This window comes from Mus caroli, unplaced genomic scaffold (genome assembly GCF_978045245.1).
Source record: "Mus caroli unplaced genomic scaffold, Mus_caroli_1 scaffold_1, whole genome shotgun sequence".
Taxonomy (NCBI): domain Eukaryota; kingdom Metazoa; phylum Chordata; class Mammalia; order Rodentia; family Muridae; genus Mus; species Mus caroli.
The window spans coordinates 56,776,646-56,920,824 of NW_028227256.1; the positions used below are offsets into that span (position 1 = coordinate 56,776,646).

General features: G+C 42.5%; 2 protein-coding genes and 3 pseudogenes across 9 annotated transcripts in view; 3 read left to right on the forward strand and 2 right to left on the reverse strand.

The window, feature by feature from the left end:
* The first annotated feature begins 5,829 nt into the window (after positions 1–5,829).
* Positions 5,830–6,153, forward strand: LOC110302918 (large ribosomal subunit protein eL43 pseudogene; annotated as a pseudogene).
* Positions 6,154–8,011: 1,858 nt separating this feature from the next.
* On the forward strand, positions 8,012–8,501 carry LOC147006047 (large ribosomal subunit protein eL29 pseudogene; annotated as a pseudogene).
* Positions 8,502–10,358: 1,857 nt separating this feature from the next.
* Positions 10,359–82,424, forward strand: Fam117b (family with sequence similarity 117 member B). Its single transcript, XM_021160544.3, has 8 exons — positions 10,359–11,125; positions 46,426–46,577; positions 50,275–50,364; positions 54,748–54,861; positions 66,630–66,773; positions 68,172–68,397; positions 71,828–71,948; positions 78,436–82,424. Exons 1-8 carry the CDS (start codon positions 10,531–10,533, stop codon positions 78,752–78,754), a joined length of 1,761 nt encoding a protein of 586 aa, XP_021016203.1. The 5' UTR covers positions 10,359–10,530; the 3' UTR covers positions 78,755–82,424.
* Positions 47,019–50,028, reverse strand: LOC110307480 (putative arginine--tRNA ligase, mitochondrial; annotated as a pseudogene).
* A 3,990-nt stretch (positions 82,425–86,414) lies between the features above and the next one.
* Ica1l (islet cell autoantigen 1 like) overlaps positions 86,415–144,179 on the reverse strand; it is a 64,098-nt gene continuing 6,333 nt past the window's right edge. For 3 of the 8 annotated variants that reach the window (XM_085837695.1, XM_085837691.1, XM_085837686.1), the window contains exons 2-11: positions 127,369–127,547; positions 121,891–121,963; positions 116,397–116,520; positions 114,462–114,660; positions 110,522–110,647; positions 108,382–108,480; positions 106,765–106,850; positions 103,977–104,026; positions 95,279–95,539; positions 86,416–88,614 (exon numbers count right to left, since the gene is read on the reverse strand). In XM_085837695.1, coding sequence (XP_085693821.1) covers positions 88,499–88,614; positions 95,279–95,539; positions 103,977–104,026; positions 106,765–106,850; positions 108,382–108,480; positions 110,522–110,647; positions 114,462–114,660; positions 116,397–116,520; positions 121,891–121,963; positions 127,369–127,530 — 1,296 coding nt within the window. In that variant the 5' untranslated portion in view covers positions 127,531–127,547 and the 3' untranslated portion in view covers positions 86,416–88,498. Of the gene's footprint in view, positions 88,615–95,278; positions 95,540–103,976; positions 104,027–106,764; positions 106,851–108,381; positions 108,481–110,521; positions 110,648–114,461; positions 114,661–116,396; positions 116,521–121,890; positions 121,964–127,368; positions 127,548–144,179 lie in introns of all 8 variants that reach the window. The other 5 variants (XM_085837684.1, XM_085837702.1, XM_085837683.1 and 2 more) reach the window with 3 other exon arrangements.

Below are 144,179 nucleotides of genomic sequence, written 5' to 3' on the forward strand. Positions count from 1 at the left end.
AATCCCAGCAACCACATGGTGGCTCACAACCATCTCATAATGAGATCCGATGCCCTCTTCTGGGGTGTCTGAAGACAACTACAGTGTACTTACACATAATGAATAAAGAAATCTTTGGTCCAGAGCGAGCAGGGCTGGAGAAAGAAGAAAAGTGTCTGAAGACAGCTATAGTGTATTTACATATAATAAATAAATAAATCTTTAAACAAAAGAAAAAAAGAAAGAGTAAGATGTGCTCCTAAGCATTGAGCCATCTCTCTAGCCCAGCTTTTTTCTTCTTAAGTAGAAAATCTTGTAATTATTCTTTAACAATTTCAGTCCTGTAAACAATATATCTTTATCAATTTCTCCTTCACACTCCCCCAGGAACCTCTAACACATTCCATATTCCCAGGCCCAAATCAACCTTTTAACAGAGTTAGGTCTTCTTTTTATTTGAAGACACCCTCTTGTTCCTTATCCTGTCCACCTCCAGAACACAGCACTGTAAAGGCAACAAAGTGCTGTCTTGCAAGATCTGGAAAGGCCTTTTAGCATGTTTGGGCTGGGTCTTTTAGAGAAATAAAAATAGGAAGCAGTTTTAAGTGCTCACCCTTACTTGTTCTGAACCTAGTTCCTTTGCTGTGCCTTCCATCTTCCTTCCAGAATAGGTACAAAATGTCTCGAGTAGGAGAGGCTCTGTTGAGAATGAAACGTTTCTCTAGGACTAAACCACCAACCAAAGAGTACACAGGGAGGGCATCATGGCTCCAGATACATATGTAGCAGAGGATGGCCTAATGTGGCATCAGTGGGAAGGGAGCTCCTTGGTCCTGTGGAGGCTTGATGCCCCAGTGTACGGGGATACTAGGGCTGTGAGGTGGGAGTGGGTGAGTGGGTGGAGGAGCAACCCTCATAAAGGAAAAGGAGAGGGGGGAGGGGAGGAGATGGAGGGTTTGTGGAGAGGTAACCGGGAAGGAGATATCATTTGAAATGTAAAGGAATAAATGATTAATAAAAAAGAAGAAAAATAAAAAAGGAAAGTTTCTCTAGAATGAAGGGTGCAGTGAGAGTCAAAAAGTCAAATTCTAGTTTGAGGTGAGCCGGATCCTCTCCTCCCCAAGAGATATTCTACCTACTGCAGAGTTACGCCCCTACCCCTGGTTCCTTTATTTATGCCACAAGGTGGTCATGCGCTTGTCTTATCAAGTTTTTAAAAGTGGTTTGCTGAACTGAGGTTCCAGCTTGTGGTTAAAAAAAAATTTGGTTTTAAAAGTTGTGGGTTTGCTGCAGTGAGTGATGTTTGCTAAGCCGTTCATTCCATTTCCGGGAAACTGAGTCCCAGTCACATACCATGTGCTGGGCATGAGGGATGGATCTGAAATAAGCAGACCAGAGCTTACAGTGTACATTTTTGGCACTGAGTATGTGTTGAGCAGTGTGCTGAAGCGAGACAGTTGCAATCTCTAGTATGTTGCTCACAGTGCTTCAAATAGTGTGCCTAGATTCATATCCTTGACCGGACATCTCTGAATGGGAGGTTGTTTGTTTGTTTGTTTGGGAGACAGAATTTCTCTGTGTAACTCTGGCTGTCCTGGAACTCACTCACTGTGTAGACCAGACTGGTCTTGAACTCAGAGATGCTCCTCCCAAGTACTGGAATTACAGGTGTGTCCTACCAACAGCTGGCACTGAGTCTGAGTTTTATCCCACTGTCTGTTTGCTCCTCTTGCTCTTCTACAAGCCAAGTGGATTCCCAATATGAAAGCAACAGAAAAGGCACTGGTGATAAACACAAAGCAGAAGTCTAGTTAATTCTCTCTGTGCCACACTTTGCTGGGAAGATTCAGCCTCTGGCTTCTGTTGTGATCAGGATTTGCTAGCAGAGATGCAGCCTGGTGAAGTCAGAGAGGATGCTTTTAACAAAGGCATGGAGTTATTCAGAGAACAAAATGGAACCAGAGAGGAGTAGACCAAAGAAAGAGAATCCAGGTCCACATGTGACATAGGGGTTAATGTTTAAGAAGAAGAAAGATTGGCAGGGCATGGTGGGGCACAGAGGCAGGCAGATCTTAGGCCAGCATGGTCTACAGAGTGAGTTACAAGACCTCTAGGGCTGTTACACAGAGAAAACCTGTCTGGAAAAAAACAAACAAATTAGAGTCTAGGTTGTGACAAGTAGGACTTGGAGATATGCATTGAGTCTTGTGCAAAGAAATACCCCTTTGTGTTCACACACTTCAGCAAATATCAGGTTGCTTTTTGTTTCTATTTTTGGTATCTGTTGTTGCTTTCCAATTAGACATTCTGCTCAGACAGGCAATAGATGGGGCCTAGCTTTATTCAAAATGAATACAATCTGATTTAAGTGGGGTGTTCTGTAATCCCATACCTGTAATCCCAGGACTCTGGTGGCTGAGTCAGTCGTTTGAAGGTACCAGGCTTGGGCAGATAGTGCAGTGGTTAAAGCACTTTCCACGCAAATGTGAGGGCTAGATGTTCCCAGAACCCATTTAAATATTGGGTGAGTATGTTGACTTGCCTGTAATGCTAGAACTAAGAAAGCGGAGAAGAAGGATCCTAGCCTTATCAATGAGCTACAGGTTCATGGAGAGGCACAGAAGAGACTCCCAGCACCAACCTCGTGCCTCTACACACATGTGCAAAATGGGCCTGCACTTCTACATGCACATGCCCACATGTATGCAAACACACATGTCTACATACCATGCATATGTACACAGTTTTAAAAAACCTAAAAGTTTGAAGCTAGCCTGGGTTACATAGTGAGTTTGAGGCCAACGTAGTCTACATAGCAAAACCCTGTCTCAAAAGACAAAACAGACAGATCAAAGGCATGAAGTCTGAACCTCTTACCAGGGCATACATGTTTCTCTCTCACATGCCTCTACCTTCCAAGTTTTACCTCTGAACCACCCTTGCCTTCTGGACACTGGCTTTATTTGGCTTCTTTAAACACATAGAGGTTTTCCTTTCTTGAGTCCAAATAGCTATTTTGTCTGGAATATTCTTTTATGATAGCTCTATCTTTTAGGTCTCATCTTAAAAGCCCTATCTTGAGAAAAGAGTTCTTGCCTAGTTTAGCTAGGTCTCCATTGTTCTTTTATGACGCTGTAATTTTCTTCATAGAATTTTGCCATGGGCAATAACTTACACATATGGTTGCATGTGCGTACACATGTATGTTTTGTTTATTTGTTCATTGCTAGGTCCATGGAGCGTGTGGAGTTGCCCAGCTCTATAGAGCCATTACACGCTCCACACACAGAAGGCTCACAATGAGTGTCGAGAGGGTGAATGAACTGAACATTGAGAGGGAACTCTGATTACTAAATGTGTTGTTATGGCCACAGCAGGAACATGTTAATACAGGGAAGTGGATTTAAGGGGAGAAAAAGGCAACCTCCTGCCTCCTTGATTAAAAAAATAATAAAGTAATTAAGACTGGAGCAGATGATGAGAGGAAGGAGTGGTTTGGAGTACAGGAAATAGTAAGTGTGAAGGCTTGGGGTGAGAGTGTCCAGAACTTAGGGAAATGAAAGAATGTCTGGGTGGCTGGAACCTACTGAGGAAGAGTTAGGTAGAGGAGGGCCCGGAGAGATGTGGTAAGCCTCAGTAATTGATAGGCTGTATCTGAAGGGAAACAGAAAGCTGTGCAGTAGAGGAAGGTGCTCTGATGTGAGTGTTCTGTTTGTTTTGTGGTGTTGGGTATGGAACCTGGAGTCTGAATATGTTGGGCAAACATGCTATCTCTGAGCCATCCACCTCCAGCCCCAAGTCTGTGTGTGTGCGTGTGTGTTGTTATGCTCTGTAGATCAAATTAATGATCCTCTGCCTTTGTCTCCCTAGCTTTGGGATTGCAGGTTTATATACAACAAGCAGCTCAAATTCAGGTTTTAAAAGCCACGCTAACAAGCTGGTGTGGTGGCCTTTAATCACAGCACTTGGGGGGCAGAGACAGATGCATGTCTGTGAGTTCGAGGTCAGACTGGTCTATACAATGAGTTCTTAAACAGTCAGAGCTACAAAATAGAGAGACTCTGTCTCAAAACAAAAGGAAGCAGATGAACAATGTGTGTAGGTGGAGGGGATTAACTCTGGTGGGGAGGAGTAAGTTTGGAGAAGTGGGCACTTGGAAGAGTAGGGCATGGCAGAGACTGCCCAGGAAGGGTGGAAGGGAACCTAGGCATGGCTAAAAGGGGTGGAGTTTAGAGAATGTTCTTTTCACGCGAGTTTCAGGACGTCAGATGACAAGGGCGAGTGTTTTACTGGCTTTCCTGTAGGCCAGAGAACCTCTAAGAGTTTTGATTCAGACCAATGGGTGTGATAACTGAGTAAGATGGAAGGGGAGCCATTTAGTGGCAGATGAGTGTCCAGGGAATGATGAATCCTGTGGGGATCAGTTTGGAGATATATACAAGATATATAAGGGATGCCGTGCAGGCAGCTAAATAGGAAACCATGTGGACTTCTAGGCACAGATATTGCTGTGGGGACTGAAAGGCAAGATAGGCTCCTGAGGTACTTTCCCCTATTTCTTTCTTTATAAAGATTTATTTATTTTATGTATGTGTATACACTATAGCTGTCATCAGACACACCAGAAGAGGGCATCAGATCTCATTACAGATGGTTGTGAGCCACCATGTGGTTGCTGGGAATTGAACTCAGGATCTCTGGAAGAGCAGTCAGTGCTCTTAACCACTGAGCCATCTCTCCAGGCCCTGTACTTTCCCTATTTCAAGATCAGAGTGCACAAGCCATCAAAGGGACAAGGAAGTGCCTGAAAGACCTTGATGATCTGAGGTAAACTAACAGTTGGGTTTTAAGTAGAAAACACCAATTAAGCCGGGGCGGTGGTGGTGCATGCCTTTAGTCCCAGCACTTGGAAGGCAGAAGCAGGTGGATTTCTAAGTTCGAGGCCAGCCTGGTCTACAAAGTGAGTTCCAGGACAGCCAGGGCTACGCAGAGAAACCCTGTCTCGAAAAACCTAAAAAAATAAAGAAAGAAAGAAAACACCAATTAGCAACTTAAGCTTTATGAATCCTCCTCCTAAATAGGAAATCAGCATCCCATGTTTCTTGGAGAAAATAACACCTCTACAAATTCTATCTCAAAATGGTATTATTATTATTGTTATTGTTATTATTTATTTTGAGACTGTGTTTCTATGTATGGTCCTGGCTGTCCTAGAACTCACTCTGTAGATCAGGCTGGCCTCCAACTCCCAGAGATCCACCTGCCTCTGCTTCCCAAGCACTGGGACTGACTGTGTGTGCCACCACCGCTCAGACGTGTCATGTATTTATTTTACCCTCTAGTATTTTATGTGCATAGTTTTTGCATTATTGTAACTATAATGCACTTACAATTTTAATTTTGTCTATTTTATTCCCTCCTTTTATTTATTTTTAGATTTTAAAGTTGAAAGTTGATTTTAAAGTTTATGTATATATATATATATGTATATATATATATATATATATATGTATATATATATATAAAAGTTCTGTTCAATCACATTTTAGAAATACTTGTAGAAGGATGGAGATGATTTTATTATAATTAAAGGAACTTGAAAAAAAACTACAGAAAAAATAAGAGTCATAAAAACCCATTTTTGGGCTGGCGAGATGGCTCAGTGAGTAAGAGCACTGACTGCTCTCCTGGAGGTCCTGAGTTCAAATCTCAGCAACCACATGGTGGCTCACAACCACCCATAATGAGATCTGACGCCCTCTTCTGGTGCATCTGAAGAGAGCAACAGTGTACTTATGTATAATAAATAATTCTTTAAAAAAAAAAACACGCTCTTTGGACTTGGGCTTGGGTTCCGGCGACATGGCTAAACGCACCAAGAAGGTCGGCATCATTGGCAAGTACGGGACCCTCTATGGTGCCTCCCTCCGGAAAATGGTGAAGAAAATTGAAATCAGCCAGCACGCCAAGTACACTTGCTCCTTCTGTGGCAAGACCAAGATGAAGAGACGAGCCGTCGGCATCTGGCACTGTGGTTCCTGCATGAAAACAGTGGCAGGTGAGGCCTGGACCTACAACACCACCTCTGCAGTCACAGTGAAGTCTGCCATCAGAAGACTGAAGGAACTGAAAGACCAGTAGAAGCCCTGCTGTCTGAGACTTGCCTAGCCTGCAATACACGGGTTATTTACGTAAAAAAAATAAAATAAATTAAAATAAAAAAACCCCACACATTTTCTTGGGAACAGGAAACATGGTTCAGAGGCTAACAGACCTGGGTTAAATTCCCAGCACCCACATAGCCGCTAGGAAACGTCTATAACTCTACTTCCAGCACACCCCACACCCACTGCTTTCTGGTATCCACGAACACTCGATGCCCTGAAGCACAGGCAAACTACTTAGATATATATATTAAAAATCTTAAAATTTATATCTTCTTTCTTGTAAAGAGTTAAGCAGACCCAGAAGCAAATACGTCTGTCAATAATTTTATCTTCTGAGGTTCGTGTGTTACTATTTTGCTGTGCTGGGATTGTTTCACACCTGGAAGAACCTCGAGTTCAAATACAGACAGACTAATTCAAATATGTTGCTTCTTGCCTAAAATTTCATAAGTCACATTTCAACCTTGGAAAGAATCATTTCCTGAGAGGTGTGGGGCTCAAGCAGAGGGGTGCTTATTTGCCTGATTCTTGACAAACAAGGTCACTCTTCAGAGAGGAGCCAGAGCACAAAGCCTCCTACCTTACCTTGATGTATGGTTTGCCTTGATTCTTCAATGGACCAGGATGACAGCAAAGGATGCTTTTATTCATTTCCATTCACTTAAAAACAGAACCACGCCAGGCGGTGGTGGCACACGCCTTTAATCCCAGCACTTGAGGCAGGCGGATTTCTGAGTTTGAGGCCAGCCTGGTCTACAAAGTGAGTTCCAGGACAGCCAGGGCTACACAGAGAAACCCTGTCTCCAAAAACCAAACCAAACCAAACCAAACCAAACAAAACAACAACAACAAACAAAAAACCCAAAATAACTAAAACAAACCAAAAAAAAAAAAACAAAAAAAAAAAACAACCCAGAACCACTCCAAGGCACCCAACACTACAATTTGAACTATTTATGTTTTGATTGCTAAGATTTTCTGATGATTTCATGGTTTTTAATTTACAAGTAACTACAATAGCCTTTAGTATGAAGACAGCTTCAATGACTAATAACGGTTCTCATTGAAAGTTCAGCTCTAGGTCTATGAATTAAGCAGGCAGGTTAAATGAGATAAAAGGGTTGTTTTGTTTTGTTTTGTTTTTCATACCCATTGGATCTGTGATCCTGTGAGAAACACAGCTATAGGAAAATGTGAAAAAAGGAGACATCAGTCAGTTTTGAGTTTCAACTGGCCACGGTGGCATAAATCTTAATCTTAATCTTTCTTTCTTTCTTTCTTTCTTTCTTTCTTTCTTTCTTTCTTTCTTTCTTTCTTTCTTTCTTTCTTTCTTCCTTCCTTCCTTCCTTCCTTCCTTCCTTCCTTCCTTCCTTTCTTTCTTTCTTTCTTTCTTTCTTTCTTTCTTTCTTTCTTTCTTAATTTTTATTTTATGTTGAGTACACTGTAGCTGTCTTCAGACACACCAGAAGGCATCAGACACCCTTAGAGATGGTCGTGAGCCACCATGTGGTTGCTGGGAATTGAACTCAGGACCTCTGGAAGAGCAGTCAGTGATCTTAACCGCTCAGCCATCGCTCCAGCCCTATAAATCTTAATTTTCAAGTGGTGGAGAAAAGAGGGATCAGGAATCCAAGGTTGTCCTCAGCTACATTGTGAGTTTCAGGCTAGCCTGAGCTATATGGGACTCTACCTGTTTAAAAAAAAAAAAAAGGAACTAAGGAACTAGCTTCAGCAGACCATGTTTTAACTATGCAAACCATTTTAACTTTTGATCTTATACAGCTTATCTGATGAAAACAGTTTTTTAGCTTAAAAAAAGGAGACCTGCTCTTCCTGTCTCAGGCGCTGCGGGTGTGGTGGGTTACCGTGCAGACATGGCCAAGTCCAAGAACCACACCACACACAACCAGTCCTGTAAATGGCACAGAAATGGCATCAAGAAACCCCAGTCGCAAAGATACGAATCTCTTAAGGGGGTTGACCCCAAGTTCCTGAGGAACATGCGCTTTGCCAAGAAGCACAAGAAAGGCCTGAAGAAGATGCAGGCCAATAATGCAAAGGCAGTGAGTGCGCACGCAGAGGCCATCAAGGCCCTGGTGAAGCCTCAGGCCATCAAGCCCAAGATGCCAAAACGCCCCAAACTCAAGCGGCTGGCTTTCATTTGCTCAGTCTAAGCTTGGGAAGCGGATTCGAAACTACATGGCCAAGGGTCAGAGGCTCTGCCAACCGAAGCCTAAGGTCCAAACCAAGGCAGGAGCCAAAGCTCCAGCTAAGGCCCAGGCTTCAGCTCCAGCCCAGGCTCCCAAAGGTGCTCAGGCCCCCAAAGGTGCCCAGGCCCCTGTGAAGGCCCCATAGAAAAGGATCCTGCCAGTGTGAAGACAGATGGACTGCTGTGACACACCTCTCCACACACTATTTGCAGGTGTCCTATGCTGTTCTTACAAATAAACTCAGGCAAGATCTGTTAAAAAAAAAAAAAAAAAAAAGAGGCCTTTAGGTCAGTAACAAACAAAACAAATTATCAGAGATCCTAGGATACCAGAATATATTCCAAAAGGAAGCCATTGGCCATTTACACTTGAGTAAGACAGAAAGACTTAGTAACAGAATGTCTTTCCTTTCCTGAGGTTTTGTCTGTTGGGATGCACACATATATGTACAATGATGAATGAATGAATGAATGGATAGAGACTGCTAGAAAAGGAGTTCTGAGAGCTTCCTGCACAGCATCTTCTCATCAAAACCATGGTTAATATTTAGAACTGTCTGTAGCAGATGGTATTGCTTAGCTATACCTTACAAATAAGAAACGTGTTTAAGGACATACCTGAGATTACAGGCTATGTGGGGGATTTGATTCTCTCCAGGACCCTAGGAACCTACCTAACAGCTTTCTACAGGAACCCAATAGGACTTGAGGCCTAGAACCTGTCACCAGAACCACTACTCCTTGGTTAAGGGATCTTTTTAGAATGTATAGCTATCAAAGCCACAAAGGGATTAAGGATGTCACGTGCAGTCTGCATGTCGACTTTTTAATTGAAGAGGAACCCGCGTATTACTTTAGAATTTCTTGCCTTTCAGAGAGTTCTTATGAAAACCGTGGAGACTTATTTTCTCCACCAGACTAAACTATGAATGGTGGGCCAATAATGGCTCAGTCTGATGCATGAGTCTGATTCCCTGCACAGACATGTTAGAAAAGATCAGGTTGTCCTTTGACCTCTACATGCATGCACATGCTTATTCACAAACCAGATACATAAACGTAATAAATAAATACATAAATAAATAAATAAATAAGATATGGGTGGTGCACCCAGTTCTGTCTCAAATAGAGAGGAGCAAGTGGAGGCCACAGCACTTTATAAACTTGCATCTTTCTAAGGTATAAGGGAAATGTAAAGCAACTGATCAAATAAATTCTTGATTACTTGAGATCTATATGGGGGGGGCTAGTAGCAACACTATTCAATAATTGAACTTCACAGATACCATCTAAAGTTGCATTCTAACCTGCAAATATAATCATCCTGATATTTGAATCTTTGTAGCACCAAAAAGAAAAAAGGAAAGAAAAGAAAGATACAAAATACCCTAGAATTAAAGTTCTTTTATTTTTGAGCCCTGCTCATAGGTAGATGGAATTAGGGCAGAACAAAAAGATTGGGGGGGGCGGTGAGGGGAGTCTCCAAAGAGATGTGCGTACGTGTTAACTTACAGACACCACTGCTGTAAGGAAATGAGTTTCAGAGGGAAAGAGTCGGTTCAGACCATCTCCGGGCACACCGTGGTCCCGTACAGTCCGTCCCTTTGGCCAAATTCCAGGAGTCCCAGGGGCTCCCTCCAGCGGGAAACAGGGACGCGCGTGGCCGGGCGCGCGCCTACACGTACACGCACGTGTACACACACACACACACACGCACGCACACACACACGTCCGCACACGCACGGCCCCCACCCCACCCCCCGCCCGCATCCCTCTACACAAGCCACAAGCGTTCCCCCTGCACTCCCCCTCCTGCCACGGCCGGTTTCCTCCGCCGCCCGACCCCTCGGGGGCGGGCCTCTTTCTCTTTAAAGAGCACAAGCAGCCTCTGGAGCCGAGCTGCGCGCAGCCAATCAGCGAGGCCGAGTGGCTCGAGCGCGCTGACGCTACACCAATGAGCGGCGGCAGGGGGCGGGGACAACGGAGGAGACACTATTGTTGATGAGGAGCCGCGGCGGCGGCTGCATCACCTCGTCGCTGCCCGTCGCTGCCCGCGCGCCCCCTGGTCCCGAAGTCAGGCTTCGTCACCCGCTGGCTCAGGCCTTCCCTCGGGCCCCGAGCAGCCGGTCCCCGCCACCCAGCACCCCCGGCCGCCGTCTCTGGGGCGGGGGGACCATGTCCCAGCGGGTGAGGCGCAATGGGTCTCCCACGCCCGCCGGCGCCCTCGCGGGTGGCGCGGTCGGCCCGCCCGGGGCCCCCGGGAGCCGCCTGCAGCCCATGAGGGCGACGGTGCCGTTCCAGCTGAAGCAGCAGCAGCAACATGGCAGCCCCACGCGGGGCGGCGGCGGCGGCGGCAACAACGGAGGCAGCGGAGGCGCCTCAGGCCCCTCGGGCGGCGGCGGCAGTGGCGGCCCGCGCACCGCCTCACGCAGCACCAGCCCCACGCGCGGCGGTGGCGGCGGCGGCAGCGCGGCGGCGCGCACCAGCCCCACGGTGGCCACGCAGACCGGAGCGTCCGTGACGTCCACGCGCGGTACCAGCCCCACGCGCGGCACGGCGCCTGGGGCCCGAAGCAGTCCTCCGCGCCCGCAGCCGCCGCCGCCCCTGCTGGGCACCGTGTCGTCGCCCAGCTCGTCGCCCACCCACCTGTGGCCGAGCGAGGTGAGTGCGGCCCCACCCTCCGCCCGCGTCCGCCACCGGAGGAGGTCCCCAGAGCAGGGCCGGCCCTCGGCGGAGAAGAGGAGCCCCAGCGCCCCCGTGTGCAAAGCAGGTACGTTTTGGGCAGGGGTCCTGTGCCGCCGAGTGGGGACTGCAGCGCTCCGGTGGGGCGGGGCGGGGCGGGGCGGGGCGTGCGGTCCGCCACCCCTGCGTCGTGCCCGTGCGGGTCTCCGCCGTGGAGGTGCGGCCGCTAACCTTGGGCCTGGGCTCAATTTGTGGAAATCATAAACCCTGGGGTTTGGCCTTGCGTCGCTACTGCTGGGGCTGGTCCTGTCACTTTTGGTGACGCGGTTAATGCTTGCAAATAGCACTTGTGTGCTGCTTAGTGTTTCTGTTCCACAAAACAGTTTCGGATCTGGAGGACTGAATGCATCCGCAAAGGCGGATTTGGATCATTGAAGAGTTGTGAAGCTGGGAGCAGTTTTTGTATTTCGTAAGACTTAATGAGTAGCAAGAAGGGAGAAGTTAAGCAAGATTGCTTTGGGGTGTGTGCATAGGTCTATGTATGTATTTACACATATACGTAAATGGTAGATAGCTAGCCTGAGGGTCTGAGTGTATTTCTGAGATACTGGTTTTATTTCTCTTAGACTTATTCTTTGTTTCCCCCCTCCCCCCTCCCTGAAACACTCTCACTACCGCTGGCTGACCTGGAACTTGCAGTGTAGACCAGGCTGGCCTTGATCTGCCTGCTTCTGCCTTCCTAGTGCAGGGATTAAAGGCCTGCCCATTTTGTTTTGTTTTGTTTTTTTATTTTTATTTTTTATTTTTTGTTTGCGTTTTGAAACAGGCTCCCTGTAGCCTCATCTGGTCTGTAACTCACCATGTAGATAGGTTAGCCTCACCAACTGCCTCTACCTTCTGAGTGCTGGAGTCAAAAGCATGCTACTTTGCCAGGCTACAAAATGCTTTTAAAAGATGTTGCTAAGAGGATTCCCTCCCTTCAATAATGGGCAAGTGGTTTTCATACAAGACCTCATTTTAGCTTTCATATTTTCCTTTAGATGGGTTAAGAACAAGTGGTGACAGGTGAGCTTTGACTCTGCTTGTATGCCACAAAGAACAAGTCTTCAAATTAGATCAAGGGAGCAGCTTCTAATGTATAAGAGAACGTCTGAGAAATACATTGCACACCAAAATTGCATGCATGCTGAACAAGATTTCTGCAGTTTGCCATTGAGTTTCTGGAGCTAGGATAGTGCATCTGGTGTCTGGTAGATGAGCTGCTTAAGTGGGCAGTAGACAAGGAAGGAGACAGGGCCCCTCAATCTGATAACAGAATGTTTTAAAAAGTTGATTTGCAACACACCCTGAGGAGAACTTGATTAGGGTAAACAGTCAAATGTGAAGGAGGCTTTATTTCCGGGGACATTGGGCTCCTTGTGTGCTCATTCATATTTTCCAAAGGCACCCCCTCCCCCACTCTCCACCCTCCAAAACCAGAAAAAAATGGAGTAGTTACTCCTAAACTAGGTGTGAGGGATACTGCTTGTTGTTAGGTCTCTCAGTCTTACTCGAGTGTAAATGTCTGATGGCTTTTTTTTCTTTTTTCAAGACAGGGTTTCTCTGTATAGCCCTGCTGGCTGTCCTGGAACTCACTTTGTAGACCAGGCTGGCCTCGAACTCAGAAATCCACCTGCCTCTGCCTCCCAAGTACTGGGATTAAAGGGCCACCACCGGCCGGTGTCTGATGTCTTCTTTTTGGAATATATTCTTTTTGGAATATATTCTTGTTTTACGCTAGTTAGGTCCATACAAAGTGGGGGAAGCGTTTTCAGTAGCATAGACTGCTATGATTAAATCATTCCATGTTTTATATGGCCAAATCTAGAAAGAGACATTGTAATTACTGGGCCCCTTTTTGATTAAAGGGAGATGACCAGTTTGCAGGCTTGATGAAATGTGAAAGTTCTTACTTGGAAACAAAGGTGCTTCTTGATGCAGTTCTGGAACCCTCATGTGACTCAGATGCCTAGGTTCATCTTCAGTCTCTAGCTTCTTCTAGATGTCTCATGGGGTGAACAGAGTCCAGCCTTCACCAGGGCTTCATTATTACAGAGTCCCTCTGTGGGAGATCTCAGGATCTCTAGGTGGTTGACTATTTCTCTGGGCTTTGAACTAATTACTGAGTGATCCAAAATATCTTTCTCTTGATTCTGATAAAGTCACCACACACTTGTCCATGGCAGCTATTTAAATGTCTAACTTCAGTGCCTGCCAGGGGCCTGTCTGTGACGTAAGCTGTGCTTTCAGAAAGTAACTCAGCAGCAGGGTTAATTGTGGAGTTGACTTTGTGCTTTCTCTTCTTTCCGTTGCCTTACTTAGATGAGAAGTGGAGAGGCAGCATAAGAGCAGTTAGAATAGGCTCTGGGTAGTTACTGGGCTCAATGCCCAGATGCAGTTACTTGTGAGTCATGTGGTATGAATAGAGTCCGTGGTTATATGGGATTCTTTATTTTTACATTGTGTAGTATGCACATTTGTTGGTACTTACATGCTAGGGTCACATATGAGATGTCACTAGATGGCAATCTGCTGGAGTCTGTCCTCCTTTTCAGTCTTTGGGTCCAGAGGACTGAACTTAGGTCATTAGGAGTGGTGACAGACACCTTTACCTGCTGAGCTGTCTCACCAGTTTTAGGTTTATTTAAAAAGTTTTTTTTTTTAATTTATTTTTTTTTTTTTTTTTTTTTTTTTTTTTTTGTGGTTTTTTGAGACAGGGTTTCTCTGTGTAGCTCTGGCTGTCCTGGAACTCACTTTGTAGACCAAGCTGGCCTCGAACTCAGAAATCCGCCTGCCTCTGCCTCCCGAGTGCTGGGATTAAAGGCGTGCGCCACCACGCCCGGCTTTAATTTATTTTTTTATTAGGTATTTTCCTCGTTTACATTTTCAATGCTATCCCAAAAGTCCCCCATACCCACCCCCCCAATCCCCTACCCACCCACTCCCCCTTTTTGGCCCTGGGGTTCCCCTGTACTGGGGCATATAAAGTTTGCAAGACCAATGGGCCTCTCTTTGCAGTGATGGCCGACTAGGCCATCTTTTGATACATATGCAGCTAGAGACAAGAGCTCCGGGGTACTGGTTAGTTCATATTGTTGTTCCGCCTATAGGGTTGCAGTTCCCTTTAGCTCCTTGGGTAATTTCTCTAGCTCCTCCATTGGGGGCCATGTGATCCATCCAATAGCTGACTGTGATCATCCACTTCTGTGTTTGCTAGGCCCCAACATAGTCTCACAAGAGACAGCTATATCTGGGTCCTTTCAGCAAAATCTTGCTAGTGTATGCAATGGTGTCAGCGTTTGGAAGCTGATTATGGGATGGATCCCTGCATATGGCAATCACTAGATGGTCCATCCTTTCGTCACAGCTCCAAATTTTGTCTCTGTAACTCCTTCCATGGGTGTTTTGTTCCCATTTCTAAGAAGGGGCAAAGTGTCCACACTTTGGTCTTCGTTCTTCTTGAATTTCATGCGTTTAGCAAATTGTATCTTATATCTTGGGTATCCTAAGTTTCTGGGCTAATATCCACTTATCAGTGGATATTGTGCGAGTTCCTTTGTGATTGGGTTACCTCACTCAAGATGATGCCCTCCAGGTCCATCCATTTGCCTAGGAATTTCATAAATTCATTTTTTTTTAATAGCTGAGTAGTACTCCATTGTGTAAATGTACCACATTTTCTGTATCCATTCCTCTGTTGAGGGGCATCTGGGTTCTTTCCAGCTTCTGGCTATTATAAATAAGGCTGCTATGAACATAGTGGAGCATGTGTCCTTCTTACTGGTTGGGACATCTTCTGGATATATGCCCAGGAGAGGTATTGCAGGATCCTCCGGTAGTACTATGTCCATTTTTCTGAGGAACCGCCAGACTGATTTCCAGAGTGTTTGTACAAGCTTGCAATCCCACCAACAATGGAGGAGTGTTCCTCTTTCTCCACATCCTCGCCAGCATCTGCTGTCACCTGAATTTTTGATCTTAGCCATTCTGACTGGTGTGAGGTGGAATCTCAGGGTTGTTTTGATTTGCATTTCCCTGATGATTAAGGATGTTGAACATTTTTTCAGGTGCTTCTCTGCCATTCGGTATTCCTCAGGTGAGAATTCTTTGTTCAGTTGTGAGCCCCATTTTTTAATGGGGTTATTTGATTTTCTATTCCTCCCTCCCTCCCTTTTTCCGTGTGCGTGCATGCGCGCCCGAATCTGTATGGGTGCCAGGGTTCATGCCTGGAGGTCGGGACAGCCCTTCAGAGCTGATGCTCTCTGTCCACTGCGAGGGTCCCAGGAATCAAACTCACATTGGTGGCAGTCATTTTTACCTGCTGAGCCATCTTTGGCCCCTTTTATTTTATTTTTTAAAGAATTATTTGTTTTATGTAGATGAATACACTGTAGCCATCTTCAGACACACCAGAAGAGGGAATCAGACCCCATTACAGATGGTTGTGAGCCACCATGTGGTTGCTGGGAATTGAACTCAGGACCTCTGGAAGTCAGTGCTCTTAATTACTGAGCCATCTCTCCAGCCCCCCTTCCTTTTATTTTTAATTAACTCATAATTTATCTTTATGAGACATAGTTTGTTTCTTATACATTAATACATCATAAAATGTTTGCCTACTTGATTTATCATTTCATACTAAGAATTGTGATATATTTAAGATTTATTTTATTTTACTTTTTTTTTAAGATTTATTTTTAAGTACACGTGTGCACACACATACACGTGTGTCATGGCACTGCAGAGCTCAAAAGACAGTTTTCAAGAATAGGGTCTTTGCTTTCACTGTGCTAATTCTAGGGATTGAACTCAAGGTCATCAGGTTTGGCAGCAAGCAGCTCTTTCTTCCCTCTGAGCCATCTTGCTGGACTTAAATTTATTTATTTTTTTTCAGTTGTCTGATGTGTAATTTAACAGATTCTTGTATAGTTGAGGGGTTAAAGCTACTGATTTGCTGAAAATCTCCATAACGTTTGATTCCTCCTAAAATTAACTACTAAAAAAATAGCCTGAAGTTATTAAAAGTCTTACTAGAAATCGAAACATTCAGCTTGACATATCCTTTGTTCATTACATATTTTATATATGGTGAAAAAAATTTATGAGAACTTAGAGATGACTTTTTACTGCCATCAGTAGTGTACCATTCACTCTGGTGGAGGTGATCACGTCATTGTGGTCTGGAAACTTAACCTCACTGCCACAGCAACAGAAGGTGGCTGCTTTGCTGTATTACAGCAGTGCAGTTATGCTACAGTTAATTGTGTAGTTATGGTTTAATACTGCATCCTCACTGTTATTTACACTTCTCTTGAGAATAGAGCCAGGCATGGCGTTGCATGTGTAGGGTTTGACAAATGTTGACTTTTTATAATAGGTTTATGTGTGTTTTATAATAGTGATAAAACAGACTATTATCACTTGCAGGCAGTAGTGAAACAGGATACACATATTTTATGCATCCATGATAGAAGCTAACATATAAACTATTGTGATATTTCTAGGCTATGTGGTAGTTCTGTGAGCTTTTTCAATTTGTTGCAGTCTCCACCAAAATCCTTGTGTAAATGGACCTGCGCAGTTCAGACCTGGGTTTAATGTCAACTAAAGCTACATAATTAGTAGCTATTGCCACCTGCATACCTTATCCTATGAATCCCTGCCATCTGGCTGTTCCTTACTTGTGTCCTTTATAATAAGTTGATAATATGTGTAAATAAGTTATTTTTTTGAGTTCTGTGATCCATTCTACAATATTACAAACCTTAGAAGTGCTCATGGGAACCTGTGATCTGTAGCTGGTTGGTCAGAAGTGCAGGTGGTGCAGGACTTGGAACTAGCATCTGAAGAGCAGGCAGTCTCCTGAGGTCAAGCCCTTGCCATTTGAATGTGACATGCTCCTGATAAGGTAGAGCTCCAGCTGTTAGCTGTGGTGCTATTATCTGTAAGGTTTTTGAAACTTTAGGAGGAGGGGTCTAGATGGAGGAAGGAGGTTGCCTTGAGTGAATCCTTTGTTACATCTTACCCTGACCCCTTCCCACATTTCATTTCCTCTACTTGCTGGCTGCCATGATAGGAAATTGTATGCTCTGTCATGTCCTCCTTGCCATAATGGATTGACATCTCTGAAACTAGGACCTAGAACAAATCTTTCCTTAGGTTGTTCTGTCAGGTATTTTTGCTATAGGGATAGGAAAAGATGCTGCTAACTCAGGGTAGTTAGAATTAGATTGTTAAATTTCGATCTGGTAAACAGAGAATTGCCTGGTTCTTGAAAACACCCCAGGGTACTTGTTAAAAAAATTCTGCTTCCAGGTCTAATTTTAGGCTTTGAAAGTCCCTTCTAGGAGCTGGTGAGGTGGCTCAGTGGGTAAGAGCACCCGACTGCTCTTCCAAAGGTCCAGAGTTCAAATCCCAGCAACCACATGGTGGCTAACAACCATCCGTAACGAGATTTGGCGCCCTCTTCTGGAGTGTCTGAAGACAGCTACAGTGTACTTACATATAATAAATAAAAAAAAAAAAAAAAAAAAAAGGGCTGGTGAGATGGCTCAGTGGGTAAGAGCACCCGACTGCTCTTCCGAAGGTCCAGAGTTCAAATCCCAGCAACCACATGGTGGCTCACAACCATCCGTAACGAGATCTGGCGCCCTCTTCTGGAGTGTCGGAAGACAGCTACAGTGTACTTACATATAATAAATAAATAAAAATCTTTAAAAAAAAAAAAAGAAAGTCCCTTCTAGTGTTGTTACTATACTCTAAACAGTAGTTCCTTACTTGTATAGAAGCCTTCAAAGCATGGTTTGGAAACTTGATAGGAAAAAAAAAAATCAATTTAGTACACGTGATTTTTGTGAAGTGGCTAATAGGTTGATAGATTCTTGTATTCTTTTCATTGTATGTCTTATGTAAATTTGACTGTTAATTGGGGTGGGAAATTTCCAAGAAAAGTAGTAAGAGATGTATTTCCTTTAAAAGTACAATTTAAAATTATATGTGTGCGTACAAGAATCACATGAGGTAGTAGTATGTCTGTGGAGGCCAGGAGAAGATGTTGGATCCCCCTGGAGTTGGAGCCACATGTGGTCATGGGTAGTCTGGTGTGGGTGCTGGGAATACTTCTGGAACAGTGATATTCACTTCACCCTGAGCCATCTTTCCAGCCCTAAGAGACACACACACACACTTCTTTGAAGCAGTAGGCAGACTCAGAAAATAGGACACCAAAACTCCATATTTTCATGTCTGTTTCTTAGTACCTTCTGAAGTAGAACTCAGAAAATTCAGTGTTTCTCTAACATTGAAGAACAGTTGCTGATTTCACACTTCCTTTTTTTTTTTAAGATTTATTTATTTATTATATATAAGTACACTGTAGCTATCTTCAAACACACTAGAAGAGGGCATCAGATCTCACTACAGATGGTTGTGAGCCACCATTCAAAGGCTAGGATTTGAACTGAGGACCTTTGGAAGAGCAGTCAGTGCTCTTAACTGCTGCGCCATCTCTCCTGATTTCACACTTTCAAGGGAATCTTTTTGGCTTGTGATATATTTTTTTACAATTGAGGATGAAGTATTGTAAAACATAATAGTTCTACATTTTGGCTCATATAATTTTCACTTAAGTTCAGTTCTGCATATTTGCAATCAAACTTTTTAAGTTTGTATTGTATTGTTTGTTTGTATTGCATAGTTACTATGCAATACAAAGATGTAAAAACAAAACAAAACTAAAACCCTTTACAAACAACAGTTTAAAAAAAATACAGTGCTCCAGAGATTCAAATTAACCAGCAAGACAGGAGCATGAAAGAAGCATGTACTATGATTGCTCTTTAAGAGTGACTAATTCCACAGGTCAGGCATAGACCTTCTCTCAGAACGCTCTGTGTGACTTTGGTTGGAAAGGGAGGAACCAGACATGTCAGTTGTCTTACAGCAGTGACAGACAATACATGCCATGTTTATTGTGTATTGTTTAAAATACACAACCTAGGGGAATATCGGACTAGGAAAAGAGTAGAAGGGCACCCTTCAGAATGGCCCTGTGCAGAGAGAGTAGTGTGAACTATGTCAGTGTGAATTAAAATGAATCAGAATATGTTCCCTAGTTAAAATCATTTGTTCTGGAGCCAGTCTGCTGTGGTTCACATTCTGCCATTGACATTCACTGACTAGCTCTTTAACTTAGGCAGATTCACTACCTGCAAAAAGGAGTACTTCATAATACTTAATTGTAGAGGATTGTCACAAGGATATACAGTCCTTGTATCTGGGTATAGATACCCTTAGTCCCAGCAATCATGAGGTAGAGGATTGCAGAACTCTGTGAGTTCAGGTTAGGCTGGTCTACAAAGGGCATTCCAAGGCTACTTAGACCCATCTCTAAAAAACAAGCTAAATTTTTTTCTTGTAAACTGACTACAGGGTATAGGTGTTTTTCAGTGTTAGGTATTTCTGGATTATCTTTGCCATCTTCCTGAGGCAAGTTTAATTTTTTTTTTAAAGATTTATTTATTGTTATAACTAGTTACACTGTAGCTGTCTTCAGATGCACCAGAAGAGGGTGTCAGATCTCATTCTGGTGGTTGTGAACTACCATGTGGTTGCTGGGATTTGAACTCAGGACGTTCGGAAGAGCAGTCAGTGCTTTTACCTGCTGAGCCTTCTCACTAGCCCCCTGAGGCAAGTTTAATTTACTATTTGTTGTATTTATGCTCTTAGACTAAGGTATGGGGTATTTTGTAGGTTTAGGATGAATGAAGTAGAAATTGAGATAGAAGAATCTAGAAGGTAGGAATTGCAAAGGGATTGAGCACCTGAGTTGAGATGTGGTGGGCATGGCACTCGTCAGTCTGTTGATTGGGTGTAGGGATTGAGAAACGGAGTTGAGGATGGTAGTTAGATTAGTTCTACTAAATGCTGGACAGTGGAGAAGCAAATTTGGAGTAGAATAGCAAGCTCAACTCAACTCCCAGACATATTTTGTGCCCTCAGGAAAGCTATGTAATTTTCTAATATTGTGGCTAATAATACTTTTAGAACTCATGGATGAAGTTTGAAAATGAGGTAAGAAATTGGGACTTGCTCATATTCCTTCAGAATGCACCCATTAAACACTTTGTGCTAGGTGTTTGCAGATCGACACAGCTGAAAGGTCTGAGCACTGGAACGGATAAGATGATGGAGAAGATGATAGGAATAGAAGTCTGGGAGAAAGCAAGCATGTTAGGTTCTTTGGTTTTGTTTCTTGAGAAAGGATTTCACTAGGTAGCCTGGCTTGCCCTTCGATCATCCTCGGCTTCCTGAGTGCTGGAGAATTGCAGCTGTGCATGCTCCTGTCCGGCTTGAGGACAAGCACTTTAAAGACAGAACAGCCAGAGAGGAATTCTCAGAATTCTCAGAGGTTGAGAAGGTTACTATTGCGGAAAGTAAAAAGAGGCCTGTGTGTAAGGGAGACAGTGTTAAAGATGTTTTAGATGCTGTGGAGAGAACAGTGAGCCTGAGTTGGCAGAAGAAGCATATAGGTCAGTTGATGTCTGAGAGTAATTTGACTATCAGATCAAGGTAGTGAGTAAGGGAAGAGAGTATTGTTAGTTTTCTTGTCATTGTATCAAAATACTACAGCATCTTAAGAAAGGAAGTGTTTGTTTGTTTGTTTGTTTCTGGTGGTTTGTGCTCTCTTGTTTTTGTTCACAGTTTGAGGGTGTGATCCCTTGTGGTGGGGAAATGTTATGGTCTCAGGAGTATGAGGAAGGTGGTCACATTGAGTGTATCAGGAAATACAAAGATAGAAAGAAGGAAACACAGAAAGACAGAGACCCAGACAGTGACTGACAGGCAACCCCTTTATCCCTTTTATTCTGTTCAGGATCCCAACCTGTGGAGTGATGCTGCTCTTATATTTAGATAGGGTCACTCTAACTCAGTTAACTGGGTCTAGAAACTCCTCGTAGACATGCCCAGAGGTTTATTTTCTGGGTGATTCTGAGCCAAGTTGACAGTACAGTCACAGGTCCATCCCTCAGCTTTCTGTCCAAATACCAATTTTCAGCCATAATCCTCCCACATGTTGTTCCATAGGTTCATGGCCATGTCATAATGTAAAATGCATTTGGTTGGACTTCCAGAGTGCCTATATTCTTCCGAAAGATGGAACTGTTTGTTCAAAAGTATTAAGTGCAAAGCCTCTTCAGACACCTGGGAGTCTCTTAACTGAGCCCCTTATAGCATCAAAAAATAAGTTAAATTCTTAAGTATATAATGATAGAAGGTAATCATTCTTGTTCCAAAATGGAGGTATGATGACGTAGCAAGGAAGAATTGAACCAAAGCAATACCAAACACAAACATCACAAAACTTGAAGCAGGGCAAACAGAGTTGTGCAGCTCCCATGTCTGGTCTCTGGGGCACTTTTAGCTCTGCCATTTGTAGCATACAGAACCTTTCTTGGGCTGGCTCCATTGTACCTAAGCTACTTTTCTCGATGGACATCCGGTGGTCCCAGGATTTTCACATTTGTAGGTCTCAAGACCATTATAACTTAGGTTTACTGTCAGAACCTAACCTCCTTTCAGGGTCTTCAGCCTTGCTGCACATTGTCTGGCCTTAGTGATTCTCTGGGACTTTAAAGCAAGATTCCATTATCCCCACACTCTTAACCCTATAATGTCTGCAGAGCCAGTGTGATCATGGTGCTGTGAGCTGTGCTTGACCCACATTGCATTAGCTTTTGTCTGTCTTTCAGGCTGACTTTGGAAAAGACTTCACTAGGAAGGGGACCAGAGTCAGGATTATCATGAACCACCCCTGTCTTTGTGTCGTTTTTCCTGTATTAGTCGCTTGCTGCTGAGACAAGATACCTAACAAAACCAATTTATGGGTGGATTTGTTTTGTCTCACAGTTTGAGGATACTCGGTCTATTATTGTTGAGAAATGATGGAGGCAGGAATGTGAGGTGAATGGTCACATGGGGCCTGCTTTAAAGAAAGAGAAACAGATAGGTGCTGGTGTTATTTGCTTTTTATTTTTATTCAGTCCAAGACTGCAACCCATGGAATGGTGTGGCTGACAGGGTGTTTTCCCACCCCAGTTGACCCAATCTAGACTGCCTCATAGACAGGAGCCTCATGCAGTGGCTTGTCTCCTAGGTGATTTTAGATTCTGTTAGGTTAACAGTGAGTATTAACCATTATACATTGTTCTGATGTCAGTGAAAGGAAGCAAGCTGAACAAAGCATTGTGCTAAGGTCCATTTATTATACGATGAAGAAAATTTCAGCATGGTGTTTGGTTTACTAAATGTATTCACAGGAAATAGTGCAGGTCATAGAAAGTGGACATAGTACATAGAGTCTGGAAGTCTCAAACCATTAACAAATCTTATTTACTGAGGAGGGGAAATGGGTGTGGTTCAAGATGACAGAGCAATAGAAGGGAAGGAAGTTGAGAAAGGCAGCAACTTTCTGTCTTTAAAATAGTTTAAAATACTTGGAGAAAAAATAGCATGTTTGTCTTTTTTGTTTTTTTAAGATGGGATTTCTTTGTGTAGTCCTGGCTGTTCTGGAACTCATTCTGCAGACCAGGCTGGCCTCAAGATCCACCTGCTTCTGCTTCCTGAGTGCTGGGATTAAAGGTGTGCACCACCACTGCTTGGCAGCATGCTAGTCTTAATTCTACATTTAAAATTTAATCTTTTAAATCAGAGTACCTGCAAGTAATTGAAATTACAAATAGCACTATACTTGTAATCAAATAACACTTCTATTTGTTTTCACTTCTGCAGCCCTAGAAAAGATAATTTTTTAATGTTTAATGTTCATAATGTGTAAATAATGTGTTTTGAGCAAATCTACCTCCCATTTCCTCTTTTGGGGGCTTCCTTTTGGCGCTTATTTATTGGTGCCTTTAGAAGATCTTTCCCTCAGTTTTATGCATTGTAATGACTTAATCCTACAGAAAATGCAGACTTACCAGTGGTTAGTATTAATGTTTAAATTCTGAATATGCAGGTAGTTTGTATCAAAATCTTGTGGTGTGTTATAGTCGCATTTCCTTCCTTTGAGAATTTTTTATGCTCCTTGAGTTGAAGATTGCTTTGTTTGTTGTCTTTATTTTATGTGTACTTAACATGAATTTATTCTGAAACCTTTGAAAGTAAAAACTTTCAAATATTTTAAAATATATCAGGTTTCCACCCATCTTAGTCACTGTTCTCTTGCTGCAAAGTGACATCATGACCAAGACAACTCATATAAAAGAAAGCATTTAATTGTGGGGCTTTGCTTACAGTTTCAGAGCCTTAGACCGTTAGCATCTTGGCAGAAGCATGGCAGCAGTCAGGCATGGTTCTGGAAAAGTAGCTGAGAGTTACATCCTGATCGGGGAGGGGGGAAAGGGGGGCAGGAGAGGGAGGGAGGGCAGGAGGGAGACCGACAGACAGAGAGACAGACAGACAAAGAGATGACACTGGACCTGGCATGGACTTTTGAAGCCTCAAAGTCCACCTTCAATGACACTCCTCCTCCAACAAAGCCATACCCACTCCTTCAAGGCCACACCTTCTAACCCTTATCGTAAGTGCCACTCCCTGATGACCAAACATTCAAATGTTTGAGCCTGTGGAGTCCATTCTTATTCAGACCACAGCATACCACTCTTTCATTCTCATGTTCTAAACTGGCCTGTGGCTCTCTAGGCTATGATATATATAGTTATTATCCTGGAACTTTCCTGAGAATTCTTTCTGTATTGTCTGTTGGGATACTCTTAATTTTGGTGAATATTGCAATCACAGGTGTGCACCACCACTCATGGTTTATGCATTGATGGGGATCAAACTCAGGGCTTTGTGCATGCTAGGTAAGTACTCTGTCACCTGAGCTACACTCCAAACCCTCTAATAAATACTCCTTCACATTAAAGTACTGTTCATTCGTTGAGCTAAATCTCCTCAAAGTTTATTTATTAGAAGTATGATATTTTTAATTGGTCTGTTCTATTTGTGAGCTTCAAGTAATAATTTTTTTGGGAGGAGAAATAAAATGAAGTATTTTTGGAACCCTCGACTTAAGAGAGCTAACTCTGTAATTGTGCAGTTTAACGTACTTATCAAAATGTCTCCATTTCTCTCTTCCACGCTCTTCCTTTTTTTGCAGTTACATGAATATATAAAGTTTGTAAGTAGTAAATATAAGTGTTTACTGCTGTTTGATTTCCAGATCATGTCATAGAAATCCAGTTGACCATTGTTTTTGTAATTCTGGGGTGATTGTGTATTTATATAGACAAGACTGCCACATAAGTTTATTACAGACCAAAGATGATAGTGAACATTTACATCATTTTCAGCCTTTTTTTAGTTACAGAGAAATTAGTTTCAGTGTAATGTTTTCTTATATATCATCATATTTTGTTCTTATTCTCCCTCTTGCCCCCTTATTCCCCACTCCCATCCCTATTTTTGATAGGGATTGACAGGGTCAATCTTAAGGTTTTATTGCTGTGAAGAGACAACCATAACCAAGGCAACTCTTTTGTTTTTTTGTTTTTTTTAAGATTTATTTATTTATTATTTACACAGTATTCTGCCTGCATTTATGCCTGCATGTCAGAAGAGGGCATCAGATCCCATTACAGGTGGTTGTGAGCCACCATGTGATTGCTAGGAATTGAACTCAGGACCTCTGGAAGAGCAGTCAGTGCTCTTAACCTCTGAGCCATCTCTCCAGCCCCCAAGACAACTCTTATAAAGGAAAACATTTAACTGGGGCTGGCTTACAGCTTCAGAGGTTAGTCTTACTGTCTTCATGGTGGGAAGCATGACAGTATCCAGACAGACAGGGTGCTGGAGAAGGAGCCAAGAGTTCTACATCTTGATCCACAGGCAGCAAGGGGGAGATTGGATATATTTCATACTGGGTGTAGCTTGAGCATTTAAGACCTCAAGGCCCTGCCTTCACAGTGACACACTTCCTCTAACAAGGCCAGACCCCAATAGTGCCACTTCCTATGGTCAAGCATTCAAATACATGAATCTGTGGGGGCCAAACCTATCCAAACCACCACAGGGTGGTAGCTGTACTGGTCAGCATGCCAGTTCTCCCCTATCCATACCACCAGGGTGAGCTCTTCAGCACTGCTCTGGCTCTGCCACCCAATGCTGCCATTGGAGGAGGCAGGGTTAGCTCTCCTGTTCTTATACCCTTGGGGCTGGCTCACCCCCACCCATGCCTTCAGAGCCAGCTCCACTCTGTTGCCAAGTCAAAATTCAGGGCTCACTTTTCCCAAGTGCTGCAGCTGGTGTGGGGCAGGGCCAGCTCACCCTCTCTCCTGACCTTGGAGTCTCCTCTGCCTCCGTTGTCCAGGGAGGTTGAGGGAGGAGGGCATATCCCCCAACCCCAGGCCACCTCATAGCATAGGAGTAGCAGGGTTGGGTCTCCCTCACTCTTATCCTCAGGCTGGCTCACCTGTGCTCTCTCCACACATGAGGAGCAGGGAGGGCAGGGCATCACCCAAGCCACCTCAAGGCAGAGAGTGGTGGGGCCAGCTCTCTTGCCCTCAGGGACAGTACACTTGCACCCCTACCATGAGGGTCAGCTCTGTTGTGCTGTCCAGGCCCAGATGCAGGGCCTGCTTTCCCGAGTGCTGTTGATGGTGAGGGGCAGGGCTAATTCTACCACGCTTATTAGGCTGTGGACAGCTTTCCCAACTGCTGGATTCAGCTCTCCTACACTCTTGACCTAGGGCTGGCCCACTCACATCTTTGCCACCAGGGCCAGCTCCACTTTACTGCCTGGGCAAGGCTCAGGACTTGCTTTCCCTAGTGCTCTATAGGTGAGAGGTGTTGCCAGCTCTCCAGAGCCCTGCAGCCAGTGAAGGACAGCTCCAGTTCTGCACGGGCCCTGAACATCCACATGGTCCCTGGTGTCTGTCCCAACCAAGAACATCCCTATGTTTTCCAGTAGTAACATGAGCCATGAACATTGACAGTGACTATAGCCACTGACCCAGACATGGCCTTCAGCAGCAGCTTAGACTGGGATCTTATCATAGCCCCCAAGTGATAGGGGGCTGCTATTTTCTACCCTTGAGTTTGCAGACCCATTTTTCTTTATAATGTTCACACTGCTCCACTTCTCTTCATCTGTCCATCGCATGCTTGCACATTGTAGTTGCTCCCACAGCTGGCAGGCCCTGGGTGACATCCTTAGTCACATTGCATGGCATGGTGGCAGGTGGGTGTCTGTGTTCCTGTGTTCCTGTGCTAGAGGTCAGGTCTGTGGATGGCATGGTGGTCTGCAGGTCTCTTGTCTTCCTTTTGCTTCTCTGTCCTTCATGGTGGTAGGTGGGACTCTGTGTGTCTATGGCTTGCCTATGCCATGGGGTAAAGGGCAGGTCTGTGAGCATCTTTCCTGATCAGCACCATATGGCATAGGAGAAAGCAAGTCTATTTTCCTCCTTGGCTGCACTGCCTGATTTTATGTGTCGTAGGCATAAAATACCTTTGGCTACTAAGCCAGGTATTAAGGTAGGGTAAATAGAGGACTGCCATCTGCTCTGCCCCTGACTGATAGAAGCATACCACCTCCAACAAGGTGTCTCTTTGCCCATTGCCACTGGGTGTACACACATACAAATGCATATGTAATACAAATGAGGTATTTTTCTTTCTGAATCTGGCTTACTTTGTTTAGCATCCTTTTCTGCAGTTCAGTCTTATTTTCTGAATGTTATAATTTCATTCTTCCTTATAGTTGGATGAAACTCCACTTTGCATATATACTACATCTTTATCTATTCATCTGGTGATGATAATTTCTTAAATATCTTGAATATTGTAGCAAAAAACAAGGATGTGCATATATCTCTGTGGTATGCTGGTTTACCACCCTTTGGCTAGCAGTTTTGGAGTTTCAGGGCTTATATTAAAGGCTTATTGGTTGTTGTTGTTGTTTTGTCTTTCCTCATTTGTATTACGTATGTATACGTATGTGTGTACATCTAGTGGCAATGGGCAAATTACACCTTGTTGGACATGGTGTGCTTCTATCCATGTCCTTTCACCTAATGGGTCCTAGAATCAAACTCAAGTTCTCATGTAAATATGATCCACTGTGAGCTACCTCACTAAAGTCTTCTCTCTCTCTTAAAAAATATATTTATTTAGTATACTTATAAGTACACTGTTGTTGTCTTCAGATACACCAGAAGAGAGATCTGATCCTGTTAAAGATGGTTGTGAGCCACCGTGTGGTTGCTAGGAATTGAACTCAGGACCTGTGGGAGTGCAGTTAGTGCTCTTTACAGCTGAGCGTCTCTCCAGCCCTGAAGTCTTTTCTTAATTGTAAAAGATGCTTTGCTAGATGTGAGTAGTGTGTAGTAAGTGTTAGCTTACACTTACCATCACAGCCCCCCACTGAAGGACGCCACAGCAGGCACCTGGAGGCAGGAACTGAAGCAGAAGCCATGGAAGGGAGGGTTGTTACTGCTTTTCTCATTATGGCTCGCTCAGTCTGCTTTGTTAAACATCCCAGGACCACCTGCCCAGGATGGCCATACTCACATTGGGCTGAATTTCAGCATCACTAATTTAGAAAATGGGATACAAGCTTGCCTACAGGCAAATTTTATGGAGGCATTTTCTCAATTGAGAGTTCCTTATCTCAAATGATTCTAGCTTGTGTCAAGTTGACCTAAATCTAGTCAGTGCACTTTCTACAGTCGACCTAAATCTAGTCAGTGCATTCACTATCTACATCATTCACAGAGGTAAACTACATGTAAACTTCATCTAGGATAAAAACATATAAGAAATGTCATTTTAAAAGACGTTTTGTTGTCCTTTAATCCAGCACTCAGGAGGCAGGAGGATCTCTGAATTTGAGGCCAGCCTACAGAATGAGTTCTAGGATATCTAGGACTACACAGAGAAACCCTTTGTCGAAAAAAGAGAAAGAAAAAAAGAAAAACCAAGGGAGGGAGGACACACACACACACACACACAGAGAGAGAGAGAGAGAGATATTTTGATAAATTGACTTGTTGGTTCATTGGTTAATTAATGATAATTCTCTTCCTTTATGAGGATTTATTTTACAAAACACTTTTGAGTGGCCAGAGTGGTGAAGATCACTTCTGGCTCTTCCTAGATGACCCCAGTGCACCCATAATAAACGGCTCACAACCACTTGTAATTCCAGCTCCAAAGTATTCAATGCTCTCTCTGGCCCCCTTCAGGAACCTGTACACACATGGCATATACTCACACAGACAAATTTGTATACACATATGTATACATAAATATTTTGAAATATAAGTATAGTAATATATACACAGTAATATAAGTAAATATAAAAATATAAGTAAATATTTTGAAAGTGGGGCTGGTGAGATGGCTCAGTGGGTAAGAGCACCCGACTGTTCTTCCAAAGGTCCAGAGTTCAAATCCCAGCAACCACATGGTGGCTCACAACCATCCGTAATGAGATCTGACTCCCTCTTCTGGAGTGTCTGAAGACAGCTACGGTGTACTTACATATAATAAATAAATAATCTTTAAAAAAAAATTTTAAAAGTGATATACAGGACAGTAGATTCTGAAAGTTTTATTTTCTTTATCAGCAAAGAAAGAGAAAGGAAAAGGACAATATAATTGGATGTATGCTTCTAAATTAGGCTCTCATTTCATAAATGAAAATGCCTGGGACCAGAGAACTGAGTAAGAATTTAGTATTTCACAGGACTGGAGAGATGGCTCAGTGAGTAAAGGTAGTTGCTGTTAAGTCTGTTGATCTGAGTTCAACCTCTAGGACCACATGGTGGAAAGAGACCTCCTCATGTGCTCTGTGGTATGTGGGTGTGTACACTGGTAGTGCACATGTACAGACACTTTGATTTTTTTTTTTTAAGCCTTATATAGCTTTGGCTACCTTAAAACTTCCTATGTAGACCAGGCTGGCCTTGAACTAAATCATAGAGATCTGCCTACCACTGCTTCCCAAGTTCTGAAATTAAAGGCATATAACAACATGCCCAGCTCAATTTATGTCTTATTTTGAGGACCATTTCAAAACAATCTTAGAGTATTATATGATAAAATTCATCCATTATACTTGTATTACAAATAGGTATCGTATTAAGCTGTTAGTTTTAAGACACACAAAAATAGGGCACTATAGTGTATAGAATTCCTTCTTGATTTTGTTTCTGGCTGAAGTATAGTGATTAGTACAGTGATAATCAAAGGGCAAAATGATCTGGAAAAGTTGCTAGACTTTGTTGGAAAATAGGGACTGTTAGATAAAACTACTTTTCCAGCCCTTTAAGTCTACATCTGTGTTTCGTAAACTCTGATGTTCCAACTCTGAGTTGGAAATTTCAGAACAGCCTTAAAAAAATAAAGCACTGGTTGCTTGCCTTTGATTCCAGCATCTGGGAGGCGGGCCCAGGCAGATTTCTGAGTTCAGTGCCAACCGGAGTAAGTTCTGGGATGTTGAGGGGCATGCAGAGAAACTCTGCCTTAAGGAAAGAAGGAAGGAAGGAAGGAAGGAAGGAAGGAAGGTAGGTAGGAAAGTAGGTTGGTTAAAAAAAAAACAAACACAAAAAACTGGTGTGGTAGAGCACACCTTTAATCCCAGCACTCAGGAGCCACAGGCAGGAGGATCTCCATGTGTTGGAGGCCAGCCTGGTCTATAGAGTGAGTTCCAGGACATCTAGGGCCACAGAGAAAAATCATGTCTCAAAACCTCAAACCAGTGCTGGTTCTAGCACAGGAATGTGGGGGCGCCCTTTAGTCTTAAAAAAAGTACATGCTTTTCTGTATCAGTCATGTAATTCATATGGGTGTAGTGCCACATGTGTATGAATCCGAATTGTCCTGATTTATTCTCAGGAAATACATTAAATACTAAAGTTGAAAATAAGCAAAAGGATAAAGTTTGCTGCTAATGCATGTGTTTGTGGGATTAAAGCACAAGATGTTTTCCTCTTAAATTCTATAGTTTGTTTTTTCTGGAAGCTAGTCTATTAATTGACTCAAACTTGAATTATAAAAAATTATTTTTGGAGGTATTTTGGCAAAGATGGAACATAACTAAAAAAAATGTTCTTTATATTGTTTTAGATGGACTTTTTAGGCATGTCATTGTGAAAGTATTTCCTTAAACCATTCTTCAGAAAGAAAAAAAATTAACTAGATGAACATTGCTTTTTTCCTTGTTCTGGAGAGGTCAGGGTGTGTGTTGGTGTCTAGCTCTGGAGCTCAGGCTGTCCTTGACCTTAGGATTTTTGTGCCTCTCAAGGGAAGGGATCACAAATGCTTTGTGTGGATTTCCTTCTCATAAAATCTCTATCCATGAGTGCTTTAATGGGCCAAAGCCAGAGCAGTAGTAAAGCAAATTGCCTCATGGCTTGTTTGACTCTTTGTTGTTGGTTGTTGGCCAACGTGATGGTTTTCCAGATCTATGATTGTAAATGCCAGATTGTAAATATTTATTATTATGTGTAAGTACACTGTAGCTGTCTTCAGACACCCCAGAAGAGGGCGTTAGATCTCATTATGGATGGTTGTGAGCCACCATGTGGTTTCTGGGATTTGAACTCAGGACCTTCAGAAGAGCAGTCAGTGATCTTAACCACTAAGCCATCTCTCCAGCCCCAGTCCACCCTTTAAACTCAGTAGAATCATAGTAGGATTGAAGAATCTCTGAATGTCTAAGAATTGGTAGATTGGATGACAAGGATAAAATACTTTCCAGGACACTTTTTTTTTCTTTCTTTCTTTCTTTTTTTTTTTTTTTTCAGGATACTTTTACTGAATGATCCATTCATGTGTGTTTCTCTTGGCTTCATTCTGAACTACTCTCTAAATCTGAGTATTTATTAAGTGCCTGTTAAACAATCGGTGTTGTTAGATCCACTCTTGTTGTTGGGGAAACATTATAATCAAGTAAGAAAACCCCTCTCTTCTCTAGTTTTTAATCCAGGAACTCTTCCCAGCAGAGGTGGTTGCAGACAATTGTAGACTAGTGTTTCTATCTGTGAGGTCCACCAAGCACAAGGTTTCTTTTTAACTGTTTCTAGCCAGAACACTTCCAGGAAAGGACTGTGTTAGATTGTGAGCCCAGAATCAAATTGTATACCTAGAAGGATGAAGTGTTATTAGTAACAGCCTGCTAATGTACTTACCCAGTTCAGGGGTAAGAGCTTGTTACCAGACGGTGGGAAGAACTTTAGAAAGTGTATGCATGGGCTGATTCCTTATATTAAAGCTTTCAAGGGGGTTTGGTGAAGAAGTTCTCTCCCTCTGACATTTTTCCTTTTGTTCTAGCATAGATCGGGAGAGTTTCTTTTTAGAAGTTACAGCTTCTATCTCAGTGTACTCCTGACTGCAACTTTAAGCTTGCTTAAGCTCTTTTCCTCAACCAAACTACGGTATTTTAAAAACTGTCTCTGCCATTTCTACTGCTCTTTTTCTGTAGACTTGAGTGAGAGCAGAGAGCATAAACCATGACACAGCCTGAATTCTATCCTGTCTTGAAATTTCTTCTGCCTAACATACAACAAAATATAAAATGAAAATAAAAATACAGTTTATCTAGGGCTAAACAAGTACCCTATAATTTCCAACATCTATGGGGGGCACCCTTAGAATATGTCACCTGAAGATAAAGAAGGGTATACTGTAAGTTTGGATAGTGATTTGTACGTGTGTGAGTGGGTGCATGGGTATGTGGGTGTGTGTGAAAACTAGAGGACAACCTCAGGTCTCTATTACCACCTTTTCTGTTTTTTTTTTTTTTTTTTTTTTTTTTTTTTTTTTTTTTTTTGGTGACTGGGCCAGGACAGGGGATGAATTGCTCTCTGTCCTGATAGGTTTGGTGGCTGACCAGTTTAACCTCTGGGATCTACATTTCTCTCCTATCCTGGTGCTAGGATTACAGTTGCCACCCACATCCAGCAGTGTTACATAGGTAGATCCTTGTTGCAAGGATCTGAGCTCTTTCATCAGCCCTATAAAAATCACATTTTTAGCTGGGCATTGTAATACATGCTTTTAACTCCAGTACAGGAGGTTAAGGCAGGGAAGATCAGTGTAGGCAATATAACTAGGTTCATTCAAGGCTAGCTTGACATGAGTCTGCCTCAAACTAAACAAAAAGATACAAAGACATTTCTCCCTTAGTTGAGAGTGTACATAGCCAGGCTTGGTGCCGCACGCCTTTAATCCCAGCACTCGGGAGGCAGAGGCAGGCGGATCTCTGAGTTTGAGGCCAGCCTGGTCTACAGAGTGAGTTCCAGGACAGCCAGGGCTACACAGAGAAACCTTGTCTCGAAAAACCAAAAAAAAAAAAAAAAAAAAAAAGAGAGAGAGAGAGAGTACAATTTTATTGGTAGATGAATTGCAAATAGTAAAAGGCAGTTGTTTTACTACCAACTTGACACAGCCTAGAGTCATCTGAGAAGGGAGTCTGAATTGAAGGATCTTATTGGACTGTCAGCATGTCTGTAGCTTTGGTCATTAATTGACCTAGGAAGGCCTAGTCTATTGTGGGTGGCACCATTCCCTGAGCCGAGCATGGGATATGTTCTTTAGTGCAACTTTTATGTGGCTTGTCTTAGGGTTTCCATTGCTGTGAAGAAATACCATGACCAAGGCAATTCTTATAAAGGAAAACATTTAATTGGGGCTGCCTTAAACTGTTTCAGAGGTTTAGTCCATTATCATAGCAGAAAGCATGGCAGCATGCAGGCAGACATTCTGGAGGAGCTGAGAGTTCTGAATCTGATTTGAAGGCAACCAAGAGAGACTGGTGCCCTCAGGCAGCTAGGAATAAGCTCTTTTCTACAATGGCTAGAGCATAGGAGGAGACCTCCAAAGCCCATGCCCACAATGACACACCTCCTCTAGCAATGCCACACTTCCTAATAGTACCACTCCTTATGGGCCTAGCATATTCAAACCACCATATAACCATAAGATCAAATCTTATGTTTAAGTGAATGTTTGTGTGGATGCACATGTATAGCTGTGCACATGTGGGGGACAAAGGATATTTCTTGTTTGTGCTCAGAAATGCCATCCAGCTTGGTCTACAGCTCACTGATTGTGCCTGTTAATTAATGATCCTCTTGTCTCTTCCTCCGCCTCCGCAGTGGTTGGATTGCAAGCTGTGCCACTGTGTTCAGCATTTTTACATGGGTGCCTGATGAAACTTAGGTTCTCATGCCTGTATGGAAGGCACGTTTTCCACCCGAACTATCTTTTCATCCCAAGTTAAACACATTTGAGTTAAGTTGGGAGTTTGTTTTTTTAATGTAGAGTGACTTCTTTGGGATGAATTGTATTTATTTTAACTGCCCACTTTCTATTATTGTGTGAGTGCTGTTAGGAATTGTACCTTATTCTGTGATGCAAGGTTTGTTTGTGAAAGTCAGAGCTTCCATATGACTATGGCTAATCTTGCTGGCCAGCTTGCTCCAGGATTCTGTCTTTTCCTTCTGAGCTGGAATTACAGGTAGGTGACCATGCCCACTTGGCATTTATATGGCTTTTTCTGGATGCCAACTCATTTTCTCTCTCTTTCTCTCTCTCTCTCTCCTTCCCTCCCTCCCTCTTTCTTTCTTTCTTTCTTTCTTTCTTTCTTTCTTTCTTTCTTTCTTTCTTTCTTTCTTTCTTTCTTTCTTTCTCTTGAGACAGGGTTTCTCTTTGTAGACCAGGCTGGCCTCGAACTCAGAAATTTACCTGCCTCTGCCTCCCAAGTGCTGGGATTAAAGGCGTGCGCCACCACACCCAGCCCAACTCATTTTCTTGCTTGCATAGTAAGCATTTTAACCACCCGGCTGTCTCCCCAGTCCCTGTTTTACTTTTTGAGATACAAACTTAATAGAGCAACCTTTTTGTTTTTGCTCAAATTCTGTTCTCTATGTAAGTATCACAATTGACTACGTGTTAAATGAATAAGAAAGAGGTAGCAGGAGATGAGAGGGAGTTTATATGTAGTCTAGTATTTGAAATTACTTTTTGTATGTTATGGCAGAGAGAGACAATTCCAATTTTCATTTATTTTAAAAAGATTTTTACTGCTTATTTGTTTGTATGCATATGCATGTTTCTGTAGGTGCCCTCACAGGGTATTGGAACCCCCTGGAGCTGGACAGCTGCCCAATTTGGGTGCTGGGAACTGAGCTCTAGTCCTGAAAGAGCAACATGTCCCTTAACTGCTAAGTTGTCTCTTATCTATGGGCATGGAGGGGCGGGGCATGCCGCATTGTTTCTTGTGGAGCTCAAAAGACAACTTTGGAATCTGTTCTCTCTGTGGATTGCAGGGATCACACAGGTGGTCAGTTGTGTGCAGCAAATGCCTCTGAGCAATCTCCCCAACCACTGTATGTGGTGGGCCAACCTGCTCTACCTAGTTAGTTCCAAGCTAGCCTGGGCCACAAAATGAGACTCTTTGTTTCAAACAAAATCTAAAAAGAATCCAAAAAATTCAGAAGAAAGGTCTACTGTAGTAACGCCCTCTTTTTATAGAAGAGGACACTGCAAATGCAGATAGAAACCACAAATTCAAAGCCAAGAACTTGCATTCAGTATTAAACAGCTCAAGGGATTTCTTTCCTTTGTTTTATTTGTTTTTCTGTTTCTTCCCTCTTCCTTAATTCTTTTTTGGTTATTATTTTCGAGACTACATTAGCTTTGAGTTTATTCCTCTTGGCATGCCCTGCTGTGCCTAGGCAGCTCAGGGATTTTAATCGAATTTGGTGACAGAGCCTATGTTTTCGCTGCTACTGCCTGTTTGTAGGTGTACCAGTGGGTGAGGTAGGCAGGGTAGCCCCTGGCAAAATTGAACAGGGTCAGATGCTGTACTAAGATAAATCTTTTTTTTTTTTTTTAAATGAATATGTTAGTTATCTGTAGGCATTCCACAGTATTTGGATATTTTGTAAAATATTGCATATGATAAATACATATTAGTCTGTAAGAAAAAAGTGAAAACTTTTGGAAAAGCAGCCAGTGCTGTTAACCACTGAACTATCTCTACAACTTGTTGATTGTGATGGTTGCGGGAATCAATGTGTTCAGTGGTGTTTAATAGTTCAGGCTTCATTTCTCAGCTGGATCAGTCTTCAGTTACTTTTGCTTCTTTTGGCTTTCTCCTCTTTGTCAGTCCTTTTCCGATGTTAACTTGTCCCAAGTGCCTTCTGTACCATGTGTGTCAGTGTCAGCCCCATGCAGAGTGCTTCTCCCTTCCCTGTGCTGCAGTGTTATGTGCACTGGCATGTTTGTTGTCTCACTTGTCTGTTAGAACAGAAGCTTTCCTTTATTTCTGTATCTGTAGAAGATGATCAGTGAATGAATGCCATTGAAATTAGGCAACCCTGAAGGGTCATTTGGGAAGCTTGGTCCAGAATTGATTGTTGCTCACCTCTTTTGCTATATATATAAGGCAAGCAGAAAGTCACATAGAAAGCAGAAGACAGAATTGAAGCTAAGGATGTAGATATTAACATGCATAGTATCATGAGTATATTGGTTGCCAAACTATAAAAGTGCCTTTTGAAATATTAACTTTCAGTTTTATTGAAATTGCTAGGCAGTGGTGGTGCTTGCCTTTAATCCCACCCAGCACTTGGAAGGCAGAGGCAGGTGGATCTTTTAAGTTCCAGGACAGACAGGACTCCATAAAGAAACTCTGTCTCAAAAACAAAACAAAAAGTTTTGTTGAAATTGTGCATACGTTTTTACATTTTGTATTTTGTTCCTTTACTATCATTCTTTGAAAATTGGTGTTAACACACAGGTGTTTTTGTTGTTGTTGTTTTGTGCTAATGGATCTATTATTAATATTGTGTGTGTGTTTTACGTTTTATTTTTAATTCTTTGCAAAACAACACAGAAAGAGGCCTTGGCATATATGAACTAGAGTAGCATGCACTTTGATTATATTTGCCTGAAGCTGTACATGCTAGAGGGCTAAGTCCATACTTCATTATAAAACATTTCTTTTCCTCTATGTACTTTAGGTTTTAATTGAATGAGAAAAGCGTTGCTAATGCCTTAGTACAGTGATAAATTAAGGTCTAGTTATTCTAGGTGTGGTGGTGCACGCACCCTGATACTCTCTTCTGTGGCAGTGGGAGGAGGATCATGAGTTCAAGGCTAGCCTGGACTACATAGCACCTAGGGAGCTAGCACCAGTTTAAAAAAAAGGTCAAGTTGGTGCCAATCCCAGCACTTGGGAGACTAAGGATGGAGGATTGCAGCAAATTTGGGGTAAAACCTGATCTACAATTCCAGACTTAGTCAGGGCTACATAGTCAAAAAACTAAGCCAAACATTAAAAGTGCTGGAAGGGGGGTGGGGGGCTGGCCTTTCTAGTTTTTTTGTTTGTTTGTTTTTGTTTGTTTGTTTGTTTTTTGAGACAGGGTTTCTCTGTGTAGCCCTGACTGTCCTGGACTCACTTTGTAGACCAGGCTGGCCTTGAACTCAGAAATCCACCTGCCTCTACCTCTGCCTCCCGAGTGCTGGGATTAAAGGCGTGTGCCACCACACCCGGCTTTGATTATTTATTTGTTTTAAAGCTTTTACTTCATTTTTTTTCTCCTTATAAGCAACCTTAAAAGTATTCTATCTAGCTTCTTTTTCTTTGCCCTTCAGACTATCTGTCCAGTATGGTTTTTATCTGGTGATGACTTTATTTACATTTATCTTGAAAGGAAGTATAGTGCTTTCTACATTGTAGGTATTTCTCTTTATTTGTATATACACACACATATACACACACATATGTACACATACATATGTGGAATGTCTATTCTTTGAGAATTTCATACATGTAATGTATCTTGATCATATTCATCCCAACTATGCTGTGTCCAGAAAACAGCATTTCACAGTATTCTTCCCTGTTTTTTCTGTCCCCTCTTCTAGCATGTTCCAGGATCATTGTGTGTGTGTGTGTGTGTGTGTGAGAGAGAGAGAGAGAGAGAGAGAGAGAGAGACAGACAGACAGACAGACAGACAGAAAGACACAGACAGGAATTCTCTCCGATGGAGCAGACCTCAAATCCAGTTCAAAAGTGGTTGGCTACCCCCATAATCTTCATGTTACTCTTGTGCCATGGGTTCATCTTGCATTCAAGTTTTGCTGGTGGATAAAATATACCATCTTTTTTTTTTTCCTTTCCTTTTCCTTTTTTTTTTAATCATCATAGCAACTCAGCAAAGAGGTAGTTTGGGAGGGAATATGGGAATATGGGAGGAATAACTAATACTATGGACTATTTGAGGGATTATATGGGAACCTGCTACTCTAGAAGCTTACATTTCATAAATATAAAATGTAAGTGGAGTTGGGAGACAGTGCCCCAACATGACATCTTAGACCTAATGAAACCTCCAGTACCAGGAATGGATTACATGTAGCTGAGTCTTCAGCCAAAGGGGCCCCATGGAAACTCCCAAACATCTCAGATAATAGGCAAGGCTATTGGTTGCTCTCTACAAATTGATGGTAATACCCTATTGCTGAAGCCAAAACTTCTCATTCAACACAGAGAAGTCAGGCTGGTGCCTGACTAGAGGTTTCACTGCTACTAAGTAGCCTTCATGGTACTAGAAGGTAATTTGTGTACTACCAGAGGAGCAAGGTCATCAACTCAGCCTCACACTCTGTGACCTCAGCTCTGATCTGCCTGGGAGACATTCTGGTACAGGAGTAGGAGTGCAGTACAAACACCGTGGGTTTAACCATCCTCTCTGATTGAGTTTAAGGACCACTCCTTGAGGTGGAACTCAAGACTGACAATGCTAGGGTGACCAAGAACCTGAGACTAGATAGATCGTGGGCCTAGAGGAAAAGCAAAAACTATCTGCTCTGCTGAAGGAACACAGTAATAAATTGACTCCTAACAACACTGTTATGCCCATATATCTGTGCTTGCTCAGCTATCACCAAAGAAGCTGCTTCTTGCAAAACATTGGAATTAACTCAGAGACCCACAACTGGACAGTGGAGAGAGTAAGAGGACTTGGAGCACTCAATCCTAAAAGGAATGTCTTTACCCAACCCCTCACCTTAGGGCTCAGGGATCTATTCGGAAGAAGAAATGGAAAGACTGTGAGAGCCAGAGATGATGGGTGACTCCATGGAAACAGTATCTTTCAGACACAACAGGCCCTATGCACATTTGAATTAGAGACTGGCAGCACGTATTGGCTAGGTCCAAGTGCTAGGAGGGAGAACCAAGAAGCTAGCTAGCTGCAATTGATACTCATTTGCAAAGGAAAAAAGTAGTTTTCTACAGTTGGATATCACTGAGTATATTAGCCACACTTCAGGATAGGCCCATGCCTGGGAGTATTTGGCCAGCAGAAAATAAACTCAATGGTATTTTTGTAGACTTTTTATCTCATACTGCTTTGGGATTTTTGTTTGTTTTGTCTTGATGGTCTTTTTGCTTGTATGTTTTGCTTTTTTTTGTCACCCATCTTCAACCCCCCATATCCTCATACAGGGTTTCTCTCTGTAGTCCTAGCAGTCCTGGAATTTACTCTTGTAGACCAGGCTGTCCCCCAGACTCAGGGATTTGCCTGCCTCTGCCTCCCCAGTGCTGGGGTTATAGGTGTGCACCACCACCATCCAGCTTGGTTTCTGTGTTTGTGTGTTTCTTGTTTTTGTTTGTTTGTTTATTTTTTAAAGAGAGGGCTAAAAGGGGGTATGGTGGCATTGAGTAGGTGGGGAAGATCTGGGAGGAACTGGTGCAGGGAAAAAACATGAGCAGACTATGTTGTTTGAAAAATGTTTTAATTAAACATTGTGTGTTGAGGGAGAGGCAGTCAAAGAGTTATCAGACAGCTTCAGGGAGTCTGTTCTCTTCTCCATGTGGGTTCTAGGGATCTAACAACCCCTGTTAAGCCATCTCGGCTTGTCCCTCAGAGACTTGTTATTCCTGCCTAGGGATATTGCCACCTACAGAATGCTAGACCCTCCCACATCAGTCATCAATCAGGACAGTAATATAGAGACATGCCCGCAGGCCAGTCTGACTGTAGAACATTTTATTTGTTTTGTTTTGTTTTTTGTTTTGTTGATACTACTTTATATATCCTATCTGTCCTGGAACTTGCTATGTAGACCAGGCTGGCCTTATATTCATGAGATCCCCCTGCCTCTGCCTCATAAGTGCTGGAATTAATGGCGTGTACAAACATGCCTGGATTGAAGCACTTCTGAACTGAGATTCCAACTTTTGTGGTGACTTTAGGTTGTGTCAAGTTGACAAAAACTAAGGCATGATGTAATCTCTTTTTTTTCTTTTTTTTTTTTTGGTTTTTTTTCGAGACAGGGTTTCTCTGTGTAGCCCTGGCTGTCCTGGCACTCACTTTGTAGACCAGGCTGGCCTCGAACTCAGAAATCCGCCTGCCTCTGCCTCCCTAGTGCTGGGATTAAAGGCGTGCGCCACCAATGATGTAATCTCTTAATTGAAGGTATTATCGTGATATTTAAATGAAGCTGTGTGGAAAGCAATTAGACAATGCCTAGTAAGTGCTAGTTGCCTAGTGTTCATTGTAGTCAGCTGTTTTGCTCTTTATTCTATAGTTCTGGATTCCTAGAAAACTACAATGACTAAAATAATTACTGAAGAGAAAGATTTGTTTCTAGTTTTGGATGACCAATCATTAAGTCAGTTGAATTTGAATTATGAGTATTTGGACATGAAAATCTTTTGTTTCTGGCTATGGTGGTGAAATTGTCCCTTTTATGTAAACAAAAAACGGAACAAAGGATAGCAAGCACCCATTTGTGGGTGTACAAGACAGTGTATTGCAGAGAAAAGTAGAACACACTCAAATATGAGAGAGGGCAGGTTTAAAAGGATTGCTAGGGAAAAGAACTCTGAAGGGATGAGCGAGGCATTGATACTTAGGTGAGAGTGGCCATAGAAACCTTTGCACCAGTCCACGTCCTGGGTAAGCTTTGTATTGTTTTTTTAAAGATTTGGAACATACCGATTTTCTGAGGAGTGACGAGTCAGCTGTTTTCAGATAATAACAACAGAACCTGTAGGAATGTGACTCCTGAGAGGAGTGGAGCCCGTAGTAAGGTGAACTCTGATTACTGTGGATGTCTTCCAGAAGATACATTCAGACTTAGGTGCATTCAGGGTGTCTCAGGGCATAGTACCTGATTAGATTGATGAGATGGAAATAAGCTTGAAGGAGGTTGCAGTGGCTGGATCAGGTTTCACAGAAGAGGGAGTTACATAAAAATGACAACCTTAGAAGAGTCTCTTAGTGTTTGCTAAAGGAGTTTATGTGGAACTCATGTACCAAGGAACTCCCATGAGACTGGACAAGGAATGACCCAAGAGACCTCTGAGTTGAGTAATTTTCCAAAGCTAGGTGTTGTTTAAACACTGACCAGACAGAGTGCTATTGTGATCATCCATATGTTTAGTAGAGTCTCTAGAAGGACGACTGCCTTCATAGTAAGGTTAAATTCTAGAGAAGAGGTTATTCCCATTTTTTCTTAAGATAAGATCAAAACAAGCTTTAAAAGATCAAGCTGATCTACAGATTTTGTAACTGACTTTCAAAGTAAAGCCCAACAATCTCAAGAACATTGTGTGTTTGGAATCTAATAAAGTAATTTATTGAATGAAGGACTATGTGAACTGCGATGAAGATGATGGTAGGTAGAATCAAAGGAATAACAAATGATGTAACTGGACAGGTTTTATTTAGTTGCGTGTGCATGTTTGAGAGTGAATACACTCATGCGCACTCGCGCGCGCACACACACATGTGGATATGAGAGTGTATGTGGGCATATGTGTGGAGTTCCAAGGACAACTTTGTGGAGACTGATTTAAAAAAAAATCTGCAAACTTGACAGCACAGTCTTAGAAACTACCTAAAACTATAAAGACTCTGGCATGCACACCTGCATGGCAGAAGAGCATCAGAGTCCATTACAGATGGCTGTGAGCCGCCATGTGGTTGATAGGAATTGATTTCAGGACCTCTGAAAGAGCGACCACTGGGCCACCTCCCCAGCCCCGACATGACATTTTTATTCTGTTGAATCAAAACAATGGACTGGGGCCCTCCCATATCAATCACTAAGTAAGAAAGTGCCCTACAGCTGGATCTTCTGAAGGCGTTTTCTTAGTTGAGGCTCCCTCCTTGTCAGTGACTAATTTGTGTGAAGTTGACATAAAATTAGCCAGCACATTATTTAATAATATAAATGCTTATATGAAAAGAGATACTCAAATTCATGGAATTTTGAAATGTAATAATTAAATATATTACTATTTTTACTTGGTGTGGCAGGGGACTGTCTGCCAGAGGGTGCAGGTGGTCAGAGGGCAACTTGCAGTGGTCAGTTCTCTCTGTCCATCATGTGGGTCCCAGGAATCAAACTCTGGTTGTCAAGTTTGCTGGCAAGGGCTTTTAATCTGCTGAGCCTTCTCTCCAGACATTTTGTTTAACAGGGTTGGAGGGTTTTCTTTGGGGGTAACACTTTGCTTTATTTTGTTTTAGAGTTCTGTATCAGTAGATTAGTTTTACAGTGCTCACCTCATCTAGGATGCGATTTTGCTATATCTCCTGTATTGGTTACTTTCCAAGTTGTTTTATGAAGTGCATGAAAGAAGGAAAGCAGGATTTATATAGCACACAGCCTGAGGGCATGCAGTCTATCGTGGCTGAAGGGCGGGTTGGTGGCAGCAGACTTGTGGCTGCAGAGCTTGCACGTTATCTGGACAGATCAAGAAGTAGACACAAGCCAAAAACAGGCAGGAATGTAAACTTCAAGGCCTGGCCCCCAGTGACCCAGCTTCCTCCAGCTAGGCCTTTCCCACAACCTCCCAGGGCAGCATAAGGAGCCTGTGGGGACATTTTGCATTTTGACATCTTTGAATATGGTGTTCTGTCCAGATAAGTTATGCAGAGTGTAACTTTGTCACTGTGAGTGACAAAACACTGAGCAGCACTGTGAAGCTATGAGAGTGCCACATAAGGTCTTTGCTGCATACGCTTATTGCCTTCATAGCACAGAAGTTGCCAGGCATAATATGTAAATGTCTGTGTTACAACAAAACTTTATTTACCGGTGCTAAAATTTGAATTTTATGTAATTTTTCTATATTTAAGAATAAGTTGATTCTTTTTCTAACCATTTAAAAATATACATGCAAACTAGTAGGGTGAGGACCAGATTTGGCCCATAGCCTGTAGCTTCCCTAAACTTAGGTATAAAATATGAAAAAAAAAATCTCAAAACCTAATAGTAATTTTTATATCTTTTCATCATTTTATTTAAAAACACGGTACTTAGATACCAAGAACAAACAAACAAGCAAGCAAAAAACCACCAGGCTTGGGAGTCAGAGGACGGTCTATGGAGTTAGTTTTAGGATAGCCAGGGCTACAGAGAAACCCTGTCTACGGGAAAAACAAAAACATAAACAAAAATCACATGTATGGTGCTAAAGGGTACTGAGTTTTATTTTGGTTTATTAAGGCTTGGTCTGTTTTATTAACAACTAAAATGTAAACAATTCTAGTTATTAGCTAGAATTCTGGGATTTACACTGTTGTAGGTTTCTTTAGAATGAACAGTTTCTTCTGTGTGTACAGTGCCTGCCATTTGTACATGTTTAAGAGAGCATGTGTACACGAATGTGGAGGCCAGAGGTTGACAGTGGGTGTCTTCAAGAAAAAAACCTTTCTGGGTACCAGGAAAATAACCAATTCTGTACAAAATTGCTGGGCTCATCCCCTAGAGATTTTGACTTGATAGATTTAGGGTGGGGTCCAGGAATATTCACTGGTAGAAAAGAACCCCAAAAACCTGGATTCAAATTTTAATGTAACAGCAAGCAGCCAGCTGTTCAGCAGCAAGTCACTGTCTCTTCTCCATCAACCCTATGCCTACCATGCTCCTTGTTTTACAAATGAGAATACCTATTTAATTGATGCTAAATAAATGATGACATAAATGTGAAGAAGGGATATTAATGATTAGATTAGGGCTGGATTTCTGTTATACCTTTGATACTCTTGATTGCTTTGTATTTCCATATAAAATTGATCTTCTTTCATTCTTGTCTTTTCCCTCTTTTAATAGTAAATGTCTCCCTTCTGTAACTCTCCTCCCATTAACACCTGTCTCTCAAGTGTGCCCTGTTCATTCAAGTGTTCATTCTTAGGAGCCGCCTTCTTCTCCTTGCTCTGGCTGGTTCTCATGGAAGTACTGAGTCCCTTCAGTTTGCTTATGGGGAGTTCTTGCACTTGTGATTCTGAAGAAACCCTGTTTTGGGTCAAAGCATGGACAAGGCAATTTTAGGAAATAAAAAGCTGCTGAGTTCTTGGCGCCAACAAGCATTAGGAGAAATTTACCAGGGAGTAGAAGTTTGAAGCTGAATATTGGCATATACTTGCTCTGTGTTCAGAGTTGGTGCCAAGAGTTAAACATTCCTGGGCTGAATCCTATGCTTTTGTGTTTGTTTTTATTTCAGTTACCCTGATCTTAATTCTCCCATTGTCATCTCCTATTTTGGGTTGATTTTGTTTTTAAGGTCTCCAAATTAGTAGTTACTGTTGTGTTGTTACAGTAATGCCTGCTTACACTAGTTTACTGCTTGTTTTACTTTGCGTCTTAGACTGTTTGGTTCAGTTTCCTCCTTTCTGTGGTAGTTTCCTTAAAAATCAGTTGTCAGATAGTGTCTTTGCTTGTTAAGTCATCTTTGTCTGATTCTCAGGGTTTCACCCTTTGTAGGTGTACATTTACCACAGCAGATGTTTTGAGACAACCTTAGGGAGTCATTTTCCCTTTCCACCGTGTGGCTGGGCTCTGGGGATTGAATAGGTTGCAGACTTAGTAGCAATGACTTTTTACTTGCTGAGCTACCTTGCTGGCCCAAGGCATCCTAACGGCCAGGTTCATTCTGAAGACTGTATCTTTTATGGGTTCTGAAGACAATCATCATTTTGAACATTGTTTTCTTGCCAAGTTTACATTGCATACATGTTGCAGTAAATATCTCATTAGTTTCCTTCTTCCTCTTCTTAAGTTTGGTTTGCATTTTACTTAATGTTTGTGTCACCTGTTTTTGTTTGTTTGTTTGTTTGTTTGAGACAGGATTTCTCTGTGTAGCCCTGGCTGTCCTGGAACTCACTTTGTAGACCAGGCTGGCCTCGAACTCAGAAATCCACCTGCCTCTGCCTCCCAAGTGCTGAGATTAAAGGTGTGCACTACCACGCCCGGCTTTTGTGTCACCTTTTTGAGTAATTTCTCTTACTCAAAAAAATTTTAATTTCTCAGTTCACTAATTCATTCTCATAAACTTTCCCCCTTGTTTGTTTGTTTTCAGAATGGGGCTTACTATATAGTCTTCTCTGGCCTATAAGTTGTAGACTAGCCTGGCTTTAAACTCACAGATCCTCTGCCTCAGCCCACCAGGTGATTGGACTAAAAGTGTGTGCCATCACTTGTAGCCCACAAATTCTTTTTTTTTTTTAAAGATTTATTTATTTATTATATGTAAGTACACTGTAGCTGTCCTCAGACACTCCAGAAGAGGGCGCCAGATCTCGTTATGGATGGTTGTGAGCCACCATGTGGTTGCTGGGATTTGAACTCTGGACCTCTGGAAGAGCAGTCGGGTGCTCTTACCCACTGAGCCATCTCACCAGCCCCACAAATTCTTTTAAGCTTTATTTAATGTCTAATGTATGTACTGGGCTTTGTTTTTATTTCTGTAGTTGTAACAGATAAAAGCCAGGGCCTCATGCATGCTAGGTCTGTGCTTTAGCTACTATTGAGCTGAATTTCCAATCCCAGAAGTCCCTTTAAAAACTTTACTTATTACTACTATACATACATTGTATGATAGCTATGTATAGGACATATATGTCACAGCTTGTGTATGTGGAGAGATCCAAAGACCACTTTGTAGAGTCAGTTCTATCCTTCATCTTTTTGTGATCTGGGAATTGGACTCAAGTCATCAGGCCTTACTGGCAAGTGCTTTTAGCTGTTAAAACATTTCACTGGGAACTGGGGATAGCCACCAGCAAATCCCGGATGCCAGGAAAACAAGAGATTCCCAGGACCCAACAGAGATGAGATTAGCTGAAATGCCCAACAAAGGAGAGGGAGAACCTACAGAGACCATATCCAGAGGTTAGGCAAGGCTCCTGGTTGGGGGATGGGGCCACCCACTCATCTCCAAATTTTTAACCCAGAATGGTTCCTGTCTGAAGGAAATACAAGGACAAAGTGTGGAGCAGAGACTGAAGGAAAGGCCATCCAGACACTGCCCCACCTGGGGATCTATCCCATATATAGACACCAAACCCAGACACTATTGTGGATGCTAAGAAGTGCTTGCTGACAGGAGCCTGTTATAGCTGTCTCCTGAGAGGCTCTGCCAGAGCCAGACAAATACAGAGATAGATACTCAGATGTTTGCAGCCAACCAACCATTCGACTGAGCATGGGGTCACCAATGGAGGAGAAAAAAACTGAAGGAGCTGAAGGGGCTTGCAGCCCCATAAGAAGAATAACAATATCAACCAACCAGACACCCCCCCCCCCCAGAGGTCCCAGGGACTAAACCACCAACTAAAGAGTATATACATGGAGCGACCCATGTATGTAGCAGAGGATGGCCTTATTGGGCATCAATGGGAGGGGAGGCCCTTGGTCCTGTGAAGGCTTGATGCTCCAGTGTATGGGAATGCTAGGGCGGGCGGAGAGTCGAATTGGGTGGGTGGGGGAGCACCCTCATAGAAGCAGAGGGGCGGGAGGTGGTTTGGGAGGGCTGGGAAAGGGGATAACATTTGAAATGTAAATACATAAAATATTCAATTAAAAAATAAAGACAGTGCTGTCAAATTAGAATGGACATAAGCACATGAAAAAAAAACCAAAAAACCCATTCCACTGTTAGGGTGTTGTTTGCCCAGACCTCTCTCAGTCAGGAACTGTATTTTCTAAGGTTCTTTATTAATAGTTGTCTTCTTAGAGTCAGACTTAAGAGTATGCATAGCTAGTTGCTAAGGCTGAAGTCTAAAGGTTCTGAACTAACAGTATTTGCTTATTTTAAATATACTACATATGAAATGATAGTATATAGTCCTTTGGAATCAACTGTGAGTTGTGTTATCAATACCTGTTCCTTCTATTTTTGTGGTCAGTGTTTTGGATTGGGTCTGGGCTTTGTTTATTGCCTTGTTCTTATTTGTTTGTTTTTGCATATTTATAGAAGTTGAAGAACTTCTATAAAGCTTAAACATTTTTTTCAATGAACACTTTTGCTTTGTACCTAGGTGACAAAACACACCCACCTTCCTCAAGCTCCTCCAGCATTATCCGACGCACATCTTCCCTGGATACCCTCGCAGCTCCATACCTTGCTGGACACTGGCCCCGAGACAGTCGTGGGCAAGCTGCACCCTGCATGAGGGACAAGGCCACACAGGTAGGTTTCTCTTACTTGTTCTTTTCTGAAGCATTGAGTGCACACCAGAATTTCCTCTGAAGCTTTTGAGAAGTACAGGTTTCCAGGCCTACCTTCCAGATATTTGTCTGGATTTGTTTGGCATGGGAGCATGAATTTCTAAAAGTTTTCAAAAGTAACTCCCATAGACATATATAATTGTGAACATACTTCCCCTTATTTATTCCTTAGAAGTTAGATTACATTCTCACAGTATTTTCATGTCTGGAATTTGGACTCAAAAATTTGTAGTAGAGGATTATTCTGCATACCATTTATTTTTGTTCCCCCAAAACCTTTATATATTGGGAGAGCTATATTACATTGTTGATTTTGTGTGTGTGTGTGTGTGCTCACACATCTGCATGCTTATACTGTAGAGTGCCTGAGTGCATATAGAAATTAGAGCACAACTTTGTGAAGTCAATTCTCACTTTCCAACTTTACATGAATTCTAGGGATTAAACATAGGTCAGCGGTGCACCATCATACACTGCTAAGCCCATTTACTGGCTCCATTGCGAATAGATTCCATAAATGTAAACATCTCAACAAATGGTAGTCTGAAAGTGAAGTTTCATACTTTTACATCTATCAAATTGACTAATTAAGAGGATGCTAGAATGTTAACATATAATAATTTATAAATTTATAGTTAAAGAGTTGAAGTCCAGCTAGAGGTGGTGGCATGTGCTTTTAATCTTAGCACTTGGGAGGCAGAGGCAGGCAGAGCTCTGAGGCCAGCCTGGTCTACAGAGTGAGCTCTAGGAAAGCCAGGGCTACACAGAGAAACCCTGTCTTGAGGAAAAAAAAAAAAAACATTGAAGTTCAATATTGTACAAGCAGTTCATGATTGCATGCTAGTTTGGAGTTTCTTTTTATAGTATTACCACATTGTAATTAATTAGACATTTGTACTATCCATTGTTTTTCATACTTACTAGACAGTGAATCCCAGTAAGGTGAAGCTGTGTCTGGCTCACTGTTGCTGCTTTCTCAGGAACAGCAATAGTATACCTGAGTAGTAAGTGCTTGAGGAGATTTTGAGGAGCATTTGCAAAGCCGTGGGTCAGCAGCACAGTATTGCACTCTTGGTAATGGAGAATGAAAGGATGTAAAGACTTCTAGTACTGTTTGCAGTTAAGTTTTTGCATTGAAAAATTGTAATTACAAACTAAATTCTACATAGAGGACTTACTCCAAGAAATATCATCTTATTGGTTAGGATAGAATAGACAGACAGGCCTGAAAACATAAAGCCTGGCCTGGGCACTTCAGGGGGGTCGCCTGGTACAGCTGCAAGGTGGCTGTGCCTGTGTTTAAAGTACCTCATTGGACCTGAAGATGTTGGAGCATCCAAACAGACCATGGCTTTTGTAAATAGGCAGTGCTGAAGCCCATTGTGATAACCACATCCAAAAGGCTTTTCCAAACTAGGGAGCCAGGCCTGGGTATGTTATAGGAAGATTCTGGTGTCCCCATGACTCTGGAAACGTTGTTGAACTGATGGATAAAATAAGAGTAAACCTCTGAAGACCTGGGTGATGGGAGTTGTGAACCCAACCCTGTCTGCAGTCTCCTGTAAGCTCTGCAATTTTAGGTTTTGGTTTTTGTTTTTGTTTTCTTTTTATCTTAATGGAAGTCATGTCCTTTTTTTTAAACAATTTTTTTTTATTAGATATTTTCTTCATTTACAATTCAAATGCTATCCTGAACGTCCCTTATACCTTCTCCTCGCCCTGCTCCCCAACCCACCCACTCCCGCTTCCTGGCCTGGCATTCCCCTGTATTGGGGGGGTATATAATCTTTGCAAGACCCAGGGCCTCTCCTCCCAATGATGGGAAGCCATGTTCTATTAATCATGTTCCTTGATTGAATGTCACCCAAGATGTCTCCCAGAACAGTGGCACCACCTCTGAGCTTGCATTCTCTTCACTCTCCCAGAAGTTACATGGCAGCACCATTCTGCCTGTTCACATCCCATGACCTCCACCACTTGGAATATGTGTTGAAAATGCCTCCACCCCTTTATCTGTCATATAAATCATTATTCCAGAATTATACTTGCCCGTGTGATCTATATAGTAGCTGCAAGATCCAAGTTACATAAAGGGAAGTTCCATCACTTCACGTCACAGTGCAGATAGAAGAAAGATTTACATTTCCCTATATTGTTATCTGTAGAAGTCTTTTGTTTAAAGTCCAGCAACTTTAAGACATTTTGAGCCTTTTTATAATAAAATGATTCTCCTGAATACTCCTCAGCATATTTCTAGATACCTGTAAATTGGAATGTACTCTTCAGTGCTCAAGTCCCGAAATCTTTGACACTATGGAAACACCTGCATGCCACCCAGTGCTAGTCAATGGAAGAATTCATGTATCAATTTTGCTATGTTTTTATAATTTGTTGCTTCTTTATTAATTTGTATAGAGCTTCAAAGAGTTTTTAAGTCCAATCCTGCAAAGGATTGGACTTGAGCTTTTCTTCATAACCAGACAGTTGGAAACCAGTTCCCAGGATGCCACACTGTGTGCCCCATCTCCAAAATAAGTTACTCTTTTTTTATTTGTTTTCCAAGACAGTTTCTCTGTGTAGCCTTGGCTGTCCTGGAATTCTGTAGACCAGGCTAGCCTCATATATCAACTCAGATATCCTGCCTGTACCTGCCTCCCAGGAAATCTGGGACTAAAGTCCTGCATCATTACACCTGCTTAAAATAATTTTATTCTTAAAAAAATTTATTCTTGTTATTTGATATCCTAAACTTTCTTTTAGATTTTATTTAAAATTTCCTATGATAGTGAATTGCAAATGTTCAACATGAAAGTTTTTTTTTTTTTTTTTTTTTGCACCATTAGGTGGACTGAATTTAACCACAACCACCATCTGGGGAAGAATTGAGAAAAAGCAGTCTCTTTAATCCATATTTTGAGCCATCTTCAATTACTTGTTGCAGCAGTGCTTATGTTACTAAATCTGTTTAGTTTGAGGTTTAGAGTCCTGGGACCAGCACTGATTACCACCAAACACATCTAAGCTTCTCTGCCAGTCTCTGGATTTGACCTTAATGTCTGGTCTTGACTTGTCATTGTTGTTGTCTAGTAAAAAATTCACAAAAAGCTGAAAATTTGACACTTCTTGTTTAGAAACTGGAACTGTAAATAGCAGTCAAGCTTTCTGTTGGGAGAGCCAGTACAATAGAAAGCAGATAGATGGTGATTGCCAGATGCTGCACTCCTTGTTGGCCCAACCTCCTCTCCACGTGTCCCACTGGGCCAGTTCAGAATTTACAAATAACCTTATTAGTAAAAGAAATAAAATAAAGGTTAAAACTGATTATAATCAACTGAAGCTAAGATACCGATGAGTAGTTTATGATTGTTAAAATATGCTAGAGAAGTGGCTCGGTGCTTGAGAGCACTGTTCATGCAGAGGACTGGGGTTTATTTCCCAGCACCCATATGGTGGCTCATAACAATCCATAAACACATACAAGATACATATATAGACATGCAGGCAAAACACTCATAACACATAAGATAATAAAATCTTTAAAAATTTAAAAGTATTACCAGCTCTAATTTTTTTGTAGCATATATTATTTAATAGAAAAAGTCTGGTGTGCTGTTCTTAAATACTTTTTGTTAAAATAACTTTTTTCCCTTCTACAATAGACCGAGAGTGCATGGGCTGAAGAATATGAAAAGAAGAAAGGGTCTCATAAGCGCTCATCATCCTGGGGCAGTACAGAACAGCTTAAAGAGGTCAGCAAAATGTTCAATGGAAGCAGAAGTTTGGCTTTCCCAATTTGCTAGTTCCTTAAAGTTGTGGGATGCAAATGTCATTTTCTTACTGCAGGGGGGGGTATTTATGTGTGCATGCATATCTGTGTGAGGATATGTGTGCCTTCATGAAAGTGTGAAAAGCAGAGGGTGATGTCAGGAGTTGGCTACTTTTACCTTTTTGAGATAAGGTCTCTGAACTTATTGATGTTTTAGTTGTGCTGACTGACCAGTGAGCCTTACAGATCCATCTGTCTTTTTTTTTTTTTTTTTTTTTTAGAATTAATTTTTTTTATTAGGTATTTTCCTCATTTACATTTCCAATGCTACCCAAAAAGTCCCCAATACACCCCCCCCCCCCACTCCCCTACCCACCCACTCACACTTTTTGGCTCTGGCGTTCCCCTGTACTGGGGCATATAAAGTTTGCAAGTCCAGTGGGCCTCTCTTTCCAGTGATGGCCGACTAGGCCATCTTTTGATACATATGCAGCTAGAATCAAGAGCTCTGGGGTACTGGTTAGTTCATAATGTTGTTCCACCTATAGGGTTGCAGATCCCTTTAGCTCCTTGGGTACTTTCTCTAGCTCCTCCATTGGGGGCCCTGTGATCCATCCAATAGCTGACTGTGAGCATCCACTTCTGTGTTTGCTAGGCGTAGCCTCACAAGAGACAGCTATATCTGGGTCCTTTCAGCAAAATCTTGCTAGTGTATGCAATGGTGTCAGTGTTTGGAAGCTGGCTATGGGATGGATCCCTGTATATGGCAGTCTTTAGATGGTCCATCCTTTCGTCACAGCTCCAAACTTTATCTCTGTAATTCCGTGGGTGTTTTGTTCCCAATTCTAAGAAGGGGCACAGTGTCCACACTTTGGTCTTCGTTCTTCTTGAGTTTCATGCGTTTAACAAATTGTATCTTATATCTTGGGTATCCTAAGTTTTTGGGCTAATATCCACTTATCAGTGAGTACATATTGTGTGAGTTCCTTTGTGATTGTGTTACCTCACTCAGGATGATGCCCTCTAGGTCCATCCATTTGCCTAGGAATTTCATAAATTCATTCCTTTTAATAGCTGAGTAGTACTCCATTGTGTAAATGTACCACATTTTCTGTATCCATTCCTCTGTTGAGGGGCATCGGGGTTCTTTCCAGCTTCTGGCTATTATAAATAAGGCTGCTATGAACATAGTGGAGCATGTGTCCTTCTTACCGGTTGGGACATCTTCTGGATATATGCCCAGGAGAGGAATTGCTGGATCCTCTGGTTTTTATTATGTCCAATTTTCTGAGGAACCGCCAAACTGATTTCCAGAGTGGTTGTACAAGCTTGCAATCCCACCAACAATGGAGGAGTGTTCCTCTTTCTCCACATCCTCGCCAGCATCTGCTGTCACCTGAGTTTTTGATCTTAGCTTTTTTACACCTCCTGTTAATCCCACTGAATGACAGTACAGACCATCACCTAAATTATTTGGTCAAATTAGGCAAGCCTTATTTTCTGTCCAGTGGGGTTATCTCTCTGAAATGGGGCTTGAAATACTTTTGAAAATAAAGCATTGAACTTTTAGAGGGCTTTCCTGGAATTGAGGGATTTTCTGAGGAATCTTGGTTATGTAGGAACTTAGCTGAACATTTTAAAATTATTTGGCAGAACATCTTATCAGGGTACATGCAAGGTATGAGTTAATTCTGTAGGGTACAGAGCATGTCAATTTGAATTTTGCAGCAAACAGAAATAAACTTGTTCTGTCCTTATAACAAAATAGTTTGCATCCATAAGATGGAGTCCAGCTGGTCCATCACTCCCAGCACAGAGGCAGTAGATGAGCCTGGGAATTGGAGATCTGAACTCAACTGTTAGTGCTTGTGCAGCAGGCACTTTACCACTAACAGCTTTAGTGTACCATCCCCCCTTTTACTTGAGAAATAGCAACAGAAAAGGTTACTATGTTAATTTGGGTGAAAAAATGGTTTGAAGTCAGATATTAGTGTATACCTATAATCTCAGTAGTCAGGGAATTGAGGCAGGAGGATTGGATTGTTGAGTTTTGAGCCTGCTGAACCACGCCCCCTCCCTCAAAAAAAAATTTTTTTTTGAACAGAAAATGTGCATGTATTAACCTGATGATGCAAGGCTTACTTTAAATAGAGTTTGTATGCATCTCAAAATATATACAGACATCAGACTTATAAAATTAGTGTGATTAAGAAACTGGCATTTTGGGGGGGAGGGTATGGGGGACTTTTGGGATAACCTTGGAAATGTAAATAAAGAAAATACCTAATAAAAAAATAAGAGAAAAAAAAATCAAACAAACCAAAAAGAAAGAAACTGGCTTTTTTCTGCATATGATAGTGTTTTTGAAATTTAGTAACTTTTTTTTTTTTTTTTGGTTTTTTGAGATAGGGTTTCTCTGTGTAGCCCTGGCTGTCCTGGAACTCACTTTGTAGACCAGGCTGGCCTCGAACTCAGAAATCCGCCTGCCTCTGCCTCCCGAGTGCTGGGATTAAAGGCGTGCGCCACCACGCCCGGCTGAAATTTAGTAACTTTATTATGGATAGCTTTGTGTTATTGTTTTCTGTGTATATGATTAATGTCATTTCAGTTTACCCATAATAGAAGTAAAAGAGAAAAATTCAGTCAAAGGAGAATAATAAGATAGCCATTAAAATTGGATTTGTAGCTAGGCGTGTTGGCACATGCCTTTGATCCCAGCACTTGGGAATAGGATGCAGATGACCAAGAGTTGGGGGCAAACTTTGATGTGTGGTTTGAATGAATGTCTCCTATAATCTCATGCATTTCAGTATTTTGTCCGAGTTGGTGGCACTGCTGGGGGATAGGTTTGAAAGGTGTGGCCTTGCTGGAGAAAGTATGTCTCTGGGGATGGTCTTAGAGGTTTCCAAGTCATGTGCCATTCCCAGTTTGCTCTCTACTTCATGCTTGTAATAAAAGATGCAAGTTTTCAGCCTCTTGTTCTAGCCACTGTTTTGCTCCACCATCTGATAGGATAGAATTGCGGCAAGGGGTAAGATGTACCCTTGCAGACCTGTGCCAAGCTGTGCCCTTGAAAAAAACATCTACTGTAAGAGGTTTATTGGGGGAGGGGAGAACTAAAGGCTATTCCAGAGTGGGGACATGATGGAGAGATAGAGGCAGACAAGGTGGGGGGTGCAGGACACACACACATACACACACATCGAGATCTGAGGTGGCTGGAGGCCCTTTTATGCACAGCACACACCTGGCGTTATCTGGTGGTGGCAGGTGGTGGTGACATTTGCTGCTGCTAGGTCCCTGAGAGCAGGCCAGTTGGAACACCTATTTGCTAACAGCATCATGGCCACTATCCCTCTATAACTGCAAGCCCAAACAAACTTCTTCCTTTTGTATTATCTTGACTCATGATATTTAATCACAGTAATAATACAAAAGTAGCTGATATACTTGGCTAATGAGATCCTGGCTCAGAAAACAGCAAACTGTATTCGATACTTAAAGATTTTATTTTAAGTGTATTTTATGGCTTGGCGTTCTTGTAGTTTCCTTCCTGTTGCTATGATAAAACATTTTGACCAAAAGCAACTTGATGAGAAAAGGTTTTATTTGCTTAAAGTGAGAGAGAGAAGGAGGGGAGGGAAAGGATGAATATCTCATTTCATCAAAACAGAGACAGCAGAGTGGAGTAAGCCTATAAAAGCTCAAAGCCTCCCCCGAGATGCACCATCTCCAGGAAGGCTTACATCCAGGAGGTTCCATAACTTCCCTAAAACAGCATCAACGCCCTGGGGGCATGGTGGCTCACGCCTTTAATCCCAGCACTTGGGAGGTAGAGGCAGGCGGATTTCTGAGTTCGAGGCCAGCCTGGTCTACAGAGTGAGTTCCAGGACAGCCAGGGCTACACAGAAAAACCCTGTCTCAAAAAACAAAAACAAAAAAAAAAGAAAGAAATCAGCATCACCACTTAGGGCCAAGTGCTCAATACATGAGCCTGTGGAAGATATTTCTCATTCAGATAGACACACTCGGCTTGATTTGTAAATATCATTTTAATTTTTGCATTTGTAAAGGCAACAAGAGATTAAGTTATTTCTAAGAGCATAATTTAAATACTGAAAACTGTTTAATACTTGAGAAACCTCAAGATTAACATCAATGTTCAATGTACTTCTGTTTTTCTTTAGATCTATACATATATGTGCATAAAAATATTGATCAGTTAGATTTTATAGTATGGTTTAAAATTTCAGATTATTACAGGTGAGTTCATTGGTTCTTATTAAGCAAGATTTTTGTTTTTGTTTTTGTAGCAATGTTTTTGTTTAGTGTGAAAAACACTGTTTCTGCCCATTCTTCCTTTCAGATTGCAAAATTACGCCAGCAACTGCAGAGAAGCAAACACAGCAGTCGTCACCATCGAGATAAAGAAAGGCAATCTCCATTCCATGGCAACCATGCAGCTATTAACCAGAGCCAGGTAAGGAAAGAGATTGCTTCTCGTCTAGGTTGTTTGTAATCATTTAGGATAGAATATCCAAAACCATGTGTGAAACAGTGGTTTAACTCATAAATCACAGCCTTTCTCCCTCCCTCAAATCTACAAAATAGTTTCATGTGGGAGGTGTATCCAGTTAACAGTTTAAACGTAGTTTCATTTATTTGCTTTGGGAGTTTTTTTTCCAGATAGGGTCTCTTTACAGAGCCTTGGCTGTCTTGGAATTCACTATGTAGAGCACGATGAACTCACAGACACCCACTTTCTGTGTTTATTCCCCATTGTGTTTTTACTCCAGGTCACTTCAGAGTTAAGATCAAATTTTATCAAATTACATGGTACATTGTAGGAGTTGATAAGGTTTTGTAGTGATTTTTTTTTTTCCGAGACAGGGTTTCTCTGTGTAGCCCTGGCTGTCCTGGAACTCACTCTGTGGACCAGGCTGGCCTCGAACTCAGAAATCCGCCTGCCTCTGCCTCCCGAGTGCTGGGATTAAAGGTGTGCGCCACCACCGCCTGGCTTTATAGTGATTTTTGAATACCAGTTTATTTTTTTTTTTTTTTTTGGTTTTTCGAGACAGGGTTTCTCTGTGTAGCCCTGGCTGTCCTGGCACTCACTTTGTAGACCAGGCTGGCCTCGAACTCAGAAATCCGCCTGCCTCTGCCTCCCGAGTGCTGGGATTAAAGGCGTGCGCCACCACGCCCGGCTTGAATACCAGTTTATTAATGTGAGAATTTTTAGCTAGGTATACTGACAGAAGGCTGTTATCTCAGTATTGGGAGGCTGAGACAGGAGAGTTATTTGTAGCAAGAGCTTTCTCAAACCTAAGTGGGCCAGGCATTGTGATGCTCACTTTTAGTCCTAGCTCCCTGGAGGCAAAGAAAAGATAAATACAATCAACAGTTTGCTTTCAACACAGAATCCACCTACCTCTGTCTCCTGAGTGCTGGGATTAAAGGAGTGTGTCACTACACCCAGTTTATACTCAGCAACTTTTAAATTGAAAAGTTATTCACAATATTGTTCCTTAAAAATTGAATTTTTCTTTTTCTTTTCTTTTTTTTTTTTTTGAGACAAAGTTTCTCTTGAGTAGCCCTGGAACTCACCAGGCTGGCCTTGAACTTATAGAGATCGACCTGCCTGTGCCTCCCAAATGCTGGGACTACAGGTGTGTGCCACCACCACCCAGCTGCAATTGAATTTTCTTAATAAAAATTACTAAGCTTAAGTCTTGTGAATTGTCTAGGAGGGTAGCATGCCTCCCAAGCCTGACAGCCTGAGCTCAGTCAGAACCCACATGGTAGGAGAAGAGAACCAGTTCTCCTAAGTTGTTCTCTGATCTTCACCTTTGTACACACACACATACACACACACACACACACACACACACACACGAATACACATGTTAAAAAAAAAGGAGAAAGAGGTTGGCTGTGCTAGCCTTTATTCCCAGTACCCAGGAGGCAGAGGCAAGAAAATCTCTGATTTGGAGAATCACTCCTACCCTCATTCCCACCCCACTCCCTCCAAAAAAGAAAATCTATCTATCTTGAATCTTTATATTTGACAACTAACCCCAAATGCATATGCATCTTGACTGTTACATCAGTCATATTGATGTTTGAGACTCTCAGAGCATATTAAGTTATTGATATGATGTTGCTTAGGTAGGTCCTCTCTTTTTTTTTTTTTTAATTTATTTCTTTATTAGGTATTTTCCTCGTTTACATTTTCAATGCTATCCCAAAAGTCCCCCATACCCACCCCCCCAATCCCCTACCCACCCACTCCCCCTTTTTGGCCCTGGGGTTCCCCTGTACTGGGGCATATAAAGTTTGCAAGTCCAATGGGCCTCTCTTTGCAGTGATGGCTGACTAGGCCATCTTTTGATACATATGCAGCTAGAGACAAGAGCTCCGGGGTACTGGTTAGTTCATATTGTTGTTCCACCTATAGGGTTGCAGTTCCCTTTAGCTCCTTGGGTAATTTCTATAGCTCCTCCATTGGGGGCCGTGTGATCCATCCAATAGCTGACTGTGATCATCCACTTCTGTGTTTGCTAGGCCCCGGCATAGTCTCACAAGAGACAGCTATATCTGGGTCCTTTCAGCAAAATCTTGCTAGTGTATGCAATGGTGTCAGTGTTTGGAAGCTGATTATGGGATGGATCCCTGCATATGGCAATCACTAGATGGTCCATCCTTTCGTCACAGCTCCAAATTTTGTCTCTGTAACTCCTTCCATGGGTGTTTTGTTCCCATTTCTAAGAAGGGGCAAAGTGTCCACACTTTGGTCTTCGTTCTTCTTGAATTTCATGCGTTTAGCAAATTGTATCTTATATCTTGGGTATCCTAAGTTTCTGGGCTAATATCCACTTATCAATGAGTACATATTGTGGGAGTTCCTTTGTGATTGGGTTACCTCACTCAGGATGATGCCCTCCAGGCCCATCCATTTGCCTAGGAATTTCATAAATTCATTTTTTTTAATAGCTGAGTAGTACTCCATTGTGTAAATGTACCACATTTTCTGTATCCATTCCTCTGTTGAGGGGCATCTGGGTTCTTTCCAGCTTCTGGAGGTCCTCTCTTGAGTGGAAAAAAAAGCACATTATCAAGGCTAAACATCTCATAGTTTATTAAATACTTACCGTCTGATGGTATTGAGGAAAAGTAGCAATAAAGAAATAATCTCATGTCCCCATCAAATCTTATTTTTGAGGGATGTAAGTAACTAGTTAATTCTAATAATGTACAGCAAATATGTTGATAGAAAGAGTTCACAGTGCAGGGATACTTCTCTTTGAACTGAGGATGAGCCATCCAGGAAAAGTTCTCAGAGAAAATGTTATCTGGTTGATCCCTGAAATATAGTTGGAGTTAGCCCAACAACAGATAAAGTCATGGCCCCAGTAGGGTGGCAGTACAAGATTAGGAGATAAATAGCAGACAGACTAGTTGTAATACACTGTGTCTTCATCTTAGTTGTACAAAAGAACATTATTTTTTTAATGTTGGAAATGAGACTCATGATCCCAAATGCATTTTATAGTGGTCACTGTAGGCTTAGAATGAATGTAGTAGAGGACAAATAATACAAGCCAGGAATCATTTACAGAGTTAGAATTGTGAGTAAGCAGTCAGAGTTGACCTGGAATACTGTAGAGACCTAACACTGGTGAGAAGGTAGTAATAGTTGGAGTCTTTTGAACTGCTTAGGATAAGTAACTGTCTGACATTTAGGAAGTGGAACTGCTGAACTGTTGAACTGCTTACTAAATGACACGCATTCTCCTCGGGATTTGTGTCATTATTGGCAATTAATCTTCCCTTTTGTAATTTAATATTATTAACTCCCACTTAATAGGAAGTTGAGACCCTGAGAGGTCAGTTATCTTAAAGATCATATGAGACAGGCTTGGTGTCTCACCTAGACATTCTGGCATGAGTCTGTGTTTTCACACTTTGCTAACTGATGATGGCTGCCAAAATACAGTAATGACGGAGAGATGAATAAAGACTGGGGCCATTTTAGTCTTTGAAGTACAATTTTAAAAATTTATCTATCTGAAAGTACACACTAAAGTAGAAGCAGGACCCTAATATAAGGTCAACATTTTAGATTTGTGCTGTGCCTCCTCTTCATCAGAGAAGCCTCTGACTGCAGTGTGCAGCAACTAATGCAGACCAGAACTGCCAGTGCACTGAGATTAGCAGAGCTCAGCCTTCAACAAGACAGCTTTGAGCCTCTAAGGCTCAAGGAACATTCTGGAAAAGGGACTGGAGAGAGTAGAAGAATCAGGGTAATGTCTACTTAGAAGATAACCTCTGGACATGACAGATTCTGGGCTTCTGAACTCACTGCACTGGTTATCTGCATGAAGCCCACATGAGGCTGGACCCATCAACATTTCATTATGTAATGGTGGAGGAGCCTATGAAGCAAAGCCCCACACCTCACTGAGGGACTATTGGCAACTGATGGTTGTTGGAGGAAGAGGTAGCATTTTCTTGAGTGGTGCAGCCACCTGATAAGTTGCTTTTGCTTAAGTGTATAACCTGTCACTTACGCTAAAGCAAAAAACAAATTACTATAGGTCACATAGAAAAGAAGGTGTGGGCTTAGGGAGGGGCTTGTTGGGTAGAAGGGTTTTAGCAGGGAAAGGGGTAGATGAGAGAGGAGAAAATGGGGTGTTGGTGGGGGGTGAAACTGCTAAAATTATATAAATGTATGAAATTGTCAAAAATAAAAAAGTACTTTGGGGAAGGTGGGATGCAAATCAAAATGAATAGAAGACCTACAAAAGCTACAACTGAAATTGATTAGAAGAAACAGGCCACGGTGTGATGCTGGATTAAGCTGGGGGCTTCCAGGGTAGGATACCACACACACACACACACACACACGAAAAAGTATATAAATTGACATTTGAGGTTGTTATTATCTCTTAACAGTGAAAGGACAGTTGTTAATTATAGTCTCTAGTTAACAGATTTTTTTTTTTTATTAAGTTCTGAATGGTTTTCCTCACAAGCTCATTTTTTGTGGTTCTGTCCCTGGGAGTTAAAGGAGCACTGTTGGTGGGGAGAATGACTCTTGGTAAGTTTCTTAGATGTGAAGTTTTCATGTCCTCGGTTTTCAGAAGCGATAAGGTCCTCAGGTGCTTTAGGACAATATTCCTTTAGAGTCTGGGTAGGAAGTGCAGCAGCCAATTTCATATTTGTCAGAGAATAGAACGCCAGCTTTCACAACCACAAGAACTGATTTCCAAGGTGAGAGTTAAAAACCATACAGTTGTTCTCTGGCTGCCATTACAGCCTTAAGCAAAAACGTTCTTCCCAGGATCTCCTTATTTCTTTGGGCTAATGACACAGTAGTTTGAGGATGGAGAGACAGTGAGATTAGAAAAAAACCAAACATTTCTTCTGAGAAATGAGGATTGCTGGCTGCACTGGAGTCTGTGTGCCAGTCCATCAGGGCTGCTGTGCAATGTTTTAGGGTTAGAAACGAAACTCTGTACTGCTGTGATATATGTGACCAAGGATAGCTGTAATGTAGGCGCACTGAAGAGGTGAGCCAGATGAGGAAGAACATAGCTTATCACCCATTGAAAGACAATAATGGTGACAGACCATGGACATCACCAAGTGAACCCTCACTGTGTGGCTTCTGTCATGGCTGTTGCAAGGAACAGTTTTCACCTGCCTTTGGTTTTATTTTTCTGAACAGACTTTTTCAACATCCTTATTGTCTATCAAAGCAAGTTTTTATTTCCTCTTTGTTTTGTTTTGTTTTGTTTTTGTTTTTGAGACAATGTTTCATTCTATATAGTATGGTCTGGCCTAGAAATTACTGTGCATGACCTCAAATATAGGCACATTCCTCCTTGCTCGGCCTCTTGAGTGGTAGAATTAGTGGTCTTAGCCACCACTCTCAGCTCAAGGCAGAGTTTTTTCCTTTTTGTATTTGATGCTTGGCATCTTAGATCCTTGCTGAGGAACCTGCCTCTTCCAAGATTGGCCAGTTCTCTCAATCACATCAAAATGAACCAATATGAAACACATACCTCAACCAGCTCTTCTTAAATTTTTTCACATGATATGTTTTTATCATATTCTTTCCCCTCCTCCCAGTGCCTTCCAATCCACCCAATTTCATGTTCTCTTTCTCTCTCAAACAAATAAGCTATTCTCCACCCCACCCCCCCAACAAAACAAACCCACAAGAGGCCTTTTTGTGTTGGGCATGGGACCTGTCCTAGATTATGTTTGAAATACCTAGTATCACTCCATTCCAGGTAGGTTTTTACCCTTCAGAATTTCACTTTCTTGGCTCTACTCGTCTAACTTCTGGTAGACAGCCTTACCATTACCATGCTTCAGACTCATACGTCTGATCCCATTCTCATCCCCATGCTGTGAAGCGGACATTCATGTTAGGTGTTGATGTAGACACTGTAAAAGTAATTTTATTTTTCTATAATAGTAGTCATCTCCAAGGCTTGCTGCCTCAGTCTGCTAAACTTGGCCTAATTCTGGAAGCTTCTAAGTTTCCTACAATGTAATCTAGGCCTAGAATGTTTTCAGTCTCTGAGACTTATTCTGAATAAGCTCACCCCTTCCTAATTTTCTCTGAGCTCTGGCTGGCTGATTTAACTCAGTTGTTCTGACTCAAAACTCCTCTCCAAGCTGCCTGATTCAATCTGGTTTCTCTCAGCTTCTCCTGAATTGCTCTGCTTGGCCTCATACTAACTCTGGAAATCTGTTCTAATCTTCTGGCTCCTTCTCCGGCTCATTCTGCCTTCACCTGTGTCTAGCTTGTTCTCTCTGTACAATTGTTCTGGTAAAACTGCCTCTGTCTCCTTGTGCTGCTCTACTCTCCCTCTCAACTCTACTGCACTGCTCTCCGAGAACTCTATGTTCCTGTACCGTACCCTCTTCCTCCTGTGCTGTCTGCCTCTCCCTTAAGTAGCTTCCCTTTCATCTCTCTTCTCATGAGAGTCAGGCATATCCCATTCTGTCAAATCTTTCTCTGATTCATCAGTTTATGCCGCTCAATTAGTCATCACTTTCAAACATGGGTGCTTCCTTCTACAAACTAACCTTACCTTCATTGTTGGGATTAAAGGTGTGTACTAAAGGCATGCTTGTATTCCAGCCTGAAGGATGAAAGGTATGTACTAAAGTCTGCCACAGCAACACCCTAACTAGAAACAGGTTCAAAGTTACTATTGGCCATGTTTTCTGATATTCTGATTCTTTCCGAACAGTTCCACCAACGGAGGTCCAAGCATTTAAATATATGTACGCTGGGGGCTTGTTTTCATTCAACCCACCACATTCCAAATGTCACGTGGGTATATAGAGAATGACATGTGCTGTCTGATTAGAAGCTTTAGTGGGCCAGAATTTACTGAAATGTTTACTCTGAGGAGAGAGATTGGGAAAACAGTAAGCATTTATTTTATATTTTCCAAAGTACAGATCTGATAAGAGAAATATTTTAAACTTTCTTAGATGTGAGGAATTCTCAGCTAATCTGATAACCTACTTACATTTGTGTATACCGATTTATATTTAGAATTCACATTACTGCAGAAACCACTTTTGGTCCAGGAAAACAAATTCTCGTTATTTAATTCCTTAAAAGGGGTGTAGTAGGAGGGGGGTGCCAGAATTAAAAAAAAAAGAAAAGAAAAAAAATTCCTTAAAGTAAAAGACCTTGAAATAAAAGATTATTTTTATTCTCTTCAGATGTTTTTTAGAATGTAGTTTATATAAGGAGTGAAATAAAGGACTAATTCCTCATCTTCAGTAGTTATGTGGAGAATTGCAGGCTGGTCTCCAGTTGAGCTGAGGTCTGAACCCCGAGAATGGTGATAATTCACCTTCATGACATGGTAGATCCCTTATGCTCCTGAAACTCTGGCCCCTGCCTAAGTTACTGCCCCCCACAGGAGAAGCATGGTCAGTAGTCACGTAGGCAAATGGCCCAAGCTTTTGACCTTCAGGCTAAACTCCCCAGTTACCTAGCAACAGTGAAGACCATAAACAGGGCTGTTCAGCCCCACCTTGCTCTCTTACTTTCTTGTTTCTCTTGTTTCTTACCCCTCACTCTCCCCCTCTCCCTTTTTCTTCTCTCCCCCTACCCCTTCCCCCTGCCTTTCTATAATAAAGCTCTTAAACCATAGAGAGTCTCTGCTCATCAAGGCTGCGCGCACTCTCTCAGGTGTTGGGAACCTCTTCCCTCATCCCTCTCTCCTATAACCCTGCTGGCCTTAGCAAAATAGCTCCGGGGTCCCCAGGTAGGGTTACCCCTGGCCACCCCCTCAAGAGTTGGATAGAGGAATGCCCACCCAGGGATGAGTGGAGGTACTTAGCAGCCCTCCCACGCCTGACAGACCAGAGAAAAGGGAAAACTCTGGCGGGGCCTTTTCCCATCCCCCTCTTCCCCAGGGCTGCTTCTTTAGTTCCCACATAGTTACATTAGGTTTAACTAAGAAGTCCTTCCCAGGTTGCTGGGTGAGTTCATTTGTTTTAACCTCCCGGTGACAGCTAGTTAAGTTATAGTTAAGTTAAAGTGCTGGTTAAAACCCCTTACTCAGAGGAGAGGTGCACGGGCCTTATGAGAATGACTTGCTCTCACTCCTTTCTTCTCTGTTTTTCTTTTTTCCTTTGTTTAAGACATTAGATTTTTGATAAATAGTTGCTACTAAGGAGATATTAAGAAAATCTTTTTGTCTTAGTCAGGGTTTCTATTCCTGCACAAACATGACCAAGATCAAGTTGGGGAGGAAAGGGTTTATCTGGCTTACACTTCCATACTGCTGTTCATCACCAAGGAAGTCAGGACTAGAACTCAAGCAGGTCAGGAAGCAGGAGCTGATACAGAGGCCATGGAGGGATGTTCTTTACTGGCTTGCTTCCCCTGGCTTGCTCAGCCTGCTCTCTTATAGAACCAAGACTACCAGCCCAGAGATGGTCCCACCCACAAGGGGCCTTTCCCCCTTGATCACTAATTGAGAAAATGCCTTACAGTTGGATCTCATGGAGGCATTTCCTCAACTGAAGCTCCTTTATCTGTGATAAGTCCAGCTGTGTCAAGTTGACACAAAACTAGCCAGTACACTTTTTAACATCTTTCCCTGCTTTGCTGATAGGAAATCTCAGCAAATCCAAATTGGGGAGGCAGCTGCTCCCCTGCCAGGGCCCTGTGTGCCTTTCTTACCATGGCAACTGAAGACTCTCTGCTTTCTTTACAGACAAGCTTACTAATGTGTCCTCATGCTTCTAAAACCAAAGGCCAGCATTTTGCAAATACTTTGGCACATTACCTCCCCTTACAGGCTCTTTTTCCCTGCTTCTGTAATTTAGCAGTTGTAAAGCAAATGAGTATTTGAAAGCCTGAAAACCCAGCATAAGGCCTTGTTTTTGTTGTATGACAATTTGAAGAAATTAGCAGGAAGAGGAAGAGGACACAATTGGTTTAGAACTGTTAATCTAAACAAACTAGTAAGTTTAGTCTGTGTCTTGAGTGTTGAGATTGCTGTTAGCCTTCTGTGTTACGTTCCTCTGTCACCTCATTGCACATGAGATGATTGGTCATAGGAAAGCTGATTGCATCTCAGAATGTCTGTGTGCTTCACTGCAGGCCAGTGAGTGAGTCATTGGTTTCCTTTCTCTCTCTCATTTCAGTTGTTTCCTCTCCAGTCTTTGTTTTACCGTCCATGAGTCCTCAGAAGCAAAGCAGCATTAGCTTTGCTCTTCCCCTGCCTTGTTCCTAAAGTACCTATAGCTTTTACAACTTTATTTGGGGCTGGAAGGATGGCTCAGTGGTTAAGAGCACTTGCTGTCCTTCCAGAGGATCCGAGTTCAGTTCCTTAACATCCATATCAGGTGACTCATAACTCCCTGTAACTCCAGCTCCAAAGGATATGACACCTCTCTGAATTCTGGTGTCTGCACTCACAGTGGACTATACACTTAATTTTACAAATTATAAAACTAAATTTTTTTTTAAAAAAAACGAACAACTTTTGCTTGATCTTATGTTGGAACTTTACATTTGTTGGGAAGAAATTAGGGAAGTAATGTGGATAAAAACTTTCTAGGAGTTAGTGGAAGTCCTTAGGAATCCTAAGACAAACAGTAGGTAGCCAGCTCCAGTGACTAGCTTTCATCCTGCCTCATTGCAGTTACAAATAGGACCCGAGTTCAGTGACAGGGCTAGAGACATGGCTCAGTGGTTAAGAGCATCTGCAGGCACACACTCACATAAACAGACATGCACAAATAAATAAATATCTCTTTGAAGAATTAGGAAGTGAGGGCCGGGGAGGGAGGTTGGGGTTGAGGTAGGAGAGTGGAGAAGGCAAGCAATGAAGAGAGGAATGAATAGAAACGTAGCATGTGCTGCTTGCCAGCCCTGTTACTACTGGGGTTGGTGAGAAAAGTGAGGAAGGTGGGCTCTGTTCTTGTCAATGAGAGAATGTCACCTACAAGTCTTCCATCTATAGATGAAAGTGATGGTGACATAGGCTTCTAATCTTAGCACTCAAGATGCTGAGGAAGGAGTGTCATGAACTTTACTCCTACTTGAGTTAACCCTGGCGGTTGATGCTCCTACCCCGTCTCCCCCCCCCCCAAAAGACATAACCCAATACCAGAAACAACACAAACCCACTTGTCGGACATAACTGTAAGATATTTGGGGGCTGGAGACATGGCTCAGTGGTTAACAGCACTGGCTGATCTTCCAGAGGAACTAGGTTCAGCTCCCAGAACCCAAATGGCAGTTTTCAGCTGTTAACTCCAGTTCCTGATGCCCTCTTCTGGCCTGTGTGGACTCTGCATGTACGTGTACCACATACATGCAGACAAAACACACATACACATAAAAAAAAAAGAAAAAAATAACACATTTTAAAAAAATAGAAATTAAAAACAAATAACATTGGAGAAGCTTGGGAGTATGTGAAAAGATGTGTGAACAGAGGGGTTAAAATTAGGAAAGACAGGGCTGGAGAGGTCCTGAGTTCAATTCCCAGCAACTACATGGTGGCTTACAACCAAAAGGGATCCGATGCCCTTTTCTGATGTGTCTGAAGACATTGACAGTGTACTCACATAAAATAAATAAATCTTTTAAAAGAATCATAAGGACATACTTTTAAAAAGAATTAGGAAAGACTAGTTAAGAAACAGTGTGTCCATTATGGGCAGAATAGGGCCAGGGGTGCTTACCCCCTTTCAAAACCATGAATTAGAATACTGAGCCGTTCCGTACATGTGAAGGAAGCTACCTGCCCAGGAGGTAGGATGCTGAGCCCTGCCTTAGGAGTGAGAGCTGTACACTCACAACAGCCAGGAGCTGCTTGAAAGTAAATTCCCTTCGGCTTCTTTCTCACAGATTTCCTGTTTCTTCCCAAGGATACTTGTACTGTGTTTGCTGTGTTTTTGTTTTGCTTGTTTGCTTATGTTAAAGATGCGCAGAAGTCAAAGAAGAGATAAAGCTTCATTCTAAGTTTGAGTCAGACGGTAGAGTTACCCATTGAGTTTTAAAGCTGGAGCTCAGTGCCTGCAGATGCGTGAGCTTTTGTTTCTTTGCCACCTCTTGCAGGTGAATGAATGAGGTGGCCATAGATCCCAGACCATTGCCATTAGCAATACCCTCATAAGACCTGCTTTGTATTTTATTTTGAGCATCTTGTTAGGAGGACAATTAATATTCTATAATTATTTAATCTGTCACTTTAAAAAAGTAATACTGTGACAATGAAAACACTTTGGGTAAGAGAAAAATCAAAGATGGATTTCCAAAAAAAACCCAAACAAACACATTTTATATTTTTGTTTTCAGAGGTGAACATATTAAGTATGTATGTAGTGGTATACATACAATGAATATTACAGGAAAGTTTTCTGCAGTTATGCAGTGGGTTCTACCATATGAATCCTGTCTGTTGAACTCCATTGTCAGGCTTGGTGACAGGCACCTTGCTCAGCCACCTCACTGGCCTTGTGAAAGCATATCTGAGGTTGCTGTTCCTGGGTTCTCTTAAGGACCTCTAGTCTGTGACAGCTGTTGGTACATTTCTGAGTCGGTCTTGACTGTCGGGCTTTGAGCTCTAAACTACATTTCATATAACCTAAGATGCAGATTTGGTTGCTCTCAAGTTGTTGAAGTCCTTTGGATTTGTGTTTGGGCTATGCCACCTTGAAAACTTCTCTTCTCCCTCTTCACCTCATAAGGCTCCTGCTCCAAAGAGCACGCTCATTCCCGCTGGCCCCATCACCAAGTCGTCTGGTTCTCGGTTCCGGAACAGTGTGGAAGGGCTGAATCAGGAGATTGAGATCATAATTAAAGAGACGGGGGAGAAGGAAGAGCAGCTGATTGTAAGTAGCCTCCACCCTCAGTGCAGGCTTGCTGTGAGCTCCAGAGCTCTGAAACGCCACATTCAGTTGGCTGTATTTACATTTCTTAGTGAGAGAATGAAAATTTGACTTTTTAAAATAAATAAAAATAAAAGCCTTTGACCGTGAAAGGGATTGAAGAATTTTAATTTCATTTCACAGAATGAATGGGCCCAACCTTAGTTCAGGTCCTCTAGCAGAAACTGGTTTTCATTTGTAGCAATACTCATTTTGCTTTAACTCCCTGCAACAAGTTGGAGTTAGTTCTGTGGAGGGTGGGGCAGTTAGACCAGCAAATTGTTTCTAAGGGGTGTCTGCCCCCCACTTTTGTAGGCTGCTTGGTTTGACTTGACTGACATCTGCATGAAAAATGAGCTTTGTGGCCCAGAGTACTTTTATCTCAGCATTAGTTCTTGAGTGCTGAGGGGATTTGTTTGGAGAAATCCTCTACAGGTGTGTGGGATTTTCTCCCTGGAGGTGAAGGCAGCTGGGTGTGGTGCTGGCCTGTACGCCCAGTCATTCCACATCTCCTCCAGTTTGATAAGGCTGGCTTATATAACTGAAATCCTTTCTCAAACAAAAGACAAAACTTGGTTTAGCTTTGAAAATATACAGCTCTCCCATCCCTGTTCTCCATTTTATAAAATGGAGTATACTTTCCCTGACTAATTAAAGCTAAGTCAGTCAGAGTTGTAGAGGGAGCTGGCTTGTCTGCTATGTGAGCCACACAAGCTTTCATAAATGTCTCCTTGATTTCACCCTCTATTTAGATCTGCTGTGATTAACCTTTCACTCACAGGAAGGGTTCTTTGAAAAAAAAAAACAGCTTAGAAGAAGAATGGGCAGGAAGGCCCAGGAATGAAGGGCCTCCTGTGTCACTGGTTAGCAAGCACCTTTGCTCTCTTAGGGACCTGTGGCCCACCAAGCTTCTCCTATACTGTGATAATCCTTTGTATACTTTTAGAAACAACAGTACATGATATTCAGGGCAGTACATTTAGTCAGCAGATGTTGACCCTCCAGTGTGCCTGACCCTCCAGTGTGCCCTGCCCTGAGAAGACAAATCCTTCCCAGAAAGTGATGCTCACTGAGGTTAGGTGTGGGTGTCCCTAATGAGCAACAGGAAGGCCCAGTAACGGTAGAAGGATGGATGCTTGCTTGTTTTTGAAATGGGGTTTTGCAGTGTAGCCCAGCTCCTCTAGAAATCAGAATCCTCCTGTTTCAGCCTCCCAAAGCTAGGAGTACAGATTTGTGGCACCATGCCAAGCTTAGAATTTGATTTGTGAGTTTCTGGCCACAGAGGAATGTGGACACTGGATATACTGCTAGTAAATTTCAGAATCAGTGGTATAAACATCTATTTTTAAAATTTTGTAACAGCCACAAGATATTCCAGATGGTCATCGTGCGCCTCCGCCCCTCGCACAGAGAAGCAGCAGCACACGAAGCATTGACACACAGACCCCTGGGGGTGCAGACAAGGGAAGCAACAACAGCAGCCGCTCTCAGTCTGTGTCCCCGACATCCTTCCTCACCATCTCTAATGAAGGCAGTGAGGAGAGTCCCTGTTCAGCTGATGACCTGCTTGCGGATCCCAGAGATAAAGGTACAGTAGGTCGGAGCTTCGTCCAGAGCTAATGGCATACCTCCTGTTTGATCTTTTGTCCTGTTCCTTTTCCCTGGGATCCCACGTGTTGGAGGAATGAGGGAGGGCACCGGGTCAGAATAACTGGAGCACAGCGCAGCTTTGCCAAGGGGCTCTGATGGTGCTTGAGTTAAGTGGGTGTGTAGGCTTTTATATGTATTTTTTATTTTCCAGCATTTGTGGTGGATATAGCTACCTTATGAGTGACTAATGCAGTGGTTCTCAACTTTCCTAACGCTCTAACCCTATAAAACAGTTCCTCATGTTGTAGTCAGGCCCAACCATGAAATTATCTACTTCACAATTGAGTGCTAATCATAATGTAAATTTTTTGGAGATACAGATTTGCCAAAAAGTTCTGAGTCCGCAGGCTGAGAAGCCCTGGACTAACTGAATATTTCCCTGAAAAGTGCTTTGTTTTCAATCTTTTTCCCCATTGGGAATTTATTGCCTTAATAATTCTTAATGAAATGTGAAGCCTTCAACTTAATGCTGTTGAGGATACTTCTAACAAGGATTAACTTGATTTATCTCAAATCTAAATGAGTGTTTAAAGCAAAGTCAAGATGGGGGTAGTGGGGCTGGAAGGTAGTCCAGTGGTTAAGAGAACTTGTTAATATTGCAAAGGACCATGATTCAGTTCCCAGCACCAACCCACATCAGGTGCTTCACATCCATCTATAATTCTAGTTATAGGGGACTCTTCTGGTTTCTACAGGTTCTTCATACATGTCAGTGCACATACAAATGGGCGCACACATACACGTGATAAATTTTCAAAACAAAATTTTTAAAGGTTGGAGATACAATAAGAACTAGCCTAAATATTACAAATAATTAAGTATAAAATCTTACCTTTGAAAAGAAATATGATTATTTTTATGGGCCTATTTCAGAGCAATACATTCTGTTAGCTTAATCATAGTTTTTTTTTTTTAATATTTTTATTAGGTATTTTCCTCATTTACATTTCCAATGCTATCCCAAAAGTTCCCCATACTCTCCCCCCGACTCCCCTACCCACCCACTCCCACTTTTTGGCCCTGGCGTTCCCCTGTACTGGGGCATATAAAGTTTGCAAGTCCAATGGGCCTCTCTTTCCATTGATGGCCGACTAGGCCATCTTTTGATACATATGCAGCTAGAGTCAAGAGCTCTGGGGTACTGGTTAGTTCATAATGTTGTTCCCCCTATAGGGTTGCAGTTCCCTTTAGTTCCTTGGGTACTTTCCCTAGCTCCTCCATTGGGGGCCCTGTGATCCATCCAATAGCTGACTGTTTAATCATAGTTTTTATATGTACTTGAAAACAATGCTGTAACAGTTGTCTGTAAGTTGTCCAGCTCAGTTCAGAAGAAGTGTATTGAAAACCTCTTGCATGCCATTCTGACTGGCTGCCTCTCCCAGGCACCTCAGCATTTGAATCTGGCAAGAGCAGAACTTTGACTTAGGGCTTAGTTAGGACCCTTTCCCTGAAATAACAATGCATAGGTATATGGAAGAGATGTAGCAATCAAATGTGAGCTGATGGTAAATCACAGATTGCTGTGTTTGTGACCTCCACCCATGCAGAAGAGCAGAGTATGGTGTGTCTATAGCCCCTGCACTGGAGGGACTCACCTGCCTGCCAGTCACGCCAACATGGCAAGCTTCAGGTCCAGTGAGAGATCCCATCTCAAATGAGGCAGGATAGTTCGGCAAGTAAAAGCTATTGCCACGCAAGACTGACAACTGAAGTTCAAACTCCGAGTCACACTGAAAGAAAACCAACTCCACACAGGTGTCCTCTGTTTTCATGTGGGTGCTGTGGCACGCACACCTACACTCTAATAATAAGTAAAGCTATTTAAAAAGATATCCCAAAGCCGGGCATGGTGGCACACGCCTTTAATCCCAGCACTCAGGAGGCAGAGGCAGGTGGATTTCTGAGTTCAAGGCCAGCCTGGTCTACAAAGTGAGTTCCAGGATAGCCAGGGCTACACAGAGAAACCCTGTCTCGAAAAACCGAAAAGAAAAGAAAAAGATAATCCCAGCACTGCAGATGCAGGCTGATCTGTGAATCCAAGGCCAGTCAGGGCTGCAGAGCTAGATCCTGTCTCAAAACACTTTTCAAAGGAAGGTGGTGCTCAGTGGGGGTGGGGGGGCATTTGACACCCTCTGGCCTCCACCTATGTATGCTTGGGTGTGAGCGCACACACCATAGACACCCAATTGAAGATAAAAATAAATCTTGAGGCCAAGAAGATGACTGAATGGGTAAAACGCCTAGTATACAAGCACGAGGACCTGAGCTTCGGTCCCAGGTATCCATGTTGATGTCCATACATACCCACAGATGCACTCAGAGAATTTAGTCTTGCTGACTCTTCTACTGAGGATAATTTATAGCATCCCCAGAGGTTTTGTGAGTTGACTGGCATTTAGGGTGTATAATTGTCAGTGCTGAGAATGCTGCTTTGCATAAGTGGGTAAGTGCATAAAAAAATTGTTAGATTCTAGGTTGGATTGAAAATAGCTGTCAAAAATTTCCCCTTGGTTTTCTCATCCTGTCAGCTCTACCTCTTTGTATGAATTCCATAATTTTGTTTACTGGTACTTTTGATTTCTAGAAAGGAATGACTGATGACTTCTGTGAATTTCTTTTATTAAAAAATAGGGTCATAGCACCACTTTTGTTAAGGAATTTATAGTTTAGAGACAGATTGAAAATTTTAGAACAGTTGCATAACATACAAAGAAATTTAAATTACTCTAGTATGAACTGAGTACATCAACACTGGACCTGACTGTCAGAGTAATGAAATGGTCCCTACCTCTGATAGGGTGCATTTGGAAAATGTTTTGAAACTTTTGAGGTAAGTTTAGAGAGAATTTTGGAAAAATAGTAGAATTTATTTCTTGTTGGTTATGGAAGCTTGTGGTCAGAAGGAAGTGTTGATATGTATAGCATCTTTGACCTAAAGCAGAGACCAAGCAGAGAAGCATCAAGAAGACACTGGCAGAGATACAGGGCAGGCCAAGGGTCAATAGCAAGCAGCCAGTGAAGAACTGTTTCAGATACATGTGCTGGGAAAATACATGCTGAGAGTATTTGAGGCGTACATAGATACAAGGTAGCCAGATTGGTGTGTGTGCACTCTGAGGAGTCAGTGCTCCAGGACTCAGTAGATACTTCTAAGTAGAAAAGAAACAAAACTGATAATTTATTTTTACATTTACATGCAAGTTTAATTTTTTTTTTAAGCCAGCAATATCTTAGCTGTTGGAGTGTTAGTGAAGAAATCACTCTGCCTGTCTTTGAGTACTTCTCTGCAGAAGTTCAAGAATATTGATTATAGTGTTTTGATGCATTTTATAATAGTGTTTTTAGTAATCCAATGTCATTTCTTACAGAGAATGGAAACAATTCTCCTTTGCCAAAATATGCAACCTCACCAAAACCTAATAACAGTTACATGTTTAAAAGGGAACCTCCAGAGGGCTGTGAAAGGGTCAAAGTCTTTGAGGAATGCTCGTAAGTACCCCACATAAACACACTTTTTACATTAGAATTTTCAAATGACTTGAAAGGGCAGTGCACTGATTACTTGCATATCTCCCACTCAGATTCACAATTGTTAGTTTTTCCAGTGTTTGCCCTGGAATTCCAACAAACTATGTATTATTATCTTACTCCAGAATGATACTTAATGTCCACTAACATCCAATTATTCTCATTTCTTCAGCCGTCCCAATTAAAAAATGTGTGTGTGTGTGTGCGCGAGAGAGAGAGAGAGAGAGAGAGAGAGAGAGAGAGAGAGAGAGAGAGAGAATGTGCATATGTTTCTGCAGAGATCAAAGGATAATTTGTGGGAGTGGGAGTTCTCTCTGACCCGTGGGTCCTGAGGGCGAGCTCAGGTTGCTGGCTTGGTTAAGCCATCTGCCTAGCCTCCTAGAGCATATTCTGTGGCTGTTGTCACATCTGTAGTCAAAGGAGATGCAGCATCTGTTTATTTAAGGTGAAGCACATATTTACCCATAGTGGTTCTTTTTTCAAAGACCTGATAATCCTCAGGTTTTGCTCCCTTTTTTTTGGTCTCCAATGATTTCATATTTCAAAAATTCCAGTACACTTTAGGCTTAGCCATACTACTTTGAGAAGATAATTTAAGAAGTGGTAGATTTAGTCTGTGTGGTACCAAGGGAATTGACCCCAGGGCTTCCTTCACACATGCTACATAAACACTCTACCCATGGGTTGTTCTTCCAGTTCCTAGAAGCAGAATTTTTCTTATTTTTATTAATTATTTTTTATGTATATGAGTGTTATGTCTGCACCACTTGGGTGTCAGGTGCCCATAGAGGCCAGAAGGAAAAGAGTGGATCCTATGGGGCTGGAGTTTCAGAAAGTTGTGAACCAGCACATCGGTACTGATAGGTAACAACAGCCATTATTCATAATGGCTTAGCCACCCAGCCCCCCAACAAGCAGAATTTTAAACTAGCAGCTCTTGTTATTTGACTCCTTATTTTCCAGTTTCTAGTGTCTGATTTAAAGCTCAAACTTTGCTTAGAAAGAATGTAGGGTTTTCATTAACAGTGTCTCCTCGTTTTGCGAGTGGTGGCTTCCAGGATTATAAGTATATATGAGGGTGGGGAAAGTAGTGATGAACATTGGGATATGATGATAGTATTTAGACCTTAACCTTAGATAGCAAGTCTAAGAACCTCCCTTCCACCTCCAACCCCGACTCTTGATGTATTTGTTGCACTGGGGATCAAGCTCAGGTCTTCAGTATGTCTGGCAAGCCGTCTACCACTGAGCTTTGCCTCTGGCTCCTTTTTGCTTCCCATCCCTTATCCTTACCCCCTCCCCCCCTTTTTTTTTGAGACATGGTCTCACTGTGTAGCTCCTGCTGGCTTTGAACTCACAGAAATCCATCTGCCTCTGCCTCTCCCAATGCTGGAGTTAAAGGTGTACATCACCACACACCATGTATTGTTTTTGTTGTTTTTCTTACTGTGAAACCTGAAATAACCTATGGAGATAGTCCATCTTCCATTTCATTTAGTTTGTCTTTATCTTTTCATGAACATCTTGGAGTGAGCTGAAACATGCTTCCTTTGGTTTCTGTCCAAAGGACCCTCCTGTTGATGATTTAAGTTCTGAGTAACCCTGCTGCACAAAGCATGTGGTCTCTGAATGGGTGTAGCTTCTACACTAGAAAACACAGGCGGTTGGTACCTATTTATTTCTATATAACATTTGGAACCTGTTTTAGCAGCTTGTTGTAGGGGTTTTTTTGGTTTGTTTTGTTTTTACCATATTGGCTATGAATTTAACTGGCTGCTGAGGACCAGAGCTTTTCCAGATTTGTTGTTGGCCTCTGCATCATAGTCACCTGGGAATTTACCAAAATTGTAGCTTCTACCTACTCCAGGTCTAGTGAATCAGTGTATGGAGATAGGATGAGTTACAAATCTTTACCAAGTTCCTTAGATGACTTTATGCTCAACTTGAAAAATACTGGCTTAGACCTTGTCTTGGTTACAGTTACATTGCTGTAAAGAGACACCATGACCTAAAGCATTAAATGAGGGGCTGGCTTACAGTTCCAGATGTTTAGTCTATTATCATTGTAGAGTATGGTGGCCCACATAGACCTAGAGCAGTAGCTGAGAGCTACATCCTGATCTACAGACCAAGAGAGAGACAGAGAGAAACACTGAACTGGGTGTGGGGTTTTGAAATCTCAAAGCCCCCACCCCCAGTGTCTGTCCCAACAGGCCACAACTCCTAATTCGTTGTAATACTGTCAGAGTTCCAGTCTTTGACGACTACATATTCAAATATATGAGCCTGGGGAACCATTCTTACTCAGACCATCACAGACCTTTTCTTTTAAAGTGGGGTCGTTGTAAAAACTCAGTTGGGCTAAATGTAGCATCTTTTTTTTTTTTTTTTTTAAGATCTATCTATCTATCTATCTATCTATCTATCTATCTATCTATCTAGTGTATGTGAATACACTATGGCTGTCTTCAGACACACCAGAAGAGGGCATCAGATCCCATTACAGATGGTTGTGAGCCACCATGTGGTTGCTGGGAATTGAACTCAGCACCTCTGGAAGAGCAGTTTCTTAACCTCTGAGCCATCTCTCTAGCCCCTAAATGCACCATCTTTGAGTTGACCTCTTATTTTATTTATTGGCAGTTAGAATATGTTTAAGTGCATACAGATGGTTGTGTTTCTCTTTAAAGAGGATTTTTAATATTTGATATATGGATTAGTGTCTGTCATGTGTTCTGTTAAGTTGGAGAGATCACTCAGGACTCTGTGGTGTCGTAACTGTGCCCATCACACTGTATTCTTGGGGGTGGGGTGATCAATATCAGTTCAAACAGTTACTTGGGTTGTTTTGTTTGCTTGCTTGGTCATTCTTATTATAAAAGTAGCAACAATTGTTCTCTCAGTGTCTCCTGATAATCCAGTGATACATGAGATTCTTGAACGACACTTTGGAAGGATCTTTAGCTTCTGAATTTTCATGAGTTCTTTTTAAAAAAATTTTTGAGCCGGGCGGTGGTGGCGCATGCCTTTAATCCCAGCACTTGGGAGGCAGAGGCAGGTGGATTTCTGAGTTCGAGGCCAGCCTGGTCTACAAAGTGAGTTCCAGGACAGCCAGGGCTATACAGAGAAACCCTGTCACAAAAAACCAAAAAAAAAAATTTTTGTATTTTACTTTTGAGATAATATAATTATATCATCTTCCCCCTTCCCTCCCTCTAAACACTCCCATATATCTCTTCTTTAATTTATATATTCCTAAATACAACCTGCTCAGTGAATATATACCTGTCTATATGTATGCTTTCAAGGCTGACCATTTGATGTCAGATAACCAGTCTGTGAGCTCTTCCCTGTGATTTTTCCTGCTCTGAGCCTCCTTAATTGCCTAGACGTCTTATGGTCTCCCTGTGCACTTAAGCATGCTTGCTGGTGTCATCTTTGTTCAGATCATGCTTAGACAGTAATGTATGTACCCAGAAGCAGTACAGCACAATAATCGATTATGGCTACATTAATTTACTTCCTCACCATTCCTCTGTAGTCATGCAGGGTCTACTCTCTTGGTCAGCATTATTTGTTTTCTTGAGAATGAGCATTCTGACTAGAGTCAAATAGAATCTCAGTGTATTTTTGATTACCATTTCCATGATGGCTTTTACATTTCTGTCATTTAAAAAATGCTCCTCAGCACTGCCCCTCCCCTTTCAAATCCCCTCCTCCTCCTCCTCCTCCTCCTCCTCCTCCTCCTCCTCCTCCTCCTCCTTCTTCTTCTTCTTCTTCTTCTTTTTTTTTTTACTTTTTGTAGTTTGGAAATGCAAGCTTCATTCTGGGAGCCATATATCTTAAGCCATTTATTTCTTTTAAACTAGACACAGCACAAATATCCCTAGCCCTGTCAAATAATTTTAAATAGGGTGACATCAGGCAAATAAATTAATGACAAACCTAGTCCTTTGTGATAGGGATATAGCTTAGTAGGATGCTTGCCAAGTGTGAAGGAAGCCCTGGGTGTAAGTCTCCGCACCCCGCAAGACAGGCATGGTAAGCCTCATCTGTAATCCCAGTACTCACTGGGAGGCAGAAAGATCAGAAGTTCAAGGTTAAAAAAAAAGTCTTTATCTAGATGGAGGTATAAAAATTTAACATCTCTAATAAACCTGTCTTCAAATTTAAACATTATTTTATTATAGAGAGGTTAACATTGACTTTCTTATAAGTGAGAGTCTAGAAAAAATTGAGTATGATTCTTTTCATAAAACACCCAGAAACATTTGTGAGAGATACTGCCAGTACTTGACCTGTTCTTTCCATTGATTTAAATAAATGCTGTGTTTTCCTCTGTTCTTTGGCTGTACTGCAGTCTTTGGGGTGTTCAGTGCCAGTCAGTGGAGTCTGTACCCCGCATCGTTAGGAACACACATATTGTTGGAGCCCCGTCACCAAGTCCGCTATTTACTCCTTTAAAGCTGGCTCACAGGTTTGAGGAGACCTTCCTTTTTTCAGATTTTTGGCTCTATCACAGGTTAGCTCTCCCCCATGTTGCCTCTAAACCTTTACAAACCTTATTTACCATGTTTGTCAGACTCTCCTGCAGGTCACCTGTGCTAGGTACAGTCTTTCAGTCAAGATATGGGTTCCCTTGTCTAAGTAACATTTTAAATTCATAAATCATATCAGATTATAAAGGAAACTGATTATATTGAAATGGGTTTGTCTGTAGAGCCTCCCCTCCCAAGAACTCTTTAGTGTCATGTCTGCTTGTAGAGGGTTTGAACTTTGTTCTTAGAATCTTCTGCAGCTGGGCACACTGACATCTTTACTAAACTCAGTTGTCTTTGGGAGAGATGTGAATGACCAATGATTGATTCTATATACACAGTGTGCAAGCGTGCAGGTGCGTGGGTGAGTGTGCCGCAGTGCGTGGAGACCAGAGGACGGCTAGGGAAGTTGGCTCTCCTCTGCCATTTGGATTCTAGGAGTTGAACTCAACTTCTGAGCTTGGCAACAATCACCTATATCCATCTTGCAGAGGAAAACAATATTTTTATCATCTGATAACAGGGTTTTTTTTCATCGAAGTTGTCTTCTCACCTTGATTTTATTTTAATTTTGTGACATTCCTATGTTATTTGTAATTTTTAAATTTTCATGGAATACCATTAAGAACAAAAAATGTTTTGGGATAATTTTGGAAGGTTTTGGCAACAGGGAAGAAGTTTGCTTTGGAAAAAACTTAGAAGACTAAATTATAACTTGGTGGTTAAAATTCCTGGGTGGGTTCTGTAAGGAAAAGAATCAGCTCAGGACCCCAAGACCAAGTTCTCAGCAATTTTAGAGAGTAAAGAATAAGATACAGAAGGTAGAGGACGAGGGAGAGAGGAAGAAAACGAGGGAGAAGGGGTGGTTGTCCTGGAGGAGAAGGACTGTCTCTGGATAGAGAGGGGACAGCAGTTTACACAAGTTCAAGGGAAACCCCAAAGTAGGATGAGGTATTTCTTTGTAATTGAGCATATTAATTAAGTGAGCCAGAGGAGGCTTTTGCTTGCTACACCTTGATAGTCAGCTTCAAGAGGAGGAAGTGGCCAAATAAGGGAAAGACCTGGGTGGCTAGCTTTAGGAATATACTCTCAATGGAGGAAAATGGGCTAGAAAGAAAGGCAAGGCCTGCCAGACCATGCTCAGTACACTGGAGCTGGCCAAAGTCTGCTCAGGTTTCCATTCCCTCCATCACAGAAAAACTAAAGCAACCCAACAAGTTTTCCATTATTTTGCTTTCACATTTACCTTTCATTTCTCTGAAAATCTCTATAATTGATATAGAAATGTTTACTTATACTCGATAAAGCTGGATGTGGAAGCGCATGTTTTAGTTTAAACTGGGTACCGTAGGGGCAGAGGCAGGTGGATCTCAGAGAGTTCAAAGTCAGCCTGGGGTACATAGCAAGCTCAGGACAGCCAAGGCTGAATAGTAAGAACCTTTCTTGAACAAAACAAAACATAGCAAAAAAGAAAACAAAACCCAAAACAAACATGTAAAGAATACATGAAAAGAAATCCTTTGCTTGTCAGGGCTTAGTCCTGTAGGGTGGAATTTAGCAAAAACAGAACCAGGCGATTTATATAGTCCATTGTTTTGTCTTCTCCCTTCATAAAAAATCATGTTGGAAACATATTTGTCTCTGTGCATGTGGATTTTCTTTTGCTTTAGGAAATCCATATTCCTATTGGCTATCTTAGATCCTATTAAATGAAGTGGTGTCAGCCTGACCTCTGCTTAGTGACAGGGCCCTTGAAGGGAGTGCCTGACAACACTGAGTCAGACAGTTGGCATTTCTGACATAGATTCAGTTGTCCTTATATATCTTTCATTGACTTATTTTTTCTAATGATAAGTTTATTTCCAGTATTGAGTGACTTAACAAGAGTGGGTTGTCTGTTTTGTATGCAGGCCAAAACAACTTCATGAGATTCCAGCCTTTTACTGTCCTGACAAAAACAAGGTGAATTTCATTCCTAAAAGTGGCTCTGCTTTCTGCCTCGTGAGTATCCTCAAACCACTTCTCCCTACACCAGATCTTACCCTCAAGGGCTCTGGTCACAGCCTGACCGTCACCACTGGCATGACCACCACTTTGCTCCAGCCTATCTCTATGGCCTCCCTGTCTACAAACACAGAGCAAGAGCGGGTATCTCGAGGAACCAGTACAGTCCTGCCATCCGCCTCCCTCCATGCACCACCAGAACCCATTGAGGAAGCTGAAGGATAGGGCTCAGCTCAAGCAATGGGTGCTGGGAGTTAAGAACCCTGCAGATCACGTGACTGTGATGGTATCATGTCCTCCTGGTTGGCTGTGAAGTGCTTTGGCTTTCCAGTGGTGTGACAGCAAAGCTCCTGGAAGAACTAGTGGTCCTCTGAGTGTTCTGCCCTGCGCATGAAGGCCACCGACGTGCTTCACCTACTTGGCCTTGAAGCACTAGCTGAAACCTGAAAGGTCTCTTCTTTACTTTTGGAGGAACAAAAATCACATTTTCATTTGTTTCAAATTAGACTTGTTTAAAAACAAAATACAAAACCGGATCCCTGCAAACATGATTTCTGAAGGGAGATGTGATTGATGCTGCAAGAAAATCATCTTTTATATGAAAACGACTATTTTATAATACCAATGTCACATTTTCTGAAAGTAACAAACAAGATGTTCCAATGATCCTTTGGTGGCCTCTGTTTCTTGTTTCCTTTTTCTAGATATTGCTTTTCTCGGCTGTTTTCAGCTTTGGGACCAAAGGGATTGTTGACATTTCCCCAGCAATGTCAATCTCATGACTGTTCTTCTCCCAAGTAAGAATCGATAGGTAATGCATTGAACCAAGTATATATAAAAAGATAAAAAGCAATATTTGTACATTATGTGATTTATGTTTTTTTGATGTCAACAGTTTGTGATTTGAGTGAAGTATTTGTAAACTGCTGTTTTCTGCACTATTCCTGTCCACACTTCATCGTGTGGTCAGTCAGTGTGAAGACAGGTTGCTTTAAAAGTCAGTGAGCCAAAAGAAACTCTCAAGTGTGGATTGTTAGCTAGGAGTATGGAGCTCTCTGGTCTTCTGTGAGCTGTGTGTCCCGTGATTGCCCTTCCTCACCGCTGTCAGTCTGACTTTGATCATCACTGTATCATATAGCCCCAAGAGACCCTGAGAAGGCTGTGCATGGATCCCCCTCTGCTTCCGTGGTGGTGTTGTGTTGTGGATTTGGTCAGGGTTAGTAGTTTACCAGGAGTGTGATCTTTGAGTAGCAATCGGGAGCTGCAGAATCTTGAGAACTGACTTTTTCTTCATGTGTTGGCGCTGTGACTCGCTACTTACAGATCTTGCTAGTTTCTTCTCCAACATTCCACACACTGGGGGAAAGAGAAGAGGCTTAGGGCTTAGAAAACAGGTACCTTTGGAAAGTCTATACAGTTTTGGATTCGAGCTCATCTGATAACCATTGCCAGTATCACATGACAGTATTTAATTTCTAGGTGTGTGATAATAAAATTAAGGAGCTGGTCTTTAGAAATGAATTCCATCAGTGTTGGTAAACATTGTTTTAATACATTCTAACTTATGCTGCTGCGTACAACAGGTAGATGGCAAACCCTGCATGAGAGGGCCACAATTTTGAAGGCAAATTCCATCCACTGGTCCAGTCATTCCATCATGAGAAACCAAGAGGTAGCAGTACATCTTCTTGGCAAGCTGTTTGTCACCTTAGAATGCCTAGACAGTTTAAAAATGGGCTCTGCTTAATTTTAAGGAAGGATATTTAGGTTAATTGGATAAATTCAGACATCTAAGTAAAATCCATCAGTTTTTGGTTTGGAAGACTGATACATTTTGGTACTTTTTTTTACCCAAATCTTAACTTCCTGGGAATTAGTAAAGCATAGCTTCTTAGTCAGTAAAGGCCTTGGGTTTTGGAGTGTAGGCTTTTTGGTTGGTGGTTGGGTTTTGTTTCTCAGTTTAGGGTTTTTTTTGTACCTTGATTTTTCGCCTTGTCAGGCCTTTCGACTTTACCATTTTACCAATATCAGAAGTACAGAAGAAAGGCAGCTGGCAGTCTGTTGAGTTGATCTGAAAGGAGAAGGAGACATTTAAAAGCAAGGGTTCTTGTTTTGTTTGTTTTTGAGATGGCTTTTATTATGTAGCCCTGTCTGGCCTGGAACTTGCTATGTAGACCAGGCTGTCCTGGCACTCAGATGCCCCTCCCAAGTGCTGGGATTAAGGGCTTGTGCCACCACACCGTGCTTGTCTTCTTTTTAATCCTGTGGGTTTTCCCCACTTGAATGCTGTTAATTGATGTTCTTTTTCCTTTATCTTATACCATCTCATCTCTCGATTTACAAATAGAGTTTACTCTGTAATAGATTTTTCCCTTTTCTGTTATACTTGTTTGGCAGATTGACATCTCTGTGCCTTTACATCTATCCTTGAAGTAACACAGAGAGGGACAGGTTTCAGGTCAGCATCTGCTCCTAGAAGTAGAACTTTAGTTTGAGGTTTGGCTGGAAGAAGATTGTGAATTTGCAAATAAATGAATTATATGGTGACCAAACATTCCTGAGATCTGAAGAAAAACAAAAAAGGTCTATGTCCAAAAAGAAAACTCTAAACTGCCAGGGCCAAAGGGCTATTTTTAAGCATATGAGCTTTATTGCAGTCTTAACATATATTAACCGTAGAACCACCTAGCTGTTTTATTTAACTCTTAATTCCCAGGGGCTTGGTTTTAAAAATGGGTCTACTCTTAGTAGAGTGGGCATGATTACGTTGACAAGCCACACTCCATAATTAGGACATTCTGTAGAAACTGTACAGCGCTAGAGTAGTTTCAATGCAAATACAGTTTTTTTCCAGTGCTGGGGATCAAACCCAGGGCCTCATGCATGCTGAGCAAGTGCTGTGTCGCTGGCTTATTTCCCCAGTTCCTAATTTAAATTTTTAATTAAAAAATTTTTGTTCCATTGCAGTAAAAGTGGGTGGCATGTATTTTTTGGCTAAGGGTGCTGTTCCCTGGTTCCTGGCCCATCTTAGTTATACTTGACCCTCAAGCAGTTTCCTCCCTGCAGTGATAAACCTCAGGTTTATTGCTTCTGACACGGTAAGTCTGTTACTTATCACTGGTTTGTGGGCAGTTGTGTTTAAAAAACTATTAGTTTTGCTTTCTTTGGTTAAATATGGTATGAATGTCAATTTTTTTTCCTATACCAGATCCTTCATTTTTGTTTACAGTGTTTCTTACTTAGACCTAGGACCATAACCAAATATGCCTCTCTATAGATGCTGTTGCTAATTGGAGTGTATCTGGCAACAGAGAAAGGCTGCTTTTTATTTTTATTTTTTAATGTTTTGATTAAAGAAACAGTTGGCTTTTCCTAGAAGAAGGTCTAAACACAATGGCACAATGGAGAGCTTTCTCTGTCTGGGATTTGAACTGAGATCCTAAGGTTTTCTTTCAAGGAAACTAAAGTAAAATTGCCATTACTAAATTTGTAAAGTTGAGATTCATTCCTTAATGTTGGGTGTGGGGGTGTGTCAAAACTGGACCAATGGAAATGCTGAATTTGCAAAATAAAGCCAAGATACGTAACTCTGCACTTTAAGGTTTCTGGTTACTCTGCCTTCATTAGTGACCCCCGCAGAGTGACTCTGAACAGTATTTTGTTTATACAGTCCTGTTGGAGATATATAATTTATGTTTTTTAAACAATGCATCTTTGTCTCTGTTGATGTAAATTTTTTAATGCAATTTTTTAAAGTTATAACAAAATTCTCCCCCAAAAACAGCATTTCCAGTGATGCTAAGTATTGTTGTGGACTGTGTCCCTGAACCTGAGCACTTACTGCTTTGTCACAGGGAATAGAACTTCTATGTTCAAATAAAGTCTGTGTTCTTGAGTCTTTCTTCCTCTGTGTGTTCTTATGAATGTCACTGCAAAGTTCACTTATTTTTAGGCATTTCTAACCCTGTGTAGCTTATGTATAGTTTATTCTCTTTCACAAGTGGGTAGACAGATACACTCTACAAGGCTGTTCTTGGCCACCCCTGACTGCCTTAGAACTGAGTGTAGCCTGTCCTTATAAGTACACAGCAGACATGGACACACAAACGCACACTGACAGGTATTCATTCATAAGTAACCCATGAATCCCTTGTTTGTTAGAGATTATTAAGCTGGGGAAATGAGTGTTCTGTATTACCTAGGACCATAACCAAATCTGCCTCTCTATAGATGCTGTTGCTAATTGGAGTGTATCTGGCAACAGAGAAAGGCTGCTTTTTATTTTTATTTTTTAATGTTTTGATTAAAGAAACAGTTGGCTTTTCCTAGAAGAAGGTCTAAACACAATGGCACAATGGAGAACCATTTTTGGAGAAGGTTTTTTTGTTTTTGTTTTTTAAATTATTGCAAGATTGTTTGGTCTCAGGTGTTGAGTCTATATGGACTAGAGCTGGCCAGATCAGCCCTGTGAAGATTATCATGTAACCACCTAGGAGGAGCCCTGTTTAATAAATGAGAGGAGCTTGATCCTCTCACTTGTTAACATTATTAAAGTCTATTTTTGAGCCGGGCATGGTGGCATACCACAGTCCCAGCACGTGGAAGAATAAGAGGATTACAAATTTAGGGTCAGCCTGGGTTATGTTGTCGGATTGTTTCAAAAGGTAAATAAGCTGGAGAGAGAACTCAGTTTTTAAGAGCACTGGATTCAGTTCCCACCCCCAAATGGTGTGGCTTCTATACTAACACCTCATAAACCTGTTACTGACTTCTTACTAAAATGTCCCATTCTGCCAGCCATACTGAGGCACACCTTTAGTCCCAGCACTGCAGAGGCAGAGGCAAGAGGAAAACAAGCTAAATACAAAACAAACCCAGGTCTTTGCACAGACACCACACACACTACTGTTTGCCTGCCACACTTACCTAACACACCTGCTTCTCTTCTGAGACAGCCCTTTACTAAGTTGCCCAAGCTAGCCTCAAACGCAAGATCCTCCTGCTTCAGCTTCTTGAGTGTTTGAGATTACAAATGTATACTACCACACCCAAGTTACTAGACCAATGAATAGCCTTTGTAACTCTTTGGTTCAGTGGTTTTAAACCATGGTCTAGTCTTGAATTAAATAAGTCTACCTGGCAGAATAGAAAACAAGTTTTCTCCCAAGGAGACTATTTGTGTATGGTTTTTTGTTTGTTTCCTCCAGATGGAGCTCTGGCTTTGTGCATACTGGCGGGGGATGGGGGGTGGAGGGTGGGGCTGTCTACCATCTCAAAACTGTTAGAGATACACAGCAGGGTATAGTGTAAAATTGTTTCTTACTGAGGGTTATGATAAAAATGAAGCAAGAACTACTGCATTAGATACAAATTAAATGTATATTTGGGGGGGGGAGGTTAATGATGCTAAAAGCATTTAAATGGGGTTTAGTCCCTGATCATCATAACAGAAAGCAAACAGGCATGGTGCTGGAGCAGTAGCTAAGAGCTGTAACATCATGATCTACAGGCAGCAGACAGAGGAACATTGGACTTCACATGGCCTTGTGAAACCTTAAAGCCTGCCCCCAGTGACACACCTCCTAATCCTTCCCAAACAGTTCATCTGTATGGTGACTAAGCATTTAAGTATATGAACCTAATGCAGGCCATTCTCATTCAGATCACAGTTGGTTTGATTTGAAACATATTGTGAAAGATTTGTCAGGAATGCTGAGACATTAAAAACTAGTGTTTGTCTCAGCCTGTCTGAAGTAGCCTTGCTAGAAAGGGTACAGGTGGTCTGCAGGGAAACAACCCTGCATTGGCACATTTTGTGTGGTAAGTTCTATCACTGTTGCTTAGTGGTCATTGACTTGGAACCAAAAGTCACCTTTATAAACCTTGATTTTCACATGTACAACTAGAGCTGCTGTCACCTAAGTGGTACAAGGGAACTGCAGGTCAACACCTTGCTTTGGTTTTATCTGTTTTGTTTTATTTTTTGTCAGGTAAGTCTGTTTAATCGTAAGAAAGCTAAAAGGGAGGGAGGAATCCATCTTAGAAATGGTCTGAAATTCATTTTGGCTTCTCAGGTATAAAGTAGTCAAAGCTTGTAGCTGAGAACGTGTTTACCAACTCCAGATCAGTTCCCAGGCAGTGTCTGTTACATCACATTCCTTATGGTCTCCCAGGAAACAAGAAACTGTCTTACAGAAAACAAAATTGGAATAAGTAACCAACAAGTCCTATCTGGGAAATGTCAGTGTGTTTTTCTGTGTCTTGTCTCCGGAATGGGTTCTGGACCATGCAGCCTTGCATTCCTACCCTGCACCAACAGGGTTGATATGTCATCTGATTGCCTGTCACTGAGCCTGGTTCTCCTTGTGGACACAGCTCCTGGTAGCCTGGTTCAGAGGCCCAAAGAAAGGGCACCACAGATACCAACCAGTTCATGACATAAGTTGGTGACTATTTTTAATCTTGCTATGTCCACAGAAATGAGAAACACTGCCTTTTAGAGAATCTGAAATTCAGTCACATTTCTTTCCCTTTACTTGTTGAGATACTTAACAGTGGTGCTTGTTAACACCATGAGCATGCTAGACTCTTGACAATGAACTGCATCCCCAGTCTCAGCGTGGTTAAAATCTCTGCTTGCTGTGTTATAAGACAGTAGGATGGATTGTGTGTGTGTGTGTGTGTGTGTGTGTGTACTGGTGTGCCTAACAGGGTAAAGGCATGAATAATTTCTTTTCTCCCTTCTTTTAAAGAGTAATTTTTGTTTTAGGTGAGTAAGAGTTGCTTACAAGAGCAGACAGTGTGTCAGATCCCCAAGAACTGGAGTTCTGAGCAGTTGCTGAGAACTGAACCTGGGATCTACAAGAGTTAACTGTAGCTTTCAACCTGAGTCATCTCTCCAGCTGTTTTGGTTTTTTGGCTTTTCTTTCTGTTTGTCTTGTCTGGGAAATGGTCGTACTCTGTACCGCAGGCTGGCTTTAAACTCACAGACATCTTCCTGCCTCTGCCTCTGCCTCTGCCTCCTCAGTGCCGGGATAAAAGGTCTGTGCTGCCACACCTGGCCTTTTTTAGAGGGTATTACTTTGAAACTCAATAAAGTGATTCTCAAGAAGAGAGAGGAAAGCCATAGGGCAAAGTTCATAGAACCAGTGCAGGCATTGTCCCCTGAGGGGAGGTTGAATGGGTCTGGACAAGCATGTAGGGACTGAGAGCTGGCACCCAAGCACATGTGAAGTAGGCAAAACGGGGTGTGAACCCCTACCTCTTACCTATGCATTTCAACCTTCCTAGGTCATGGAAGAGAGTAGGAAAGGACCACACTGGTGTACCTAGCTAGTGGGAAGTTTTAAATGTACAATACAAAATATAAAAACAAACACTTAAAATCCTGTTACTCTTAGGCAGACCTTTTGATTTTTGATTTTGTATTTACTCTGAGCAGTAGCTCACTAAGTGGAGAAGAATATGGTGTTGACTAAATACCAAAGACAGAGCTGGGGTCGGCTCAGTGGCAGATCTCCCTGTAGCTAGAATTGGAGACAGTTGTGAGTTGCCTATTGTGGACCTGGGAGCCACATGTAAACAGAACTTAGATTGTTCTGCAAGAGTAGCCAGCCACCAGTCCATTTTTGAGATGGTGTCTCTCACTGAGCCTAGAGCTGTTTGGAATGGCTAGCCAGTAAGCCCTGAATATTTGCCCATCTCTACATCCAGTTGCTGGGGTGACAGGCAGGTCTTAGGCTTACATAGCAAGTACTTCACCCAGTGAGCCCAGCTAGGCTTTGGGGTGTTTTCATCAGCCTGTCTTGGGTTCCTTGACTGTGGTCCAGAGGTAAATCTCAAAAATTGAGATAGGAAGAGAGTTGTATTTAGATTGAACACTTTAGAGAACACATTGCTTTATGCCATCTGTAGTCTTTATTAGTAGATGCTCAAGAGAGAGCGAGAGCACACTTGAACTAGCATCCTAATGCTGTAAGCTCTGTATATTTCTAGACCTATGAGATAGGAAGCATGAGATAAAGATCCAGAACAATAGTAATGTGAAGTGAATATTCAGAGTGGAAATATATTTCCTTTCAATGTGTAAATAATGAAATCTAATTTTTTGAAATACAATTTGTTTCTAATGATATTAGAGCTATATTGTATAATTAAAATCTCAGAAAATACAAATTACACGTGATAGCATGGCCTTCCATTCTTGCATCTCTTGAGAAGAAGGCAGGTGGCGTGCTGGAGCTTGTCTCACTTTGTGTGAAGAGCTATCTGGGATAAAATAAAGTAGGATATAGGTGTTTCCCCGCTCCGTATAAAAGATGCCCACTTTGAGAAAGTTGTTCCTAGGATAATGTGTGCCTTCCCCGCATCTGTCTTTCTGGTAAGTGCTCTGACTGTATTTTCGCAACTGTGAACTAACTCACTGGAGGAATATCCTCACAAAGAAGTGTAGCACAGACGACCTACGCTATCATTTCTTGAGGTTGATGGCTGTGGTTGCTCTGGCACTGGCCTTAGACTGTGATTCGTAATAGTAATCCTGGTGATAAATCTTGGCAGCACAGTGGCAGTTCCGTGTACTGGAAATGTTAACTCAACAGACGGAAAGTGCTTCTGAAGAGATAATAGTTCCTTAAGGCTAAGATAGTCAGGAACAAGTCTGAATTTGTTTTTGACCCTCAAGTGAATCTGCAGCCCATGCACCAGTGACCTGAAACTGGCTTTTGAGAGACCACAGGGGCAGTTCACAGGGTTAGGCCAGGTTGCTGGGCGTGTGGAGTGGATAGCATTCACCCACTCTGGTTTACTCCTTAAAAATAGCTCACTATATATACCATGACTTGGACATTACGTGGAATTTCAACCTGAATCAACCTGCTAATAACTAGAAGCCCATAAAAACCACAATAAACAACTTAATTAAAATGTCCCTTGTGGGACATCAGTCACAGTGGACTGGATGACAGAACACATGGGAAACCACCCCTAAATTAAAGGGTGGACAAGAAAGGACAGGAAGTGAGCGAGCGGCAATCCATGAGCCGATTTCTCCAGCTCACCCAACTGCCACTGCCTTCCCTCCAAACTATGTCCTCTGCCGGTAGCTTTTGCTTAGCAATCAGAAGGCACCGTGAAAGTTAGACCTTCAGGACGAACCTGGGATGCTCCTTAACTGTCTGGAATTTTCCATGTCTGCCAGCCTTCTGCGTTAAAGCATGTGATGAGTTAGAATACAGCAGTAAAGACAGGTAGGTGTTCAGAAGTCTTGCTGTTCACATAGAAGTTTCTGCAGGTTTCAGCAAGGTTGCTCCTCAGGCTGGCAGTGCTGGTCCTCATTGTTCTGCGCTGCCACAGTTTGTGAAAACAGGCCTTGTAGATTCCTTTTCCCATTTCTACAAACAATGGATTTTACATCCTGCTATCTTCCCCATGAAAATTTGATGATGGAACTAAGTGTATCCATGATTGCGTATGAAAGGTAACATTGCATTTAGTTTCCAGATACAGAAAAGCAAACACGTTTCTCTGATTTCAGTAAAACAGACAGTTGTCTAATCTTGTTCCATGTTGTACTTGAGGAGAAACTTTCTACATCTAGTGCTGTTCTCCACAACAGAAAACACCCGACACTACCAAGGAAAAACCCCAAACTATAGCCACTTTATATCCTACTTTTTATCCCCTTACAGCAAAGTAACAAGTACAAAACGCCTTCCAAAGAAATACACCATGCTTCTGTGATTCAGACATAAATCTGGTTTCTCAGTACTGCAGACTCAAGAGTTTGTAAAATTATCCACGTACAACAGTCTGCTCCACCACTCTGACTAGAGTTGGCTGGCAGACTTCTCTCTTGGATACACGCTTCTGTGTGAGGTCACAGTGGGAACTTCTCTTCAGAAAGGTAAATGTTGCACGGTTGGCGCCTCAAGACCCCTGAACCTGTGACATCAGTCACCATGACATCAATCAGGCATTCAGAAGCTCGTCATCTGAGTGTCCAATGGCATCTGGGTTTGAGAGCGGACCCAAGTCTGCAAATAGATTGAACCAGGCTGACATGTCTTGGTTACCATTGTTGGGGGCTATTAAGAAAAAGACATTAAAGAGTTTCAGTTTTTGGAGAGAATATTTTTATACTATTGTTACGATTTTTGAAGCTTTTAAATAAAAATACAATTGACTGACAGTGATTCATTATATCCCCCTTCAGGTTAAAAAAACAAATGTAGTTCTTCCCAAGAACGCTTAAATGCTGCTTAAAATCTATTATAAAAGTAATACTTCAAAAATATTGGCCATAAAGGGGACTAACCCTCCTAACCCTGTCATTGTACATAGTTGACAGTTGTATCTTTTGTCTTTTGAGGCAGGGTCTCTCTGGTTAGCCAGGCTGGCTTCAGGTTTGTGGTCCTTCTGCCTCACTCCTAAATTTTGTATTACAGGTATGCACGCACCATCATGCCCAATGCTTGTCAAAACATTTCCTAACAAGGGCTGTAGAGATGGCTCAGCAGATAAGTGCAGGTTTGCTCCCCAGGGCACACATGGTGGAAGGAGGAACTCCCTCTAAAGGTAGTTTAAAACAACATCAGAAAAGGTCAAGACATTTTGATAACCTCTTGTACCCAGGCCAGACTTCCAGTGGAGGAAGTGGGACATCAGCCCACCCATAAAACCTTCCACCCAAAATTTGCCCTGCCTACAAGATGCTCAGGGATAAAGATGGAGCAGAGATTGAGGGAATGGCCAACCAATGACCGGCCCAACTTGAGACCCATCCCATGGGAGAGAACCAGCCCCTGACACTATTTATTATACTCTGCTTTGCTTGCAGACAACTGTCTCCTGATAGGCTTCATCTAGCAGCTGATGGAAACAGATGCAGAGACCCACAACTAAACATTAGGCAGAGCTCAGGAAGTCTTGTGGAAGAGTGGGGGGAAGTATTGAGGGAGCTGGAGGGGTCAAGGACACCACAAGAAGACCTACAGAGTCAACTAACCTGGGCCCGTGGGGCTCACAAAGACTGAACCGCCAACCAAAGAGCATACATAGGCTGGACCTAGGCCTCTTAAACATTTGTAGCAGATGTGCAGCTTGGTCTTCATTTGGATCCCTTTCTAGCTGGACTGCCTTGTTTGGCCACATTGGGAGAAGAAGCAGTTAGTCCTGCTGAGACTTGATATGCCAGGGCACCTTGGTACCCATGGGGGGACTTCCCCTTCTCTGAGAAGGGAAAGGTATATGGGGGGGGGTGAGGGGGGTTGTGATGGGGATGTAAAGTGAATAGATTAATGAAGAAACACAAAACATTCTGGTAAGATCACTGCCAGACCCAAGTTCTTTTTAAAAATGCACTATCACTCTGGTCACAAAGCAGTAGTATCCTACTTATAAAAAAGAAATTGTTTGATTTTGTTTATGCATGATTGTGCATCACATGTGTGCCTGGTACCTATGGAAGCCAGAAGGTGTCAGACCCCCTGGAAACTGCCATTACAGACAGTTGTGAGCTGCCATGTGGCTGCTAGGAGCTCTGTCTTCTGGAAGAGCAGCCAGTGCTCTTAACCACTGAGCCACCTCTCTAGTTCCTCAACCTACTTTATTAGTTCAATCCCTCTCACTTCCCTCCTAGGATGTACATTTTTATATGTTACACACTGTACTGTAACATATTCAGGGATGCATGTTTGTACTGAGGGCTAAGAGTAACTGATTACACATGGCAATAACAGTGGGTCATTTCCTAAGACTAGAAATCCATTATCTTAGGATTACTGTTGCTGCAATGAGACACCATGACCAATAGCAACTTGGGGAGGAAGAGTTTATTTATTTGGCTTACACTTCCACATTGTAGTCTATCACTGAAGGAAGTCACCTTCCTTCAGGACAGGAACCCAAACAGCAGGAACCTGGAGGCAGGAGCTGATGCAGAGGCTGTGGAGGGTGCTGCTTACTAGCTTGCTCAGCTTGCTTTCTTATAGAACCCAAGACCACAATCCCAGGGATGGCTCCTCTCATAATGGGCTGGGTCCTCCCCCATTGATCACTAAGAAAATGCCCTATAAGGCTGCCTATAGACCAATCTTATGGAGGCATTTTCTCAAGTGAGGTTTCCTTCTTCCTGATGACTCTAGAATCTGTCAAGTTGATAAAAGACTTAGCATATCCATGAAGACCAAGAGGTTTAGAAACCAGGGCAGAGGCCTGAGAACAATCCAAGAATTGAGTATGAGCTGGGTCACAGCCCACAGAGAAATACAGTCCAACTCAGAGCAGAGTCAAGGTAGCCTCTTTTTATCCAAGTCATGGTTAATGCCAGCTACAGACCAGAGGAGGCACAGTGCACAGCAGTATCTGAGGCCCCATGCATGAGGGTGGAGCCAGGGGCTTCACAGAGTTTGGGTCTGGCTCTAGTTCTGGGAACTGAGGTCATGTCAGTTATACCCATGGAAGGATAGCAAGTTGCATCCTCGGTGTTCTACCTCCAATGAGCAAAGTTGGTCGAGTCGCCTGCCTGCAGGGGCTCTTGTTTCCTATCTGTGTTACAGTCATATAATTTACCACTGAAGTATAACATGTAAACAGGTTGTTGGTAATCATGCCAAGGCTGGTGATTGCAGCAGCAGTGCCTGCGACCTCCCTGATGAGCATGTATGGTAAAGTGGCATCATTCTGGTCGTTCCTCGTCCCCACACCCAGGAATCTGAGCTGTTAGCAGCAGTATTCTAGATGAATTTGTCAGCTCTCTAGTTAGGGATGGAACTGCTTATGGGTAAGTACATGGATGTTCATTCAGTTAAAGCAAAACTGCAGGGCTGGTGAGATGGCTCAGTGGGTAAGAGCACCCGACTGTTCTTCCAAAGGTCCAGAGTTCAAATCCCAGCAACCACATGGTGGCTCACAACCATCCGCAACGAGATCTGGCGCCCTCTTCTGGAGTGTCTGAAGACAGCTACAGTGTACTTACATATAATAAATAAATAAAATCTTTAAAAAAAAAAAGCAAAACTGCAAAAAAACAATTTTTAATAGTAATTTAGTTTTCTACAAGCAGTACAGCTCTCCTCCAGCCACATTCTTGTGAACATGGGAATTCTCTTCTCATTTTAGCCACAGTGTTGCATTCTTATGGTTTTAATATATTTTGTCGGAGCTGAGTAGTTGCTGGGTTTGTTCTATAGCATAGTCTTGCTACATAGCTTAGGTTGGCCTCCAGCTAGCTGTGTAACCCAGGCTGGCCTGGCTCATCCTGCTCCAATCTTTGAATCCTGACGACTGGGATTTAAAAGAATGTGCCATTGTGTCTGGCTTTTCTGTCCGTTTTATATTATTTTCATGGTGTTATGGGTTGAACCACACATTGTGCATACTAGCTAAGTGTTCTATTTTGGAACTACATCCTGAACTCGCTTCTATTTGCATTTAAATGATTAATGAAGAGGCATACTTAATGATTTCTAAGTTAGCAAAATTTCCGGGATTCCTTTATGGCCAGAGCTGACAGCTACCTTTTTCCTGCTCCTCCTTCCCTGATAAATCAGCCTCAGACTACAGGTACATCAGCCTTTCTCAGGACCTCTGCTTGCTTCTTGTTAGTTTTGTTTGAGATTAAGACTCACTCTATGGACCACGCTGGTCTTGAATTCACAAAGCTCCATCTGCCTCTCCCTCCCAAGTGCTGGATTAAAGGCCTGTACCACCATGCCCGGCAGTACCTTTGTTTTCTGTGACTGTCTGCCAGAAGTCTGCGTGCTATGTGTGGTCCTCCAACATCCCATACCAGGAGATGGTAGAACCTTTAAGAGCTGGCTGAGGGCAAGGGTGTAGCCCAGTAGCTGGGCTCTCACCTAGCATGTTCAGGCCAGCACTGCACACACAAACCTGTAGCTGAGGCCATGGAAGGGGAGTTATATATCACTGGGGCCCACTGGGACCCCAGCCTCTGCTTGCTTTTTGGTTCTCAGCTTCTAGGAAGTAACCATGTCCCTGCCATGATGTTCTATGGGGCCACATGTGTAGAAGCAGTGACCAACTGACCAGAGACCAAAACTCTAAAACCATGAGCCAAAACGTTGTAGCAATGTATAGGAAGAAGGGGAAAGCTCACCACCCAGGCTGACAGTGTAGCATGCAGGGTGTCCTGCATGTGGAGGCCCGAGGCTCCACCCCCAGGACCACAGAAGGAAGGGGGAAGACAAGGAAAGAAGGAAGAGGGGGAAAAGGAGAAAAATTACAATTCAGCAACAACTATAATAAGTAATAGAAATAGAAATTATATAAAAACTACTAATGATCAAGATGTGTCCTCATCTATAATCCTGGCTCTCGGGAAGTTGGGGCTGGAAAAGCAAGATTTCAGGGCCAGCAGGGCTACATAGCCCCAGTCTACCATTTAAAGTATTGCAGTTCAGAACACAGAATACAGAGCAAGATATCATTTGCAGGAATTGTGCTTACCAAATATGATATTTTGCAAAACCTTCTCAAAGAATACATGGGGATACTTTTTATTTTTCTGTTTTTCTATAATGCTGAATTTATTGAAAACTTTTAAAGTATTAGCATCATAAAAATTTGGAAGTCTTCCCAAAGACTTCCACAAACAAACACTCAAGAAATTTGAACACAAAATGATTAAGTATATTGATAAGTATAAAATTATGAATTTTTTTTTTTCGAGACAGGGTTTCTCTGTGTAGCCCTGGCTGTCCTGGAATTCACTTTGTAGACCAGGCTGGCCTCAAACTCAGAAATCTGCCTGCCTCTGCCTCCCGAATGCTGGGATTAAAGGCGTGCGCCACCACGCCCGGCTAAAATTATGAATTTAAATGGATAGGAGTTTGATGACTAATGGGGAAAACCCAAGTCTGCTTAGACCAGTGTGAATCAAATGTGCTGTCCTCTCTTCAGGAGGACTATGTATCCTTACAAGGCAAATGCTGGCACTAAGCCTCAAGAGGTCATGGAAAATGAAGTTCCCTGTCACCAAAAGCCAAAGATCTATCATGGAGTATCTGCAGCAGTGACTTGCACAGGGAGAGCTGGGTGTCCGTGGCCAGTGTCTGTCCACACCTCTAATGCCACAGGAATGGAAGATCACTTCCTAGGTCTCTGGCATTCTTGCCAGGAGTTATGCAACTTAAGCATCCTTTGAGCTGGGGTAGTTCAGTGACAGTAGTGCCACCTACCACGAATGAGGCCTGCTTTTCTTCTTTCCTTTCCTAAGTTCTCCTGAATATCACTGATTATTGATGCAATGGGGAAAGGTGACTTACATTTTAATTTCTTTGGGTGCTGTGAAGGTACTGGCAAGGTATCTGAGTGTTCTGATCTCTCTTGGGAAGCCCAGACTTGGGGGGTGGGGCAGTAGACAGAGAAACAAGGAGGAGTGAAAAGCTGGGTTCTCCTGTGCATGAGAGTAAGCACTTAACTGACCAAGCTATCTCCCTAGCCTGCACCTTTTAATTGGAGAGTGAAAATCATTTACATTGAAGGATATTGAGGATGGTCTACAAATTTCTATGCTCAAGTTTTCCTGGCTTGTCAGATTACTGTTTTTCCTTCCTTACCCTATCTGTTACAAAGCTTCCTGGCTTACTGTGCTAGGCCATTAGTACAATAGGAACAAAAGGCTTTTTCCTATAATACACAGCACATTGACTGAAGCTGGGTCCCATGAGAGTTTTTGAGAAAACAGTATCTGGGGGATGAGATACAGAGATGTTGGTAAAGCTACACTATGACCATAGATAGGAAAACAGGGAACAAAACGCTGGAGTCCCAGAGGACCTGGAAGCCACATTCATGTGCAACAGAGAAAGTTCACACATGGGTTGGATTAGGAGTCCATAACTCAGACTCCTGTCTGAGCTCACAATCACTGCTCAAGAAGCAATGGTGGCTGGGAGTGGTAGCGCCTGGGAAGCAGAGGCAGGAGGATTGCTCTGAGTTTGAGACCAGCCTGGTCTACAGAGCGAGTTCCAGGATAGCCAAGGCTACACAGAGAAACCCTGTCTTAACCCCCTTACCACCCGTAAGCAGAGTACTGACACCAGAATCTGTTAGAAAAATACTTAGAGAAGTGTGGAGGAGCTGAGGGTGAGGACCTACTGGACTCTTGCAACATGCAGGGAGCCAAATGAAGTTCTAAGTGGAGAGGAGTGGGAAACAGATGTCCTCCATTTGATAACCAGCACAGATACAGGAGCAAAATGATTCCCAACGTGCAGCCCTGGACACAGGATAGTGGGGTTGCTGGCGACCCTTTCTCTAGGACAACCCTCTGACCCCTCCTCTCCACCCTACCCCCACCTTTCCCCACCCCCGTTTGCTCCAGTGTCTTCCATTCCTGTCTTCCTCCCTCTTTCTCTCTCCCCCTTCCCCCTTCCTCTCTTGCTAATCCTGAACCTGCAAGAAAAAAATACACCAGACTTTTCTTGGGGCGGTGGTGGCATCACCTGACCCAGGAGTGGTTCAGTGGATCAAATGCTGTAAGCCAGACCCTGGAACAGTCCATGGGAAACACATGGGTTTGGTGAGGTATCGAGGAGACACCCCTTGTTTCAGACATGTTGACAACTCTAATATGGATCAATTCGATATTTTTCCAGTTGATTGTTGTGACTGCAGATCTTATAGTAGTATTAATGTTTAAGTCTATTTTTCTTGATTCTAGTATCAATAGCCATAATAGTTTTGCTTAGCAAACACAAAACACACATCCAAATTCTCAACACTTACTGTTGAAAGCTCCATCAGCGTGAAGGCCAAGGTCAAAGAGCTGTGAAGGAAGGAACTGTGAGGAGGAAGTGAGAGACCCGGGTCCTACTGAAGGTTCCTGGGATGTGAGGCCAGTGCTGGGGCTCCCACACGTGGGCTGGCATTCCTGTGTAAACTCACTAGCACTTGAAGAAGTGGGGCTTAGGAGGCTGTTCAGAAATGAGAATTCCTTCTCAAAATCATCTCCTTCTAGTGAGTCTCTAGGCAGAGCTCTTGCAACTGCTGGTTGAGAACAGAAACAGCAAGTGTTTTATTTCCTTTTGAGGAAATGAGAGCAGGACATAGGAAAACTATTTTTTCCTTTATGGCATTAAAATAATTTTAAAACAACTATATTAATTAGAGGTCTATAATTATTTCTAATAAGACAGGATTTAGGTCAAATGGCCATATAGCATCTAAACAAGTAGTTATGAATGCGAAGTGCTAATAAACTACTGCCTATGTGAGACAAAGACTCAGAGACCTGGAAAAAAAGACACAAGCAGTAAGGAGCAGACAAGCAGACAGGGACGGGAAGATGCTTGCGCAAGCAGCAAGGTGATACGCTAACACGGACGGGCACTGTCTTCACATGTGTGTGGAACATCATAGAAACTGATACTCATGCACATAAAAATGCAGTGAGTTCATCAATCAGTGTGCTCTGATTACAGTGTAAAAAATAAATTTAAAAGAAAGCAAAAGCTAGGCAGTGGTGGCTATGTCTTTAATCTCAGCATTCAGGAGACAGGCAGGTGGATCTCTGTGAGTTTGAGGCCAGCCTGGTCTACAGAGTGAGTTCCAGGACAGCCAGGGCTAGGCAGAAAATCTCTCTCTCTCTCTCTCTCTCTCTATATATATATATATATATATATTTTAAAAAGCCTCTTTTACTGATAAATTTTAAATTATAAGCTGAAAAGAGAATAGACTTCCCAGAACATTCCAATAAAAATATTTCATAATCCATAGGATAATTAAGTGCCAAGCACGAAGTGGTGGTGGCTCAGACACACTACTGTTACAGTCTGCGTGACTGCTGCCTGTCTAGCCAGCGGTTTTATGCTGCCACAAGGATACTTTCTCATATGCTGTTACTACTGTTACAGGGGAATTTTCTCATGTACTGTTACAAGGAACTTCTTCATGCCTGAGCTAACCATTAACCCAAGTTCTGTTAAGTTCTGTACTTTGGTGTTCTTAGAAGCCAATCACAACAGAGGTCAGTTGGAACTGCGTTATATAGATAGCCATAATAGGCTTGGATCCGAGACCTCCAAGGAAATTGACATCTTACTTGGCAGAAAGAGACCGTGTATGTGGGTTACTGACATCCTAGTTGGCAAGTTGGGACATGAATACTAGGCAAGGCAAGATGCCCCACCACAGCTGAATAACTGGACCAATGGGAACAGGTTAAATGTATGACAAAGACATGTTCCTAAGGAAGTCCCCTATCCCTGAATCCTGATTGGTGGAATACCTTTGCACAGATGTTGTGGATCTCAGGTTTAAAAGTTCTATAGGATTCTGAATCTAGACTGAATCCCTGGTCAATCGGTCTTGGGTTGTGCATTTGATAAACCAGTCTCGTTTGAATCAGTGTCTGAGTGATTGTTTGTGTGGTGATTCCTAGACTTCAACAACTACTTTAACTAATTTATCAATAAAACTAACAGAATCTTCCCAGGATCTGACCTCCAGTGTAGTAAAGGCCCCAAGACTATTCAGGATATGAAAAAAAAAAATACCCAAACATTTACTTAAAAGCTCCAGAATTCAGGAGGAACTGAGGTATGTACCAAGAACAGCCCTCTCCTCCGTAACTGTTCTAGCCTGGAACACTCAGTCTCATTTGAGGTTTGGGGTGGGGCTACGTTCCCAGGAGTCAGGAGGCCATCATCACACAGACTGTCCCTGTACCTAAAGCTACATTTTATGACTAGAGTCAAGCAGAGGTTGCCATTGTCCAGCCAGACCCTGCTCATGGGATGAACACTGACCCACCCAGTTAGGGTGGCCCAGGATGGGCAAGGAATTATGGAGCCATGAGGACAGAGAGCTGCTCACTCTGGAGTTTGGTTGGAGCTCCCCACCAGCCGGAAGCAGAAAACCCTAGTGCAACACTAGCTGCAGGCTCTGCAGATTAGAATGCAACACAGGGCAGAGCCTCCCTACAGTCCCACTTGTTGAAAACGGGTTTCTTTCTTTCTCTCACTTTTGTTTTTTGTTGTTGCTTTGTTTTGTTTTGATTTGAGTTTTGTTTTTCTAGACAGGATTTCTCTGTGTAACCCTGGCTGTCCTAGAACTTGCTCTGTAGACCAAACTCACAGAGGTCCACCGCCTCTGTTTCCCAAGTGCTGAGATTAAAGGTGTGCACCACTTTGCCAGCTTGCTAACTTTTTCTTTTTTAATGAGTATTTATTTATTGGGGTGTGTGTGTGTGTGTGTGTGTGTGTATGTGTGTGTGTGTGTGATATGCTTATGAAGATCTTAGGACAACGTCAAGGAGTAGGCTCCTTGCTTACACCATGTGGTTCCTAGGGAATGGATCAGGTCCATCAGACTGGATGGCAAGTGCCCCCAGCAGCTGAGCCAGCCATCCCACCAATTCTCAAGTTCAGCTTTTACATGGGTGTTGTGTTGAAGTACATGCTTGGGCAATTATATTGACTGAGCCACTCCTGATCCCTGTCTTGTTTTTTAATTATTATTTTATGTGTATAGGTCTTTTGCTTACATGTATGTACATGTACTATGAGCACAATTAGTGTCCATGGAGGTCTGAAGATGGAGTCAGATTCCCTGGAACTTGAGTTACAAATGGTTGTGAGTCAACATGTGGGCGGGCGCTGGGAGTCAAGCCTGGCGCCCCTGGAAGAGCAACTAGTGTTCCTAACCACTGAGCCCACTCTACAGTGCCTGTCTTAATATTTTAAAGGCAACTCCCATGCTGCTTTATACTGGCTAGTTCTAGAATTCTTTTCTGAAGCCAGAAGTCTGGGGTTTTCCTGATTTGAGGCCCCTAAAACATTTAGGGGTCTGTCTCCTCAGACTGCTGAAGATGACGCAGAGCTGGGCTTCTGCCCCTCATCACTGACCCACTCCTTGGCCCTCAGATAAAGTGGTAGTTTCAAGTCAAGGCTCTGCTTCTAAGGCAAGGTGTCCACTGATGCCCCTGCCCCCTTCTCCTCCCTCCCTCCCCTCCATGCTCCAGCTCAGTCTCTGACACGAGTTTCCTTAAGAGGGGACCAGCAGAGCCGGGCGTGGTGGCGCACGCCTTTAATCCCAGCACTTGGGAGGCAGAGGCAGGCGGATTTCTGAGTTCGAGGCCAGCCTGGTCTACAAAGTGAGTGCCAGGACAGCCAAGGCTACACAGAGAAACCCTGTCTCGAAAAACCAAAAAAAAAAAAAAAAAAAAAAAAAAAAAAAAAAAAGAGGGGACCAGCAGACCACACAAGAGAGAATTCCTAACCTTTCCCGAAGGAAATAACATCATCCTCAAAGGAGTGCAGAGAACTGAGCCCCAAAGTTTTCTCAGAGGTGAAGACTGTGGTATGAACTCGAGGAAAAGGCAGTTTTGCTGGATGTATAGGCTTAACCATGGCCAGCTACTTTTTACCTGAGAGAACAGGGTTGGGGTGGGGCTGGCTGGGATCAGAACAACTTACTGACTTTGGAGAGTATTCCTCCAATAGAGCCCAAGTTTGATTGGCTTGGTCTGAGGAATATTTGTACTGTAGCATTCCCGAAGTCAGTAGAGCCATCAGCTGGAAATGAGTGGGGCTGACCAGCAGGGTGTGGTCAGAGAAAGATTCCAAAGTTCTGACAAAGCTGCCACCACATGGTGTCTGGACCCTGTAAGGCATCCTACACTGAGGTGAGGAGAGGGGAAGATGAAGAATAGCCCTGTTAAAATAATTCCCATATGGGCTGGAGAGATGGCTCAGCAGTTAAGAGCACTGACTGCTCTCCCAGAGGTCCTGAGTTCAATTCCCAGTAACCACATGGTGGCTCACAACCATCTGTAATGGGATCTGATGCCCTCTTCTGGTGTGTCTGATGACAGTTACAGCGTATTTATATACATGAAAATAAATAAATTTAAAAAATTAATTCCCATCTAAAAATCAAGCAAATAATAAGTGGGGTCAGCACCCAAAGTTACTAAGACACATTTATAATATCCAGTGTTCAGTAAATGTGGTGGGGTGAGATTGTTGTACTGGCAAGAAGACAAAAAGCTAGAAGCCTTGTGTGAAACTGACTAAATGTCACATTTAATACTAAAACTGTCAGTCACTTAGTATCCTGAGAACTAAAGAAATCCAGGGTAGGGGCTGGTGAGATGGCTCAGTGGGTAAGAGCACCCGACTGCTCTTCCGAAGGTCCAGAGTTCAAATCCCAGCAACCACATGGTGGCTCACAACCATCTGTAATGAATGAGATCTGACTCCCTCTTCTGGTGTGTCTGAAGACAGCTACAGTGTACTTACATATAATAAATAAATAAATCTTAAAAAAAAAAAAAAGAAATCCAGGGTAAGAGAAATAGGAGGGGACTAAGAGCAAGGGTAGGATGCCTTACAGGGTCCAGACACCATGTGGTGGCAGCTTTGTCAGAACTTTGGAATCTTTCTCTGACCACACCCTGCTGGTCAGCCCCACTTATTTCCAGCTGATGGCTCTACTGACTTCGGGAATGCTACAGTTCAAATATTCCTCAGACCAAACCAATCAAACTTGGGCTCTATTGGAGGAATACTCTGCAAAGTCAGTAAGTTGCTGACCTAGAAAGAGCACCTGGTGACGGCAGCACTGGGTTGGGGGGCGGTCCTTCCGACAGACACTGGTTTGCAACTTGGCTCATGCTCTTTACCTTCCCAGGAGTCAAGGAAGGCAGGGTGAGACTGCAGTGTCTGGTGCTACAACAGTAATCATACCCTGAAGAGGGCAGGAAGGCATATCCTGCTAGGCCTCCCCCACTCCACGCAACACAGTGGGGAGAAAGACACCCGCCCTGTAGGAGGGAAGAATTAAGTCCAAGCCTTAGCTTGAAATCTCCTATTAGTCTCGCTAGGTGCAATCCAGACAGAGCTCCACACCACCAAAAGATGCTCTAACCCTTAGCCAGATGACCCAGTAACTGTCACGAGCCCCTCCAACTCAGGCGTAAATGCCAGCCATCACAACACAGAAGGCAACTGTCTGCTTGGGGAAACAAGGAAGGTAGATGCCCATTTACTGCCTGAGAGTCTGGTGTCTCCATGTGACAACCCTAGAAAGAGGGAATACTGTGGTGTCTGACTGCAGACCAGTGAGGCTGGATGGAGTATCTGGGCCCATCTAGGCCCTGGTAGGCCTACAAGAATCAACACGTCCTTATTGACATCATCAACTACAGACTGAACGAATATGGGCTGGGGAAAGCATCCTTTTTTTAAAGAAAGTACTTATTGAGACAAGGTCATACTGAGCTCAGGACAGCTTCAAACTGGAGGCAACCCTACTGTCTCAGCCTTTTAAGTGCTGAAATTTCAGGTGTAAGTCACCATGTCCATCATGGTACTTGAATTCAGAGGACAATCTTTCAGGAAAACTGAGGCAAACTTGAGTGTAGGGAGCCATCTAGTGCTAAACTAGTGGGAATGTCCACAGGCTCAGAGATTACAAGCCGACTTTCTGGACAGGCAGCCACAAACAAAGGCATTCACTGTGAAAACACAGTCTATAGATAAGAAGGAAAAACATCTCAAGACAGGCAACTGAAGGAGAAAATATGAGAACTGGAAAAAGCAAGAAATGTAAAGATATTAAAGAGCAATCATCTAATCATTATAGCATAGAGGGGTCTGGAGCAGTCCACGTAACTGAGGCCTTCCCAAGCGCAGAGGAGGCAGGAGAGCCAAGGGACACCAGCCACTCTCATAAAAGAGTAAGACATACAGTAAGCTCTCCCCTGGTAAAGCAAATTTACATAAAGCTGTCCAATTCTGCTTGGGGCAGAGCATTTACAGGTCAAGAGATTGTAGCATGAGGTACTCATAGTATCCAAGGAAAATAGTAGCCAAGAAAACCACACCCAGAAAAGCTGTCTTAAAAACAAAACAGAGAAGTAAAGGCAAAGTTGGGGGGAATTTCTCTCTACCAGACCCGTCCTACAAGACCTGCTACAAGTTCTTCAAGTGGAGAGAGATGCTAAGGCTGGATAGAGACACATATCTTTAATCCCAGCACTCGGGAGGCAGTGGCAGGTGGGTCCCTGAGCTTGAGGCCATCCTAGTCTATGGAGTGAGTTCTTGGACAGCCAGAGCTACAAAGAGATACCCTGCCTCAGGAAAGATTGGGGTGGGGGGGTGGGAAAAGGGAGGGAGAGAGAAAGAGAGACAGAGAGAAGAGATGCTAGTAAGGAAAAACTTGTACACACATAACCCAGAAGCGGTAAAACTCATAAGTAATATTAGAATTCTCTAATGTAAACACAATACAATTAACTATTTGTGTCTTTAGTAATGGCCTAAATAACAACATAAGAAAAAGCAAAAGTAACTACATGAAAGTAATTATGTTAGGAAAAAGGCAATGTAGAAAGGTGTGAAGTGAGCCCAGCAAGGCGGCTCAGCAGGTCGTGGCACTTGCTGCCCAACCAGACAACCTGAATTTGATACCAAGGACACATTAGAAGGAAGGAACAGACTGTCCTCTGACCTCCGCATGTGGACTGTTGCATGCATCCACCCACATGCAGAGACTCTCACACAAATAAATGTAAATTCTTAAAAAGTAAAAATGGAAGCTAAAGCCACGTGTGGTAGCATGTAGCTTTAATCCCAGCACCTGAGAGGCAGAAACAGGTAGATCTCTGGGAGTTCAAGGTTAGCTGCTCTACATACAGAGTGAGTTTCAAGACAGTCAGAGCTATGTAATAGTGAAACCCTGTCACAAATAAACAAAACAAAATCAACAAAAACCTGAAGGCTACAAAGATGCATCCCTTTGATTCCAGCACTCAGGAAGCAGAGGCTGGTAGATGCCTGTGAGTTGTAGGCCAACCTGGTCTACATAGAGAAAAAAAAAAAAAAAGACATCAAAAATTCACAATGGGCCTGGGTGTAGCTGAGTTGGTAATGTCTTTCTGAGCATGAGCAAGACCATGAGTTCAATGCCCAGTGCCACATGAAGTAGGCATGACAGCACATGACTATAGTCTCAGCTCTCCAGAGGTAATGGAAGAAGGGTCTTAGGTTCAGTGGCATCTTTGGGTGTAGAGATAGTTTGAGGCCAGTTTAGACTGCAGGAGACCCTGCAAATGTAGAGGGTTTAAATTTTTTATTTTAATCTATGTTTATGAATGTTTTGTCTACATTATACATATGCATGAATATATACATATATACATACACATATGTATATATTGCCTATATTATATATACATATATACATAAGAAAGCCTTGTTTATAAGATGCTATTTTATAATCATAACTTAATAACAATCACAAAAGAATGAAAGTAAAGTGAAATTATATATCTGTGAATTATATACATACATGTAACAACATATATATATATAAAGTATGTAAAACATTCATATATGTATATATGTGTATATACATGTATATATACATGTGTGTGTGTAAGTATGCACCATATGTGTGTCTCGTCCCTGGAGCTGGAGTTATATCAAGTTGTGAGCTGCCATGTTAGGTGCAGGGAACCAAGCCCAGGTCCTCTGCAAGAGCACTAAACTGCTCTTTAGCTGCTGAGCAGCTCTCCAGCTCCTGGAGGTTTGTCAGAACTTAGTAATTTCACATTTTATTTTCATTCTTTGTGACCAGTGTTAAATTGTTATGATTACAAAAAAAGTATCTGATAGGCAGATTATTTTCTTGGTGAGTCTTAAGGTAATCCACAAAGCAAACATCTGTAGTTGACAAACCAAAAATAAAAAAGGACTGAAAGCACACTGAAGAAAAACCATCCAGGCACCGAGGAAAACTGTAAGCAGAGAACTGTAAAGTTGAAGAGCATCATTAGCAAGGGAGGTGGAGCTGGCCCATGCCTTTAATCCTAGCACTCACGGGGAAGAGGCAGCTGATAGATGAGTTTGAGGCTTGCCTGGTCTACACAGCAAATTCCAGCCAGTCAGATATACAGAGAGACCCTGTCTCAAAACGTGGGAGGGATGAACTGCAGTAAGACCCCGCCTAGCAATAATCAATAAGTGTAAATGGACTAAATTCTTTCATTAAGTGTCAGTGGCTGGTGACTGAATGTATTTTTTAAAGTCCCAACTATATATGGCTTAAAAGAAACTTGGAGCCAGACAGTGGTGGCTCATGCCTTTAATCCTAGCACTCGGGAGGAAGAGGCAGGCGGATTTCTGAGTTCAAGGCCAGCCTGGTCTACAAAGTGAGTTCCAGGACAGCCAGGGCTACACAGAGAAACCCTGTCTCGAAAAACCAAAATAAATAAATAAATAAATAATAAAAAGAAACTTGGTTAGGCCTCAATCCTATTAAGGAGGAACATACCTGAGGTGTACAAAGTGGAATTAAAAAGTGACATTTTAAATGCAATTTAAGTCAGTCTTTTACATTTAAATCACCTGAATGACTGTGATAAAACATTTGACATTAAAAATGTGGACATTTCAATTTAATACATATACCATCTTACCTGGTTCTCTCTCAAATCTCTCTTCCTCTTCCTCTTCAGACAAAGCTACCCTAAAGTAAAAACCAGAAAGTAAAAAGATTTTGGATCAAGCACATTCAAGGTTCCTAGCCCTCAGTTTCATATAATTGAAATTTTAGTTCAGGAGGTACATAAAATACTTATCTGGTAGATCAAATCTGTAACAGTATTATTTCTATAGATCTGCACAGACTATAAAAACCCTTACTTCGGGGCTGGTGAGATGGCTCAGTGGTTAAGAGCACCGACTGCTCTTCCAAAGGTCCTGAGTTCAAATCCCAGCAACCACATGGTGGCTCACAACCATCCATAACGAAATCTGATGCTCTCTTCTGGAGTGTCTGAAGACAGCTACAGTGTACTTACATATAATAAATAAATAAATATTTTAAGCCGGGCGTGGTGGCGCACGCCTTTAATCCCAGCACTCGGGAGGCAGAGGCAGGTGGATTTCTGAGTTCGAGGCCAGCCTGGTTTACAAAGTGAGTTCCAGGACAGCCAGGGCTATACAGAGAAACCCTGTCTCGAAAAACCAAAAAAAAAAAAAAAAAAAACAAAAAAAACCCTTACTTCTCTTTTCTTTTTGTTGTTGTTGGTTTTGTTTTGTTTTAAAGACAAGGTTTCTCTGTGCTGGCTGTTCTGAACTGAACTCAAAAGAGGTAAGTGTCTGCCTCTGCCTCAGAGTGCTGGGCCTACAGGCAGGCAACACCACTGCCCAGCTCCTCATTCTTGTTTTTGACTCCTTATTTCTGTAAACACTAACTCAGGGACTATGTCAGGATTGTAGGCACTGGGCCAAATACAAGGTTGAATATTCCTAATTTGGAAATCTGAAATTCAGAAATTCTTTATCACAAATAAGAACTTCTTCATAGCAAGACTTGTTTTTATATACACACTATTTAGACTAATATCTCCATCAGCCACAAAATAAGACACATCGGACTCACACCAGTTCCTTTCCTCTGTGCCCATGTCTTCCTTTCAGCAAGGACTTCTAAAAGAAGGGGGACACAGTGTAGACTCATGTGGAAATGTCTGGAGTCTTTGCTCTCAGCTGTGTAGCTAATACTCTTCCTGTCTTTTACTATGGTTTAGAGTATTGTTCAAAGACTTTGGGGCTTTTTAAAAACTTTATTAAAATTATCCTAAACAGCCGGGCGTGGTGGCACACGCCTTTAATCCCAGCACTCGGGAGGCAGAGGCAGGCGGATTTCTGAGTTCGAGGCCAGCCTGGTCTACAAAGTGAGTGCCAGGACAGCCAGGGCTACACAGAAAAACCCTGTCTCGAAAAACCAAAAAAAAAAAAAATTATCCTAAACACTTAAAAATATAGAAAAAAGCAGAAATGAATTTCTTGTTTAGTTTTGGATTCATCCCTAAGATATCTCATAATGTTTATGCAAACATACCAAAATTCTTTTAAAGTCTAAAAACTGGACCACTATACAAACATCATGAATAAATGCTCCTGGCCCTGAAACTCTTAGGTTTATGAGTTTGGCATTTCAGGTTCATACACTGTAGGGTAGGCGTAGCACTTACTTAACATATAAATATGAACTGAGAGGTGAACATCCCACACAAAATGTAGTATAGGTGATATTTGCCAAAGAAGGCAAGACAGACGAGCTTATAATGTCTCCAGCCTACGGTATTATATAATTATAAATTGTAAATTGTATAATTTATAGTATCCATCCAATATGGTAATTTAGATATTTATAGTATTCATCTAATATGGTGATTTTGATATTTATAGTATCCATCTAATATGGCAACTGCAGATATTTATGGTATCCATCTAATATGATATTTTAGAATACCCATACAATAAAGAGTGGGGTACAGGAACTGAACAGAGATTGAACCATTATTCTTGGACATGACTTCATAATCGTCAGTATTGAAGGCTAGTTTAATATTTCTTTAAAAACACCTAAAGACCAATACAGTATCATTTTTAAAAATAACTACAGCTAGGCAGTGGTGGCACACGCCTTTAATCCCAGCACTTGGGAGGCAGAGGCAGGCGGATTTCTGAGTTCGAGGCCAGTCTGGTCTACACAGTGAGTTCCAGGACAGCCAGGGCTACACAGAGAAAACCTGTCTTGAAAAATCCTTACAGATTAAATAGACTTAGGATTGGGATGAAATGTCCAATGATAGTATACATATATGATTTTAAAAATATTTTTAAAATACACTGTTGCTGTTCTCAGACACACCAGAAGAGGGCATCAGATCCCATCACAGATTATTGTGAACCATCATGTGGTTGCTGGGAATGGAACTCAGGACCTCTGGAAGAGCAGTCAATGCTCTTAACCACTGAGTCATCTCCCCAGCCCCCTGTCTATAACATTTTTAAACAACTTAGCTTTATTCAAGTTTAATTTATACACACATTTAGCTTGGAGTCCCTATAGAGAATCACCTTCTACTCAGGAGTCTCTGTTATTCCTGGGCTCTCAGAGTTGTTGCTGCCTTAGCCAGTTTGCTTAAGACAGGAGTGAAGCCGCAGAGAAGCAGGGCAGAGCCAGGGAGCAGGCCTGTGTGGGAAGTACAGTCTTCCCTGGAGAGAACCTGCAGTAGTCGCCACAGCTCACTGGACCTTTTGGCATCTCCTTTGCCTACCATGTTAATAGCAGGGAAAAATGTTTGTGTTGTTTGGGGAAATGACATAGTATAAACACTTGCTGAGCTGGAGAGGAGAGAGCCAATGGCATCCAGGATTCCACAGCACCAGAGGCAGCTCTTGCCTACTTACTTATTGAGGTCTGTAGTGAGACAACTGCCTTCTGTTTGTCCCTCTGTGCAGTCTGCAGTGAGATTTCCTGGAGTGTCTTGTAGTCGCTATGGATACAAAATTTAATGTTAAGTAGATTTTTGTTTTTGATTTTTTTGTTTTTGTTTGTTTTGTTGTTGTTGTTGTTTCAAAACAGGGTTTCTCTGTATAGCCCTGGCTGTCTTGGAACTCACTTTGAAGACCAGGCTGGCCTCGAACTCAGAAATCCGCCTGCCTCTGCCTCCCGAGTGCTGGGATTAAAGGCGTGCACCACCATGCCTGGCTTAATGTTAAGTAGATTTTTTTCAAAAACATTTCTTTTTACAACCAAAAGGAGAATAAAAATTTTAGACACTATAAAACAGAAAGTTCCAAGAATGCAATCCATGGGAACGTGGGGTGTGCCCTTTGCACTGAGCCCCGTGTACACAGTTCCTCCTGGCCACCTGTGGAGCCACACATAACTGTGGCATGCCTTAGAGGCAGGTCCAGAGGAAACACACTGCATTCCCCGCCTGTACTGCAATCCTCATCCCAGAGCTAAAGATGCTCTGCCTAGATTCTGAGTGGAAATTAGGCACCGAATTTGCCTAATACATAACACACTATTTACTAAAGCATTTCTTATAGAAAAAAAATAACTTTAATCAAGGGGAGCTTTGGGGCTGAAAGATGTTATTTCATAAAATAACTTAAAAGATGGGTGAGGTGGGCAGGCTTGTGCCCTTAATCCTTTCTGAGCACTATGTCAGTTCAAAGCCAGCCTGGTCTTCAGAGTGTTCCAGGCCATGCAGGGCCACAGTGAGACCCTGTCTCAAAAAGGAAAAGCCTTAAAAGGAGGCTGAAGAGCTAACTCAGCAGTTAAGAGTGTGTTCTGTTCTCCAGGGAAGCCAAGTTCAGTTCCCAGTACCCATATGAGGCAGCTCACAACCACCTGTGACTCCAGCCCCAGAGAGATCAGACACCTCTGACCTCTGTGGGCATCTGGGCAAGAGTGCACGCCCACCCCCACCCCCTCAATTTATTTTTTAAAAGATGACTTTAAAATTCCGTCCCCACCATTTCATGCAGCAGAGGTAAGAATGGTGAGTTAAGGCTGGCCCACCAGGACCGAAGAGGTGATTATCACAGTGGGACCGTGTTGAAGAAGCCGTGTGTACGGAGAAACGGTAATCAAACTGAGCCCCCTTTCGTATCTCATATGCACATGCACGGAACAAGGAGCTCTCTTCATGCTGTTCGTCTCTGTAGCTACAGTGGCATCCATGGCAGGGCCACACTGTGGGACCTGAGTATCAGGAACCACATCCATGGACTTCATATCTTTTATTACTAAACTTCACTTTCTAGAAATCTGTTCTTAAGGATTTAAATGTGTGCGCAGGTGCCACAGAGCCCAGAGGAGTGTACTGTTAGGCCTGAGAGCTGGGGTTATGGGAGCTGTGAGTCACCACCCAACACAGGTGTTGGGAACCAACCTTGGGTCCTGGGCAGGAGCTCAGTTCTTCCATTCTGAGCCGCTGCCTCCATTCCCAGAGCTTCCTGTCACCTGCCTGTCACACTGGCACCTCAGCCCACAAGAGCCCACAAGACACAGACCTTGAGAGCCAGGAAGTCGTAGGGATGAAAGCCAGCGCAGGCCTCTTGGATTTGGGTCATCATCTGAGCTGTTTTCTCCCAGAACCCAAGCAGTGTTCTCTGCAGAAACAGAAAAAACAACACTCCTGTTCTGCCCGTCCGCGGCGGCCTGATTGGGGCCGACTCCTCACTGCTGTGCTGCTTGGAAACTGACCCACTGTCTGAGCACGGGGGTCATTAGCGTGAGCCCTGAGTTTGTATGCCCGACTGAACCCAGCACTGCAATGTACCTACAGGATGCATATAGCTTATATAAGAGAAAGAAAACCAGCACCAATACGGATACCTCGAAATCTAAAATCACAGGCATCAGAGGCACGAAAACGCCAAGCTCTGCAGAAGGGACACGGAATTTTATGTTAGCATATGTAAATATTGCATGCACATGCTTGCATGGGTGTATGAGTATGCGTGGATGCATGTCTTTGTGTGTATATGCATGTCAAGAAATGCCCATAGAGATCAGAGACAAACTCATGGGAATTGGGTCTCTCAAGCCACCATGTGGGCCCCAGGGGTCAATTCCAGGTCGCCAGGCATGAGGGTGAGCACCATCATCTGCTGAGGACCTTGCTGCCCCAGAAGTTTCTTTTCTTATGCTTTGTTTTGCTTTGTGAGGCAGGGTCTTACTATGTAGCCTTGGCTGGCCTAGAACTTGCTATGCACACCAGGATGTCCTCAACACAGAGAAATCCACCTGCCTCTGCAGTGCCTGGATTAAAGGCGTGTGCCACTCTACTTGGCCCATAAGTATCTATTCACTTGAGAAAATTTGGCCTTTTATTAAGGTCTCAACAAAGACTTGGCCCTAGAAATATGTTATTTAGGGCTGGAGAGATGGCTCAGAGGTTAAGAGCACTGACTGCTCTTCCAAAGCTCCTGAGTTCAATTCCCACCAACCACATGGTGGCTCACAACCATCTGTAATGGGATCTGGCGCCCTCTTCTGGAGTGTCTGACCACAGCAACAGTGTACTCATGTGTAAATATAAAATAAGTAAGGTCTTTTTTTTTAATGTGTTATTTACCTAACTGAAGTAATGTGTGGTTTTCCTGCTGTTTCAAGATGCCTGCTCCAGGCCAGAGGCTGAGGGGGAGAAGCCGAGCTCACAGCTGTTGGGCTCCAGCCTGACACTGCCTTCTCACTCAAGGACATCTTTCCTCGCATAGTGCCAACCTGAATCAGGGACATTGCTTTAAGAGAGCAATGAGTGACCACCTCCTTTCACTAACCCTTTCTACTGGCTGTTTACAAAGGCCCGTGGAGCCTGCAATCATGGCTTGTAAGTAGCTAGCACTCATTGTCCACTTTTCACATGTGATTGAGGGCAGTGAGTACCGGCGAGACTTAGAGGGTAGGGGTGGATAGCACAGGCAGCATCTTGGCAGGGGGAGAAGCACACACTGCCGAGAGGTAGTAAACCGCTTCAAATCATAGTATGTGTAATCAGAAGTATCAAGGCTTAGTGTTACTCTCTCACCACCCCAGCCTTTGTTTCTTTTCTTGTTTGTTTCTCTTTTGGTTTGGTTTGGGTGTTTGTTTGTTTGTTTGAGGTAGGACTTTGCTGGATAGCCTTAAGTGTCCTGGAACTCACTTTGTAGACCAGGCTGACCTCGAACTCACAGAGATCCACCTGCCTCTTCCTCCTGTGTGCTGTGATTAAAGATGTGTGCAACCACAACCAGCTTTCAACTCTCTGAAGTCCCTAAGTCTTTCACTGTGCTATGACCCAAAGAGAAGTGTGAAATTACAAGGCAGATCCTTGTTTGTTTGTTTTCGAGACAGGGTTTCTCTGTGTATCCCTGGCTGTCCTGGAACTCACTCAGTAGACCAGGCTGGCCTCGAACTCAGAAATCCGCCTGCCTCTGCCTCCCAAGTGCTGGGATTAAAGGTGTGCGCCACCACTGCCTGCCAACGACAGATGATTTCTAAGTGTCTCTTCAGTCAGAGCTTTTCAGGTCTAATTCAGAACCTCAACAGTCAATTGCAGCAGTCAAAGGAGCAATGATCTAAATTTTCTCCTACCCGTTAGACAACTTTCAAAAGGGACTCTCACCACTCACCCTTACCGCAAGGACATGCTAACCATGGATGGGGTACCTGGTAGGTAGTGAGTGAGTGAGACAGCATATTGCAGCGACTAGCCCCCAGCAAGTCCACTTTCTGACAGACATCCTTCTTCAGCTTGTCAAAAGAATCCTTGCTGTTTCTCACTTGATTCTGTATCTGCAATCGCAAAAATGTCAGTTATTATCAACACCAAAGATGGACATCTAGTGGGTCTGAAATAAATTTTTCTCATACACGTGCAATCAAAACAGTTTCTCTTCTCTGTGTGATTGTCATCTTGTGGTAAATGATGGAGACTTTAGATATTTTTGATAAGTATAGGAGAGTCTTTCTCACATCTTTCTCTTTTTAAAACATTGACTTATGCTGCAGTGTGTGTGTGTATGTGTGTATGTCAGAGAACAGCCTGTGGGAGGAGGTTCTCTCCTTCCACTATGTGAGTTCTGAAGATCAAATCATCAGGCTGGTGGTGAGTGCCTCTGCCCTCTAAGCCAGCTCACTGCCACTCCAATAGCTGTCCCATAGGTGAGAGATAAAAAATGAAAATCATATAGTTGAGAAGAAAAAAAAATGTATTCCAGTTAAATATCTGAAATGTTTAGGATTATGTACAGCATTTAGCTAAAAGAAGAAGAAGAAGAAAAAAAGGGGCTGAGGAGATGGCTTGGTGGACAAAGGTCCCTGCCACCAGGTCTGGGGACCTGGGCTTGATCCTAGGGCCCCACGGGGTGAAATGCAAGAACCAATGTGCAGAAGCTGTCTTCTGTATTCACATGCATTCTATGGCGTGTGCTCACACACACAATAAAGGAATGAATGTCACACAAAGTGTAGCCAGGCAGTGGTGGCACACACCTCTAATCCCAGCACTCAGGAGGCAGAGGCCATGGGAGCTCTCTGAGTTCGAGGCTAGCCTGGTCTACAGAGTGAGTTCTAGGACTGCCAGGGTTACACAGAGAAACCCTTTCTCCAAAACCAATCAACCAACCAAAGAAACATACAAACAAACAATATTTAAAGATGAGCATATTCTAGTGGTATGTATGTATCTCATAAACAATAAATAAAAATTACATTTTATAATAAAAGTAAAATGTAATAAAAAGCAATAAGCATTTTAGCAGAATAAGAAGCCATAGTAAAATGTTGGGAGATAGTAATGTTTCTAAATCATTCAGGTATATATATATATAAATTATTTCTTAATAAATGTCATTGGATAATATAAATACTGACTTTTGAAGATGTTTACTCATGCATTGACTTAACTAATATTTACAAGTTGTGGAGTTTATGAAACACTATTCTAGGAACTGAGACACTGTGGCAAACACATGTTCATGTCATCATTGTCAGGTAGCGAGGGATAGGAGAAGGACACAATTACAGGAGAAACTCTGCTCGGAAACACGCAGACAAGTGAGGGGAACTCAGTGACCATCGGTGCTCAGGAGGCCCCTGGCAAGCGGGAGGCTTGCGCTGGACAGCACGATGGTGACCAGGCTACCCCAAGACTCTTGGGATAAGCAGTCCACCACCAGGGAAGGGTTCCCGAGGAGGAGACAGGTAGAGCAGATCCCTGGGGGCACAAGAAGCAGGAATAAGAAGAAGGCTGTGTGGAGATGAGGGACCAGGCCTTGCAGGATTCTGAAAGGAACGGGATAGAAATCTGGTTGGGTTTTTTGGTGTTTTGTTTTGTTTTTCCTTCCAGATAGAGGTTCTCTGTGTAGCCCTGGCTGTCCTAAAACTCTCACTCTGTAGACCAGGCTGGCCTCGAACTCACAGACATCACCTGCCTCTGGCTCTTGGGTGCTGGGATTAAAGGTGTGGCCACCACAGCCAGGCAGGAATCTGTATTTTTGTTTTGTTTTCACTGAAGTGAAACTCATGTGATATACAGTCAACCATTTGAAAATGCAGACCTTGGTGACACTTGTGCTTCTTGGTGGCATCCAGCCACTCTCTGGACTAAATGTTCCTAGCAAGGATTATAACGGGGTTAGGACAGGGCTCGGGTCAGGTGTTCACCTAGTTCCCAGGGCTGCCGGGAGTAATCAATGACTTCTACTCAACCTTGACACGACTGGAACCGTTTTGGAAGAAGGAACTTCAACGGAGAAAAATGCTCCCCACCCCACGCAGATGGGCTGGGGGTGAGCCCGTGGGGCATATTCTTGATTGGTGTGTGAAGGTACCGCTCACCGTTTTAGTACCTGGGCTAATGGTCTCAAGTGCTGTAAGAGAGAGACTAAGCACGCCACAAAGAGCAAACCACCAGCAGGCAGGCAGGCAGGCAGGCAGGCAGGCAGGCAGGCAGGCAGGCAGGCAGCAGGCAGGCAGGCAGGAGGCAGGCAGGCAGGCAGGCAGGCAGGAGGCAGGCAGGCAGGAGGCAGGCAGGCAGGAGGCAGGCAGGCAGGAGGCAGGCAGGCAGGAGGCAGGCAGGCAGGAGGCAGGCAGGCAGGAGGCAGGCAGGCAGGAGGCAGGCAGGCAGGAGGCAGGCAGGCAGGCAGGCAGGCAGGCAGCAGGCAGGCAGGCAGGCAGGCAGGCAGGCAGCAGGCAGGCAGGCAGCAGGCAGGCAGGCAGGCAGGCAGGAGGCAGGCAGGCAGGCAGGCAGGCAGGAGGCAGGCAGGCAGGCAGGCAGGCAGGCAGGCAGGCAGGCAGGCAGCAGGCAGGCAGGCAGCAGGCAGGAGGCAGGCAGGCAGGCAGGCAGGCAGGCAGGCAGGCAGGCAGGCAGGCAGGCAGGCAGGCAGCACTCCTCTGTGCCTCTGCTCAGCTCCTGCCCCCAGGGTCCTTCTCTGCTTGAGTTCCCATCCAGATTCCTCTGTTCTATGGAAGTGAAGGCTGAAAATACCCTTTCCTCCCTAAGTTGCTTTTGGTATGGTGTTTTATCACAGCAACAACAGAACTAAGACACAAGGCAAGTCACTTGCAGTGCCTGGTACAGGGGAGGCTCCATCAGCATTAAACACTGTGACTTTATTATAGGTTTATATAGGAAATGAATTCCTGGATGAACTTTAATATGCATATATAATATGCATTTAAAGTACACATACATGTATATATGTATATATGTGTATACGTGTGTGTGTGTGTAGACTCTACCAATGACCTGCATCTTCATCCATAGGGGATATAATTTATAATAAATTTATTTAACAAAATATATTTACAAGTACTGTAGCAAAATGAAAAATTTAATAATCTCCACTTTTCATTAGAACTAAGAATCATTTTCACATGATTTTCACTTCAGCCGTTATATATTTTCCCACTATAATAAACTATTTTCTATCTGTACATAAATTCCAAAATTGTAGGTAAACAATATTTAAAACATGATTAGAGCTTTTGTGAAAGATATAAAAAAAGATAAGACTGAGAGTGAGGTGCCCTTCAGAATGCATCTGCTGAAATATCAAAGCAACCAAGAGGTGATATTAAAATGTAATTTTGGGGGCTGGAGAGATGGCTCAGTGGTTAAGAGCACTGACTGCACTTCCAGAGGTCCTGAGTTCAATTTCCAGCAACTGCATGGTGGCTCACAGCCATCTGTATTGGGATTGGATGCCCTCTTCTGGTGTCTGAAGATGGTGACAGTGTACTCATATACATAAAATAAATTTTTACAAAAAGAAAACCTAATTTTCAAAAGAAAAGTCTAGAGCCGGGTGCAGTAGCATGCACCTGTAACCCCAGCTCTCAGGAAGCCAGGCAGGAACGTGTGCTCCTGCCTAGCCTGGGCTATAAAGTGAGATCCAATCTTAGATGACTTAGCAGTAAAAGCACTGGCTGCTCAGCTCTTTCAGAGGTCCTGCACTCAATTCCCAACAAGGACATGGCAGCTTACCACCATCTATAATTCGATCCAATGCTCTCTTGTGGAGTATAGACAGATAAGCAAGCAAAGTGCTCACATGCATAAAAGACATAAACCAACCTAAAGAAAGGAAAAGCATACATTTCTTACTTTTCTAAACTTTTCCATTTGTTTGAAGGTGTCTGGGTCGAGTTCCTGCGATGCATCTTTCATCCACAGCAGGGCTCCTCTGTACTCTGTGCGGGCCCGCTCCATGCGGTTAATGGTCACCAAGGTGTCAGAAATGGCCCTCTGACTGAATGTTGCCACTTCTTGCTTAAGACGAGACAGGGGAGTACACAAGGCCAATCTAATAGTGCGGAGGTAAAGATCAGAGGATTGTACATCCATAAACAAAATTCTAGACGCATTGCAACATGTATTCATCATGGAGCTGAGTCATAAGGAGGAAATTCCTGACACGCTCTGAAGACTTAGAAAACAGACCCTGAGTTACTGGGGAACATGTTTCTACAGATATATAAATATCTAAAGTTGATTCAGATATAAAATAACCCACCAGGCACACCTGGTGTTAGAATTCTAAAGCAACACAGGACCTGTGCTCCAAAACAACACAATTTACAGAGATCATCCAGTTGGCAAGTATAGAGAACACTTGGGATCAAAACATTTGATAAACCGGGTGTGGTGGCGCACACCTTTAATCCCAGCACTCGGGAGGCAGAGGCAGGCGGATTTCTGAGTTTGAGGCCAGCTTGGTCTACAAAGTGAGTTCCAGGACAGCCAGGGCTACACAGAAACGCTGTCTTGAAAAACCAAAAGCCAAACCAAACCAAACCAAAACAAACAAAAAACCCCAAAAGATTTGATAAAAATGCTAGGAAAACTAATGGAGGGGGGCAGTTATTGGCAGCTGAGATGAGGATAGAAAAACAGATATTTAAGGAGCACAACTCAAACCCTCCCTGGGCTAAGGCTGGTTTTGATACAGAGGCTTGGGAGGGCCCTGGACTGTCTGGCTCTACTTCCTAAGGAGGATTTCTGCACTAATATGGCATTGCAGAATCAAGCCACCTGGGCCAGCCATCACAGGGCCAACGGAGGAGGTCGGTTTTCTGACTTTGTCTGTAATACAAGGATTCAGCTACATTTACATACAGATATATGGCAGTCTTTATAACCCATATCTTTATGCTAAACACTGTGAAATAATAAGTGGAAAGTGTCAAATTAAGAAAGAAGAAAATCAGGCTGGATATGGTGGTGCATTTAATCACAGCACATGGGTAGGCAGTGGCAGGTAAATATCTATGAGTTCAAGGTTAACCTGGGCTGCATAGTAACCTTTCTAAAAAAAAGAAAAAAAACCTCTATTTAAAAAGAAACTTTTCCATGTAATAAGAGATACTATAATGTCAAAAGTGAGTGAGTGGAGGGTGCAGCTCAGAGGCAGAGCACCTGCTAAGACACATGAGGCCGGACTCCTGGTCAGCCTCACAGAAGAAAACACCAACACAGAAAAAATACAAACACATATTTGAAATATTAGCCATTCTGCAACTCTATTATAGTAAACCATTTGAGAAATAGAAATACAACCCGAAATGCTATTTTTAGGAATTGTAGAGCACCAATTCTTATGTAATTCTTTTGAATGCAAATGATTAACTAGAAGAAAAAGTATATCCCTAAACATATTTCTCTTGAAACACCTTTCATTGTCTTATTAGAATTGGCAATGACAAAAAAGAAAAGAAAAGAAAAAAACAAACAAACAAAAAAAGCCAGGCATTGGTGGCACATGCCTTTAATCTCAGCACTTGGGAGGCAGAGGCGGGCAGATTTCTGAGTTCGAGGCCAGCCTGGTCTACAGAGTGAGTTCCAGGACAGCCAGGGCTACACAGAGAAACCCTGTCTTGGAAAACCAAAAAACCAAAAACCAACCAACCAACCAACCAACCAACAAACAAACAAAACAAAAAACAAACAAAAGGATTCAGCAGTAGCCTTTCTTTGCAAACTTAGCACACATCAGGAGGGTCACATGACTACAATCAAAGGGTGAAGAGAGCTGTGTTGAACCTTTGCTTGGCTGAAGAACAGAGGGCCTTGCCAGCGGCATCCATCATTTCACCAGCCTGAGTCGCATCCCGCTCTGCTTGAAACTTTAAAAAGAGTCCTAGTTCATTTTCTTCCTCTGATATGACTAGGGAAAAGAATGAAAGTTTAGTTAATTCTCTCATTTCACCATTTGCTTAAAACATAACAGGCAGAACACATGACGCTACAGATAAGGTGTTTGCCAGGAAGCCTGACCACCTGAGTTCAGTCCTCGGAACCCACTTGTGCAAGGAGGGAACTGACCCCTCCAGGTTGTCCTCTGACCTCCACACATGCTCTGTGGCAGGTGGGTAAACACAGACACACACAGTCACACACACACACAAATGTAATTTAAATTTTTAATAAAGAATCACAAGGGGAAGAAACATTCTCATGTGTGAGTTTCTCGCCCGCCTGCTGGGCAGAGGCTGACGTTGACAGTCTGGAACACACTGTTTAGCTCTGGGCACTTTAGATGCCGAGTCAGCAGAACTTTCTTCTGCAAAACTGACAGTTAACCGATAAACCCACAAATGAGTCAAACCATAAAAACTGTGTGTGGTGTACCAAGACCAGCATGGGCCATGAGGAAATAGTCCAGGGGTGCTGCCAGATGTTGAGAAGAAACTGAGGAAAAACAAAGAGAGTTTGACTAATTTGACTACTTTCATATCTATCATAGATTTAAAAACAAAACAAAACAAAACAGAAGGGCTTGGCTAAGAGGAAGTGGAGCTTGGAACATGCTGTGCTCCACAAGGGTGAAGCCCCACGTACACACACAAGTTGGCTTAGGGTTTTTGTTTTGTTTTGGTTTCTTTGCTTGTTTTCTGAGACAGTGTCTTAGTGTGTATCAGATAGCCTTGACTCCCTGTGTAGCCCAGGTTGGCATCTATGCTACAAACCTCCAAGACAGCAAAGGCTGACGGGAGCCCTGGGGCGCCCAGGCAGCAGTGCAGCCCAGCCCTCTGTGTTTGTAAGCTCCTCTTCTCTCCGCTCCTCTCTGTTGTCCCCACGAGGTGACCAAGGCCACAGAGCACCATGAAGCAAGGGGAGGCGCACTGCAACAAACACGACTCAGAGAGGATGCATCTGGGGGATCGAGCCCTGGTAAAGCACTGCTAGTGCTGTCATAGTTATAAACTCAAGATATTAAATTTCCCTTGGTATCTTGTAAATAGACTCGCCAGTGCTTCTCACTGTGCTGAAAGCACCACTGTCCTGTCTATATACCCAGTCCCTGAACAGAGGAGGAGTCTTCATGCTTTTAACCCATAATTGTTTTGTTTGGGTCCCAAATTTTAAGGACTCAAAGGCATGAGCCTACTGCTTTTTCTACAATGCAGACTTCAGTACAGATTACAAACAGTGGTAATGCCAATATGTCTAGAACTTTTATCTCTTTTTATTAACTTAAAATATTCTTGCAAGCTTTAGGGAGTCATGAGACTTAGATCTACCTCTCATAGCTCAAATGACTCCAGGTAAGTACTCCTGTCAATCTACAACCAAAACTTCCATGCCTACTGTCTACCCCTGAGGGTGGGCTCCCCGTCCCCCAACTACCAGGACCATAGGCCTGAAAGTTTCAACTGCATACCTTGTTAGCATTTCTTCTAGGCTCTGCCCAACAGTTAAGTTACCTAGCAGCAGCCAGGTGATGGTCAGGAGCCAGGCATATAAGGACTGTTCAGGCTTCTCTCTCTCCCTCTCCTCCCCATCTTCCGTCTCTCTCTCTCTCTCTTTCTCTCTCTCTCCCCCTCCTTCCTTCCCTCCCTCCCTCTCCCCCTCTCTCCCTCCATCTATTCTCTGTCCCTCTTCCTTTCCCCAGCCAGCCTCATCCCTTCTTCCTCTCTCCCTCTCTCCTCTCCTCCCCCTTTTCCTTTTCTCCAATAAACCTTCTCTATATTAGGTTTGTCTCATGGCTTGATTTCTCAGAGGGAACGCTTTGGCATGGACCCACTTAGGCACGCCCTTCCGCCGCACATCCTAACTTTGCTTTCTGTCCCTAGTCTATATCTATGCCAGCAGATTTCCAGTCAACTGAAGACTGGGAGCTGCTCCTAAACCGCCTGCAACAGGCTAGCCTCAGGAGCTTTCAGAACCTGCATCTAGCCTCAGGCGGTCCAGCAGATCCTGGGCCAGGGCAAAAACAGATGTCTCCAGCCTGCACTCCTGTCTCCCCTTCCTGTCCTTTGACCAACATCTCAGCCTTCCTGGTCCACAGCAACAGCAACCGCAGCAGCAGCAACAGCAACAGCAACGCTCCAATGTCACCTCAGAATGTGGTCAGAACAAACGGCTGAGGTGCCTGTTACCATCAGAGCAGATGCTGGACACCTCCTCCAGCCTCCTCATGCCTCCCCCTGCCCAAGGCCTCGAACCCAGGGGCTGGGCTTTAATTCCCTCCCCCAGCTTCTTTTCCTTCTCAGCCCTTTTGGCTACCTGCTCTCTTGGCTCTTCTCTTCTGGACCTTCCTTCATCCTTTGCCCTCTCTCCTCTTCCCTCTCTTCTCTTGTCTTCCGTACCCACTCCCTTAAAAGCTTGGTTCAGTCTGGACTCTTCCAGATGCCTCTGGCTGTGCGTGCCCTCATAGCTGTAATTAAAGACCTTCTCAACCATACCCAGGAGCAGTCATGTGCTCATTTCCATTCAGGAGTCATGGTAATTTAATATTCTGGTTAGTTGAGAGAAGTCATCATTTCTGTGTGAGGATTTAGGGTTCTCTGCAAACATGGAACATGTTAACCAGCTACAACGTGGACCTAATCTTCCCTTTAGTGATGTTGAAAGGGCAGGTGAGGCTCAACCTGTGCTGCTTTTGTGATGGGACCTGCCAGCATGAACAAATACCCCACACTGACAGCTTCATCCCTGGCCAACTGATTCCATAACGATGTCTGAGACTGTTCCGTGACACAGCGAATGGCGAGCTCACATAGCTCACATTCAATCTCCACTACAAAAGTTTGCAGCATTGCACTAACCCATCTATCTATCCATCTATCTAACTATAATTTGTCTATCTAGCTAATTATCATTTGCCTGAGAGTAGAGCAGCAGAAGACCTATTAGTATACAAGTCTCTAGACACCGTGTGTTTATGCCACATCCTAAAGAGAAAGTGCACACTGAGACCTGCATATATAATCCCTTCCTTAGTCTGAAATGCCATGAGGATGCCAAAAAGTCTAGTAACTTCAAGACAAAATTAAAGGCACACAAACTTGCCAATCTTTCTAGACATTTCCATTTCAATGGACCATGATGGTCAGCGGCCATGCCAGCCTTTTACACCTAGGTATTTTTGACCCTTAGTCATCTGGCCTCGTTTCCTTTATTCTTCTTAGTCTTTTTTCTTTTTTTTTTTTTAAGATTTATTTATTTATTATATGTAAGTACACTGTAACTGTCTTCAGACACTCCAGAAGAAGGTGTCAGACCTTGTTACGGATGGTTGTGAGCCACCATGTGGTTGCTGGGATTTGAACTCAGGACCTTCGGATGAGCAGTCAGTGTTCTTAACCGCTGAGCCATTTCTCCAGCCCACTCTTCTTAGTCTTAGTTACAAACTCTTGTATGGATGCATGCTGTTTTCTTTCTTTAATCTCATTACCTGGCCTCCAAATCTCTTTTTATTTCCCTCATCTCTCCACCCTCCCTAAACCACCTAACCACAACCCTCTACAGAGTTCCCTTTGCCAGTTACTATAGCTTGATTCCAAGTTGATTCCAACTGCAGTTCTGGTTATGACTCTAAACTGACTCAAATGCACACTTTCCCTATCATCTTTTATTTTGTTGCGGTAAGTTCAACAATGTCATAGTATTTATGGCATATTCACATACAGAGACACACACACACAAATCCCTGCCTACTGATGCCATGTTGGAGTGCCTCTTCAATATGAGCTTTGATTATAAATGGTAAGCTTGACTTACAGCTTCAGAAGAGAGCATTTATTGACTGACTGACTGACTGATTGATTGATTGATTTTGGAGTCAGGATTTTACTTTAACCCAGACTGATCTGGCAGTAACACTGGTCCACTCTAGCCTCCCACTCAGTGATCCTCCTCCTCCTCAAGCCTGCTGACTGCTGGAGTTACAGGGGACAGGCGCTACACAGACAACGAGCAACTGTTTACTGAATACATGCTAGATACTGGTTTTAGGGTTTGAGGACATACAAGTAAACAACTACAATTCTTGCATTATCAGATCCAGAAGTACGTGGGTAACAGCACCCACTTGCCACCAAGTCTGATGACCTGAGTTTAATCCCCAGAGTCCACATGATGGGAAGAAAAACTTGTCTCCTGCAAGTTGTCCTCAGACTTCCACAAAGATGACCTGGCATGCCCTAGTCTTAAGTAAAAGATAACTAATAAGTAATAAAATGTTAAAAAGAAAAACAAACTCTAGGTGTTAAAAAAGCAATAGATAAAATACATTGTAAGGGCGCAGGGGAGGTATAAAGAAGGAGTTTAAATTTAGATATGGGGTCAAGGGAAAGCCGCATTAAACCTAAGGGAAACCTCAAAAGCCTAAGGGAAGTTAAGAATCCTATGATGCAGGAGCTTGTTGTGAAGAAATTAACACAGTTCAGTGAAAGGATTTTAAGATATGCAATCAGAGGGGCAGCCACATCCAGTAAGCCACTATACATACATATATATATATATATATATATATATATATATATATATATATATGTATGTATGTATATAATATGTGTGTGCATATATACACATACATGTACATATTTATGTATATGTGTATATGTGTGTGTGTGTGTGTGTATGCCTGATGACCTGAGTTCAATCCCCAGAGTGCACATGATGGAAAGAAAGGATTGGCTCCTGCAAGATATACATGCATATACATACACATATACATATATTTCCCGCCATATTCTACTATAATCGAAGTGGAGAAAGAAATCCAAAGGCTCAGTTGTGCTGAGTGTAAGGCATAGCAGAAGGAAAGGACCTGCTGTGGGCTATTCTACTGTAACCCCAGGAGGGTGGAGGCAGGGAGACCCCAGGCCAGCTCGGCTACACAGTGAGACTGTCCAAAAAAAAAAAAAAAAGGAATAAAGTCCCCACATAGCACACAGACACACAGACAACCTTTTGTCGACTGTTTCCGTGAGAGAGGAAAGGAAAGAGTTACTGATTGTAGGGACTGCAGGGGTCAAGAGAGGCTTTGAGTGATGGAAGCAAATCTTAAGACTTACAGAGAAAACTGGAGAGTAGAAAGTGATTGTTGTCACATGATTTAAAGAACCTCAGAAGGGAAAGATAGACACTGGGGATTTTGGAAACAGGTCACTATAAATTTTCATAGTTTGCAATAAAATCATATAAAATAATTTGATAAACCAATGCTTTCTTATTAAATGATTCATTTTTTAAAATGCATACCAATACTTATTTGGCATAGGAATGATCAGAATCTAGGGTGTCATACCGTTGAGTCTTAGCTGGTATTTCTCAACTATCTTCACAAGTTCATGGCATGTCTCCTGGATGGAGTGAAAAACCTTGAAAGATAAATTTGATTAGGATAATTTAAAGAACAATAAACAAATACAACTTTAAGCACTTCAAAAGCAGAACACTAGCATAAAGCATGTTAGGTACATTTCATGAGTTATTAGCATAAAGCATGTTAGATATACTTCATAAGTTTATGTCCACTTTGCACGGCCGTGATGTATGGGTTAAACATTAATTATGTCTATTTTCTGTGACAGGGATGTACTTCAGGCTGTTGTTATATTACTGACATAGAAAACACATTTAAATTTCCCTGTGAATGCTGGAGAGAAAGGTACGAATGTGTGGACTCTATCTACAGAACCTGTTCTCCCCTCAGCTCCCAAGGTATCAAAACACTACATTAATAAATTGCATCAAATATTGTCAATGACACATGACAAGAGAATACTTTAGAAACAGTTGATGCTCAATATAACTTTATTAATATTAGTCAAATCAAAACAATCCAATAAGTTTACTAGAAAAAATAAGGTACTGGCCAGGCATAGTGGCACACACCTTTAATCCCAGCACTCAGGAGGCAGAGAAAGGTGGATTTTTGCGTATTTAAGACCAGCCTGGTCTACAGAGCGAGTCCAGGGCTACACAGAGAAACCCTGTCTCCAAATCACCTGCCACCCCCACCACCAAAAAAAAAAAAAATGTACTGGACCCAAGTAGTGGTGGCACACACCGTTAATCCCAGCATTCAGGAGGCAGAGGCAGGTGGGTCTCTAAGTTGGAGGCCAGCCTGGTTTACAGGGTGAGTTCCAGGACAGCCAGGGTTACATAGAAAAACCCTGTCTTGAAAAATCTAATTAATTAATTAATTAGAAATAATGCACTAGGCAGGTGTGGTACTAGTAAGGGAGACAGAGCCAGGAGGACTATGAGTCCAAGACCACCTACATTGTGGCCATACATACCACATGTAAAGTAGTACATAGAAGGATATAGTAATTTTTCTTTTGTTCTGTTTTGAAACAGGATGATCACAATATATTATAAAATTTAAAAAGTGGCAAGGATTCTGAATGGTTTTATAATAAAGAAATGACAAAGTTTGAGATGTGTTTAACCTAAACATTATATATAAAATATACTAAAGATGACACATAGTTGGAAGTTTCATAGTACTCCATTTCTAAGAAAGATTTGCTTATCCTTCTTTCTATGTATTGTGCCTGTGTCTCTACACCATGTGCATGCCTTGTGCTACTGGAGGCCAGAAGAGGGTGTCTGATCCCGAAACTTGAGTTACAAATAGTTGTGAGCTACCATGTGAGAACTGGGAATGGTCCCTTGGTCCCCTGGAAGAGCAGACAGGGCTTTCAACTGCTGAGCCACCTCTCCAGAACCTCTATTCCATTAATGTGTACAATTTTTATGTTTTTACATATCATTTAAAAACAAGTTAAGATTTAAAAGAATATAACATCAAATATAACTGCTTTTGAGAAAGAGAGCTGAAAATGTGCTTAGTTGGTGAGCACACCCATAGCATGGGAGAGGGCATTGGGGAGAGCTGGGGGAGGGCATGGGAGAGTGCATGGGGGAGGGCAAAGGGGAGGGCATGAGGTGGACAATAAGGAAGGCATGGGCTCAATCCAGAACTGCCAAAAGGAAACAGTAAAGAAAATTATTTGAAAATAAATAAAATAATTAAAATTGCAAAACTTGCTTTTGGGTTATTTTGTTTGGAAGTTCCTTTCTTCGCTACTATGATTTATCAGCAACAGAAAATTAAGAAAATATCCAGTAGACTCTTATTTAAAACTTAAGCACAGGGGGCTGGAAAGATGGCTCAGTGGTTAAGAGCACTGACTGCTCTTCCAGAGGTCCTGAGTTCAATTCCCAGCAACCAAATGGTGGCTCACAACCATCTGTAATGGGATCTGATGCCCTCTTCTGGTGTGTCTGAGGGGAGTGACAGTGTACTCATATACATAAAATAAATTAAATAAATAAGTTAGGCACATAAGATGAAAATGTACACCTGTCATAACTCTTCATACATAACGTTAAACTTTTCCATATGATCTCCTTTGCAAAGTCTTATGCTGAAGAATGTCTATGATACTGCTCAAAGGACACTGGTATTTTTATACCGAGGCCTGGCCCTCTGATTATTAAGTTCTTAACATCAAGAAGCTTCAATTTTGATGTTAATCAAATCTAACTTGGTAGAGGAATAATAATCAACCTCCCAGGTAAGTTTAGGTGTGCTTGAACTGTATTTGGTATCTGGTTATGGCCATTTAAAACTCAAATTTCAGGTGCTGGAGAGATGGCTCAGGAGTTAAAACACACACATGCACGTGCACACACACACACACACACACACACTGCGTTTCCAGAGGACCTAGGTTCAGTTCCCAGCACCATCTGTAACTCCAGCTCCAAGAGATCTGATATTCTTTTCTGGCTTCTTCAGGCATGGCACATGTGTAGTATAAAAACATACATGAAGGCAAAACACTCATGCATCTAAGATAAATAAAGAAAGAATAAACATCAATTTCTAATGCATATGGAAGATTACAAAATAATACAAAAGGTATTTCTATTAACATGAGGCGATTATGGTTTGTTTTTCCCATAGGTTCTTGCAAGATTTACTACTACATGTTATTTTTGCAATGAATTTTATTTTTACTTTTTTTTTTTTTTTTTTTGAGATGGGCGTCTTATGTAGCCCAGGATGGCCTTAAGTTAGCTAGGTAGCCCAGGATGGTCTTAAGCTGCTCATCCCCCTGCCTTCACCGCTCAAGTGTTAGGATTATATATGATCCACCAAGCCTAGCATTTGGGTTTTTTAGAATTTTTTTCAAGATTTATTTATTTTATGCATATGGGTACACCGTAGCTGTCTTCAGACACACCAAAAGAGGGCATCAGATCCCATTACAGATGGTTGTGAGCCACCATGTGGTTGTTGGGGATTGAACTCAGGACCTCTGGAAAAACAGCCAGTGCTCTTAACCACTGAGCCATCTCTCCAGCCCACTTTTTTTTCCAATCTTTATGAAAAATAGTAAGGAGCTGGAGAGATGGCTCAGTGGTTATGAGTACTGGCTGCTCTTCCAGAGATCCCAGGTTTAATTCCTAGCATCTCATGGCAGCTTACAACTGTCTGCAACTCCAGTTCCAGAGGATCTGCTACCCTTGCACAAGCATACATGCAGGGAAAATACCAGTGTATAAGATAAAAGTAACTACATTGAAACTAGTAAACTACATTGAGAAAGTAACTACAAGGAAATAGTATAAATATGGAAGGAAATACATGGCTGATCCCAAAGATTTGTGTAATGAACAACTCTACAGTAAGATGTTATAGATTACCTAACATATAAAGTACCACAGACAGTTTCCCTTGTGTGGGAAGGCCTGTGGAGACAGCGGCAAGGTCTCCTAGTGTTGAAACACAGATCACAACTAACACAGTCTTCTCTTGTCCCCACGCGTGGCTGAATCATAAGGACTACTTTGTAACAAATAGTAAGTGCTCCTTCTTCTTATTTTATTATTTATTTATTTATTTATTTATTTATTTATTTATTTATTTATTTTTGAGGAAGGGTTTCTCTGTGTAGCCCTGGCTGTCTGGAACTCACCTCTGACCAGACTGGTTAAACTCACACCCATCCATCTGTCTCTTCCTCCAGAGTGCTAGGACTATAGGTGTGTACCACCACAGCCAGATTACTCTTTTGTTTGTTTGTTTGTTTGTTTTTTGTTTTTTGAGACAGGCTTTCTCTGTATATCCCTGGCTGTCCTGGAACTCACTCTGTAGACCAGGCTGGCCTCGAATTTAGAGATCCACGTGCCTCTGCCTCCCAAGTGCTGGGATTAAAGGCGTGCGCCACCACACCTGGCACTCTTCTCATTTTTAATACAAGGTTTAAATTTACTCCTAAAAAGGAGTTTAAGGAGGTTATTAGAACATGTTCCAATAACTTTGTCTCTTAGTAGAAACAAGCCAGGCATGGTGGTTCAGACCTATAATCTAGTCTTACAAAGCAGAGACAGAATTGATGAATTTGAGGCCAGCTTGGGATACACATCTAGTTTGCTTGCTTGTTTGTTTAAAAATGTATTTATTTTTATGTCATGAGCATTGATGTTTTTGCCTGCATGTATGAGGTTGTCAGATCTCCTGGAAGTGGAGTTAGAGACAGTTGTGAACTGCCAGCCTGAACATACATAAATAGCAAGATGTCTTTTAAAAAAAAAGTAGGGTCTTCAGTGTGTCTGGAGACAGCTCAGTAGGAGAGTAAGAATGCTTGCCTTACATGCACAAGAACATGGGTTCATGAGGGCTGTGGTAGCACACACCTTTAATTCTAGTACTTAGGAGACAAGCCTAGGCAGAAATCTGTTGAGTTCAAGGCTAGCCTGGTGTACAGAGTGAGTTCAGGGCAGAAAGGCTACACTGTGAGACCCTGACTCAAAAAAAAGGAGGAGGGAGAGGAATAAGAGGAGAAGGAAGAGGAAGGAGGAAGAGGAGGAGGGTAAAGAGAAAGAAGGTAAAGAGGAAGAGAAGGGAGAGGAGAAGGAGAGTAAGAAAAGGCCCTGGGTTCATTCCCAGGACCACAAAACATAAAAAGCCACAAGTAAATAATAAAAACAAAAACTCTATTATCATTTGCTATTTGGTACCAACTAATTTATTTCAGTGAGGTATAGACAATATTAGAGGGCTATGAAATACAACACAACCTATAATGAATGTACTATCTCAACTGGGATTTTAATTGTTAGTTAATATTGAACTTGAGACTACAACAAGTATGTCAGGAAATTACTCAATTCCTAGTTTTATTACCAGTTCTGCAAATGTTCTATTCATAATAACTGTGATCTGTAATAGGTGTCTCTTAATGACAGTCACGGCTAAACATCTTGTAGCAAAGCTGCCTTTACCCCTGTGTTGCTAGTTTATGCCAACTTGACACAAGCTAGAGTCTTCTGAGAGAAGGGAGCCTCAGCTGAGAAAATATCTCCATAAGATGGGGCTGTAGGAAAGTAGTAGGGGCATTTTTCTTAAATTATTGACAGGGAAGGCCCAGCACATTGTGGGTAGAGTGATTCCTGGGTTGGTAGTCCCAAATTCTATAAGAAAGCAGGCCGAGCAAGCCACTAAGCAGTACTTCCTATGGCCTCTGCATCAGCTCCTGCATGCGGGTCCCACCCTGTTTGGGTTCCTATCCTGATTTCCTTCAGTGATGAACTACAGATGTGGAGGTGTAGGCCCAGCAAACCCTTTCCTACCCATCTTGCTTTTGGTCATAGTGTTTTATCACAGCAATAGTAATGCTAACTAGGACATCCCAACCTTCCCCGTGTAAAAGTTTGCTCCAGTCCCTGCTTGGAGCCCCATGCAGCACAGAGCCTTCACACTTACCTCCAGTTTAGCGTCCAGTTCTGCATCGGATGCAACCACATGCTCGTCCTCCTTCTTTCCTGTTGCTTTGATAAAGACTTGTTTAGTTCTCCAGTATTTCTTCTGCATTCTGCTCACTACTGACTGGTCATCTTCTGGTCTGAGTTGCTCAAAGGAATCCATGGAGTAACTAAAACAGACTAAAATTAGGCTTCTTTTAAAAACTTACCCATAGAGTAGGGCCACAAGCCTCTTCCGGTCAGACCAGCACGGGGGTAGCTAGGGCGCAGGGTCGGCTGACACTCGCCAGCTACCCACAACACCCACCACAGGATATTAAGACTTCTGGTGAGTGGAACACAGCTTCTGCTCCAATCCAATTGCGCGCGGGACCTGAGACTGCATTAGTTAGGGAAGCAGAAAACCAGCCTGTGCAGGGCCACAAGCCTCTTCCGCTCTGACCAGCACCGGGGTAGCTAGAGCGCAGGGTCGGCTGACACCCGCCAGCTACCCACGACACTCGCCACAGGATTTTGAGACTTCTGGTGAGTGGAACACAGAGTCTGCTCCAATCTTTAAACAGTGACAACGATAACAACTAACCCCAGAGATTACCAGATGGCGAAAGGTAAACGTAATAATCTTACTAACAGAAACCAAGACCACTCACCATCATCAGAACCCAGCACTCCCACTTCGCCCAGTCCAGGGCACCCCAACACACCTGAAAAGCTAGACCCGGATCTAAAAGCATATCTCACGATGATGGTAGAGGACATCAAGAAGGACTTTAATAACACACTTAAAGAAATACAGGAGAACACTGCTAAACAGGTAGAAGACATTAAAGAGGAAGCACAAAAATCCCTTAAAGAATTGAAGGAGAACACTGCTAAACAGGTAGAAGACATTAAAGAGGAAGCACAAAAATCCCTTAAAGAATTGCAGGAGAACACTGCTAAACAGGTAGAAGACATTAAAGAGGAAGCACAAAAATCCATTAAAGAATTGCAGGAAAACCAGACCAAACAGGTGATGGAATTGAATAAAACCATCCAAGACCTAAAAAGGGAAGTAGAGACAATGAAGAAAACCCAAATTGAGGCAACACTGGAGATAGAAACACTAGGAAAGAAATCTGGAACCATAGATACCAGCATCAGCAACAGAATACAAGAGATGGAAGAGAGAATCTCAGGTGCAGAAGACTCCATAGAGAACATCGGCACGACAATCAAAGAAAATACAAAATCCAAAAAGATCCTAACTCAAAACATCCAGGAAATCCAGCACACAATGAGAAGACCAAACCTACAGATAATAGGAGTAGATGAGAATGAAGATTTTCAACTCAAAGGACCAGCAAATATCTTCAACAAAATTATAGAAGAAAACTTCCCAAACCTAAAGAAAGAGATGCCCATGAACATACAAGAAGCTTACAGAACTCCAAATAGACTGGACCAGAAAAGAAATTCCTTCCGACACATAATAATCAGAACAACAAATGCACTAAATAAAGATAGAATACTAAAAGCAGTAAGGGAAAAAGGTCAAGTAACATATAAAGGCAAGCCTATCAGAATTACACCGGATTTTTCACCAGAGACTATGAAAGCCAGAAGGGCCTGGACAGATGTTATACAGAAACTAAGAGAACACAATTTCCAGCCCAGGCTACTATACCCAGCCAAACTCTCAATTACCATAGATGGAGAAACCAAAGTATTCCACGATAAAACCAAATTCACACATTATCTTTCCACGAATCCAGCACTACAAAGGATAATAACAGAAAAAAACCAATACAAGGACGGAAACCACGTCCTAGAAAAAGCAAGAAGGTAATTCCTCAACAAACTTAAAAGAAGACAGCCACAAAAACAGAACACCAACTCTAACAACAAAAATAAAAGGAAGCAACAATTACTTCTCCCTAATATCTCTTAATATCAATGGACTCAACTCCCCAATAAAAAGATATAGACTAACAGGCTGGCTACAGAAACAGGACCCAACATTTTGTTGCTTACAGGAAACTCATCTCAGAGAAAAAGATAGACACTACCTCAGAATGAAAGGCTGGAAAACAATTTTCCAAGCAAATGGTAGGAAGAAACAAGCTGGAGTAGCCATTATAATATCTGATAAGATTGACTTCCAACCCAAAGTCATCAAAAAAGACAAGGAAGGGCACTTCATTCTCATCAAAGGTAAAATCCTCCAAGAGGAACTATCAATTCTGAATATCTATGCTCCAAATACAAGGGCAGCCTCATTCATTAAAGATACTTTAGTAAAGCTCAAAGCACACATTGCACCTCACACAATAATAGTGGGAGACTTCAACACACCACTTTCACCAATGGACAGATCCTGGAAACAGAAACTAAACAGGGACACAGTGAAACTAACAGAGGTTATGAAACAAATGGATCTGACAGATATCTACAGAACATTTTATCCTAAAACAAAAGGATATACCTTCTTCTCAGCACCTCACGGTACCTTCTCCAAAATTGACCACATAATTGGTCACAAAACAAGCCTCAACATATACAAAAATATTGAAATTGTCCCATGCACCCTATCAGATCACCATGGACTAAGACTGATCTTCAATAACAAAATAAATAATAGAAAGCCAACACACACGTGGACACTAAACAACACTCTTCTCAATGATACCTTGGTCAAGGAAGGAATAAAGAAAGAAATTAAGGACTTTCTGGAGTTTAATGAAAATGAAGCCACAATATACCCAAACTTATGGGACACATTGAAAGCATTTCTAAGAGGAAAACTCATAGCTCTGAGTGCCTCCAAAACGAAACTAGAGAGAGCACACATTAGCAGCTTGACAACACAACTAAAAGCTCTAGAACGAAAGGAAGCAAATTCACCCAAGAGGAGTAGACAGCAAGAGATAATCAAACTCGGGTGAAATCAACCAAGTGGAAACAAGAAGAACAATTCAAAGAATCAACCAATCGAGGAGCTGGTTCTTTGAGAAAATCAACAAGATAGATAAACTCTTAGCCAGACTCACTAGAGGGCATAGGGAAAGTATTCTAATTAACAAAATCAGAAATGAAAAGGGAGACATAACAACAGACCCTGAAGAAATCCAAAACACCATCAGATCCTTCTACAAAAGGCTATACTCAACAAAACTGGAGAACCTGGATGAAATGGACAAGTTTCTAGACAGATACCAGGTACCAAAGTTAAATCAAGATCAGGTTAATGATCTAAACAGTCCCATATCCCCTAAAGAAATAGAAGCAGTCATTAATAGTCTCCCAACCAAGAAAAGCCCAGGACCAGATGGGTTTAGTGCAGAGTTCTATCAGACCTTCAAAGAAGATCTAATCCCAGTTCTTCACAAACTATTCCACAAAATAGAATCAGAAGGTACTCTACCCAACTCATTCTATGAAGCCACAATTACTCTGATACCTAAACCACATAAAGACCCAACAAAAATAGAGAAGTTCAGACCAATTTCCCTTATGAATATTGATGCAAAAATCCTCAATAAAGTTCTCGCTAACCGAATTCAAGAACACATCAAAACAATCATCCATCCTGACCAAGTAGGTTTCATCCCAGGGATGCAAGGATGGTTCAATATACGAAAATCCATCAATGTAAACCATTATATAAACAAACTCAAAGACAAAAACCACATGATCATCTCGTTAGATGCTGAAAAAGCATTTGACAAAATCCAACACCCATTCATGATAAAAGTCTTGGAAAGATCAGGAATTCAAGGCCCATACCTAACCATGATAAAAGCAATATACAGCAAACCAGTAGCCAACATCAAAGTAAATGGTGAGAAGCTGGAAGCAATCCCACTAAAATCAGGGACTAGACAAGGCTGCCCACTCTCTCCCTACCTATTCAACATTGTACTTGAAGTCCTAGCCAGAGCAATTAGACAACAAAAGGAGATCAAGGGGATACAAATCGGAAAAGAAGTCAAAATATCGCTTTTTGCAGATGATATGATAGTATACATAAGTGACCCTAGAAATTCCACCAGAGAACTCCTAAGCCTGATAAATAGCTTCGGTGAAGTAGCTGGATATAAAATTAACTCAAGCAAGTCAATGGCCTTTCTGTACACAAAGGATAAACAGGCAGAGAAGGAAATTAGGGAAACAACACCCTTCTCAATAGTCACAAACAATATAAAATACCTTGGCGTGACTCTAACTAAGGAAGTGAAAGATCTGTATGACAAGAACTTCAAGTCCCTGTAGAAAGAAATTAAAGAAGATCTCAGAAGATGGAAAAACCTCCCATGCTCATGGATTGGCAGGATCAACATTGTAAAAATGGCTATCTTACCAAAAGCAATCTACAGATTCAATGCAATCCCCATCAAAATTCCAACTCAATTCTTCAACGAATTAGAAAGGGCAATCTGCAAATTCATCTGGAACAACAAAAAACCTAGGATAGCAAAAACTCTTCTCAAGGATAAAAGAACCTCTGGTGGAATCACCATGCCTGACCTAAAGCTGTACTACAGAGCAATTGTGATAAAAACTGCATGGTACTGGTATAACGACAGATAAGTAGACCAATGGAACAGAATTGAAGACCCTGAGATCAACCCACATACCTATGGTCACTTGATCTTTGACAAGGGAGCAAAAACCATCCAGTGGAAAAAAGACAGCATTTTCAACAAATGGTGCAGGCACAACTGGCGGTTATCATGTAGAAGAATGCGAATTGATCCATTCCTATCTCCTTGTACCAAGGTCAAATCTAAGTGGATTAAGGAACTCCACATAAAACCAGAGACACTGTAACTTATAGAGGAGAAAGGAGGGAAAAGCCTCGAAGATATGGGTACAGGGGAAAAATTCCTGAATAGAACAGCAAAGGCTTGTGCTGTAAGATCGAGAATCGATAAATGGGACCTCATAAAGTTGCAAAGCTTCTGCAAGGCAAAAGACACCGTCAATAAGACAAAAAGACCACCAAAGGTGGGAAAGGATCTTTACCTATCCTAAATCAGATAGGGGACTAATATCCAATATATATAAGGAACTCAAGAAGGTGGACTCCAGAAAATCAAATAACCCCGTTAAAAAATGGGGCTCAGAACTGAACAAAGAATTCTCACCTGAGGAATACCGAATGGCAGAGAAGCACCTGAAAAAATGTTCAACATCCTTAATCATCAGGGAAATGCAAATCAAAACAACCCTGAGATTCCACCTCACACCAGTCAGAATGGCTAAGATCAAAAATTCAGGTGACAGCAGATGCTGGCGCGGATGTGGAGAAAGAGGAACACTCCTTCATTGTTGGTGGGATTGCAAGCTGGTACAACCACTCTGGAAATCAGTTTGGCGGTTCCTCAGAAAATTGGACATAATACTACCAGAGGATCCAGCAATACCTCTCCTGGGCATATATCCAGAAGATGTTCCAACGGGTAAGAAGGACACATGCTCCACTATGTTCATAGCAGCCTTATTTATAATAGCCAGAAGCTGGAAAGAACCCAGATGCCCCTCAACAGAGGAATGGATACAGAAAATGTGGTACATTTACACAATGGAGTACTACTCAGCTATTAAAAAGAATGAATTTATGAAATTCCTAGCCAAATGGATGGACCTGGAGGGCATCATCCTGAGTGAGGTAACATATTCACAAAGGAACTCACACAATATGTACTCACTGATAAGTGGATATTAGCCCAAAACTTAGGATACCCAAGATATAAGATACAATTTGTTAAACGCATGAAACTCAAGAAGAACGAAGACCAAAGTGTGGACACTGTGCCCCTTCTTGGAATTGGTAACAAAACACCCATGGAAAGAGTTACAGAGATAAAGTTTGGAGCTGTGAAGAAAGCATGGACCATCTAAAGACTGCCACATCCAGGGATCCATCCCATAATCAGCTTCCAAACGCTGACACCATTGCATACACTAGCAAGATTTTGCTGAAAGGATCCAGATATAGCTGTCTCTTGTGAGACAATGCCGGGGCCTAGCAAACACAGAAGTGGATGCTCACAGTCAGCTATTGGATGGATCACAGGGCCCCCAATGGAGGAGCTAGAGAAAATACCCAAGGAGCTAAAGGGAACTGCAACCCCATAGGTGGATCATTATTATGAACTAACCAGTACCCCAGAGCTCTTGACTCTAGCTGCATTTCTATCAAAAGATGGCCTAGTCGGCCATCACTGGAAAGAGAGGCCCATTGGACTTGCCAACTTTATATGCCCCAGTAAAGGGGAATGCCAGGGCCAAGGGGTGGGGGTGGGTGGGTGGGGGACTGGGTGGGGGAGTGTATTGGGGACTTTTTGGATAGTATTGGATATGTAATTGAGGTAAATACCTAATAAAAAAAAAAGAAAAAAAAACTTACCCATAGATTAAAAATATAATGTACTTAAAAACATAATAAATATCTAACGAGTATGTATTTTATTGACAAACCAAAATGATATTAAATATAAGCATAATGCTTGCTTTATATGATTTAGGTTTATTTTATAGTTACAACTAGACAAAGATAAGAGATTAATATTACTATATTTTGGTTATGAAACAAAGCTGATATAATTGTTAAGATTTTATAATTATGGCTAGAAATAATTCTATTTGATCAATATCTACTAGTAAACATATCTTAGCTTATTAATCCCTAATTTTTTTACTTTGCAGTATACTGAAAAATGAAGAAATTTATACACACACATTTCCTATAACTATCACATCTTTACAAAGCTGTTCTGTACCTATTGTTATATGTAAAGATTTGGATACATGCACTTCTTTAAATAGTAAAGAAATGCTTTAATATCCAACAAAACAATAAAAATGAGCCCGGTGGTGGTTTATGCTTTTAATCCTAGCACTTCGGAGGCAGAGGCAGACAGATCTCTGAGCTGATCTACAGAGCAAGTTCTAGGATAGCCAGGGCTACACAGTGAAACCCTGTCTTGAAAAACAAACAAACAAAAGTAAAATAAATAAATAAATATGAAGGAGAGCTGCTATGGAAGAGACATCATCATAAAGCAGATGTCTCAGTGACTCCTTTAACATAGTTACATATGAGGAAATGATGCATTCAAGGCATTTTGTAAAGATGCTAAGAAAGAAACAATAATAATTGTTTGATACTAGAGCCCAACCTAGTCCTGTGAACTGGGGGAACAGAACAGAGAAGCGGGTGACTCAGTCATTGTATTTTCCCTTGCTGGAAAAACAAACAAATGAACAACCAAACACTCTCCAAACACCCAGGTTCATTTCCCTTTTATTCTAAAGCACTAATTAAGTTAAAAGAAGGCTAATTTCTAAATTTCCAGGGCCAAACAAGAGCAAGCAATACCCCGCAAGATAAACAAGCCAGAGAGGAGTGGAGAGTAAGGAGACCTGGTCTAAGCAGCACCAATGTTAGAGTATGGCTGTGTTATTTAAAACGACACACAGACTTCTTTTTATTTTTTTTTTATTTTTTTTTTATTTTTTTATTTTTTTATTTTTTTTTTCTTAAACATTTAGAAATATTTATTTAATGAATAATCAAATAGCATCTCAAGTCTAAGGTCACAGAGCCAATCATTTATAGGGCTGCGCTACTCAAGCGAAAGCTACTTTCTATTGACTTCCCCCAAAATCATTCCTATGATCAACACACCAAGTCCCAACACACCTCTTCTCAATGTCTATAGAAGAAACACTGTCTCAGGCTTTATGTTCTTTTTCTTTTTTTTCCTTTTTTTTCCTTTTTTTTTTTGATTTTTAATATTTTTATTACATATTTTCCTCAATTACATTTCCAATGCTATCCCAAAAGTCCCCCATAGCGCCCCCCACTTCCCTACCCACCCATTCCCATTCTTTTGGCCCTGGCATTCCCCTATATTGGGGCATATAAAGTTTGCAAGTCCAGTGGGCCTCTCTTTCCATTGATGGCCGACTAGGCCATCTTTCGATACATATGCAGCTAGAGACAAGAGCTCCGGGGTTCTGGTTAGTACATCATGTTGTTCCAACAATAGGGTTGCAGATCCCTTTAGCTCCTTGGGTACTTTCTCTAGCTTCTCCATTGGGAGCCCTGTGATACATCCAATAGCTGACTGTGAACATCCACTCCTGTGTTTGCTAGGCCCCGGCATCGTCTCACAAGAGACAGCTATATTTGGGTCCTTTCAGCAAAATCTTGCTAGTGTATGCAATGGTGTCAGCATTTAGAAGCTGATTATGGGATGGATCCCTGGATACGGCAGTCTCTAAATGGTCCATCCTTTCATCACAGCTACGAACTTTGTCTCTGTAACTCCTTCCCTGGGTGTTTTGTTCCCAATTCTAAGAAGGTGCACAGTGTCCACACTTTGGTCTTCATTCTTCTTGAGTTTCATGTGTTTATCAAATTGTATCTTATATCTTGGGTATCCTAAGTTTTGGGCTAATATCCACTTATCAGTGAATACATATTGTGTGAGTTCTTTTGTGATTGTGTTATTTCACTCAAGATGATGCCCTCCAGGTCCATCCATTTGGCTAGGAATTTTATAAATTCATTCTTTCAGACTTCTTTTTAAACACAAAGCATCCCGAGCCATAAAAAAGTCTAGCACTTGGCGTCAGAGTGTTGTCTGCACATATGAGGCCCTGGGTTCAATCCCCATTAATATAAAAATCAAACTCAATTAAAAGATAAAGTCCTGAAAAGCTAAAAGCCACAATCCAACTCAACCACGTATGATGTGACATTCACCTAAACAAACAAACAAACAAACAAACAAAAAACCCACAAAGGAATAAAAATAAGGAGATGCCATAGCAGATCTTAAAAATATATACCAAAGCTGGGCGGTGCACGTGATCATGTAAAAACATGCAGATACACTTGGTGTACATAATTACATGCAGGCAAAACATCTACACATAAAATAAATTAATCTTAAAAATTGATTAGCTAGCCAGTGTCATATAATTCCAATACTTGGGAGACTGAGGCAGGAGGATCTCATGGTCAAGGCAGCCTGGGATACAAAGTGAGACTCTGTTTAAATAATTAAACAAGTAAAACTGTCTGAAATGGTCTAAGAGCAAAGTGAAGACAACAGACATAAAATCAAAGTGACCCACAAACAGGATCAGATTTCAGAAGAGAGGCACAAGCAGTGTGGAAGAGAACAGCCAAGAGAAAAAGGCAAGACAGAGTGGGAGAGAAACACGACAGCCCTCACACTTGTGTCAGTCATGACGTATAAATGCAATGAGGTAGATAAACCTAGGTAGGATAATACAAATAAAATTATAAACAGGTACATCATAGACAAACTGTTTAAATCCAAAGACAGGAAAAATAGCAAAGAAAACACTATGAAAATAGAAAAAAAAAGTATTATTATTATAATTTTTTAAAGAGATTTTACTCTGTAGCTCAGGCTGATCTGGAACTCCCTAATTTACTATGTAGATCAAGTTGACTTTGAACTCAAGGCGATGCTCCTGCCTCAACATCTTGAGAGCTGAGATAACAGACCGAAACCACAAGTCCAGATAAGAAAATTTATAATGAAAAACAATGAAACTTGGCAAATAATGGAACACACCTTTAATTTCAGCTCACAGGAGGCAGAGACAGGAGGATCTCTGTGAGCTCAAGGCCTCTACAGAGTTCCAGGACAGCTAGGGCAACAGAGAGAAACCCTGTCCTGGGGGGCGGGGGAGAAAAAAAATAAAAACACAATGAAACAAAAATACAGATAAGAGATGGGTTCTCAATAAAATAGTAAAGTTAAGTAAAATAGAAAGCCTGGTGGTGGTGGTGCACAGCTTTAATCCAGGCACTTGTGAGACAGAGGCAAGCCAATCTCTAGAGGCCAGCCTGGTCTACAGAGCAAGTTCCAGAACAGCCCGGGCTACACAGAGAAACCCTGTATCAGAAGAGGGGCGGGGGGGAAGCTATACTTAAAGATGGTGAAAAGAAAACCAACCAAAGCCGGGCGTGGTGGCGCATGCCTTTAATCCCAGCACTCGGGAGGCAGAGGCAGGCGGATTTCTGAGTTCAAGGCCAGCCTGGTCTACAAAGTGAGTGCCAGGACAGCCAGGGCTACACAGAGAAACCCTGTCTCGAAAAACCAAAAAAAAAAAAAAAAAAAAAAAAAAAGACATAAAGCTCAGAATGAATGATTAAGGTACTTTCAGAAATGCTAACATCTGGCTAGGCTATTTTTTGTACAGTGTGTGTGTGTGCACACGCGCGTGCACTCGCTGTTCCTGGTACACATGGATGTCAGAGGAAAACTTGTAGGAGTTGGTCTTCCTCTTCTGTTGGGCTTGGGGTGGAGCCCTCACCTGCTGAGCCACCTTGCTGGCCCCAGATGACTCCTAATTTCTTTAGAGAATAGCCATTTTCCCTTACCAAAGGGAAAACTCAGCTAGTCTTTTGGCTAGCTATTGGGTGTGTACAGGAGAGTGACTAATTATCTATTATTGTTAGCCCATAGATCTCCTGGGAAAACTGACTACCTTATTTATAGCAGCTTGCTTTATGAATATTGTTTCTCTATTTTGCTTTCAGTCAAAAAAAATTTTATTGTCACGTTGTCTTCCAGGAATACTAAAATCCCTCATGTTCCCAGGGCGTGTCTGGCATTTGCTGCTGCCTTGAGCACACACGTGTTGTTTGTTTTGCTTTGATTGTGTGCTTGCCTCACTATCATCCCAGTGACTAGGAAGGAAGATGGGAGGCAAAATATTAATCCTGTCTTTTTTTTTTTTTTTTTTTGGTTTTTCAAGACAGGGTTTCTCTGTTTTAAGTGCAAAGTTTATTACTTATGTTTTGGCAGTTAGTAGTGGGTTGGCCTACTGCAGCTTGTATTCTAATGCTAATTGAGGCCTCTAAGACTAGTTGCTCCAGACACAGAGTCCAAATGTAGATGTTGAGTATCTCCAAGTTATTTCTGATTGGTAAATAAAGATGCTGACAGCCAATAGCTGGGCAGAAGAGACATGGGTGGGGTTTAGGTTTCGAGAGCTTTGGGATGGTGGAAGAAGGTACAGGAGGAGGAAGAAGCCACCATGGGTTAGGAGTGAAGAGAACGTGGCCTTGAGGGCTGGCTAATTGGAGTTAAGAGCAGCCCAGATGAAACATAATAATAAGTAATAACTCGGGGTCATCGATAGGAAAGTAGATTCTAACAGCATAGAAGGTAGGAAGCTGTCTAACTTTTGTACTGTTTAAGGCTTATTGTAAATATAAAGGTTGTGTGTGCTTTTTTATCTGGGAACTAAATGGTCCAAAATGGTATAGAAACCCTGGGTCAGGATTAAGTTTTTATACAACAGACCTCTCCACACCCTTCTGGAATTCATTTGGTAGGTGTAGGAGCCCTTCTGATGCATACCCACAAGGCCTATCGCATATGCTTTGCTTGTCTTTGGTTCCTTGTCACATGATCTCTTCACACGGTTGTTTATGACAGAACCCACATAAATGCTGGGAATAGTGGCTGCACCTGTAACCCCAGACCTGAAAGGATGGACCATCTAGAGACTGCCGCACCCGGGGATCCATCCCCTAATCAGCCTCCAAACACAGACACTATTGCATACACCAGCAAGATTTTGCTGAAAGGACCCTGATATAGTTGTCTCTTGTGAGGCTATGCCAGTGCCTGGCAAACTCAGAAGTGGATGCTCACAGTCAGCTATTGGATGGGACACAGGGCCCCCAATGGAGGAGCTAGAGAAAGTATCCAAGGAGCTAAAGGGGTCTGCAGCCCTATAGGTGGAACAACAATATGAACTAACCAGTACCCCCAGAGCTCGTGTCTCTAGCTGCATATGTAGCAGAAGATGGCCTAGTCGGCCATCACTGGGAAGAGAGGCCCCTTGGTCTTGCAAACTTTATATGCCTCAGTACAGGGGAACACCAGGGCCAAGAAGTGGGAGTGGGTGGGTAGGGGAGTGGGGGGGGGAGACTTTTGGGATAGCATTTGAAATGTAAATGAAGAAAATACCTAATAAAAATGCAAAAAATAATAAAAAAATCCATCAGTCCAAATGCTTTAATTTTAACCTCAGGATTAAAAAGGCAAGAAGGATTGGGCACCCTAAAATTCAGGGCAGCTTATGGGATGTTTAAAAATAATTCTTGCCCAGAGGCAAGGCATCGTTATGTAGAAAACAGAGACAGGAAGCACATCAGACCAAAATGAACCCACTGTCAGGCAGCCTTGTCAGCCTCCAGAACCCTTGGGAACTGAAGCACCCAGCAGCCAATCACAGCAGAGGACAATCCTCAGCACCCAGTGTCCAGTGCAGACTCTATAGGAGCCCTCCAAACGCCAGGTGAACAGGAAGGGCTGATGGTGGCTCTGCACATACCACTCAGGCAAAGATCAGGCCAGAACAGGATGGCCCCATTCAACAATAAATAATGTACAAAACAAATGACAAGAAAAAGCAGCACTACATGAAAGCAAAAGAAACCACCATAACAGTAACATTTAAAATTCTTAAAAATTAGTTCCATAAAATACAAGTTTGAAGAGCTGGTGCAGATAAATACAAGATAACTCCATACAACTGTTGAGAGTTGAGAGAAACAAGAGGTAAGAAAAAGCAGCTGGGTATGGTAATGCACACCTTTAACCCCAGCACAGAGGACAGTAGATCTCCAAGTTCAAGGCCAGCCTAGTTTACAGAGCAGCGTTTCAAGACAGCTGGGGCTACACAGAGAGACCCTGTCTCCAAAACAAGCAAAGAAAAAGGACAGGAAAGGCCTATAGGATTTGAAGGACACAGCACACAGGCAGAACCACTATGTGGAGAGCCGCTGGGGAGGTTCAGAACTGCAAAGGTGGTAAGGGGGCTTGATTTGAACAGCACGGTTAGAACAAGGACGGCAGATCTAAGAAGTAATAACGCTGGACAGAGAGATGCAGATACTTTGGATAACTGAATATAACACTAAAGGGGAAAGACAGGCCTACACTAAAACTCCTAATGATCCAGACTGGGATGCCTTGTGAAGTTCCCTCAGCTTCAAAGACAGTAACAAATGCTGTCAGTGCTTCCAAATTAAGGAATTTATCTTGGCTCAGACATCCACTCTTAACAGAAGATGGTAAAAGTGAGGGTAAGGGTGTAACTCTCTGAGAGAAACTGCCTGGAATGTTGTGAGGCCCTGAGCTGGAGACCTAGTTCTGCATGGAGGGAAAGCAAGTGCTGTGTCAGGTGCTGAGGGGCAAAGACGGCCATAGGGAATTGTCTCCTAGCTGGAAGATAACAGGAATGGCTACCTAACACTCTTGTTTGGGTGGTGCCTGTTTACTGTTGATGGATATACACTGTCTTCAGACTTGGCATTATCTCAAATCACAAACAAAGAATATTTAAAATATATACAAGTATGTCTATTAGATATGAAGGCATAAATGCAACTTAGGATGTTTAGGTTTTGCTCCCCCGTCCTTCACACTGCACCTTCACACTGTACCACACATCGTTTCCTCAGCAGCGTGTGCTTATGCTGTGTTTGTGTCACGTTCTGCTAAACCTTTCAGCATTGAACTTTTATCATTATTGTTATATGTTATGGTATTATGGAATGCTGTCCTTCCCCATTGCCATCAGAGCAAATATGATCACCCTCAAGAAATTCTCGCGAGATTAGTTCTGCTCGTGTTCTCCTATGGAAGATGAGGGTTGTTGAAAGGGTTCATGAGGCACATAGAAATGAACATGAAGGGCTCACAAGGCAACACACAGGACTCATGAGCCCTTCCTCTCCCCAGGATACAAAAGCAGTTAATTCTGAGCAGTTAACCTCCCATCTGTAAACATCCTCAGGGAAGCTCTGGGTCCCCGAGTTAGACTTGGGCTGAATCACTTGTTTCTGCCATGAGTGACCCATCTCAAGTGAACAGATGTCTCCCCAGAAGAAGTCACACAACATCTGGTGAGCTGTGACTACAATTACAAGTAGCTTAGGGTACAATGAACCTAAGCCATACATACAGTCAACTAAGTAAATGGATATCTGACTGCCCCAGCCATCAGCTCTTCCCCTAGATCACTCTCTTTACCTGGGGCAAGACAGTTATAGAATTGCATCAGCTAATAATACTTTTTTTAAAACTTTACTGATTTTTTTGTACATTAGTACACTGTTGGGGACTGGAGAGATGGCTCAGCGGGTAAGAGCACTGACTGTTCTTATGAAGGTCCTGAGTTCAAATCCCAGCAACCACATGGTGGCTTACAACCATCTGAAATGACATCTGACGCCCTCTACTGGAGTGTCTGAAGACAGCTACAGTGTACTTACATATAAATAATAAATAATTCCTTAAAAAAAAAAAAGGTACACTGTAGCCGTCTTCAGACACACCAGAAGGGGGCATCATATCCCACTACAGATGGTTGTGAGCCACCATATGGTTGCTGGGAATTGAGCTCAGGACCTCTGGAAGAGCAGTCAATGCTCTTTAACTGTTGAGCCAGCTCCAGCCCCAGCTAATAATCCTGTAGAGGACTCCCAACCTTCCAGCAAAGTACAAGTGGCAGATCTCACTGTAAATCAGGTGCTAGGAATTAAAGTGAGAGAGCTAGGTTGGAAGCTACAAGCTGAGAGCTGGCCCCTACACTCAATCAACAGCTGCCTGTCAACGAAAGCAAACATTCTTTTTTCCCCCCTTGTTTATCTGTCGGTTTAATTGGTTGATTGAGGTCAGGTAGCCCTGCCTACTCAAAGCCAAGGCTCTGACTCTATCAACTCCAGAAATAATAACAGGCTGCTGAGTACCCTAGGTGGGAACCCCAGGTGTTGTCCTGGGGGTGAATTTCCCAAGCCTTTCTGCCCCCTCATCGACACTTCCACATATGAGGCAGTACATTTCTTTTTTCTTTTTTAAAAGATTATTTATTATATCTAATTACACTGTAGCTGCACCAGAAGAGGGCGTCAGATGATACATCTCTATGCCCCCAGTGTGTGCCTGGCAGTTCCATAGGAAACCAATTCTTCCCTATGGTGTTCTAAAAACAGGCCAAGGTGCCATCAGAGTCACTGTGTTAGATGCATGGGCACTAAACTTAAAAAAGGGTCCCAACGTGTCCCTTGGTGCCATGCTTGGATCTTTCTAGAAACTTTTGCTGGAAAGCAAGCACTCTTGGAGTAAACTCCAAGTGCCGCCCCAGTGGACACGCAAATAACGAGAGAGCAGACCAGGACGACAGAAACAGGTCTAGAGGTTTGGACAGATCATACCAGCTAAATCTCTCTTACCAAAGCCTAATCCAGGAGAAGCCTCACCTCCCTCCAATTTGATAAAGTTATGGAGAGGTGAGGAAGCTGCAGGGGAAACAAAGTTTGTAGTTACCAGTCTGGTTTGTGAGATTGTCGCTTTTTGCTTCATTCTTGAGACAGGGTCTTGCCTTCTACATTGGGCTGGCCTGGATTCTCTTGCCTCCGTCTACTGAGTGCTGGAAATGCAGGCTTGTGCAGACACATTCAACTCTAATTCAGGAGGAGAAGGAAAGGTGCCATCTCTGTAACACTGTCCTGCTTAGCTCCAGCAGTCAACCTGCTACAACCTAGAGTCAGCGGAAAAGGGGGAACCTCGGGTTCCTTGAACTGCCTCCGTCAGCTGGGCGTTGTGTTACACACCTTTTGCACACCTTTAATACCAGCATTCAGAAGGCAGAGGCAGGTGGATCGCAGGGCTACACAGAGAAACCCATTTCAAAAAAAAAAAAAAAAATGCTTCCATCAGATTGGCCAGTCGCTATGTCTGATATGAAGGGTAAATGAGCCAACATGCAATGTTCCTCCATAGCTTCCACTTTAGGTTTTACGTGAGCTCCTACCCAGACTTCCCTCAGTGATGGACTGTGACCTGAAATGTAAGTAAAATAACCCTTTCCTCCTCTAAAGTGCCTTTGGTCAGAGTGTGTAGAGGAAGTTTAATCCAGCAACGTGCGTGCTCTGGCCAGGAATCACATCCAGAGGCTTCCAGATCTGTGCAATCTGGTTAGAATGCAGACACAACCTTAGCACACACCTTACTCCTTAACAATGAAGGTAAGGTTAGTTTGAAGGAGAAAGAAGCCATGTTTGAAAGTGAGGTCTAATTGAGGGGCAACTAAAGTAACAAGTCAGAAAAATATTTGACAGAGTAAGTCAGAGATAGGGCATGACCAACTCTCAAGAATGCACAAGAAAGAGAGGCAGGGAGAGGGAGAGGGGGAGGGGGAAGGAGAGAGGGAGGGAAGGAGGGAGGGAGGGAGGGAGGGAGAGAGAGAGAGAGAATGCACAAGAAAGAGAGGCAGGGAGAGGGAGAGGGGGAGGGGGAAGGGGAGAGGGAGGGAGGGAGGGAGGGGGAGAGAGAGAGAGAGAGAGAGAGAGAGAGAGAGAGAGAGAGAGAATGCACAAGAAAGAGAGGTGGGGGGGAGTAGGTGTGTGTGTGGTGTGTGACAGTTTTACCAGGCCAGTTTTACAGAGACAGGTTGCAGAGAGAACAAGCTAGACACAGGTGAAGACAGAAAAACCCAGAGGGGCTGGAGAGATGGCTCAGTGGTTAAGAGCACTGACTGGTCTTTGAGAGGTCCTGAGTTCAATTCCCAGCAATCATGGTGGCTCACAACCATCTGTAATGGGATCCAATGCCCTCTTCTGGTCTGTCTGAAGACAGCTACAGTGTACTCGTAGAAAGATAGAAAGAAAGAAAGAAAGAAAGAAAGAAAGAAAGAAAGAAAGAAAGAAAGAAAAAGAAAGCAAGCCTGAGAATGAACCAGGAAACTAGAATAGACAAGCAA

Excerpts from the sequence above, each read along its gene's own strand:
- Fam117b (XM_021160544.3), top strand. The coding sequence starts at position 10,531 with ATGTCCCAGCGGGTGAGGCGCAATGGGTCTCCCACGCCCGCCGGCGCC. Across the intron at positions 54,862-66,629 it reads CAGCTATTAACCAGAGCCAG|GCTCCTGCTCCAAAGAGCAC; the intron begins GTAAGGAAAGAG and ends TCACCTCATAAG. Across the intron at positions 68,398-71,827 it reads TGCGGATCCCAGAGATAAAG|AGAATGGAAACAATTCTCCT; the intron begins GTACAGTAGGTC and ends CATTTCTTACAG.